Source organism: Patiria miniata, unplaced genomic scaffold, assembly GCF_015706575.1.
Source record: "Patiria miniata isolate m_02_andy unplaced genomic scaffold, ASM1570657v1 HiC_scaffold_4, whole genome shotgun sequence".
In the NCBI taxonomy this organism is placed as follows: domain Eukaryota; kingdom Metazoa; phylum Echinodermata; class Asteroidea; order Valvatida; family Asterinidae; genus Patiria; species Patiria miniata.
The window spans coordinates 3,501,364-3,641,210 of record NW_024037071.1 but is presented as its reverse complement, the minus strand read 5'-3'; the positions used below and the strand labels follow the sequence as shown (position 1 = coordinate 3,641,210).

Below are 139,847 nucleotides of genomic sequence, written 5' to 3'. Positions count from 1 at the left end.
TAAACAAAAAATGGAGGCATTTAAGGCTTGTACAGAACTGAAGGAGCTTCTTATTTTCAGAGATAATATGAGTATAATTTATAGATGATAAAAATTGAGTATTTCAGTACTGATTCAGCCTCCAAAATGTTAGTTTCAAGACGAATTGGAAGCATGCTGACATGTATTTTGTGAGATTAGATACGAGTGTATATGATAGACAAGGAGCCATTTCGTCTGGAACATGCCGTGTTTTGTTTCTGAAACAAATTCTCACGAAATTTTGCAAATAATTTTGGTTTTCAACAATTTCTCCCTAAATAAAAGACATCCTGATAATATCCTGTTATCCAAACCCTTAAAATGTGGTAAGTAAACAATATCAAAACCTAAATATTACGTTTAAACGAGATAGTAAGTCGTTTTAACAAGATACTAAGCTTTTCTAGGTTGTTGTTGTTGTTTTTTGGGTTTTTTTGGTTGGCAGCAATACGCTTCCGTAGTATGACACGCAATTTGCTGACTGAAACCGCTCATTGAACGATACGGAATTAACATATCGATTATACATTTAGGGATATTTGCTTTAACAAAAGATATCATTATACATATTCATTAAGCCCTGAACACACGCATGCGTAGTGTCCAAGTTTGCCGATGCATGCTGGATAGTTAACCCAAACCGTGTTGGCTGTGACATGTTCAAGTTTTTAAACTACCGAACAGGCGAGCTTACCGGTACATGTATACATTTTTCGTATGATTCTGCAACCAGTCGGTAAGTACACATTTAACTTAATGTAAGAAAAATCTAATGGATCGAGCCAGTATTGTTTACGTTTTATTTTGTTTATATTCCTTTAACATGTATTTTATGGAGTGTCATTTTACTGAGAAGAAACTATAGAATTGTCGTCAATTGCTGTCATAATTTGAGCTGGTGCTCTTGCTTATTATTACCCCCCCCCCCCCGATCGAATCCAGCAACGCACTCAAAAAGGCTAGAGGGACAGCGTCTGACGGCAAATGTTTTTTCAATATTGGTTACGGAATTTTCTTTGGAGGCTAGCCCACAGCTGCCCCCTCCTAACGAGAGACGACCAGGCATAATTTTGGGAGAATGGAAACATTGTTAGCTCATTGGTTACTATGCAAAAAAAATGTATTGGTGTAAAAGCCCTCTCCTCCCCAACTCCGAACCTTTTTTTTAATTTCAAATTTAAGATCGATGCCACATCAGCTGCCGACAGCTAGCAATCTAGACGTACATACAAGGCATGAATTTAAATATTCAGTCATTTTAACATGCTTGGAAATTGTATTTGAGCACGATTTAAATGGACAACTGACAAGTAGATTGAAGAAGGTGGAGGATGTTGCGATCAGCCCTGTCGAATGCATCACTATGACAGGCGCCACCGGAACCATTACCCCTATCCCACTACCTGTACTATGCCAGGAAAAAAAAACCTACAAGATTAATAACTATAGACCTTTATCATACTGCCACCATTTCAGTCATGTTCCCTGTATCCAGTAACAGTACTGAATGATAATGTTTAGTTGTGCGAAAAGGAAGCAGCCTATTTGTCCTTCCAGCCTCGCTTTAGTTGCGTTGACTTGAATGGGAAAAATATAAGATGGCCGCAACATGATAATGGTATGTATGATGGGATGGGATGCAACCATGCGCCTATAAACGGGGATTGGTTGCGGTACTCCCTGTACATAGCGTTTCAATTTGAATCAGTCAGCCGATCCAGGAAGTGGTTGAGTTAAAAGTCTGCGCTAGTTAGTAGAAGGTCATGATTCTGAGTAATAACCGAAAAATCGAAAGTTTTGTGAATTTTTGTTTTTGTTTCGCTCACATTCTAATACGTTGGTTGTAAACAGCGAAATAAGACCGGAAAGGGCAAAACAAAATAGATCGAATGTACTAAGGCCAAAAAAAAAGTCTCCGGTTTCTGGTATGCGCGCGCGTCGCCGTAGCCATGCGCGTCGGCAAAATGGAAAAGTTGTTTTTTTTTCAATGAAAGATGATGTCTCAAAACCGCCAAACTCAATGGTTTGACTTGAATCCTGCTGCTGCACAATTTTAACGTGTTTTAGATGTGGTTATGATCGAGAATAAGCTTTATGTGGCCTCTCTGGACTCCCATATGTTTGTACTAAGTTTAGTCGGGCACCATTTGCAGTCATCAGCCGACATTTAAAGCAAAAAAACAGGTAAAAAAAAAAAAAGCCGCGTCGCCGCACCACTTTTTGGGCAAGCTCCATACCAGAAACCGGAGACTTTTTTTTGGCCTAAGCAACCACAAGTGAAAGTGTGCTTTGTTATGTTGCCTGCTGTACAAATCATCTATTATGCCCTAAACTTAGATTTTGTGCTTGTAAGGAAAACATCTGTGTATACTTCCTGTGTGTGTTTAGAAAGCCTAATAGAAATGCAAACCCGCAAAAAAGGAAAAGAAATACAAAAAAAACACCCTCGTAAACAGAGGCTTTTCTGTAAAATATGCGGCACCCCCCCCCCCCCGGTATCAGCAGCTCCAAAACTATGGAACAAAATACCCGCTCGTATTTAACATACACAAAATAATACACCTATTGACATTTTTTAATGGAAATTATTTAAATAGAAATTCGGTAAGAGTGTTCTACCCTTCGCTTTGGGGAACTTATACATGAGCTGAAACTTCACCTGCATGTTGAGTACTGACATATCCACTAAGTATTTACAGTCTGCAAAGAAATTGTTATTCTCCCGAAACAAGGTGAACATTCGTCCTCAATAAGTGAGACAGGAAACTTATATCGTGTTTTAAATCTCGACTTATGGAGGTTCGGAAGTGGACAGCTGCTTTACTGCTAACAGAATAGCAGAAAAGCAAATTGAACGTTTTTTTTTTCAATGCATTGTTCTACTTTTCTGCTTTTCTGCTATCAGAAAAGCAAGCTTTACCTTTTGCCCTTCGCTGGCGGTTAAAATATCCCCGGTGTTTACGCTCGAGAAATCGGGACTGACAGAGAAAATGTTCCAGTAATTTTCAAAGTTGTGCCTTGAATCTAACATTAAAATTACAAGCGGCCAATGACCAAAAAACACGTTTTGGAAGCACGGATATTTTCTACATCACGCCGGCGACACCTGCATGTGGCGTTTGTTTGCTTAGTACAATAACTATTCAAACTGTTCGCTTATATTCAACTTTTTTTCAATTCCTTTTTCATCGGTTTCTATCGTATAATTGAAATAACGCAACCAACCGACACAAACCCAGCGAGGTTCTTTGCCTATACCAACCAGCGTCGTAGCCATCGTTCTCACAATATTTAATAGGGGTGAACTTTCAGGCGCTTTTTTTTGCAATGGAATGTTGGCTTTTTCTACTTTAAAAAATATGGGCATACTCCAATTCCATTGTTGAACCGTAATCACGTGACCTGTTTCATCCAATTCGAAAGTTCCGATTCTGATTGCGTGCCAGACCGAAATCAAATGAACAATTGTCGATAGATGATACTGATGGATTACAGTAAAGTTCATAGTGGTTGCTCTTTGGAAATTTGGGTCAAATATGGATTGACACATTTCTGTCCAATCAGATCGCTTGTAACAAAAGCTGACCACCATTCCGATAGTGATGGTGTTTATAGGGAAACAAGAGTACGGTGATTGGCGATGAAGTCTATTTTCTGAAGTTTTGGACTTTTCAGCACACTGGCGACAAAGATCGTTGTAATCGGGTGTTTTTTCCCTTCTCTGTTGTCTCTCATGCACCTGTCGAACACGAGGCTTGAAATGTCAAGGCCGGGTGATTGATTACCGTGTTCATTTTTGTGTGTGAAGTGCAAGGTAGACGTTGCCTTGGGCAACATTTTTAATTCCTAGACACAAAAGCGCCTTAGCGCTGAACAAAATAGTTCAGCGCCCCATCACACTTCGTTTGTAACAAAGACAACACACAAACTTCTAGTTCATCTTCTTCCTTCCTTTCTTCACGTCTTTCCGTCTTTCTTTCTTTTTACCGGACAAGTATTATATTACACCATGGGGATTACATTTATGGACACCATGGAAACACCATGGGGATTCTATGGACACCGTGGGAACACTATGGGGCCGGGGATGTTCAATATGAACACCATGGGAACACCTTAGGCATTTTATGGACACCATGAAGACACCATGGGGATTTAAAAGACAGCCTTTGAACACCAATTGTTAAGGGGCTATTCTGGACACCATGGGAACACGATGATAGTTTCGTTTTAATAGTATACAAATATTGAATGCTTCGAGTGGTGTAGTAAAACTAGCCTCCCGAGGTGATCCATGGACATTCTATTTTCCCGAGGCGAAGCCGAGGGAAAATAGAATGGTCCATGGATCACCGAGGGAGGCTAGTTTTACTTCACCACGAGATAAAGCATTCAATATTTGTTTTATAACACTTCACCCACAGATTCTGCTTGATTTTAATATTTTGAGTTATCTAAATCTGAACACAGTTGAAATAAACTTCAATTTCAATACAAAATTGGTGGGAAATGTATTTCTCTCTTCCAAACTACCCCTTCACGAAATGTTTGAACCCAAGTCTGCGGCGCGCTCTCTTTGGAACAATACGCGCAACGCGCAACGCGCACACCAGCATCCATTTGCACACAAATACTGCGCCGTGGAAATAGTACTTTGGTTGCTAATGGTATAGTACTTTGGTTGCTTACGGGTATAGTACTTTTGGCCGTGCACAGAAAGATAGCAAAATTAGAAAGTAACATGTGACTCGCTCTCGGCCAATCAAGACACAGAATCTGTGGGTGAGGTGTTATAAAAAAAACTATTCATGTTTTACCCTCTGCAAGTTTTTCCTCATAAAAACTCAGTAGACCGATAAATCCTTGCCTATATCCCCAAACTTGCCATCTACCGATCATAAACATAAAGATGCATTTGGTCTTTTAGTCTTTTTTTATACAACACCTGAATAAATCCCCGTCATCTGATTGGTGGATCGTTGATCACACGTCATTGAATTATTCGTACCAATGCACGGCGCGCGCGTGGCGCGCAGCGCACAGTGCAATGGAAGTACTATTGCACTGTGATTAGAAGTACCATTGCACTGTCACTGCACATGTTGCCGAAGGTGGCGCTGTGGTGTTTAAATTGGCAATAAAAGTTCTGGACATATTGAACTGTTTAAGTTCTAAACTTATGGAAAAGTTTTAAATTGAGATAAATTGAATATGATAGTTCTCAACCTGTTGAACAGTTTGCATAAATTAAATATGATAACTCTGATCTTGTCAAACTTGTAAACAATTTTTAACTTGAATAAATTGGCTATTAAAAGTCAACCAATCAGATGACGAGGATTTATTCAGGTGTTATATAAAACAAATAATGAATGTTTCACGTTCGTGCAATAGAAAGAATAATTTCATTCGGTGACAGATGAAATGTTCCATTCCACTCGGCTTCGCCTCGTGGAATGGAACATTTCCTCTGTCACCTATGAAATTATTCTTACCATTGCACTCACAAACATTCATTATTTGTATAATACTTGCCATTCCCTGTAACAAACAAATAACACTGCAAATATATCGAGAGCCACATCGTTTGGTGAGTTAGAACTATGTGAATATTTTTATGAACAGAAATTCATCCGTTTCCAGTGGAACCAATTTTGTTTTAACTTAAACCAAAATAACATCCTTTCGGGTTTTATAAGTTTCAGTATACCACCAGTATATATCATCACAGTGCATCCAGAATCCAACATTTTCCGGGGCCTTAAAGCGGGCCCCTGGCCCTGTGGCCCCACGTCGTAAGGGTTCGGAAAATAAAACAAAACATACACGACGGAATTTACTAAATGTAAGAAAGCAGCACAAAAGTTTGTTCCAGCGGCAGTGATGGGACATATTTGTAAGGGTTACCACTAGGTTTTTTACATACATTGTAGTTAACAAATGGCTCTGACTTCTGCTCTCCCATATTCATGCTCGTTGGTACCATGCAGGTTTACTGCTGTGTCTAGCCGTGTGCAAGTCTACCTGTGATCCATCATGAAGCTCCTCGTAGCCGCCATCCTTCTGACCTCTATCGGTAAATGTCTTGTTATTTCAGTATGTATATTCTTAAAGCACAATTGCGTGCATGGACCCTAGTATAAAGTTGACACTAATTTGCAGGCACTAAAATGGAAAATCTAACTCAAAGTTTCGACAAACTTACGCCAGCCTAGGAATGAATGCTAGAAACTGGTTAAAGAAATACTCGTTACAACTTGGACGTGCACTCTTTACAAGAAGTCAGCTTATATATAAAAAAAAGTCGGCAATCCAGATATGACATTTGGGGTTAGCTGAGTGCAAGGAATAACCAGACAAGCTCACGCAATCAGCGTGAGTTTTGTATAACGACTGCAAATCCAACAAGGTTTTAAGAATTAGCAGTTTCATGTTTCATTAAAATAGCAATCAGTGTCTCGACTATTATTGTTGAAATTGTGTATGTTATACTGGTCGATAAAACACGTACACAAAGTGGGACTCAAATGACCGAACCACATCATGAATCAAGTCATTTCGTTTTTCATGTGACGGGAATTCTTCGGTTTGTTTTGGACCACAGCTGGTATCGTAGGTCTACAGTGTTACTCCTACACCTGTGCCACAGGGACTGGTTCTCCTTTTCTTGACGACAAAGGCTGCAGTGATCCGTTCAACGCGTCAGATCCTCGCGTTCGGAACTTCACCTGCGGAACTGATACGGATTATTCTTGCTTTGTGAGTGTAGCTCTTAAAGTTGATAGTAGCTCAAACCAATCAATATTGTAAGGCAGGTTGATGTCAATGATGTGTCCTTGGTTTTCTTCGAAAACCTTGAAAGACGAGGATATCTAGTTAAAATCCCTCCCATCATAATAAAATATTGGTTTTAATTTTTGCCCTTCGACCGACGAAATGTTTTATAAACATTGTCTACCCTCAGTGTCGCCCCAGGGCTTGCGAGACAAAACTCTCGGTTAAAGGGTCGGTTCATACTTCAGTGAAATGCGAAATTCGCCGGAGTTAAGCCATTTCATATACTCGGTGCGAAAGCGAACGCAAATTTGTCACAATTTGCGCCGTGACATCACAAATTCGCAATCGCGTTCGCTTTCGCGCCAAAAATGAACCAGCCCGGGACTCGAACCCACAACCACTTGCTTAAGCCTACTAGTGAAGGCTCTCCCCAATGGACCACCAAACTTACTGGGGCCGGCTCCGGTGGCGTACCTATATTTGGGCGGGGGCGCACAATTGCCCCCCAAAAAAGCAAAACAAAAACAACCCGGTGGCCTCAAAGTGACGTCACTCACGACTTCTATCGTGTTGAACAAATTGAGCTGTTCACCGTACTCGCACGTTGACTACATCGGCACAACGTACTTGTGTTGTGGTAGTGTTATAATGGAAAATATTGGCTTGACAAAAATATTCCTGCTTTATACAGAAATCTTTGACAACCCTTGGTGATCTGAATGTGGTGGGAAGGGGTTGTTTCCCGACTGACTACTGTTTCGAGATAGATGGTTGCGCCACCGGCATCATTGGCCGGGGGTCTAGTACAAACTGCTGCTGCACTGGGGACCTGTGTAACGGTGGACCTATAACACCTGTTAAAGCTCCTACAGCTCCACCGTGCAACGGAGCTGGATCAGTGACCGTCAACATCATCACTACCGTTGCCATTATCTTCATGGCAATGCAGTTTTCACTGTAAATATTTATTCCCGCATGATATCGTGCTGGCCACTGACCAATAATTGACCGGACTGGTTGACAATGAATGCGCCTGTACAGTGAAGCAATTATCCGCCACATTTGTTTCCCAAAGGTTTCTTTGCTACGGAGCCCCTAAAGGGACATTCAATGTTTTGTTTTATTTCGCGAGCGCGAAACAATTATTTCGTGCGCACGATATATATCGTGCGCACGAAATTATTATCTCGTGAATGTGCGCACGAAATGATTCACGAGATATCTCGTGCGCAGGAGATAAAAAAAAATATATTTATTGAAAGTCCCTTTATGGGCTCCGTATTGTGCTGTGGGTTTTAAAAAAATTGTTTATTATTCCTTATTTTGTTTAATGCCTTTTTGTTTTTATTGTTTATGTTGTATTGTTTATTTAGGCCTATTTGTAATCTTTTTTTCAGGTAGCGTCTTCCATCAAGAGCACGTGTTTTTGAAGGTGGGGTGGGGTGGGGGGGGATTCACGGTGTTGGCGGAAAAAGGCCAATCTGCGTACAGCCAAGTCCAGTCCAATAAGTATAGTGTTCATATTATGCAGACGTTGTGATGATTATTTATGTCTTGAGGCGTATGGTGAGACTACAGAGGGCGCCCTTTCAGTGGCTCACTCCTCTCAGGATGCACCACTGTATTAAAATTCCCATAGACACCGGTGCTAAATGTCTATACTTCAAAATTCTTTTAAAATTACTCACAACTCTCACAGGTATTTAAGCTGCACAGAAAAATGATGATCAATATGTCATCTTTCATTTTTTTTTCATTATCTGGTGGGTTGACCATTGATTTTTCGAGAAGTCCTCACCCAAAGAAGACGAACCGTATTTTCCCCAAAGCGGACAAGTAACCATCGTGAAAAACGATCCCTCCATCCACAACATGGCAAAATAGCGACACCTTCGAGCCCATGTGTCAAATATGCTCAGAATTGGAAGCTCCAAGTCCGGGCAAGAGGATCACTTCAATTCCCCAATTTTATAGCTCTCAGATTGAACTCTCTAATGTAGAATACTTTGAGGGTATAACTTTTATTCATGAGCTCGGCGGGTGGGTTTAGGACTATTTACCGGTGTGCCCCCCTCATCCAAGGGAACTAACTTAATTGGATCAGAGCCGCCTATTTTTCTCGTTTCATCATACGTTTGATATCCTTAAAGAGTCAAACACGCTATTGGTATATTTCGGTATTCCAAATGCTCAAGTACACGTCAAGATTTGGTCTTAATTAATAAGTCAAATTAGGATTTGACCTAGTTTGACCAGAATGTTTTTGTGTAGGCAAAAGCACAGTAGTTTACATTTGTACACAAGTCCATATCGAAATAGAAACATGCTGTTTCTGCAATTTACAGCGTTAAGGCCTACATGCAACAAAATAATTACATGTAAATGTTGTTCGCACGCGGGTGAAAGTTAACAAAATTTCAGTGTACTTGCATTGGAACAAGAAATTGTCTTCATTTCCATAACTCCACGATGATTAGGCCTACGCACGCGTGTGGCGAACTTTTCTTCCATCATAACTGTCATATTGTGGCATGCGCAGTTGGAATACCAACATGGCTTTAATTCAGTTTCATAGTTAGTTAAGCAAGCAGTTTTGATAACGATAAAACAGACTGCGAAATCATACTCAGAAATGGCGCTTTTTGAGTTAATGTTTGTAACATGACCTGTTAGTTCATTGAGTCAAGACTGAGGTTTATACTATGAAGTCTTGAAAATAGCGTATATAAATAGTATGATAGTTTATTCAGTCAAGACTGAGGTATTTACTATGACGTCTTGGAAATAGCGTATAGAAATGATATGATAGTTAAGTTCTTCATATTTATATATTTACAGCAACCATACAACATCTGAGAGCTTTCATAAGTTCTCTGAAAACAGTCGATAACTCTGGATTAAAATAGAACGAAAACCTGAGTGATGATAGATAAACTTATAGAAAGATGAAAAGAAAATACCATAAGGAGCAGATAAAGAAAAGACCACTACACGGAGCACTTTGTCATGTTCAACATTATCTAAAATAATTATTGGTTGAAAATAAAATGAGAGAAAAATGTAAAATCTGATGGTGGCTGCAGGCCTAAATTATGTGTGTACACGGACAGGGTTTCTTAGGGGTAGAAAACACAATAGAAACTGAGCAGATTGAACGTTCCCGAACACAACAATGCCACTCTAGTACCCACCAAAAAGTGGACGGTTCCAAGTGACTCCGCCTCCGTCGTTACGTCATCACAGCTTATGCCCGATTGATGCATTCCCATCCATTAATCCGAACACGTAACACCTAACCAGACCCGACGCTCGGGGACTAAATTACGCTCTACCAAAAGCCACGACGTCTGCGGAGTTGAAGCAAAACGTAACTTGTTTCAATTGACCATTTAAAATTTAAGTTTTAATGTAATTATTTTGATAATGAATGTAACAAAACGGGATGGGGGGATAGCCACACCTGGCGTTTGTACAGAAGCTAACAGATACAAATACGGATAAAGAAACAAAGTATAAACGTTACAATCCGAGGAATACTGATGCTCATAATATTGATTTTAATTTTTACCACCAAGTGTAATGTGTAGTCACAGTATATTTTGTGTGTGATGTCATTGTAGGGAGAAACCTCAATGTTACACATCTATTTGCTCCAACTTGTAACAGACTTCAGAACATTTTGTTGTACATTTTCTTTTTGTTGGTGATTCGTTGTTGTGCCAGTTAATGAGCAAACTTTTCTCAAATGTTTTCAATGAACAAATTGTTGGGTTCACAATTTGAACACCATAAATTGAACAGTATCTTCCTGAAATGACATCACAGCGACAGCGCCCTCAGTTGTCTGGATAAGCATGGAAAATATTTAAAGTTTAAAGCCGGGCTCTTTTCAATAAAATTAAGCAAACGGGAAGAACAAATAGTTTTCTTACATTTAAGAGGAGTAGAAAGTTGCACCTTATGGACCCTTTAAAGTCGCCCTCGGATTTTGTGGAAGTGTGCTTGTAGCGTTGTGAGGAAAACCAAAGTCGGTATGTTGACTGCAGGCAAAAAGTAAAACATCCGTGTGCACTTCTCCTATTAGGCTTTAAAATTTTTTTTTTTTATTAAAGTTGAGGATGTGGCATCCTGAGGAATCAGTTTTCAAATTTGAATTGATAATAATTTTAGCATGAGATAAGCAATGAGTATATTCCTTTCTCAAACAAACGTTTCACAAAAATCGGCTTAGGGTAAAAATAAGTTCCAAGGCTGGAATAACGAATCTCATCTATTTGCCTCGCAAATGACTAATAACTCCCTGGTTGTTAACGGTCATTGTATCCACTGTCATACACCTGTATTGACGGTCACGTAAAGAAACTGGAAAGTTGACTAAAATCTCGGTCACTATCACGGGACTGAATGCTTTAGTTTGTTTGATTAGTGCACTAATCAAAGTTCAAAGTTCAATCTTCTTGACTGTCGACCTCCTATGACCACAATGCAAGCTTCTTAACTTTCGACCACTAACACTGTGGTCAAAGGAGGTCGAAAGTCAAGAAGATTGAACTTTTAGGGGTTCGGGCAACTAGGTCACTGATTAGCATCAAACGCCAAGTCTTAAATGTAACTCGTGGTTCCGTTTGCCTTTTGGTTGTTGCCCGATAAGGCATTGAAATTGACCCTTTTCTATTCTTGTTTATACCGATATTGGACCATGCCCTGGCCATTCAATAATAATAAAAAAAAGAAACCCAGGTTAATAATTACCCAATTTGGATAATATAATTTGTAAAATTCCACATAGTGAACCCGCGATGACGTCATATAGAATCGTATAAATTCTAGGCATAAGGACGTTAAAAGAAAGTACCCTGCATTGTTGCACGTAGTGCAGTTTGGGAGTCGTCAGAGCAAACGGTTCTTTATATGGACTGATCACCACGATTTATAAGGTTGGGTTCACAATTTGAGCACCCTAAACACAATTTGAGCACCCTAAAATGAACAGTATATTCCTGAAATGACATCACAGCGACAGCGCCCTCAGTTTTCTGGATAAGCATGGAAGATATTTAGAGTTTAAAGCCGTGCTCTTTTCATTAAAGTTAAGCAAACGGGAAGAACAAATAGTTTTCTTACATTTAAGAGGAGTAGAAAGTTGTACCTTATGGACCCTTTAAAGTCGCCCTCGGATTTTGTGAAGTGTGCTTGTAGCGTGGTGAGGAAAACCAAAGTCGGTATGTTGACTGCAGGCAAAAAGTAAAACATCCGTGTGCACTTCTCCTATTAGGCTTTTTTATTTTTTTATATTTTTATTAAAGTTGAAGATGTGGCATCCTGAGGAATCAATTTTCAAATTTGAATTGATAATAATTTTAGCATGAGATAAGCAATGAGTATGTTCCTTTCTCAAACAAACGTTTCACAAAAATCGGCTTAGGGTACAAATAAGTTCCAAGGCTAGAATAACGAATCTCATCTATTTGCCTCGCAAATGACTAATAACTCCCTGGTTGTTAACGGTCATTGTATCCACTGTCATACACCTGTATTGACGGTCACGTAAAGAAACTGGAAAGTTGACTAAAATCTCGGTCACTATCACGGGACTGAATGCTTTAGTTTGTTTGATTAGTGCACTAATCAAAGTTCAAAGTTCAATCTTCTTAACTTTCGACCACTAACATTGTAGTCATAGGAGGTGGAAAGTCAAGAAGATTGAACTTTTAGGGGTACGGGCAACTAGGTCACTGATTAGCATCAAACGCCAAGTCTTAAAAGTAACTCGTGGTTCCGTTTTCCTTTTGGTTGTTGCCCGGTAAGGCATTGAAGTTGAACCTTTTATATTCTTGTTTATACCGATATTGGACCATGCCCTGGCCATTCAATAATTAAAAAAAAGAAACACAGGTTAATAATCACCCAATTTGGATAATATAATTTGTAAAATTCCACATAGTGAACTTGCGATGACGTCATATAGAATCGTATAAATTCTAGGCATAAGGACGTTAAAAGAAAGTACCCTGCATTGTTGCACGTAGTGCAGTTTGGGAGTCGTCAGAGCAAACGGTTCTTTATACGGACTGATCGCCACGATTTATAAGGTAGGTACCTGATAGTCACCTGTAACGCAAGAATGAGACTATAATGCTAGCAAATTGGAATAATTAATTCAGTAGCTTTAAGGATGACTCCAATTATCATTTGTTTTCATTCATAATTTTGGTGACTTTTATTCTGTCTTCGCTTGCCTTCCATCAACCGTATCACTGCTCCCATTTGGGGCATTTTACTTTATGGGCGTTGAGGCAGCTTGTGCAATGTTCAATGTCTCAAAACGACAAGATCCTATTAGTTACATTTCAAATTTACCGAGCCTAATAACCAGCGGCGTAGCCAAGGGGTGGAGGGAGGGGGGGGGGGGCGTAGGGCTCCATAAAAAAAAATCGTCGACCCCGGTCGCCCCCGGTCACCCACCCCAATGGAAATAATTATGTTGGTCCTTTAACCCTAAAGGAGCATGGTTATTTTGACCATGTCACATCCGGGGGCACCCTCCCTCAGATCTCGGCGATTGAGTGACGAAAATTTATGAAACTTGGCGCATTAACATAACAACTTATGGACATCCCTCCCCCCTCTGGATCCGCGCCTGTTTTCGTCAAATGCTGGTAAGTAGGCCTAACACCATCATATAGTATTTAGTATTAGCACTATAGCAGCTGATGCGCCACTTGTCTTGTCCGTATACCTGTACGCAAAATTGTACTGCAAATATGCTAATGTTTTAGTAAAAGTGCATTATAATTTTACAAAACTTTTAGAACTGTACAATGGTGTTAATGGCCTATTTACCACCAATTGACGAAAAGGGTAAGCCCACGATGCGATACAGCTAACCGCCGTATGTACTTGTACTGTGTGGGCGTGTACATGTGCCTATGTTGAAAGGTAGAAAGGTACGCCGTAGGTCATGTACATTGTACTTTGCTACAGAGAAAACATCTCAACGGAAAGTTGAACCATTAAGTACATGTATACGTTTGCAAAATTGAAGTACGACGCTTGAAAAGTTGAACCACGACGTTTGGAAGTTGAAGTACGACGTGTGCCTGTCCGTTTTAGAACACCACACTTTGGTCACGCATTGTTCGCCCTTAAAAAGTTCGCTCAAGGGCTCGCCATACAATTGTAATGGGTGTGGGGGGAAAAGGGTAGCCAGCTTTTTTCCCCGGTCTCCTGGCCGCCACAAAATCAAAAATTCAAGAGAAGGCATTAACGTTCAAGTGTTTATAGTGTCCATGGTTAACCACCGGGGTTTTACATACATGTAATTAACAAATGTCTCTGACAACTGCTCTCCCGCATGGCCGCATTCATGCTCGTTGGTACTATGCAGGTTTACTGCTGTGTCTAGCCGTGTGTAAGTCTACCTGTGATCCACCATGAAGCTTCTCACAGCCGCCATCTTTCTGACCTCCATCGGTAAATGTCTAATTCATTTCAATTTGTATATTCTTAAAGCACAAGGACGTTCATGGACCCTTAGTTTAAAGTTGATACTAATTTGCAGGCACTACAGAAAATGTAACTCAAAGTTTGGACACAGTCAAATGACGCCAGCCTAAGAAAGAACGCTAGAAACTGGTTTATAATACCCGCAACAACTGGACGTGCACTCTTCAAAAAACCAGACATGACATTTGGGGTTAGCTGAGTGCAAGTAATAACCAGAAGACAATCAACGTGTTTTTTTGTAGAACGACTGCAATTCAAAATGACCATATCACGAATCAAGCCATTTCGTTTTCAAAATGTGACGGGAATTCTTCGGTTTGTTTTGGACCACAGCTGGTATCGTGAGTATCAAGTGTTACACCTGTAACTCAGGGACTAGTGCCCCCGATGAAACCAATGCCTGCCGCGATCCGTTGGACGCGACAGATCCTGACGTTCGGGAGACTGACTGCGGAGCTGATGCGGATTTTTCTTGCATTGTGAGTGTAGCTCTTAATGTTGGAAGTAACTCAAACCAATCAATATTGCAGTGCAGGTCGATGCGTCCTCGGTTTACTTCGAATACCTTGAAAGACGACGATATCTAGTTAAAATCCCTCCTATCATAATGAAATGTTGGTTTTGGTTTTTGCCCTTCGACCGACGAATGTTTTATAAACATTGTAAACTCTCACTAATGTCCGAAGGCTTGCGAGACAAAAAATTCCCGCTAAGGCCAAAAAGTCTCCGGTTTCTGGTATGCGCGCGCAAAATGAAAGTTTTTTTTCAATGAAAGATGATGTCTCAAAACCGCCAAAGGGGTAAGCTCCATACCAGAAACCGGAGACTTTTTTTGGCTTAAAGGCCGGTTTTTCGGTTAATACTTCATGCAAATGCCAAATTCACCGGAGTTAAGCCATTATATGCGACCCTTGGTTTTATTCGAGTCAGTTATAAATGGAAAGGGGACTTGGCTTCTCAGTTCTGTGGTGATTTATTCTCACTGAAAGATGGAAATACAGGAAAGGGTAACTCGATTAGACAAGGTGTTCCCTCGGCTCCGGTTAATTGGAATGACGCTAACACGGGCTGCGCCCCGTATTCCGAATCTCTATTGTGGTAACGGCCAAAGTGATTGGTCAATGAAAATGAATATTCCAGAAGTTGGTTTGAATAAGAAATAAAGTTTTGCAAGGTGAATCTAAAAAGAATACTTTTTACGCCTATGACATAATATATTCGGAGCGAAAGCAATGCAAATTTGTCACAATTTGCGCCGTGACATCACAAATTCGCAATCGCGTTTGCTTTCGCACCGAGAACGAACCAGCCGCGAGACTCGAACCCACAACCGCTTTAAGTGAAGGCTCTCACCACTCCACCAACGAACTTGCTGGGGCCGGCTTTCGCTCATACCCCCCGCCCTGCAAACAGGACGCTGGGATACTCTGATAAATCCACGCTCTGATTGGTTGGATTTTGCGTGACCAGTGACCTGCGCGTCATCAAGGTCATGACTCTGCAAGGTTTGAAACGGCCATTAAGACTGATTCATTACTCTTTTATTCCAGTTTAGAGATGTTTTTTTCTCGTTGAAAAGCGTAATAATGTAGGAAATTCTGTAAAACCTATATGTGTTGTAAATTTACAATTCCCGTCACTAATTTACTCAGGCTCCGATTTTGAATCACGATTAAAATTTTGTCCACATGGTCCGCAATGAAACAGAAATCACATCCGGTATGGAATGTGCGCATTTCTATAGGAAGTTTTCGGATAGCATTTGCGCACATTGTGTAACTGCGGTCTTGAACAGCTGCAGCCAGATGCTTTATACATAGGTCATAGGCCACTTCCTTCACAAGATTCTGTGAAGCTCATCAGAGTATCCCAGCGTCCTGTTTGCAGGGCGGGGGGGGGGGGGGGGGGTACGAGCGAAGTGCCGGCTGCTGTGGCGTAACTGTTGGGGGCGCACCACAGGGAAGAACAATTGCCCAAAACGACCCGGCGACCTCAAAGTGACGTCACGATTTCTATCGTGTTGAACAAATTGAGATGTTCACCGTACTCGCACGTTGACTACATCGGCACAACGTACTTGTGTTGTGGTAGTGTTATAATGGAAAATATTGGGCTTGACAAAACATTTACTGCTGTTACTTCATACAGAACCTGTGGCAAGTCATTGGTGAGTCGGATGTGGTTACAAGGAGTTGTTCCCGGACTGACCATTGTTTCAAGATAGGTGGTTGCGTCGCCGGCACTATTGGCCGGATGTCTGTTACAGCCTGCTGCTGCACTGGGGACCTGTGCAACGATGGACCTATAGCAGCTCCTACAACTCCTATACCTAGTACACCTCCTATACCTACAGCTCCACCGTGCAACGGAGCTGGGTCGGTGACCGTCAACATCATCACTACCGTTGCCATTATCTTCATGGCAATGCTGTTTACACTGTAAACTATATTATCCCCGCATGTACCGTTGAACTCAATATTGACCGGACTTGTTGACAATACGACTGTTCCGTGAAATAATTATCCGCCATATTTGTTACCCCATAAAAATGGGGTTTCTTTCCAATGTGGCCTGCTGCTACGGAACCCCTAAAGTGACATTCAATATTTCGTTATATCTCGTGCGCACAAAATAAGTATTTCGCGCGCACGAGATATATCTCGTGCGCACGAAATAAGCTCGTGATGTGCGCACCGATAAGTCATTAGATATTTCGTGCGCACGAAATGAAAATGTTATTGAAAGGACCTTCATGGGCTCCGTATTATACTGCGGGATTACAATTTTGTAATTTCTATAATTTTTAATTTGAAATGTTTTATTTTAATTCTTAATTTTTAATTGTGTATTTTCCCGTGAGCGTCTTCCATCGAGTCTTCCATGTTTCCGCGATGATTACGAACAAAGCTGTGGCGAACTGTTTTCCATCACGACTGCCATATTTTGATATGCGCATGCGCAGTGGGAATACCAACATGGCTTTAATTCAGTTTCATAGTTAATTAAGCACGTAGTTTTGATAAAGATAAAAACAGACTGCGAAATCATATTCAGAAATGGCGTTTTTTTGGGTTAATGTTTGTAACATGACCTGTTAGTTCATTGAGTCAAGACTGAGATTTATACTATGAAGTCTTAGAAATAGCGTATATAAATAGTATGATAGTTCTTGAGTCAAGACTGAGCCTGAGGTTTATACAATGTACTAAGAAGTCTTGGAAATAGCGTATGTAAATGATCTGATAGTTTATTCAGTCAAGACTGAGGTATTTACTATGACGTCTTGGAAATAGCGTATAGAAATGATATGATAGTTAAGTTCTTAGTATTTAAATATTTACAGCAACAATACAACATCTGAGAGCTTTCATAAGTTCTCTAAAAACAGTCGATAACTCTGGATTAAAATAGAACGAAAACCTGAGTGATGATAAACTTATAAAAAGATGAAAAGAAAATACCATAAGGAGCAGATAAAGAAAAGACCACTACACGGAGCACTTTGTCATGTTCAACATTATCTAAAATAATTATTGGTTGAAAATAAAATGATAGAAAAATGTAAAAATCTGATAGTGGCTGCAGGCCTAAATTATGTGTGTACACGGACAGGGTTTCTTAGGGGTAGAAAACACAATAGAAACTGAGCAGATTGAACGTTCCCGAACACAACAACGCCACTCTAGTACCCACCAAAAAGTGGACGGTTCCAAGTGACTCCGCCTCCGTCGTTACGTCATCAAAGCTTATGCCCGATTGATGCATTCCCATCCATTAATCCGAACACGTAACACCTAACCAGACCCGACGCTCGGGGACTAAATTACCCCCTACCAAAAGCAATGACGTCTGCGGAGTTGAAGCAAAACGCAACTTGTTTCAATTGACCAGTTAAAATCTAACTATTAATGTAATTATTTTGATAATGAATCTAACAAAACGGTATGGGGGGATAGCCACACCTGGCGTTTGTACAGAAGCTAACAGATGCAGATACGGATAAAGAAACAAAGTATAAACGTTACAATCCGAGGAATACTGATGCTCATAATATTGATTTCATTTTTTACCACCAAGTGTAATCTGTATTCACAGTATATTTTGTGTGTGATGTCATTGTAGGGAGAAACCTCAATGTTACACAGCTATTTGCACCAAAAGTGTAACAGACTTCAGAACATTTTGTTGTACATTTTCTTTTCGTTGGTGATTCGTTGTTGTGCCCAGGCGCGGTTCTACGGGGAAGGGGGGGGGGCTGTAGCCCCCCAAAATTTTGTCTAGCCCCCCAAAATCAATTCCGTAAAAAAAAGATTGCATTAGCAAAAAGAAGGATTGTGATGTACATGCAAACGGTCTCCCCCTAAAGAAGAAATAGCCGTGACAAGGGTGCATTAGTTAATTAATATAGTGTGAATGAATTTAGGATTTTATTGGCGCTCCCCATTGAATTTTCGGAGGCCTAAGTGTCTGGAAAAAATAACCGGTCTACATTTCGGCACGCCTCCCTGAAAAATTCTGGATCAACCGTGCTAGCCCCCCCCCCCCAAAAAAAAATATTGGTTCTAGAACCGCGCCTGGTTGTGCCAGTTAATGAGCAAACTTTTCTCAAATGTTTTCGATGAACAAATTGTTGGGTTCACAATTTGAACACCATAAGTTGAACAGTATCTTCCTGAAATGACATCACAGCGACAGCGCCCTCAGTTGTCTGGATAAGCATGGAAAATATTTAAAGTTTAAAGCCGTGCTCTTTTCAATAAAATTAAGCAAACGGGAAGAACAAATAGTTTTCTTACATTTAAGAGGAGTAGAAAGTTGCACCTTATGGCCCCTTTAAAGTCGCCCTCGGATTTTGTGGAAGTGTGCTTGTAGCGTTGTGAGGAAAACCAAAGTCGGTATGTTGACTGCAGGCAAAAAGTAAAACATCCGTGTGCACTTCTCCTATTAGGCTTTTTTTTTTATATATTTTTTTATTTGTATTAAAGTTGAGGATGTGGCATCCTGAGGAATCAATTTTCAAATTTGAATTGATAATAATTTTAGCATGAGATAAGCAATGAGTATATTCCTTTCTCAAACAAACGTTTCACAAAAATCGGCTTAGGGTACAAATAAGTTCCAAGGCTAGAATAACGAATCTCATCTATTTGCCTCGCAAATGACGCAACAATGACTAATAACTCCCTGGTTGTTAACGGTCATCGTATCCACTGTCATACACCTGTATTGACGGTCACGTAAAGAAACTGGAAAGTTGACTAAAATCTCGGTCACTATCACGGGACTGAAGGCTTTAGTTTGTTTGATTAGTGCACTAATCAAAGTTCAAAGATCAATCTTCTTGACTTTCGACCTCCTATGACCACAATGCAAGCTTGCATTGTGGTCATAGGAGGTCGAAAGTCAAGAAGATTGAACTTTTAGGGGTTCGGGCAACTAGGTCACTGATTAGCATCAAACGCCAAGTCTTAAAAGTAACTCATGGTTCCGTGTTTCTTTTGGTTGTTGCCCGGTAAGGCATTGAAATTGACCCTTTTCTATTCTTGTTTATACCGATATTGGACCATGCCCTGGCCATTCAATAATAAAAAAAGAAACACAGGTTGATAATTACCCAAGTTGGATAATATAATTTGTAGAATTCCACATAGTGAACCCGCGATGACGTCATATAGAATCGTATAAATTCTAGGCATAAGGACGTTAAAAGAACGTACCCTGCATTGTTGCACGTAGTACAGTTTGGGAGTCGTCAGAGCAAACGGTTCTTTATACGGACTGATCACCACGATTTATAAGGTTGGGTTCACAATTTGAGCACCCTAAACACAATTTGAGCACCCTAAAATGAACAGTATCTTCCTGAAATGACATCACAGCGACAGCGCCCTCAGTTTTCTGGATAAGCATGGAAGATATTTAGAGTTTAAAGCCGTGCTCTTTTCATTAAAGTTAAGCAAACGGGAAGAACAAATAGTTTTCTTACATTTAAGAGGAGTAGAAAGTTGTACCTTATGGACCCTTTAAAGTCGCCCTCGGATTTTGTGGAAGTGTGCTTGTAGCGTGGTGAGGAAAACCAAAGTCGGTATGTTGACTGCAGGCAAAAAGTAAAACATCCGTGTGCACTTCTCCTATTAGGCTTTTTTAATTTTTTATATTTTTATTAAAGTTGAAAATGTGGCATCCTGAGGAATCAATTTTCAAATTTGAATTGATAATAATTTTAGCATGAGATAAGCAATGAGTATGTTCCTTTCTCAAACAAACGTTTCACAAAAATCGGCTTAGGGTACAAATAAGTTCCAAGGCTGGAATAACGAATCTCATCTATTTGCCTCGCAAATGACGCAACAATGACTAATAACTCCCTGGTTGTTAACGGTCATCGTATCCACTGTCATACACCTGTATTGACGGTCACGTAAAGAAACTGGAAAGTTGACTAAAATCTCGGTCACTATCACGGGACTGAATGCTTTAGTTTGTTTGATGAGTGCACTAATCAAAGTTCAAAGTTCAATCTTCTTAACTTTCGACCACTAACATTGTGGTCAAAGGAGGTCGAAAGTCAAGAAGATTGAACTTTTAGGGGTACGGGCAACTAGGTCACTGATTAGCATCAAACGCCAAGTCTTAAAAGTAACTCGTGGTTCCGTTTGCCTTTTGGTTGTTGCCCTGTAAGGCATTGAAGTTGACCCTTTTCTATTCTTGTTTATACCGATATTGGACCATGCCCTGGCCATTCAATAAAAAAAGAAAAGAAACACAGGTTAATAATCACCCAATTTTGATAATATAATTTGTAAAATTCCACATAGTGAACTCGCGATGACGTCATATAGAATCGTATAAATTCTAGGCATAAGGACGTTAAAAGAAAGTACCCTGCATTGTTGCACGTAGTGCAGTTTGGGAGTCGTCAGAGCAAACGGTTCTTTATACGGACTGATCGCCACGATTTATAAGGTAGGTACCTGATAGTCACCTGTAACGCAAGAATGAGACTATAATGCTAGCAAATTGGAATAATTAATTCAGTAGCATTAAGGATGACTCCAATTATCATTTTTTCCATAATTTTGGTGACTTTTATTCTGTCTTCGCTTGCCTTCCATCAACCGTATCACTGCTCCCATTTGGGGCATTTTACTGTATGGGCTTTGAGGCAGCTTGTGCAATGTTCAATGTCTCAAAACGACAAGATCCTATTAGTTACATTTCAAATTTACCGAGCCTAATAACCAGCGGCGTAGCCAAGGGGCGGAGGGAGGGAGGGGGGGGGGGGGGCGTAGGGCTCCATAAAAAAATCGTCGCCCCCGGTCACCCCCGGTCACCAACCCCAATGGAAATAATTATGTTGGTCCTTTAACCCTAAAGGAGCATGGTTATTTTGACCATGTCACATCCGGGGCACCCTCCTCAGATCTCAGCCATTGAGTGGCGAACATTTATGAAACTTGGTGCATTAACATAACAACTTATGGACATCCCTCCCCTCTCTGGATCCGCGCCTGTTTTCGTCAAATGCTGGTAAGCAGGCCTAGCACCATCATATAGTATTTAGTATTAGCACTATAGCAGCTGATGCGCCACTTGTCTTGTCCGTATACCTGTACGCAAAATTGTACTGCAAATATGATAATGTTTTCGTAAAAGTGCATTATAATTTTACAAAACTTTTAGAACTGTACAATGGTGTTAATGGCCTATTTACCACCAATTGACGAAAAGGGTAAGCCCACGATGCGATACAGCTAACCGCCGTATGTACTTGTACTGTGTGGGCGTGTACATGTGCCTATGTTGAAAGGTAGAAAGGTACGCCGTAGGTCATGTACATTGTACTTTGCTACAGAGAAAACATCTCAACGGAAAGTTGAACCACAAAGTACATGTATACGTTTGCAAAATTGAAGTACGACGCTTGAAAAGTTGAACCACGACGTTTGGAAGTTGAAGTACGACGTTTGCATGTCCGTTTTAGAACACCACACTTTGGTCACGCATTGTTCTCCCTTAGAAAGTTCTCTCAAGGGCTCGCCATACAATTGTAATGGGTGGGGGGGGGGTAGCCATCTTTTTTTGCCCGGTCTCCTGGCCGCCTCAAAATCAAAAATTCAAGAGAGGGCATTAACTTACAAGTGCTTATAGTGTCCATGGTTAACCACCGGGGTTTTTACATACATGTAATTAACAAAATGTCTCTGACAACTGCTCTCCTATATTCATGCTCGTTGATACTATGCAGGTTTACTGCTGTGTCTAGCCGTGTGCAAGTCTACCTGTGATCCACCATGAAGCTTCTCACAGCCGCCATCTTTCTGACCTCCATCGGTAAATGTCTTATTCATTTCAATTTGTATATTCTTAAAGCACAAGGAAGTTCATGGACCCTTAGTTTAAAGTTGATACTAATTTGCAGGCACTACAGAAAATGTAACTCAAAGTATGGACACAGTAAAATGAAGCCAGCCTAAGAAAGAACGCTAGAAACTGGTTTAAAATACCCGCAACAACTGGACATGCACTCTTAAAAAAAAAAACAGACATGACATTTGGGGTTAGCTGAGTGCAAGTAATAACCAGACAAACTAAATGTAATCGGAAGCTAACACAATGATCAGTGTTTTTTTTTTAATAGAACGACTGCAATTCCACCAAGGTCTCGTGAACTAGAAAAATTACGGAAGCCTGTTAGGGCCAGGTACCTCTTTCTCTTTCACATCGGTGGGTTTCTCTTTCGCGTTGGTGCATTTTTCTTTCATGGTACATGTATCTTGCCTCTATTTTCAGAACGTGTGTCTTTCTCTCTTTCTAGGGGGCAAGTCCATTTTTCACAGGGGTGTACTTCTCTCTATAAGTGTGATTAAGTGGCGGCCGCGACTGATAATCACACTCAGGGAGACACCCCTGTGAAAAATGGACTTGCCCCCTAGAAAGAGAGACACACACGTTCTGAAAGAGAGGCTATAGCTACCGTGAATGAGAGAGACACACGCTATGAAAGCGAGGCCAGCTACCATGAAAGATAAACGCACTACCGCGAAAGAGAAATGCACCGCTGGGAAAGAGAAAGAGGTACCTGGCCCTAACGGGCTTCCGTAAAAAAATAGCAATCAGTGTTTCGACTATTATTGTTGAAATGGTTCCGTTACACTGGTCGATAACACGCACACACTCGTATACAGTCCTGTCCACGCAAATCGTGCCCATCGTGGACGTCCTATTGTTCCTCTTTTGCTTGTACTCAAAAAAAAATTTCAGAAAAACTCCATATGTTTTTTATGCACGATCTCAATCGTGGAAATATGCTGGGAATCGAGGACGATATTGTTATCTTTTGTTCTCCGGTATTTTTCGTCCACGATTTGAATGGTTGCCTGAGCGCGCCCATGCAGCCTTACCTTACATACCTACTGTATATTCGTGTAGTTAAAGAAAATCCGGAGAAAAAAAAGCCTCATTTTAATACTCCCACTGTGATCACTCTTTCAACTCTAATGCTAAATTCCTCTAAAACTGTTTTCCAGAGAGGGGAACTTAGTGTGAACGTGTGCAAGTCCACAAAACGTTCACGCTTCCTGCATCTTGCGGACCTCTTAAAAAAATTGTTCACATGTCCACAAAGAGTTTGTAAGGTTAGAGCTTGCGGGGTTTTCGAAGTGGGCCTCAAAATTACCACATCACGAATCAAGCCATTTCGTTTTCAAAATGTGACGGGAATTCTTCGGTTTGTTTTGGACCACAGCTGGTATCGTGGGTATCAAGTGTTACAACTGTCACTCAGGGAATGGTGCCCCCGGTGAAACCAATGCCTGCCACGATCCGTTCAACGCGACAGGTCCTAACGTTGAGGAGACTGACTGCGGAGCTGATGCGGGTTTTTCTTGCACTGTGAGTGTAGCTCTTAAAGTTGGAAGTAACTCAAACCAATCAATATTGCAGTGCAGGTCGATGTGTCCTTGGTTTACTTCGAATACCTTGAAAGACGACGATATCTAGTTAAAATCCCTCCTATCATAATAAAATGTTGGTTTTGGTTTTTGCCATTCAACCGACGAAGTGTTTTATAAACATTTTAAACTCTCACTAATGTCCGAAGGCTTGCGAGACAAAAAATTCCAGCTATTAAGGCCAAAAAAAAAAAGTCTCCGGTTTTTGGTATGCGCGCGCAAAATGAAGAAGTTTTTTTTTTTCAATGAAAGATGATGTCTCAAAACCGCCAAAGGGGTAAGCTCCATACCAGAAACCGGAGACTTTTTTGGCTTAAAGGCCGGTTATTCGGTTAATACTTCATGCAAATGCCAAATTCACCGGAGTTAAGCCATTATGTGACCCTTGGTTTTATTCGAGTCAGTTATAAATGGAAAGAGGACTCGGCTTCTCAGTTCTGTGGTGATTTATTCTCACTGAAAGATGGAAATACGGGAAAGGGTAACTCGATTAGACAAGGTGTTCCCTCGGCTCCGGTTAATTGGAATGACGCTAACACGGGCTGCGCCCCGTATTCCGAATCTCTATTGTGGTAACGGCCAAAGTGATTGGTTAATGAAAATGAATATTCAAGAATTTGGTTTGAATAAGAAATAAAGCTTTGCAAGGTGAATCTAAAAAGAATTCTTTTTACGCCTGTGACATAATATATTCGGACTGAAAGCGAACGCAACTTTGTCACAATTTGCGCCGTAACATCACAAATTCGCAATCGCGTTTGCTTTCGCGCCGAGAACGAACCAGCCGCGAGACTCGAACCCACAATCGCTTTAAGTGAAGGCTCACCACTCGACCAACGAACTTGCTGGGGCCGGCTTTTGCTCATACCCCCTGCCCTGCAAACAGGACGCTGGGATACTCTGATAAATTCACGCTCTGATTGGTTGGATTTTGTGTGACCAGTGACCTACGCGTCATCAAGGTCATGACTCTGCAAGGTTTGAAACGGCCATTAAGACTGATTCATTACTCTTTTATTCCAGTTTAGAGATGGGTTTTTTTCTCGTTGAAAAGCGTAATAATGTAGGAAATTCTGTAAAACCTATCTGTGTTGTAAATTTACAATTCCCGTAACTTGCTCAGGCTCCGATTTTGAATCACGAACAGTCGGATTGCATTCTGCGATGCCGTTAAAATTTTGTCCACATGGTCCGCAATGAAACAGAAATCACATCCGGTATGGAATGTGCGCATTTCTATAGGAAGTTTTCGGATAGCATTTGCGCACATTGTGTAACTGCGGTCTTGAACAGCTGCAGCCAGATGCTTTATACATAGGTCATAGGCCACTTCCTTCACAAGATTCTGTGAAGCTCATCAGAGTATCCCAGCGTCCTGTTTGCAGGGCGGGGGGGGGGGGGGGGTACGAGCGAAGTGCCGGCTGCTGTGGCGTAACTGTTGGGGGCGCACCAAGGGGGAGAACCACAGACATATAAACGCATAGAACGCCAGTCGTGCGCGTAAAACCGTGATTTGAAAAAAAGAATGGGCAAAACGCTTGTTGACAGCGCGCGTATCCGCTTTACGCGCGTTCAATGCAAATACGCGCTTAGTACAGTGCATACATTTACATACAGGACGTAAATTTTTGAGCTTAAAAAGGGCTGTTTCACTCACAATCTGGGTGAAAAAGTTGTGCAGGTTATTCTGTTTTAATCTACCTCAATCATGCTAAGTACACAAGGGATTTTTTTTTACAATCGAAAAATAACTTCATAGAATTTTTTGATGGAATAGTTTGGGTGTGTGTAAAATCCCTATACCGAGAGGTGAATGGACCGATCCACTTAGCCCCGCCCACTCATCATCTAGGCGCTTGCGTCAAGTTGATCTGACATCGCGCACTCTGTAAGTGTTCTCCACTGTTCTCTGTCTGGGCAAATTAACACGTGCTCCTTTGCAATGCAACGCTGCATTTTCCTGCCGCGCGCATCATACGCGCGTGCACGCATGTCGGACTTCTGTACTGTGCAAGCACATCGGACACAACCTCGTCCCCAGTGCTTACATTATTTCCAACCGCGTTTCCAATAGTAAACCCTGGATAGGAAACTTTCTTCCTGTATCCTGATTGGATACCGCAATTGGCTAGTAATGGATTTTTATCGTGTACTTGGTGCTATATATTCACAACGTGCAGTACGTGTTTTCGCGATCATTCGTCCACGCCTTCTCGAAAATACTAATTTCCTTTCCAATTTGCTCATGTTAATATGAAATATGATACTGCATGTTGTCTCGATAAGATCGTAACAGTTTGATTTCAAAAATCGTGTTTTCGTAACTCACGCCGTGCTCGCGCTGCTACGAATTGACTCTGTTTTTACCCCAAACACCGCATACAAAAACAAACGCTAATGTGTAACGCATATCCAGGCACCAGACTGTTCCTCATTTGCATACGTGTGCAAAAATCTTGCACATGCAAATGATCCAATACCAGGGTGAGAGAGCAGGTAGTGGTGGGCGCGTACTGCTCGACACCCTGGGGACGAGGTTGCATCGGACATAAATCACAGCCGTGATAATGGAAAATATTGGGCTTGACAAAACATTACTGCTGTTACTTCATACAGAGCATGTTGCAAGTCATTGGTGAGTCGGATGCGGTTACAATGAGGAGTTGTTCCCAGACTGACCATTGTTTCAAGATAGGTGGTTGCGTCGCCGGCACTATTGGCCGGATGTCTATTACAGCCTGCTGCTGCAGTGGGAACCTGTGCAACGATGGACCTGTAGCAGCTCCTACAACTCCTATACCTAATACAACTCCTATACCTAATACACCTCCTATACCTAATACACCTCCTATAGCTACAGCTCCACCGTGCACGTGCAACGGAGCTGGGTCGGTGACCGTCAACATCATCACTACCGTTGCCATTATCTTCATGGCAATGCTGTTTACACTGTAAACTATATTATCCCCGCATGTACCGTTGAACTCAATATTGACCGGACTTGTTGACAATACGACTGTTCCGTGAAATAATTATCCGCCATATTTGTTACCCCATAAAAATGGGGTTTCTTTCCAATTTGGCCTGCTGCTACGGAACCCCTAAAGTGACATTCAATATTTCGTTATATCTCGTGCGCACAAAATAAGTATTTCGCGCGCACGAGATATATCTCGTGCGCACGAAATAAGCTCGTGATGTGCGCACCGATAAGTCATTAGATGTTTCGTGCGCACGAAATGAAAATGTTGTTGAAAGGACCTTTATGGGCTCCGTATTATACTGCGGGATTACAATTTTGTAATTTCTATAATTTTTAATTTGAAATGTTTTATTTTAATTCTTAATTTTTAATTGTGTATTTTTCTGTGAGCGTCTTCCATCGAGTCTTCCATGTTTCCGCGATGATTACGAACAAAGCTGTGGCGAACTGTTTTCCATCACGACTGCCATATTTTGTTATGCGCATGCGCAGTGGGAATACCAACATGGCTTTAATTCAGTTTCATAGTTAATTAAGCACGTAGTTTTGATAAAGATAAAAACAGACTGCGAAATCATATTCAGAAATGGCGTTTTTTTGGGTTAATGTTTGTAACATGACCTGTTAGTTCATTGAGTCAAGACTGAGGTCTATACTATGAAGTCTTGGAAATAGCGTATATAAATAGTATGATAGTTCTTGAGTCAAGACTGAGCCTGAGGTTTATACAATGTACTAAGAAGTCTTGGAAATAGCGTATATAAATGATCTGATAGTTTATTCAGTCAAGACTGAGGTATTTACTATGACGTCTTGGAAATAGCGTATAGAAATGATATGATAGTTAAGTTCTTCATATTTATATATTTACAGCAACAATACAACATCTGAGAGCTTTCATAAGTTCTCTGAAAACAGTCGATAACTCTGGATTACAATAGAACGAAAACCTGAGTGATGATAGATAAACTTATAGAAAGATGAAAAGAAAATACCATAAGGAGCAGATAAAGAAAAGACCACTACACGGAGCACTTTGTCATGTTCAACATTATCTAAAATAATTATTGGTTGAAAATAAAATGAGAGAAAAATGTAAAATCTGATGGTGGCTGCAGGCCTAAATTATGTGTGTTCACGGACATGGTTTCTTAGGGGTAGAAAACACAATAGAACAATGTATCCCATAAGGAAGTCTTTAGAAAAATACCTTCCCAATACAGGAAACGCTATGGAGTTTTCAATCTAACTATAATTCCGGGAATCTGTGTGTGTGTGTGTGTGTGTGGGGGGGGGGGGGGGGGGGGTCTAAAAGCTCTACTCCGTCTCAGAATTGGCTTCAGGATACTCTTTAACCCCAACTGCAAGATCATCCAGTCCAGACAACATTCACGGATGTATATATACGGTTGTCGCCAGTTTTGTTCCGTGACCACACGATCCCATAATGTTTATTTATAATTTATATTGGAGGTCACATTCACAAAATGGACCATGACGCAGTCCGATCAGTACATACTAAAGTTAGAGGACCAACGCTTTATAAACTTAGCATTATGCCTTAAATCGGATTGCAAGGTTAGCGTTGAAGCATTTCGAGGACTGATGATCCACAAAACACCCTGCTACCGCGAACATATCCGAGTGCCAACCAAAGGATTCCTGCCCGTTTTGGTCAGTCACGTGGTATTTGGCGCCTACCTAATTTGAAATTATCAGAATGGTCAGCCATGCAAACTGCAGATTAGAAGTTGTGCCATGTTACTGGCCGTTACATATGTTATAGCCTTTACAGGACATCGCCGTAGAGGGCGCCCTAGACATTAAATAACCGATCATCGGGGAATCAATTTGAATGTAACTACGGAAACGTATAGGACCATTCGAGTTACTGCGTTACTGAGATAAAATATCTTGGAAACATAAAGTTCCATCATAAAATATCTTTACAACTCGGAATGCAGCCCATCATGAAACTCGCTGAATTCCATGAAAGCCTCATCGGATCATGGAAACGTGGATATGCTATCACGAATAAGTAGAATTCCGTGATATGCTATCGTGGAAACGCAGAATACTGTGATAGCCTATCACAAAAACGTGGAATACCGCGATAGGGTATCTCAGCAACCTGGAATTCCGTGATGTTTTATCGTGGCAAAGCGAAATGCCATGATATCGTTAGCCTATCACATAATTCCACGTTTCCACGAGTAGCTCATCACGGAATTACATGTTTCCACTATTCAGTGCCATTGAATACATTTTGGTTGTTGGGATGTTCGAAAAATTATGGAGGTTCAAAAGTGGACATCTGTTTTTCTGCTAACAGGATAGCAGAAAAGCAGATTGAACGTGTTGTTGAAATGCATTTTTCTACTTTTCTGCTTTCTGCTATCAGAAAGCAGATCGAAAGTTTTGTCACGGTGGTTCAAAAGTGGCCATCTGCTTTTCTGCTACAGAAACTGAGCAGATTGAACGTTCCCGAACACAACAATGCCACTCTAGTACCCACCAAAAAGTGGACGGTTCCAAGTGACTCCGCCTCCGTCGTTACGTCATCACAGCTTATGCCCGATTGATGCATTCCATCCATTAATCCGAACACGTAACACATAACCAGACCCGACGCTCGGGGACTAAATTACGCTCTACCAAAAGCAACGACGTCTGCGGAGTTGAAGCAAAACGCAACTTGTTTCAATTGACCAGTTAAAATTTAACTTTTAATGTAATTATTTTGATAATGAATGTAACAAAACGGTATGGGGGGATAGCCACACCTGGCGTTTGTACAGAAGCTAACAGATGCAGATACGGATAAAGAAACGAAGTATAAACGTTAAAATCCGTGGAATACTGATGCTCATAATATTGATTTTAATTTTTCCAACCAAGTGTAATGTGTATTCACAGTATATTTTGTGTGTGATGTCATTGTAGGGAGAAACCTCAATGTTACACATCTATTTGCACCAAAAGTGTAACAGACTTTAGAACATTTTGTTGTACATTTTCTTTTCGTTGGTGATTCGTTGTTGTGCCAGTTAATGAGCAAACTTTTCTCAAATGTGTTCAACGAACAAATTGTTGGGTTCACAATTTGAGCACCATAAATTGAACAGTATCTTCCTGAAATGACATCACAGCGACAGCGCCCTCAGTTGTCTGGATAAGCATGGAAAATATTTAAAGTTGAAAGCCGTGCTCTTTTCAATAAAATTAAGCAAACGGGAAGAACAAATAGTTTTCTTACATTTAAGAGGAGTAGAAAGTTGTACCTTATGGACCCTTTAAAGTCGCCCTCGGATTTTGTGGAAGTGTGCTTGTAGCGTTGTGAGGAAAACCAAAGTCGGTATGTTGACTGCAGGCAAAAAGTAAAACATCCGTGTGCACTTCTCCTATTAGGCTTTTTTTATATATTTTTTTATTTGTATTAAAGTTGAAGATGTGGCATCCTGAGGAATCAATTTTCAAATTTGAATTGATAATAATTTTAGCATGAGATAAGCAATGAGTATATTCCTTTCTCAAACAAACGTTTCACAAAAATCGGCTTAGGGTACAAATAAGTTCCAAGGCTAGAGTAACGAATCTCATCTATTTGCCTCGCAAATGACTAATAACTCCCTGGTTGTTAACGGTCATCGTATCCACTGTCATACACCTGTATTGACGGTCACGTAAAGAAACTGGAAAGTTGACTAAAATCTCGGCCACTATCACGGGACTGAATGCTTTAGTTTGTTTGATTAGTGCACTAATCAAAGTTCAAAGTTCAATCTTCTTGACTTTCGACCTCCTATGACCACAATGCAAGCTTGCATTGTGGTCATAGGAGGTCGAAAGTCAAGAAGATTGAACTTTTAGGGGTTCGGGCAACTAGGTCACTGATTAGCATCAAACGCCAAGTCTTAAAAGTAACTCATGGTTCCGTTTTTCTTTTGGTTGTTGCCCGGTAAGGCATTGAAGTTGACCCTTTTCTATTCTTGTTTATACCGATATTGGACCATGCCCTGGCCATTCAATAATAAAAAAAAAAAGAAACACAGGTTGATAATAACCCAATTTTGATAATATAATTTGTAAAATTCCACATAGTGAACCCGCGATGACGTCGTATAGAATCGTATAAATTCTAGGCATAAGGACGTCAAAAGAAAGTACCCTGCATTGTTGCACGTAGTGCAGTTTGGGAGTCGTCAGAGCAAACGGTTCTTTATACGGACTGATCACCACGATTTATAAGGTTGGGTTCACAATTTGAGCACCCTAAACACAATTTGAGCACCCTAAAATGAACAGTATATTCCTGAAATGACATCACAGCGACAGCGCCCTCAGTTTTCTGGATAAGCATGGAAGATATTTAGAGTTTAAAGCCGTGCTCTTTTCATTAAAGTTAAGCAAACGGGAAGAACAAATAGTTTTCTTATATTTAAGAGGAGTAGAAAGTTGTACCTTATGGACCCTTTAAAGTCGCCCTCGGATTTTGTGAAGTGTGCTTGTAGCGTGGTGAGGAAAACCAAAGTCGGTATGTTGACTGCAGGCAAAAAGTAAAACATCCGTGTGCACTTCTCCTATTAGGCTTTTTTAAAAAAAATTATTTTTATTAAAGTTGAAGATGTGGCATCCTGAGGAATCAATTTTCAAATTTGAATTGATAATAATTTTAGCATGAGATAAGCAATGAGTATGTTCCTTTCTCAAACAAACGTTTCACAAAAATCGGCTTAGGGTACAAATAAGTTCCAAGGCTAGAATAACGAATCTCATCTAGTTGCCTCGCAAATGACTAATAACTCCCTGGTTGTTAACGGTCATCGTATCCACTGTCATACACCTGTATTGACGGTCACGTAAAGAAACTGGAAAGTTGACTAAAATCTCGGTCACTATCACGGGACTGAATGCTTTAGTTTGTTTGATTAGTGCACTAATCAAAGTTCAAAGTTCAATCTTCTTAATTTTCGTCCACTAACATTGTAGTCATAGGAGGTGGAAAGTCAAGAAGATTGAACTTTTAGGGGTACGGGCAACTAGGTCACTGATTAGCATCAAACGCCAAGTCTTAAAAGTAACTCGTGGTTCCGTTTTCCTTTTGGTTGTTGCCCGGTAAGGCATTGAAGTTGAACCTTTTTTATTCTTGTTTATACCGATATTGGACCATGCCTTGGCCATTCAATAATTAAAAAAAAGAAACACAGGTTAATAATCACCCAATTTGGATACTATAATTTGTAAAATTCCACATAGTGAACTTGCGATGACGTCATATAGAATCGTATAAATTCTAGGCATAAGGACGTTAAAAGAAAGTACCCTGCATTGTTGCACGTAGTGCAGTTTGGGAGTCGTCAGAGCAAACGGTTCTTTATACGGACTGATCACCACGATTTATAAGGTAGGTACCTGATAGTCACTTTTAACGCAAGAATGAGACTATAATGCTAGCAAATTGGAATAATTAATTCAGTAGCTTTAAGGATGACTCCAATTATCATTTTTTTTCATTCATAATTTTGGTGACTTTTATTCTGTCTTCGCTTGCCTTCCATCAACCGTATCACTGCTCCCATTTGGGGCATTTTACTTTATGGGCGTTGAGGCAGCTTGTGCAATGTTCAATGTCTCAAAACGACAAGATCCTATTAGTTACATTTCAAATTTACCGAGCCTAATAACCAGCGGCGTAGCCAAGGGGTGGAGGGAGGGGGGGGGGGGGGGGGGGGGGGGGGCCGTAGGGCTCCATAAAAAAAAATCGTCGACCCCGGTCGCCCCCGGTCACCCACCCCAATGGAAATAATTATGTTGGTCCTTTAACCCTAAAGGAGCATGGTTATTTGACCATGTCACATCCGGGGGCACCCTCCCTCAGATCTCGGCCAATGAGTGACGAAAATTTATGAAACTTGGCGCATTAACATAACAACTTATGGACATCCCTCCCCCCTCTGGATCTGCGCCTGTTTTCGTCAAATGCTGGTAAGTAGGCCTAACACCATCATATAGTATTTAGTATTAGCACTATAGCAGCTGATGCGCCACTTGTCTTGTCCGTATACCTGTACGCAAAATTGTACTGCAAATATGCTAATGTTTTAGTAAAAGTGCATTATAATTTTACAAAACTTTTAGAACTGTACAATGGTGTTAATGGCCTATTTACCACCAATTGACGAAAAGGGTAAGCCCACGATGCGATACAGCTAACCGCCGTATGTACTTGTACTGTGTGGGCGTGTACATGTGCCTATGTTGAAAGGTAGAAAGGTACGCCGTAGGTCATGTACATTGTACTTTGCTACAGAGAAAACATCTCAACGGAAAGTTGAACCACAAAGTACATGTATACGTTTGCAAAATTGAAGTACGACGCTTGAAAAGTTGAATCACGACGTTTGGAAGTTGAAGTACGACGTTTGCATGTCCGTTTTAGAACACCACACTTTGGTCACGCATTGTTCTCCCTTAGAAAGTTCTCTCAAGGGCTCGCCATACAATTGTAATGGGTGGGGGGGGGGGGTAGCCATCTTTTTTTGCCCGGTCTCCTGGCCGCCTCAAAATCAAAAATTCAAGAGAGGGCATTAACTTACAAGTGCTTATAGTGTCCATGGTTAACCACCGGGGTTTTTACATACATGTAATTAACAAAATGTCTCTGACAACTGCTCTCCTATATTCATGCTCGTTGATACTATGCAGGTTTACTGCTGTGCCTAGCCGTGTGCAAGTCTACCTGTGATCCACCATGAAGCTTCTCACAGCCGCCATCTTTCTGACCTCCATCGGTAAATGTCTTATTCATTTCAATTTGTATATTCTATAAGCACAAGGAAGTTCATGGACCCTTAGTTTAAAGTTGATACTAATTTGCAGGCACTACAGAAAATGTAACTCAAAGCATGGACACAGTAAAATGAAGCCAGCCTAAGAAAGAACGCTAGAAACTGGTTTAAAATACCCGCAACAACTGGACATGCACTCTTCAAAAAAACAGACATGACATTTGGGGTTAGCTGAGTGCAAGTAATAACCAGACAAACTAAATGTAATCGGAAGCTAACACAATGATCAGTGGTTTGTTTTTTTTGGTCTTCTTTTGCTTTTCAATAAAGCAAACGGGAAGAACAAATAGTTTTCTTACATTTTGTGAAGTGTGCTTGTAACGTGGGTGAGGGAAACCAAAGTCGGTATGTGGACTGCAGGCAAAAAGTAAAACATCCGTGTGCGCTTCTCCTATTAGGCTTTTTTTTAATTTTTTTAAATTAAAGTTGAGGATGTGGCATCCTGAGGAATCAATTTTCAAATTTGAATTGATAATAATTTTAGCATGAGATAAGCAATGAGTATATTCCTTTCTCAAAACAAACGTTTCACAAAAATCGGCTTAGGGTACAAATAAGTTCCAAGGCTGGAATAACGAATCTCATCTATTTGCCTCGCAAATGACTAATAACTCCCTGGTTGTTAACGGTCATTGTATCCACTGTCATACACCTGTATTGACGGGAAACTGGAAAGTTGACTAAAATCTCGGTCACTATCACGGGACTGAATAGCTTTAGTTTGTTTGATGAGTGCACTAATCAAAGTTCAAAGTTCAATCTTCTTGACTTTCGACCTCTATCATTGTAGTCATAGGAGGTCGAAAGTCAAGAAGATTGAACTTTTAGGGGTACGGGCAACTAGGTCACTGATTAGCATCAAACGTCAAGTCTTAAAAGTAACTCGTGGTTCCGTTTTCCTTTTGGTTGTTGCCCGGTAAGGCATTGAAGTTGAACCTTTTCTATTCTTGTTTATACCGATATTGGACCATGCCCTGGCCATTCAATAATTAAAAAAAGAAACACAGGTTAATAATCACCCAATTTGGATACTATAATTTGTAAAATTCCACATAGTGAACTTGCGATGACGTCATATAGAATCGTATAAATTCTAGGCATAAGGACGTTAAAAGAAAGTACCCTGCATTGTTGCACGTAGTGCAGTTTGGGAGTCGTCAGAGCAAACGGTTCTTTATACGGACTGATCGCCACGATTTATAAGGTAGGTACCTGATAGTCACCTTTAACGCAAGAATGAGACTATAATGCTAGCAAATTGGAATAATTAATTCAGTAGCATTAAGGATGACTCCAATTATCATTTTTTCCATAATTTTGGTGACTTTTATTCTGTCTTCGCTTGCCTTCCATCAACCGTATCACTGCTCCCATTTGGGGCATTTTACTGTATGGGCTTTGAGGCAGCTTGTGCAATGTTCAATGTCTCAAAACGACAAGATCCTATTAGTTACATTTCAAAATTACCGAGCCTAATAACCAGCGGCGTAGCCAAGGGGTGGAGGGAGGGGGGGGGGGACGTAGGGCTCCATAAAAAAAAATCGTCGACCCGGTCACCCACCCCAATGGAAATAATTATGTTGGTCCTTTAACCCTAAAGGAGCATGGTTATTTTGACCATGTCACATCCGGGGCACCCTCCTCAGATCTCGACCATTGAGTGGCGAACATTTATGAAACTTGGTGCATTAACATAACAACTTATGGACATCCCTCCCCCTCTGGATCCGCGCCTGTTTTCGTCAAATGCTGGTAAGCAGGCCTAGCACCATCATATAGTATTTAGTATTAGCACTATAGCAGCCGATGCGCCACTTGTCTTGTCCGTATACCTGTACGCAAAATTGTACTGCAAATATGATAATGTTTTCGTAAAAGTGCATTATAATTTTACAAAACTTTTAGAACTGTACTATGGTGTTAATGGCCTATTTACTACCAATTGACGTATTTACTTGTACTGTGTGGGCGTGTACATGTGCCTATGTTGAAAGGTAGAAAGGTACGCCGTAGGTCATGTACATTGTACTTTGCTACAGAGAAAACACGACGTTTGGAAGTTGAAGTACGACGTTTGCATGTCCGTTTTAGAACACCACACTTTGGTCACGCATTGTTCTCCCTTAGAAAGTTCTCTCAAGGGCTCGCCATACAATTGTAATGGGGGGGGGGGGGGTAGCCATCTTTTTTTGCCCGGTCTCCTGGCCGCCTCAAAATCAAAAATTCAAGAGAGGGCATTAACTTACAAGTGCTTATAGTGTCCATGGTTAACCACCGGGGTTTTTACATACATGTAATTAACAAAATGTCTCTGACAACTGCTCTCCTATATTCATGCTCGTTGATACTATGCAGGTTTACTGCTGTGTCTAGCCGTGTGCAAGTCTACCTGTGATCCACCATGAAGCTTCTCACAGCCGCCATCTTTCTGACCTCCATCGGTAAATGTCTTATTCATTTCAATTTGTATATTCTATAAGCACAAGGAAGTTCATGGACCCTTAGTTTAAAGTTGATACTAATTTGCAGGCACTTCAGAAAATGTAACTCAAAGTATGGACACAGTAAAATGAAGCCAGCCTAAGAAAGAACGCTAGAAACTGGTTTAAAATACCCGCAACAACTGGACATGCACTCTTCAAAAAACCAGACATGACATTTGGGGTTAGCTGAGTGCAAGTAATAACCAGACAATCTAAACGTAATCGGAAGCTAACACAATGATCAGTGGTTTTTTTTTTAATAGAACGACTGCAATTCCAGCAAGGTCTCGTGAACTAGAAAAATTATGGAAGCCTGTTAAGGCCAGGTACCTCTTTCTCTTTCACATCGGTGGGTTTCTCTTTCGCGTTGGTGCGTTTTCTTTCATGGTCCATGTATCTTGCCTCTTTTTTCAGAACGTGTGTCTCTCTCTCTCTTTCTAGGGGGCAAGTTCATTTTTCACAGGGGTGTACTTCTCTCTATAAGTGTGATTAAGTGGCGGCCGCGACTGATAATCACACTCAGGGAGACACCACTGTGAAAAATGGACTTGCCCCCTAGAAAGAGAGACACACACGCACACACTCGTATACAGTCCTGTCCACGCAAATCGTGCCCATCGAGGACGTCCTATTGTTCCTCTTTTGCTTGTACTCAAAAAAAAATTTCAGAAAAAAATCCATATGTTTTGTATGCACGATCTCAATCGTGGAAATATGCTGGGAATCGAGGACGATATTGTTATCTGTTGTTCTCCGGTATTTTTCGTCCACGATTTGAGTGGTTGCCTGAGCGCGCCCATGCAGCCTTACCTTACGTACCTACTGTTTATTCGTGTAGTTAAAGAAAATCCAGAGAAAAAAAGCCTCATTTTACTCCCACTGTGATCACTCTTTCAACTCTAATGCTAAATTCCTCTCAAACTGTTTTCCAAAGAGGGGAACCTAGCGTGAACGTGTGCAAGTCCACAAAACGTTCACGCTTCTTGCATCTTGCGGACCTCTTTTATTCACAGGTCCACAAAGAGTATGTAAGGTTAGAGCTTGCGGGATTTTCGAAGTGGGGCTCAAAATGACCACATCACGAATCAAGCCATTTCGTTTTCAAAATGTGACGGGAATTCTTCGGTTTGTTTTGGACCACAGCTGGTAGCGTGGGTATCAAGTGTTACACCTGTCACGCAGGGAATGGTGCCCCCGGTGAAACCAATGCCTGCCGCGATCCGTTCAACGCGACAGATCCTGGCGTTGGGGAGATTGACTGCGGAGCTGATGCGGATTTTTCTTGCTTTGTGAGTGTAGCTCTTAAAGTTGGAAGTAACTCAAACCAATCAATATTGCAGTGCAGGTCAATGTGTCCTTGGTTTACTTCGAATACCTTGAAAGACGACGATATCTAGTTAAAATCCCTCGTATCATAATAAAATGTTGGTTTTGGTTGTTGCCCTTCGACCGACGAAGTGTTTTATAAACATTGTAAACTCTCACTAATGTCCGAAGGCTTGCGAGACAAAAAAATTCCAGCTAAGGCCAAAAAAAAAAGTCTCCGGTTTCTGGTATGCGCGCGCAAAATAAAAAAGTTTTTTTCCTCTTACCCCCCCCCCCCCGCCCTGCAAACAGGACGCTGTGATACTCTGATAAATCCACGCTTTGATTGGTTGGATTTTGCGTGACCAGTGACCTGCGCGTCATCAAGGTCATAACTCTGCAAGGTTTGAAACGGCCATTAAGACTGATTCATTACTCTTTTATTCCAGTTTAGAGATTTTTTCTCGTTGAAAAGCGTAATAATGTAGGAAATGTGTTGTAAATTTACAATTCCCGTCATTTGCTCAGGCTCCGATTTTGAATCACGAACGGTCGGATTGCATTCTGCGATGCCGCCAAAATTTTGTCCACATGGTCCGCAATGAAACAGAATTCATAAATACCTCAGACAGTTTAGCTATTCCTATAGACCGCTTGCAGATGCGTTCGATAATCGACGCGCGAAGGCGCGCGACGCCATGTTGTGGGACAAGCGTATATCTATCCATGCACATTTTGTCCCACAACATGGCGTCGCACACCTTCGCGCGTCAATTATCGATCGCGTCTGCAAGCGGTCTATTGGTCGAGAGCCCGTCACGTGGCCGGTCTTAAACGGATGATAAAGACATGGCTAGCTGGGGTGCGTTTTGGCGGTCATAACCAAGAATTGGTTCGGTGATTTCTTGTCGGTGAATTTCTTCGGCAATTTTAATTTGGTTAGAATTATGCGTGATCATGTAGTACTCCAATCCCCAAAACAATTAACCAAAGAGAAACCACCGAACCAATTCTTGGTTATGACCGCCAAAACGCACCCCAGGTCTTGAACACTTTTCCAGTGTCACAATAAAATGTGGACTCCTAAAAATCCAGTGCCTCTTACCGTTTCATTGGTTGAACGTTCACAATCCTCACGTAGGCATGCGCAACACTACCAGTGAGTCAGAAATTTACAGTTCAAAATTCAAAACGCAACGCCCCAGGTTCGTTCTGCGCGACATCGCGCAGAACATGCCACGCGCGCGTCAATCGCCATAAAAGGGTTGTTTACATCTTACTCGCCAGCTGAACACTCCATTATTTTGCCAGAGGGATGTTTCAAAAAGAATGAAGTGAACTTGTTGAACAAAATTGGGATTTTTGAACGAATTATTTGATATTTTTTAACCGAAAAGGTATTTATGAATGGGAATAATTATGTGCTCGGTCGGTATTTATCACTCTGTTTAAGACCACTTAGAGTCTGGGTGCTGATAATTACCCTCGCCTCCGGCTCGGGTAATTATCAGCACCCAGACTCTAAGCGGTCTTAAACAGAGTGATAAAAACCTCTCGAGCACACATTTATTCCCTTAATCACATCCGGTATGGAATGTGCGCATTTCTATAGGAAGTTTTCGGATAGCGTAAGGAACGCGCACGCGCCCATGGAGTCGAGGCTGCTTTGCCCATAGTTTGGATTTTAGTCGGGCGCCGCGAAATCACGGAATGCGCGTGTAGTTTCGAATATGACTTGGCGGTCTATGTGTTTATATGTCTGTTGGGAGAACAATTGCCCCAAACGACCCGTTGACCTCAAAGTGACGTCACGATTTCTATCGTGTTGAACAAATTGAGATGTTCACCGTACTCGCACGTTGACTACATCGGCACAACGTACTTGTGTTGTGGTAGTGTTAGAATGGAAAATATTGGGCTTGACAAAACATTACTGCTGCTACTTTTTACAGAACCTGTGGCAAGTCATTGGTGAGTCGGATACGATTACAAGGAGTTGTTCCCGGACAGAATTTTGTTTCAAGATAGGTGGTTGCGTCGCCGGCACTGTTGGCCGGGCGTCTATTACAACCTGCTGCTGCACTGGGGACCTGTGCAACGATGGACCTATAGCAGCTCCTACAACTCCTATACCTAATACACCTCCTATACCAACAGCTCCACCGTGCAACGGAGCTGGGTCGGTGACCGTCAACATCATCACTACCGTTGCCATTATCTTCATGGTAATGCTGTTTACACTGTAAACTCTATTATCCCCGCATGTACCGTTGAACTCAATATTGACCGGACTGGTTGATAATACGACTGTTCCGTGAAGCAATTATCTGCCATATTTGTTACCCCCGATAAAAATGGGGTTTCTTTCCAATTTGGCCTGCTGCTACGGAACCCCTAAAGTGACATTCAATATTTCGTTATATCTCGTGCGCATGAAATAAGCTCGTGATGTGCGCACTGATAAGTCACGAGATATTTCGTGCGCACGAAATGAAAATGTTATTGAAAGGACCTTTATGGGCTTCGTATTATACTGTGGGATTACAATTTTGTAATTTCTATAATTTTTAATTTGAAATGTTTTATTTTTATTCTTAATTTTTTTAATTGTGTATTTTTCCGTGAGCGTCTTCCATGAAGTCTTCCATGTTTCCACGATGATTACGAACAAAGCTGTGGCGAACTGTTTTCCATCACGACTGTCATATTTTGATATGCACATGCGCAGTGGGAATACCAACATGGCTTTAATTCAGTTTCATAGTTAAGCACGTAGTTTTGATAAAGATAAAAACAGACTGCGAAATCATATTCAGAAATGGCGTTTTTTTGGGTTAATGTTTGTAACATGACCTGTTAGTTCATTGAGTCAAGACTGAGGTCTATACTATGAAGTCTTGGAAATAGCGTATATAAATAGTATGATAGTTCTTGAGTCAAGACTGAGCCTGAGGTTTATACAATGTACTAAGAAGTCTGGGAAATAGCGTATATAAATGATCTGATAGTTTATTCAGTCAAGACTGAGGTATTTACTATGACGTCTTGGAAATAGCGTATATAAATGATCTGATAGTTAAGTTCTTAATATTTATATATTTACAGCAACAATACAACATCTGAGAGCTTTCATAAGTTCTCTGAAAACAGTCGATAACTCTGGATTAAAATAGAACGAAAACCCGAGTGATGATAAACTTGTAGAAAGATGAAAAGAAAATACCATAAGGAGCAGATAAAGAAAAGACCACTACACGGAGCACTTTGTCATGTTCAACATTATCTAAAATAATTATTGGTTGAAAATAAAATGAGAGAAAAATGTAAAAATCTGATGGTGGCTGCAGGCCTAAATTATGTGTGTACACTGACATGGTTTCTTAGGGGTAGAAACACAATAGATCAATATATCCCATACGGGAAGTCTTTAGAAATATACCTTCCCCATACAGGAAACGCTATGGAGTTTTCAATCTAACTGTAACCCCGGGAATCTGTGAGCTTGTCTTACATACGCAGTGTGGACTTCCGAACAAAAGACGTCCACTTAATGTAGGTAGCAGCGACAAAGTGTGGACTTGCCCACGTCCACACAGTGTTTCCCCATTTCTGGAAAACAGGTTTAGAGGCATTTTTGGGTTAGGTTTATCTGTAGCAGAATGAAGAGAAACACTAAAGGGAATCATTGAAAAAAAATTGGGTTGTAAGAGTTTTCACAGTTTGAGAAAAATGAGTTTTTCCACTGGTGTTCCTTAACTACACGAAAAGAAAGGATAGTCCACACTAGGTATGTGAAACAAGTCTGGGTGTGTGTGTGTGGGGGGGGGGGGGGGGGTCTAAAAGCTCTTCTCCGTCTCAGAATTGGCTTCAGGATACTCTTTAACCCCAACTGCAAGATCATCCAGTCCAGACAACATTCACGGATGTATATATACGGTTGTCGCCAGTCTTGTTCCGTGACCACACGATCCCATAATGTGTATTTATAATTTATATTGGAGGTCACATTCACAAAATGGAACATGACGCAGTCCGATCAGTACATACTAAAGTTAGAGGACCAACGCTTTATAAACTGAGCATTATGCCTTAAATCGGATTGCAAGGTTAGCGTTGAAGAATTTCGAGGACTGATGATCCACAAAACACCCTGCTACCGCGAACATATCCGAGTGCCAACAAAAGGATCCCTGCCCGTTTTGGTCAGTCACGTGGTATTTGGCGCCTACCTAATTTGAAATTATCAGAATGGTCAGCCATGCAAACTGCAGATTAGAAGTTGTGCCATGTTACTGGCCGTTACATATGTTATAGCCTTTATAGGACATCGCCGTAGAGGGCGCCCTAGACATTAAATAACCGATCATCGGGGAATCAAGTTGAATGTAACTACGGAAACGTATAGGACCATTCGAGTTACTGCGTTACTGAGATAAAATATCTTGGAAACATAGAGTTCCATCATAAAATATCTTTACAGCTCGAAATGCAGCGATAGCCCATCATGAAAATGCTGAATACCATGAAAGCCTCATCGGATCATGGAAACGTGGAAAACGTAGGTTATCGTGGAAACGTGGCATTCCGTGATGTGCTATCACGAATAAGTGGAATTCCGTGATATGCTATCGTGGAAACGCAGAATACTGTGATAGCCTATCACGAAAATGTGGAATACCGCGATAGGGTATCTCAGCAACCTGGAAATCCGTGATGTTTTATCGTGGCAAAGCGAAATGCCATGATATCGTTAGCCTATCAAAAAAATTCCACGTTTCCACGATAGCTCATCACGGAATTACATGCTTTTACGATAACCTATCATCGAATTCAATGTTTCTGTGATAGGCTATAACGATATTCCGCGTTTCCGTGATAAGCTATCACAATATTCCACTTTTCCACGATAGTCTTTCAGGGAATTCCATGTTTCCAAGATATTTTATCTCATAACGCAGTAACGCGGATGGTCATATACGCTTCCGTTTGTAACAGACCACGATATGCTTTAAGCGGCGCAGCCTTAATTCAAGGCGGACGTTTTAAATGTATTCGTAGTAGGTATAGGCAACATGCACACATTCATTAGCTCTACTAAGTCCATCAATGGGCCTTATTAACGAGTTGGCCATTTTGTCGAGTTCCCCGAATGTATTTCATTAATTGTTAATTGTTGAATGGGATGGCGCCAGACTATTTATGCAGGCACAATGCAGCCTTATTTTACTGCCATTTTTGGTTATCTAGCTTTAAACATTAGTGAACGTTTAATTACAAATTTGAAATTATTCATTGAAGCAGACTGGAATTAATTAGTAATTAACTTGCTTTCATTTCTCTACACAAGTTCCAAAAATGAAGATTTTACCTCACTCTCAATCCAATATGGCCGACTCGTGAATAAGACCCATAGAGGGCGATATGTCGACCGAACTTTGCTGTATTCAAGGATACGCCTTATCCTAATCGCTTTCACATTATTTTTTACATGAAGGATATGTTCACAAACATGTCTCATGCATGTTAAATTTTTTATTTGATATTCAGTTGTATTATAGGTCAAAATGCAGAAGAATTTTGGCGAACTGGCGACATTTTCGCTCTGGAAATGGAGCCCTCACTTTACAACTTAAACAAAAATTAACCAGCCCCGACTCCGCTTTTAAAAACTTTTTGTAAAGACGAAAATAATTTTAAGCCAATAAAAAAAAGACATACATTGTATTAGAAGTCACAGAAGTCACTCGTTGCCAGGGCCCAGGTAGAATGGTACACGCTTGCTTTGCACGACTGGCTTGTATTGGATGATTATGTCTGGCCTTGCATTTGTAGTGCCAGTCAGTTGTTATCGATATTGGAATCTACAGTCGTGCCTGACTATTTACTGTCAAACATAGGAGTACTCAATGCTGATAAATAAAGCTATGACCGGAATTATCAGCAGTTTACAATCGCCTTTTCCTCTTGTGTTGTGAGTTTATGAGATGAACGTGTACGGTCAAAGGTGTTTGCGTGTCTCGACTGGTTATTATTGACACAAAGGCTCCCTTGTTAGAAATTATGTATTTCTCCAAGATGCACATATTGTCCATTTCGACTTGGCTTCGCACACTTCATGGAGAGAACTTCATGGGGAATGAGTGTTAACGAGACCATTCGCTTTATATTCGGAACAATAGAGCAAAGGGTTTAATAGGAAATTTGAATCATGCTATATAGTATAGCAATATGAAAATGAAGTGGATTTGAAAATAAAATATTCACCCTAAGAACGAACATTATATTCTTTTTATCCATCCTACAAATTGGACTTCACACAAATTGATGTTGTATAGTGTAATGACTACATTACCAATATCACTCTGTTTGCCCTGCCGTGGCACAACAAACACAGTCAAAAGTAAAAACATTAAAACTCCAAGGAATACCGTTGCTCATATATAATATTGTTTGGATTTTTTACCCACAAAATGTATTGAAGCCCTGTATTATGTTCATTTTTCTTCAGACGACCATTTTTATCAAAGGGACCATTTTTAATCGAACATCAGTGCTTAAAGAACAGAAGCAAAATCCCTTAGGAAATCATAAAAATGACAATCGGTACTCCAATATGACCGGTGGCAGAACATTTTAATCCAACTAACCATTTTGGGAGGACATTATTTTCAGCCATGAATGGACGTAATGTGGCTCAAAGTCAGGCTTAAAGTCGCCCTCAGCTTCACGTTGTTAATGTGTGCTGGTAACGTGTGCGAGGAAAACCAAAGTGAACTGCAGTCACTTGAAAAGTAAAACATTGGTTTTGCACTTCAGTTAAATAGGATTTGTAAAATAATACAAGTATGAAAGTTGATATAACTCATAATAACTGTACCATATAGGGTGTGACATCCTGAGGAATCAATTTTCCAATTGAATTAATAAGCTTTTGAACATAAGATAAACGATGAGTCTCCCTTTGTTAAACAAACGTTTCACAAAAATCGGCGTGCGGTAAATATAATGAGTTTCAAAGCTACTATTCGTCTCGTCTATTTGCCACGCAAATGACGCAACAGTTGGTAACATGCCTGCCTTTAACTTGCCTTCCCTATTTTTTCACAAAGTCAAATAACTTCATGGTTCATACGTCTGAATTGACGGGACACTAAAGTGAAACCGAATGGACAATTGTGACATGATAAGTCAATGTCACGGGACTGAAAATTTAGTGTTGTTTGGTTTGCTAACTTTGTTGGCATATCGATCAAAGAAGGGCACAGCCGAGAAGATTGTGCTATTATGTACAGAGTCAGCACAAAATGCACTTAACTAGTTCCGTTTGCCTCTTGCTTGCTTGCTTTATACAAAGGACATTGAAGTTGACCTTTTTGAATTGGTTGTTCATATAGATATTTGAGCACCTGCATGACCATAAAATAATAAATAAAAAACCCACCAAAGTTAATAATTAGCCCTTTGTTTGATATGACGTCATAAACAGAATCGTATACATTTTAGCAATAAGGGCGTTGCAGTTGGGAATGCATATTCTTGCATGTCGTGCTGTTTGGGAGTAGCCACAGGAAACGAATTCGTTGTACCGACTGGTCGCCACAACTGAAAAGGTAGGTGCCTGATGGTCACTTTTAACGCAAGAATGAGACTAATGCTAGCAAATTGGGACAATAAATTCAGTATTTTTAAGGGTGACACCTATTATCATCCCCCCACCGTAATTATTTGTGACTTGTATTCGGTTTGCTGGCCTTCCAAGATCAACCGTAACCGATCCATTTTGGGGCATTTTACTATAATGGGCGTTGAGGCAGCTTGTGCAATGTTCAATGTCTCAAAACGACCAGATCCTATAAGTTGAATTTCAAATTTACCGAGCCTAATGACCAGCGGCGTATAGCCAGTAAAAAAAAACACCCGTCGCCCCCAGTCGCCCACCACCACTGGAAATTTGTTAGTCCTATAAGTGACCTTGGTTAACGGGTTTAACAGAAATTGGGCGCATGACCGCCACATCCAGCCCACAACTTGCCCCATTGGTGAGAACCCTGGCTACGCCGCTGCTCATGACTGATTGAGAGAGATATCACAGGCCGGAAACAACTCGCCCGAGCAGTTTCACATCGCCCGCGCTCGCGCGCTCGCACGCACGCAAGCAGCATCATCATCAAGCAAATCCTCCTTTAGAAGCTCCATGATTTTTTTTAAAACGAATTCCATATCAAACGTATGCAAGAAGCCATGTTTATTTTCATTTCACTGGAAGTATTATCTTTTGCGTATTTGCGGTAGAAGCTCCCTTTCTGATGTATTGTTAGTAAGCCTACCGTACCCCGGACGGACCCCCTTGTATTTATAAAAGTGTCAAATTATATCTGGTTTTTACTATACAGGGTTCATTGCCGTACGTGTGACAACAGTAAAGCTACAATTACACCATGAAGCTGTTACAGATCGCTCTTATGTGTGGCTTGATTGGTATGCTTTAAGCTTCTGCTCCTTTTTTCGTTTTGAAACCGAAAAGGGCAAATTAAAACAATCAAACTGACCTAGTCCTGACCCTTTTGATATTTTTCTGTCAAGTAAACTAAACAATCAAACTGACTTGGTCCTGACCCTTTTGATATTTTTTGATAAGTAAACTTATTATGGGTCATGTCTTTGAGATAAGAGTACTGTACCATGGCCATTTCAGGGGGTACTGACAGACATCGATGCAGGATTTGGCTTGGGGGGGGGGTCACAATTTTTGTTTCGAATTTTTTTAGAAGTTTAATTTTTTTCAAAAGAATTCCAAAACTGTTGGCCGCAGAACTTTATTTTTGGAAGGGGGGAGGGGAGGACGGACTATTTTGACATTGGTGGCGTCATTTACACCCCTATTATGCTCGAAAATCATCACGGTCACATCACGGGAGTAAAAACAAACAAATTGACAACCTCTGGGGGAAGCTCAAGCCCCCGAAAAAATTGACCTCGCACTTCCGAACTCGGTGCAGGCTACTCGTACAAAGATGAACATTTATTAAATTATTTTGTGGCGGTCATTTGGTAAAAACTTAAACTTAAATGGGAGACTAAAATGTCTTTTGTGAAATACAATTTTTGTTTAATAAACTTGAAGAACTTGTACTCATTTACAAACAAATCTAAAATAACCGTTGATAAGAACTGTATTCGAGCAAGCCCGACTAAATCTAGAATCCATCGGATGTAGTTAGGTAAATCTTCGCGTCGTTATCATGTTCGTGCTTACGCAAGTACGTGACGTGAAAACAAATGTGATCGAACAAGTAGACCTAGATACGAAAATGCCGGATGTGAAAGGTTGTAAGTAAAATTCATTTTTACCCATCTCCAACTGATTTCATGTTCTTCTTGTGGATTGCCACGATAACATTCCAACATGAATGTTTCTCGGGGGGTGATAACGGTTAGAAATCATTCCGTCACAAATTACAGCAAGAGAAAGGGAAATCAATGTCCATGAGGGTCACGGAGGGGTCCGCCAGCTCAAAGACAAAATGGCGTACTTTCAGGCTCTGTAACCTTGGAATCCTGTCTGTTTGTATTCCCAAAATGGCGCCGTTTTGGCACAGAAAGATGGTTATTTCTTTAGACACGGTCATTGCTTATACAACATAAATGATTCGTCTTGAAATGCCATGGGCTTGAGTCTATAAAACACTTATGTTATAGTTTTTCTGCATTTTTTGTTATGCAGGAGGTATCGTAGGCCTCCAATGTTTCTTCTGTACTGACGGATTAGGTGACACTTCCGTTGCCTGTCGGGATCCGTTCAATACATCCACCACTGATCCCACCGTTATAAGACAGCTTTGCGGAGTTGGAGCTTACTCTTGTAGTGTAAGTTTTCAAATACTATATTTCAGTAGCGTGTCTAGGTTTGGGGTGGGTTGGGTGGATGGAACATTGGTCTAACAGGGTTAAACTTCTGAGGGGGCACCTGGGGTGCATGCATTTTAACGGGGGGTGGTTGTGCACTGAAGGCATATTTCAACAGTGCAGTGTATACTTGTTCAATTCTAATGTTAACTTCGAGATTTTAAGAGGGTGGGGGTACCCGTGGGGCACGAACATCCGCTGGCTGCGAAGAGTCACTATCTCAAGAGATATAACATGTTAGTCGTGTTGGGCGAGATACCAATTGAAATAACTGTTATTGTTTGTGGCCCTTGTGGGCTTCCGTACGTGTGAAATAGTGAGCCATACCTGTCTGCTTGTTTGTTTTAAGTTTGTTTTGTTTATTTGGTTTTTCTTTTGCTATAGAAATCATACTTGAGTTCAGCTGATATGAGTTTCACGGTGAGAGGTTGTGTCGACAGTTCCCTTTGCCCGGCCACGGATGGGTGCACCTCGTCTGAATATCAAGGCAACGCTGCCACTGGCTGCTGCTGCACTACGGATTTCTGCAACGGAGCTGGGTCGATGTCGATGAATCTCCTCACCACTGCGGCTGTAGGCCTGGCTGCCTTATTCGCTCTGTACTAGTGAGTGAATCCACCACGAAGGATTTGTGGGGGGGCATCCCATTTAGAATTTGGCTTCCGTAGTCTGTAAAATATTGCTTTGATATTACTTTTGTTGCACAAGCAATCTTCATCTGGGCCTAGAAAAGCGCTGTTTTTCCCCTCAAAATGATTGAGCTTGAGTTTCAGTGTTTTAGAATGGAGCAGTACGGTATTCCCAGTGCAGAAAGAATTAAGAACTAAGATCCGTTAAATCATTTGAATGATAGGCTTTTTAGCCTGTTAGATTTTTAAAAATCCATAAGTTGCATTAGATTTTTTACAAATCCATAAGTTGCATATAGGCCTAGTTATGAAAATGTACTACGTGATTAGTGTACATGGGAGGTATGTAATGGCAAGTAGACCTACTCAAATCGGGCGATTTGAGTATGCCTAGGCCTAACGTACACTTTTAATTAGGCCGAACTTCCACTCCACAATTTATAGTCTCACGGGCATCACCGGAACACTTTGTGGGGTATCACCGCAATATTAGAGAGCCACACTCACGGACAGTAACGTGGCCAGAAAAAAAATCGTTTCAGGTCTGAAATTCTCTGAATAGCATCCGACACCCGACCGGAGGCGCTGTTCAAAGTAATATGGACTGTATAGGGCCTAAATGATCTGACAGTAGGTGGCGCTGTTCGTGGCTAGCGCCTCGATCGCATGCCCTGTCCAGCAGGTATTTTTTTTCGTTGAGTCGCCACCCTATCGTGTGGGGAGCAAGCGAGTGGCTTTCTGCTGAGAGTTTCAGTGGCGTAGCAAGGTCATTGAAAAGGGCACTTGCACATCCGTGCTGAAATGTACCCGGAACGGCCAATGGCACAAAAAGGCACGACTTCTTTTTAAAAGGGCACTTGTTCAGAAAAAAAGGGCACTTGTTAACAAAAAAGTGCACTCTTTAAAAAAAATGGGGGGGGGGGGAAGCGCTGGTGAAAAAAAGAGCATTTGAATGGAAAAGGGCAGTCTTTACAAAATATTGGGGGGTCCCCCTGGCTACGCCTGTGAGTTGACGACGGGTTTACAAAGATGGCGGCATCCGCGCATTGCATTGGTATGAAATCTAATCACCAGTCCGGGCCTTTCCTCCGGCGACGCCCGTGATCACTTTTTTTCTAAATTTATGCCATTCACAATGCATCAATGACAAGCAGTACTATTAGAATTTTACACTAGTGCAGTCTATTATAATAATCTTACAGGTAAATATTCTTCTTCTTATGATCAATAAACTGCTTTCGAATAGATTCATTTACTCTGACTTGTACAAGCTATGGGGTCACCTCAACTCTTGTTTAAAGGCCTATAGGATCATTTGCGTTTATCCCAAAGTAACTATCGAATCATTATCAAAATTGTACTTGGATTAAAGATCATGTACTGGTACTAAACGCCCAGTGAAATCATTCTGTCTGGCTTGCTGTCATTCAGAGGGAAATCAATTTAGAAATGAGCGTGATTTCCATCAATCAGTCATTTGACTGATTTTTGGAAATAAAGAGTGTTTTAGACGGAATCGTGTTTCGTGATCGGCTTGCGCATTTAATGTTTTCTTGAAAGGTGTGCTATCCACAAAAAAACTAACAGGTTAGATTTTGAACATTTTTCAGTTTGGAGTGGTGTTATTATTGGAAACGAACAAAATGCACGAAAAGCAAATGATCCTATATGCCTTTAAAGCCTTTCAGATTATTCAGCCACGTTATTCTTCTTCGGATATTACTGCATTCCATTACAGTTACTCTTAATACTCAGACTTTACCATTAATTATTAATTTAGTTTTAAGTAAATCGCAAAGGCAATTAATAAGTCAGGACTGAGACAAATACTATGACGTCTTGAAAGCATATAACTTTGGCATTTAAAAACAGGTCTGAAATTCTTGTTGTGATGATTGAAAAATGTGGTAATGGTCAAAATTGTAAGAGACAATTAACACGAAAAGTTGATCATAAAATGCAAACGGTGGCCTTAATATCATGAGTAATTTCAGAAGGAAAGACAAGAAGCAGGCGTAAAGAGCGCGTAACACAGGTTTTAATCGCAACCGTAATTTCAGGTCGACTAATCCACAAAATAAAATAGTTTTGGGTTCCATTGCCTTAGCACTGCACTCCCGCATTAAAAAAAAAGCATGTTGTACCAGTTAATACTCCATATAAACTTCAAGAGTGCAATGACTAACACATGCTTACTAGTGGACGGATATCCATTTTGTTCATAATTGTTTGTTACAGAGAATAAGATGAGGTTACACATGAATAAATGATGACCAAAAATATGCCAGAGTTTGTGATTTTTGACTGATTCCCGAAGCGTTCTCTTGTTATGTAAACCATTAAGATGTGGACGAGAGAGTGGGAAGTGGCGGAGAGGGGGAGTCCTATACGTGGACAGCAGCGGGGGGGGGGGGGGGGGGGGGGGGGAGGGGGAGGGGGGAGATGCCTCGCCTGTCGCCCTGTGCCCGCGAGTGCCCGCCACGCAAATACGTTCCAGCCGCACTTTCCACTGCGCATGTGCGACTCCTAGGGATAGGTCATGAGGGCTGCCGATTTTACACCGATGATGCGACTCAAAATATATTTTAGTATTTTATAGTTTATAGACCACTACATTTGGGAGCCGTTGTTATTGTATCACTGCTTCTTCAACCTCTGTCTATTTGTCGAAGAAATGTTTAAACATATTTTCTGAGAACGCAGAACAGTGATTTCATGAAAGAACCGTCTTGTCCCACGTGTCGTTTATTTACATTTAGGACCATTTTGTTTTCGACAAAAAAACCCACAATAATTGCAGAGGTTGCCCTGCCAGTCATACTTGTGCATAACGGTCGAGAGGATTATCAAGTATTCAGATTTGTCATAAAATTTGCTAGATGTTAAGGAAAAAAGGCACTTGCTAACAAAAGAAGGGCACTCTTTACAAATATTGGGGAGTAAGCGCTGGTGAAAAAAGGGATTTGACTGGAAAAGGGCAGTCTTTACAAAATATTGGGGGGGGGGGGGGTAAGGTCAGCTTAGGTTATTAGCACAATGAGCACCAACCCCAAAATCTCATGCTGACGGTTGGCCTGGGTCTAGTTGATTTGCACAAATAGGGTTGTATGAGTTCGCTGTTCGCGCTGTATGTTTGCACTGCTAACGCCAGCGAGTCCGATCCGGCGGCGAGAATTAATATTAGCCGCCAGGTGCCGTGCGAACGGCTAATAACGAACGCCTTGATCATGGCTATATTCCAGCATGACGCACTAACACTTTATCACTTAAGAATGTCACTATAATTATACAGTTTATGTTAATGCATAATACCTGCTATTGGTACCTTTGCGAGACATTTTGTCATTATTATACCTTATGGAGATACTGGACATTAGGGAGACATTTTAATGTCTCCCTTATGAGCTCCTAAATTAGAGGCAAAGTTTTATCGTCGAAAATAGGCGGCTAGATCGATTGCTCGTGGTCCAAAACTTGAATAGGCCCTATACTGAAATTCGTGGGGTACGATAAGGTAAAATTGGGGTTAGGTGACATTTAAAGATGGAAACAATTTATGCACAAGTCTATGCGAACGACCAGTTTCCCATACTTATCAAACGTATAGCAATTGATGACTCATCGCAATATTATAATTTTTTGAATTCCACATAGCAAACCCGCATCAAAGTCACACCCTGTCCCAGAATCATATAGGCCTAACTAGGCATCAGGACGTATAGGCTATAGCCACTGCTGCATGCATGTTCACGTAGTGCTGTTTGGGAGTCGCCATCGAAAACGGTTCTGAACACCGACTGATAGCCACGATTTTATAAGGTAGGTACCACATGGTTACCTCCACTGCAAGAATGAGACTAATGCTTGCAAACTGGAAATAATGAATATAGTAATTTTAAGGGTGACCTTGATTATCATTTGGTTTTCTTCGTAACTATTTGTGACTTGTATTCGATCTTCGCTTGCCCTCTACGATCAACCGTATTACCGCTCCAATTTGGGGCATTTTACCATGAGCGTTGACAGCTCCTTCAATGTCATAGGTCTATGTCTCGATAGATCATGAGAATACTGTAACATAATAAGTGTGTGACGGTCTGAAAGACATGTACATTCTCAAAACGACAAGATCCTCAAGCTGACTTTTAAGTTTACCGAGCCTCATGACCGCGATAGAGCGATATCACAGGCCAGAAACATGCCATATGAGAAGTTTCACATCGCCCGCGCACGCAAGCAGCATCGTCGTGCGGCACTCCCCCATTAAACCCCATGATGTTTCGTCGCAAAAATAGAAAATCGATTACGCTGAATGTCACAATTCCATACCAAGCTCATGCATTCAAAGATGTGCAAAAATCAATGTTTCTTTTTACTTCAATATATTATCTTTTGCGTATTTGTGGTTGAAGGTCCCTTTCTGATGTATTGTTGGTATTGTAGCATTTTTCGCCGGGAATTTTTGTGGTACGATCAAAAATAATAATATTAATTTACGGTTCTACAGTTTGCTTCAACTCGACACCATTAAATGTGAAATTATTGATAAAATCGTAATATCTCTAAGTAATAATTAAGATGACAATGATGAATGATTAAACTATTGAATAGGCCTAATCAAACCACAATGAACTATGTTGTTTAAGTGTACGTTGTACAAATATTGTCTTTTTCTGAGAGGGGAAAACAACTTGTTTTTCAATCTCGAAGAGCAACTCTCTGATGAATAATCCCTGCTAATGAAATATGATACAAACCAAAATGATCGGCATCTTTCTTTATATACACCGAAGCTAATGTAATACATCTGATAATAATCAAGCCACAATCAATTATGTGAGACAGGGTGTATAAAAAAAAAAGGAAACCCAGATGTTAAAATAAATTATTACAAATCTAATATTTTTTTTCAAATAAGGTTAAGATCATGTGAAGCATCTATGTGTCCTCCTTCCAATGACACACTGACTGTGTGTCTGTGGCCACGGATGACTGAGCATTCGTTGTTAGCCCGTCAAGGGTCAAAACCTGCACTGTGCCAAGTTTATGCGAAAGGGTTTTATTCTGGGCATGTGGAGCGATATCCTTTCCTTTAACACAATTCATTCAATTATTATTACACAGTGATTTGACCGTGTATATTGTTGATGTTAACACCTCATGGCCCAAATGCATGCATTCAACGTGGCCACCACCTCTTTTCACACAAAGCTCTGCACGAAGTCTAGTCCATTTCAACCTTTGCATAAAAAACCAGCCAGCAATCTCAGCCAGGTAAAACTTGGCGCGGTACAGGTTTTTTACCCTTGACAAAATAACAACGAATACTCACTCATCAGTGGCCACAGACACACAATTAAGTTATCATTGGAAAGAGGAAACATTGGCAATTCACAGCCATGACCTTTAATTTATTTTAAAATATTTATTAGATTTTTTTTATAATTTACATTTATATCTGGGTTTTCCTGTTTCTGGGTTTACCCCGTATAGGTCTATAGCTATACACAACATGTCCTATTTTGAGGATCATTTTTGTAGCAGTTCATTTTATTTTAGATGCCCCACCCCCAAAATCAAGTTATTCGTAACTTCATTGCGAAATTGATACCTGTTGATCTCTTTAATGTTCATGTATAGGAAGAGCAAATTAACGATTGGATCGCTAGCCGCCCCCTTCCCGATGACATTGTTTATGACAATATTATTCTCTAAATCTAAACTATCGTTTACGGTACATTGCTTGAACGGTTCATGACATGAAGTTTTCTTAGAAGCATATTTTGAGCAAGTTCCTACTCCATTTAAATGTAAACATACTATTTGACATTCCCTTTATTGAAAAGCGCACTTCTTTCAAATTTGTCCATGCTTTTCCAGACAACTGAGGGCGCTGTTGCAGTGGTGTCATTTTCAGAAAGACACTGTTCACTGGAAACATTTGTGACAAAAGTTTGCTCACGGGCTTATTGCCATGTACTGACACAACAAGGAATCACCAAAGACGAAAGACATGTGCAACAGCAAAATAGCCAACTTTCTGGCAACTTTGGGTGCCGAAGTAGCTGTAACATGGAGGTTTCTGCCTGAAATGAAATCAGATTTTTGCTCCCGAATATGGAAAGTGGCATAAGCATAAAAACTAAAAAGGCCCAAAATACCCTTGAAAATGGCAAAGCGAAAATTGAAAATAAGGTTAAATGGCACAATAAGGTGCATATTACTTTGCATGTGACCTTTAAGGACTTATATAGTGTCTAAACATTTTGTTTATGAAAGATAGCTGAAAAGAGTGTCTTAATGACTTGACTCTAATCGAAGTGTATGAAATTATTCTTGTTACCACCCAGGATTCATTGCCGTGTGATAACTACTTAGCTACATTTACACCATGAAGCTGTTACAGGTTGCTTTGATGTGTGGCTTGATTGGTAAGCTGACAGTTTCTGTTCCACCAGCTTTTATTTAAAAGCAAGAGGCAAATTAAGAAATGCTGAACAAACCACCTAAACCAAACCCTTTATACTCATTAATTTACAAACTAGAAGCACATCCCCTCCAAATTCGTACAAATCCAAACCCCCAAACCCCCACCCACCCACATTTCCTTTGAGAAAACATGATCGTATAGTGTAACCAACAATAACTATTCCTCGCTGATGTAAGCAAGGAATGCTCAATTTATTTTCGTACTTAAAATTGATTATGATAATGCGGAGATTAATATTGGCTATCAGGTCCTCATGTTTCATTCCCTTAAAATAATCCCACAAAATTGGCAGAAAGGGGCAAGTTCCCCCCTCCCCCGCTGGAAGCTCACCGGTTCTTCTCCCAAACGAAAAACCAACAGACCTACATATTGGACTCATTTACGCGTCTCGGAAAAAAAATATTACGTCCCGTTTTAGGTCAGACATTTAACAATTGACTACTGCAATGTGAGATATGACGTTTTGAACGCCCGAGGGGTGCATAGCACCCGAGGCAAAGCTATGCGTCCCGAGGGTGTTCAAAACGTCATATCCCACATCACAGCAGTCAACAATTGTTTTGTTATGCCTCTGTCTTGGATTCTTTGGCCTTTGAATAACACGAAAACAAACAGCAGTAAACACAACAATCATGGCAATCGAACGTCAACTCACATGCATGTTGCGTACCGTGCTCGAAACAGCTGGTCGTCTGCTAGTTCGCTGCTCCCACTCGTGTGTGAAAACATGGTGAAATTAGCGTGGGTACCAACGATACAAGCATCACACCGTACTACGTACCGTACGTACAAACTCACGGCACACTCACTGTGGGATATTACGTACGTGATATCCCACAGGAAGAGTGTGTCATGACTTTTTATAAACTTAACACGTGATCGTTCTAGACCAATGAAAATACAGTATTCAAGACAGAAGAATAATAATTGAATTTCTCGTTTTTATGTCTCTTGTTTTTTTGTTGTACAGGCGGTATCTTGGGGCTCGAATGTTGGAATTGTCTTAACGCAGCAGGCCTAGGTTCTGCTGCTTGCCACGATCCGTTCAACACATCTACCACTGATCCTGCGATCACAAAAACGACATGCACCACTGGATATGATACCTGTGCTGTGAGTAATTCTCATAAATAATTAACTTATTCAACACCTATTTTCGACGCATGTTTAATGACCAATATTTTAATACCATTAAATTAATTTATTGAAAAAAAATACTCAACAAGTAGGTGAAAATTGTTAATGTTGTCAAAAGTGGACACGCAATGTAGTGTACGGAACAGCCGCTCGCAAGCAAGCATTTATGATATTCTCGCAGATTCGGCGAGTATGTAAATTGACCTCCAGATTCTGACCATTCAGCGGGCGCCTTCTATCGGGTCGTCGGTAACCCGTTGTATACAACAACATGGCAGTCAATTGACCAATTGAATTTCTACTCGAAATGACGTCACAATTTTTAAATTGGCTGACGCTTAGGGTCGCATAACATTTGCATGCTCGGATATATCAGACGTTCGTACGTATAGTGTGGCTCTAGCACATGTGAACGCCTGATACCCAGACTAGGGCAATGTTCGTTTCACATCAAAGTGTTATAGGATTTTGGTGAACCACATTAAATGGTGAATATAGCCAGCTCGTGTGGGTTTTTTTTTCGAGCTGTAAGTTGTGTACAAAGCCGAGAACATGTTCAGGTCAGTGATTGGAGTCGAGGTGCACGCATATTGGGGTCGATGATGAAATACCTTTTCCATCTGTTTGTGGAATACCAGATCCTATTGTGCTCGGTAAGACAGTGAACCCTGGACTCGTAGCACACGGCTATAATACCATTGTCATGTTGCGGCCATCTTGATCCCCCCCCCCATTTAAATCAATGTAATCAAAGCGAGGCTGGAAGGACAAATAGTCTGGTTCCTTTTTGTACAACAAATAATCATCATTCAGTATTTTTATTGGATACAGGGGACATGACTGAAATGGTGGGAGCATGATAAAGGCACATTTACATGGAATGTCAACATCACGCGCGGCGCCGTGCGCGGCAGGCAACAAAATCAAGCCAATTAGGCCTACCAAGACTTAAATTTCCAATCTAAGCTGTATACGTATGGCCCTTATTCCTTGCGTCATTTCCATCAGTGGGAGTTGGTTTACTGTTAATAGTAGAATCATTGTTTGTGTGGTCCATACAGAAAATATTCTACGGTTCGGGAAATACCAGAGCTATGCTGAGACAATGCTACCTGGGTGCGGGTTGCCCCTCGCAGAATGGGTGCGCCTCAGGCTCCTACGAAGGCGAAACTGCGACATTCTGCTGCTGCAATGGGAATCTCTGCAACGGAGCTGGGTCGGTGTCGGTGAATCTCCTCACTACTGCGGCTGTATGCCTGGCTGCCTTATTCGCTCTGTACTAGTGAGTGAATCCACCAGGAAGGCCAGTGGTTATTGGGGTACGGTCCCGTTTAGAATTTAGCATCCGTAGCATGCTTTGCTAGTAGGCGTTTGTTGCACACGCATTCTTCATCTAGAAAGCGCTGTTTTTTCTCCTCAAAATTATTGAGCTTGAGTACCCGTGTTAGAATGGAGCATTCTCCGTGCAGAAAGAATTAAGAACTAAAGGTCGGTTAAATCATTTTGCTTCCCCCAAAAAGGTTAGATTTGAAAAATCCATAAGTGGCATACTGAAATGTGCTACGTGATTAGTGTACATGTGAGGTCTGACTGTAGGCCTATGTAATGTCAAGGTGGTCTACAAAGACAAAAAATCGGGCGATTTGAGTAGGCCTAACCAGTACACTTCTGTTCACAAATTTAGCAAAACTTTCCATTTATAGTCTGACGAGCATCACCGAAGCACTATAGTCGGGCTTGCTTGAATACAGTTCTAATCAACGGTCCTTTTATATTTGTTTGTAAATGAGAAATAGTCCTTCAGGTTTATTCAACAACAACAAAAAGCGCGAGTCCCAAAAGACATTTTAGTCTCCGTGTTTAACTTTCAGTTTTGACCCAATGACCGCCACAAAATTATTTCATAAATTTTAGTCTTCTTACGAGTGCTGCGAGTTCCACTAGTCCACATGTATTTTTAGATTTTAGGACGGTCAGGGGTCAATTTTAAGCACGATATTTCTCTTCCACGTCATGCAATGTTTCAGTTTCCATAAATCGACAGGCTAGTAACAATTTTACGAAGGCCTTTTCCGAGAGTGATTTTCTCAAGGAAGCGACGCACCCAAAATATTCGTCCAAACTCCAACTTTTACACGCTAATTTTCATATTCGAGGGTCCGGAAGCGCGCCACCAGGGGTCTATTCTCTGAATAGCATCTGACACCAGGAGGCGTTGTTCAAAGCGATTGGAACTGTAGGGCCTAAACGATCTGACACTAGGTGGCGCTGTTCATAGCTAATGCCCTATCCGGCATGTACTTCTTCTGTTATCCGCCACCCTACCGTGGGTGCAATTCGCAAGCGGGTGGCTTTCTGCTGAGAGTTGACGACGCGTTCACAAAGATGGCGGTATCCGTGAAACGGTCTAAAATCTAGTCACCTGACCCCTCCGGCGATGTTCGTGATCACTTCTTCTTAGTTGAGTCTTAAGTTACGTATTATGCAAGTCACTAGGCCTATGCATCAGTGAGAAGCAATACAATTTGTATTTTACACTAGTGAAGTCTAGTATTATAATATTCTCGTAAGTAAATATTCTTCTTCCTATGATCTAACTGCTTTTGTATAGATTCATTTACTCTGACTTGTACAAGCAATCACATCACCTCTTGTTTAAAGTCCTTTATAGGATCATTCGCGTTCATCCCAATGTAACTATCGAATTATTATCAAACATGTACTTGGATTAAAGATCATGTACTGGTACTAAACGCCCAGTGAAATCATTCCGTCTGGCTTGCTGTCATTTAAAGGAAATCAATTTAGAAGTGAGCGTGATTTCCAACAATCAGTCAATTGACTGATTTTTGGAAATAGTGAGTGCTGTGGACGAAATCACGTTTCGTGATCAAAAGGTTGTACACAGCATTCACTGTTTTTTCGAAAGGTGTACTCTCCACACAAACTAACAGGTTAGGATTTAAGAATTCTTCATTTTGGAGTGGTGTTATGCTTGGAAACAACAAAATGCATGAAAAGCAAATGATCATATGCCTTTAAAGCCTTCCAAATTATTCAGCCAAGTTATTCTGCTTATACTACTGTTTTCCATCGCATTTATTCTTAATACTCAGACTTTACTATTAATGATTAGTTTAGTTTAAAATTCGTAAAAGCAATTTAATGGATCAAGGCTGAGAATCTTAAATCCTATGAAGTCTTGAAGAAATGTATAACCATAAGAAGAGGTCTGAATTCATTGTGTAATCATTGCCAAGTGTTGTAGGACTAATGGTCAAACGTCCTGAGACATTGACACGATTATTTTGATCATGAAACGAAAAGATCGGATGACTATTGAGACTCGTACCAAGATCAATGTACCGAAAGAAGTTGATATTGTTCTTTACCATTAATTTCAGGTGGGGGATACCGGGTTGCGGTTATATTTACTTAATCACAAAATACAGTTTTGGGACACATTTAGAGTGATTTGCATTGTAACAATGCGATTGTATCGAACAATAATTTTAGGTTTTTATTGTCTTTGCTCTTCCGCATATACAAAATTGTTTTAACGGTTAATATTAAACTCGTGTAAACTTCAACATTGACTTACACATTGTGTTACTTTATACACAACCAGTATATTTTTTTTCGCATTTATGTACAGAGAACAATGTTACACATGAATAAATGATGACCGGGGGAAAATATACCAGATTTTGTGATTTTTGAATGATTTCCGAAGTGTTCTTTTGTTATTTTAATCATAATGGAGAGGAGAGTTGGAATTAGCCGAGGGATGCGAATGGTGAGATGTCGTGCATTAAGGATCACTGTAGTGTTATTGCTAAACATCATTTGCATTTATCCCAAAAGTATAGCTACCGAACTATTTTCAAAAAGCTCACTAAGATTAAAGATTGTATACTGCATGTGCATGGTGCTAAACACCCTATGACATTATTCCGTGTGGCTTAATGTAGTAGAAGAAAGCAAGAAATGTAGGTGATTTCCAACGCTCAGATATTTTTGGAATGATTTTTTTTAAGTAAAACGTTATGTAGACGAAATCGTGTTTCGTGATCAAAATACTGTGTATAGGTTTTCCCTGTTTTCTCGACACGTGTAATATCCACTGAGCTGAAACTTCAACAGGTTATGTTTTGAACATTCTTCTTTCGAGTTTAAGTAGTGGGGTTATTGGGAACGAACAAATTGCATAGGTCCTACAGCAAATTTGGATCCTAAATATGCCTTCAAGTTTTTTTTTTTTTTACATTCTTTGTCTAACGGCGGCTTGAAATATTAAATACTGGCTTATTATAATAGCAATTGTGGATAAGCCTAATTCGGAAGTCTTACGTAGAAACTGCCTTTTCACATTTTTATAATTTTTACATGAAGATAAAGAGGTTCAAACGCTTCGGAGCAGGATTTCAAAGGCGTGGAGTTTTTTCAGAAAAAATTAAAAAGCTTAATTGTATCTGATACAAGAATACGCTCCCATGAAATGTTTACGTCTGGGTGTATTTACGTTTAGCATGTTTACTTCGTGTTTATGAAACATCTATGCATCGTGACCCCGTGCTCGGGTCAACTGGAAACACTATAGTGTATTCTATCAGACAACTCGTCGTGTTTAACTTGAATCAAACAGGAACACATCATAATACATGTAGTGGCAATACCCGAGATGTATATACGGGGTTGGGTAGCCTAGGGCATTGTCGGGGTAAACTAACGGTGATATTTGTCTTTACACAGCGTGTTTACGTGTTTACACTTGGCGGGCAGACGGGCATATGATACGGGGGGTAAGTCGATGGTGGTCCGTGGTCCGGTACACACCGGGCTAATGTTTACGGCAAACTACTCGGGTTTGTAGCCCCGACAATCAAAGAAACTTTGGCTTGGCCTCGGCGGTTGTGTTTCAGAAACAATATCTGTGGCAATTCCACTCCCGACAAAAGCGGATTGAAACTTGAACTTCAACTTGACTTGGTGGTACCATACACGGTTGTATTCCGGTCAAGTCTGACATTGAAACCGTTTTATGTTGCTTGTGAAAAATTGCAAACATAGAACAAAGTATCGCCTCTTCAGGGGCGGATTTAGCTTTCATGAAACGGGGGGGGGGGGGGGCAAACGTTTTGATACGAAGGGGTGGTTGAGTAAAGGCGTGCCGGGGAGGGCGGTGGAGGGGCGTGACAATTTTGAAATCTACGATGCCTTCTGCATTCTAAGGCAATTTGAAAATAAATTTACGAACTTTAGCATTCTATTCATTATTTGTGGCCCTATTTTACAACTTAGTATCTTAAAATAGTCAGCGGATGAAGGGGGGGGGGGGCTGCAACCCCCGTTATTACTTTTTGGTTTCAATTTGTCCAACCCAATAAGTGGCTCTTTGTAGAGCACAATAGCTCCGGTCGTACAAAAGTTATCGGGCCCTTTTCTAAATTTGGTACTACCAATTAACGCAGATTTCCGCCTCTCTGGCTAGCAACAAAAGGTACTATCCGTAACAGTTTTCTGTCGCACTTTCATGATATTTTATATGATTTTTGCGCTGATTATTGAGAGCGATTATTGTCATTAGCTTGACAACTGTACCGTGTGCTAATTACCCAGTTAAAGGGAATGTACAACATTTGTTTTTGCTGCAATTTTCAGAAATAAATGGATTTGGAGGATTGGTATGTTATAGAAAATATTGTTAGACTGACTTAATTCACGTTTTGGGCTTGTAGATGCTGGAAAAACTAAGAAAACCCATCATATGCTTGTAGTCTGGTTCCCTGACCCCACTTAAGATGAAACGGAGCAATTAATACACTTTGGGGAATATTGTAAGGTCAGAGAATAAGTTTAGCAGGCTTGTACCCCTTCACAGGTGTGTAATCAATTGCAAAGAAAAGTCAATATAACTAAGTGTGAAAAAATAGGAACAGTTTTTGAAAAAAAGCCAGTTTTCTCCAACGCTAGTCGGCCGACTAGCGTTGGAAAAATACAGTTTTTCTTGAAAATGTCAGCACACCAGGAGCCACGATTTTAAAGGATGCTTTAGACTATCATTCCCTAACAATTCAGTAAGGTATTACGTGATAATTTGATCATTTCGTTCTTTGATGTTTGCAAATGTTGTATCTTCACTTTAATGATTAAGATCACGAAAACATGGCTCAAGGTTGGGGAAGTTTCCCCCTTGATGATCGACTCCCCTCTCGCTTCAAGCCCGGCAACAAACGCTATCTCGGGCCTGATTTTGTAATCTCAATTTGCCAAGCCTCCTATTTCGAACTGCCGTTGTTTACCAAACTCATCTCGCTATCTGCCAAATGAAGCATAAACTGACAACAGATTCCTCCATGCGCTTCATCGCAAGATCGAGTGGGTTAATATGGGTCCAATTCCATACACGTTTCACAGATGGTACACAAAGTACAAGTTCATTGTATAACGCTTGGATCGTCCTTCTTTTTACAAATTCTAGTGCCTCAACCATGGAACCCTCTAGGTTATGAGAGCAAATGATTGGGCTCGGCATGGCAATTCTGGGCCTATATGGCTGCATACCATATGTAAATCCCCATAGACACCAAGGATAAATATGCCCCCCCCCCCTCCTTTCAAAACATAGTATCACAAACTCCAAGATGTTAAAGACGTACATCAAACGAAAGTGTGATTATTTACCCTTTCTCACTTTCTGTTCATTTTTTTGCGGGGTTTACCGATGCGGTTGATTTTTTCCTCCAAGGAAGGCCACCCTCAAAAAACAGTCCTAAAGTTCATCGCCATTTTGAAAATGATCAATCCATCTATTGCAAAATAGAGAGACTTTCCGGTCAAATTTCATCCAAATTTTCCCTGTAAATTAAAGCTTTATAGTCCGGACTATATCTTGGACCCTTAATGTTTATACGTCTGCAACCATATTTTTACTGATGACCACTCGTCTGATATCATCAGACATTTTATGATGCGGCACTGCTGATGATACGACCATCAGACTAATCGTGTTTGACAAACATCAAGGTTTGATTATAACCGTACACCAAACAGCACCCTGTGTAATTAACAACCTCAACCATGTTATAGGTACAGCAATGCAGTAAGGTTGTTTTGGTCAACTATATCAAGTTTCCCGGTAGCTCTATGGTTTCTGCCATGCACACGGGGATCGCGTAATTCAGACGGGTCGAGACGCCAGAAAGGCCCGACCATGGCAACTAATCCCGGGGTGTGCCAGCTCAGATCATGGAGAAATAATTCTCATGCTCAGATATTCCCCTCATTTTTAAAAAAAAATTTGGGGGGGGGTTAGATCTACCACGGTGGTATAGCGGGGGCAGCTTGCACAGTTTCAATTTAAAGATTATATTTGCAACAGCTGTAGTCAAATTTGATTGAAAAAAATAATTGCAAAATTTGACTCACAGATGGGTCAAAAATCAGTTAAAATGGCTTATTATTCCGAAATTTGTCATTTTGTTAGCTTAACAAAAGTTATGAACTCTCCAATGAGACATTGAACGAAAATAATGGTGCACGCTTATTTATGGGTGTTTTTCAATTCATCCTTTCGTTTAGGTATACATTATTGTGCATACAATTTGAACGTTGTGATGACGTCATCAATTATTAAATTACAAGCGAGTTTAGTTTAAAAAAACTGACCGATTTGTTTCAACGACAACTCATACGAAATGAAGAATCATGTTCACACTTGTGCTCTCTAAATTGTGAAGAGAGTGAAAATTCACTCCATTCGAGTGAAGATTCACTCCCATCACAGTCGGAAACTAGGGACTAGACGTTTTAGAGTGAAATTTCTTCAATCGTAAAGATCGAGGTTTCACTCGAGCTTCGACTGAAGTGGTTCATGTCAATCGAAAATGAGAGTGATTTTCACTCTAAAACGTCTAGTCCCTAATTTCACTCTTTGGAATTTAGAGAGTGATCTGAGAAAAAAATGCCTTGATGAACATTTTTGGTTATGTCGCTTGAAGTATACTCCCTGAGTTAACGGAAAGTGAGTTAAAATTAGGTGAGTTCAAAATACCTAATTCCAACGCTAATTTGAATTTTCTTTTGATAAGGCCAAAAAAAAAAATAGTTCTGCTTCCGATTACATGGCATTCGGAAATAGGGTAGGTAGGTAGGTAATTTTTTTTTTGCCAATTTTTTTTTGTGCACGATCATATTGAGGCGTCTGCGTGTAGTCAAGGGTAAAAGGTATAAAGTGATGGTTTTGGGTGTTTTTTTTCTCATTTTTCCAATAAAACAAATTAGGGTAGGGGCTGTCAGAATAGGGTAGGTAGGGAAACCGAAGCAGAACTATTTTTTTGGGCCTAACTTAGCGTAAGTTAGCGCGGACCAATTAATATTCTTTCGCTCAATGTCCCATTGGAGAGTTTATGACTTTAAAATCAATTCAATAATACCCGTGAGAGATAAGCCTACAACTATTTTGACTGATTTTTCACCACCATCTGCGCGTAGTCAACCAACTGAAGTCCATCAGAGACCGCGCCAGTGGGGCGGTATTGGTGTGCAGGCATATAGGGTGCAGGTTCCACTGAGACGCGACGAGTCTGTCTCGTGGAACAAACCGGGGTGTAGCCTCCATGAACTATGAAAATATACAAGTTGTAATGGGGTGAAACTCTACCCCAGTCGCCAGTCAAACTGACTGACGGGTCCTTTATAAGGGATTATTATATACGGCTGCGAAAAACAAGAAAAAAGGAACGAGAACGCGTAAGCAGTTTTGTTTTATAGTTAAAAGGCTTTAATAGAGAGCTTACTTTTTAAAAGACATTTAAAATTGTATTACTCGAGATGAGGGGAAAACCTGATAAGCAACCAAAATACGAGAACTTAAATTGAGAAACTCCCCCCCCCCCCAAGAAAAAGTGGTTAATTTAATTTCGGAGCCGAAGCACCCGTGGTCTCCTTTGTGGGAGGAATTTAAAATATATATAGTTGTTTTTTTAGAGCCTCAGACTTTGAATCTGATCTAAAATTCATTAATCGAAGTGCATTTGTGAAATATAAAAGTTTTAAGACGGAAAATGAATCATGTTATGAGTTCATAAAAAGGCCTTAGTGATTTCTTGATATTTAAACACTAAATTTGTATTTAAGGTTCTACTGTGAGCAAGAAACTGCAAATACAATTTGTTTCTCTTCAATTCGTCGTTTTTAGTGTCTGTCAGTAGATACAATGAAACTTTAACGTTGAAATGACCTTGTAATCACCTTATAAAGCATACAAAAAAAGGGCGACAGAGATTTTATAAATACATGTACTTTATTTTAATGATACCGCATAGCTTATATCTTTTGTATTGTAAATATACAAAACAAGTCTGAGTATAAACACAAAGAGACCAGATAGTTAGATATTCCATTTATTTACAATATCGATAACGTGGGACAAGTATTCCGCAATCTGAAGTCATTAACGTTTATCGAGACAATGTTGTGTCTAGCAACAGAACTATTATCACAATACACACGCCATTTGGATGTTTGCCGATACCAATGTCCCATGAGAGGCTACGCACACCGAAGGAGGAATGCAGACGCGCAATGACGTAGAAAGTAATCGGACAGATGTGATTGGTCAGTGAAGTGCGTGCGGGATAACTTCGGCAGAGAACTGGTCTGTGATTGGCTGGTCGGCTACCTGCAGCGTGAGTGCCCGCGTGGATGCTGCAGTGTATCGGGTTTAATTAAAATAGCGAACACCTGAAGCAATTTTAAGCAAAACTCGGTTAGGTACTTGAAATATCTACCGACTTTGCAATAAATGCATTGAAGTTGAGAACCTCCTGTATTAACTTCTTGTTATGACGGAAGTGCAGAGGGAATTATAGTCATAATGCACCCTGCATTTCACAGTATGTACCCCTCTGTCGGTATGCAGCAACAAGCCATGGCTACGGGCTACCTCACGGGGTCTGCATTTGATTACAACACTTATCCCCGTCGTCAACCCGTGTGGCTCGGGGGTACGTCCGCCGCCTTCACGGCCAACCCGCCGGCGTACAGTCTGGGCTCGCCGCGGCCTGCTGCGCCGTCCCCGTACATGACACCACCAGCGTGCGGTGCTAGTTACCACCAGCTCCCCACGTCGCCTCATCACGGCCCGTCAGTCGGCGCGGCGCATCAGTACTACCCATCGCCGGGGTTCCCCTCCACGGACTTCGGCTGGTTATCCCTGTCCACGCAGCACGAGCTCTACCAGATGGTCAGACCGCCATATTCCTACTCGGCACTCATCGCCATGTCCATCCAGTCCGCCTCTGAACGGAAGATCACCCTCAGCGGCATCTACAAATACGTGGCCGAGAACTTCCCCTTCTACAAGAAGTCCAAGGCCGGCTGGCAGAACTCGATTCGTCACAACTTGTCGCTCAACGATTGCTTCCTGAAGGTGACCCGGGCAGACAACGATCCTGGCAAGGGGCACTACTGGACCCTTGATCCCAACTGCGAGAAGATGTTCGACAACGGCAACTTTCGCAGGAAGCGAAAACGCCGAGAAAACAACAGTAAGGCCGACAGTCAGGAACTTCACAAGAACTCCAAATTGTCCACACTCGCTGACGATGCTCTGATGACCGGTTCCGCCGGTTTGACGAAGCTGTCTGCCTCCTCGCCTGCCGCTACTCCTCCGGGGTATCCCTTCCCGAACCCGCTGGGACATGGTGAGATCGCTGACCCACTACCGGACCACAAGCCGTGTCTCTACCAGTCCGCGAAGAGCGATAACCTCCTGGCGTCTTTTGCGGCATTCGCCAACAAACAGTTTGCCGAGTTCGAGCAGCAGGCAGGAGACGGCAGCAAGGCGGGGACCGAGACGCTTGTGACGACGGCAGCGGGCCGGGATCGGTTTAAGCCGGCCTGCGATAGGGCCGTCCCGTCCGGTGACTCCACCGGCGGGTCGGGACAAGGGAACGGCGCACAAGGTGCTTCACGTTATGGGTTCAGTGTCCGAAGCCTGCTTGCATACCCGCACCACAACATGGCAGACTGAGGAAGGATTAACAAACTGCAAGCTCCGGAGGAATGTACATTTTTAAACAGTTACTTTGAACATTTTCTAATATTATGTTCTGGGTTGTACGAAAGTACGAAACCTAGGGAAGATTGATTTCTTCAACAGTTAACTTTTGCCGAATGAAAAAAACTCATCCCGGCCGGGCATTTTACTTCATCTTACTCGGTTGTGATTCCGATGACGTCACTCGAAAGAAAACGTTTCAAAGCTTAAAGGTAGATAGAATCATTTGCATTCTGTGCATTTTTTGTTCGTTTGATTCCGATAACGTCACTCGAAAAATCGAAAGTTTCAAAGTTAAAACAGGTACATCTTTTTTGTGCACTGTTTTTTCGTTTGAAGCAACAAAATTGGTAAATCGTTTGTAGGGTGCATAACAATTAACCTGTTTTAAAAAAAAAATGTCCGCGGAAGATACTATATATTTTTAATAAAAATTGCTACAACAACTCGGGGCTTAAATGCTTACTAGCAATGAAATTTGTCATATTTGTTCAATTTCCATGTCTTGTATCACGCCCTTTGGAGTCAGCGGGATATTTAAGTAGGCCGAACAAGCACGTTGCTGCACGTAAGGATATTTCCAACACATGTACTAGAAATAAAGTATCATTCATTGGGTTCGGCGGAAACCTGGACGTCTAAAGTTTGCTGCCTGTTCACATCCGATAACTTAATATTGGTGGTATACCTGTAAATAAATGCATTGCAAAATGTCCACCTATGAAATTATGAAGATTTTTTACGTTTGTCTGTCATTTGTCTGAATTAAATGCTGGCATTGAGCCATGGCGTCTTCGCCGTACTACTTTTCTTTTCCAATAAATGCACAAGTTAAATGAAGGTATAGGTGGGGGCCGGCTGACGTCATCATCCGATGAAAACATCTACATGTATTCATTTGCCCACCAGTTTTCATCGGTTGCTATGTGTTACCATTCAGCACTCCAGACTCAAGAACCATTGAGTTTCAAGAACATAAGTCTGGGAGCTATTAAAAGCCAATGTACAAAATTCCCGGATGTCCGCGCCAACCTCTATTTACGTTTCTTTAGATTTGTGATACATTTCTGTATAATAATCTACTTAGAACTGAAAATACACGAATCGTACGGGGTTTACCGACACCCCCACCAAAACAACCTGTTAAAACGTCCACTTTTAGGTGCATTGTAATGGACTAAAACGGACTTGGATATTTAGTCATGCTAGGCTAAATATAATATTCATGGTTTCATTTTGGAAATTGAATAACTACCGTTTTTTGTGGGGGTTTTAGTGCTACTTTTGGAAGTTTTAAACACTCTGAAAATAATTACGTTTGGATTGGTTTTTAGCTGCGGGATAGAAGCTCAATTTATCATCATGTCTCTCCGTTAGTTAGTCAGTAACAAACGTTGACATTGTCTGTTGCTTCATATTTTGACTAATTTCAACCAAACTTTGTCAAAGTATCACATGGTACAATCCAGTGTTGTAGTCGAGTACTTTTCCACGAGTACGAGTACGAGTACTTTTCGATGAGTTCGAGTACGAGTACTTTTCGACGAGTACTACAACACTGGCAAAATCACGTGACTCGTGCATGAAAACGCACTCGTTGGTCCACAGCTTCCGAGATCCGATTGAGCTGGGTTTTTTTGTGGTAAAAACGATATACCTGATTTATTTTCGGGCTACAGATAATTCGAAATTTACTTGTAATTTATAAGTATTACAAATGCAATTGTTAAAAATGTAAGTGGATTTTTGTTTGATGTCTTATGTAAAAAAAAGAATAACTTTTTGTGTTGCTATAAAAATAGCAATTTACAAATGTACACACAGACTGTTTTTCAGGGCGACATTCGAAAACAGTACACGGAGAACACTTATTCCACTATTTGTCAAAACTTCAAAGCAGCAACAAGACACTGGAAAGGATTCCGAATCCAAGTTTTGTTTAATCCAATGCAAGGCTATACAGGGTAATAGTTTATTAAAGTGTTTTTAAAACTGGTAATAAAACTTACATTTCGAAATTATTATTTTTGTCTGTCCTTGTTAGCTCTCGTTGTGCTAAAGCATTTGGTTGTGCATCTACTACAGTGCAGAGATGCACTTTTGTTTCAAAGGCATTTAAGGATCATTTGCAAAAAGTCAAAAATGAAACTGCCAAAATATCATAGTACTTGGCTGGATGTATGTGATGGGATCAAACATCGTGTGAAATCGTTGTGCCTAGTATGCTCTCAGTTTAAAAAAAAACAGGAATAAATCATCCTTTCCCTCGATGGTTATGACCCAACCATTGCGTTGTCAATAGAAACCTGTGCTCTGCGTTGGGACAAATGAAGATGCATTTTCGCACTTTTCTGAAAAAGTTCAATATCCACTGAGCAGAGACTTCCACAGTTCATGGTTTTAAACATCCTTTGGATTGTGAGTGGTGTTTTATTGGAAACAAACAAAATGCATGAACAGCAACTAATCCTACATGCCATCAATACATCTTAAACCCCCCAAAAACTCCTCATATGTACATGTACATGTAGTTAATTGGGTAAAACGACACAGTATTATTAAGTACATAATCTTCATCTACATTACACCTGCAAGCAATGCAAATACTACAAACATGTACATGTATTTGGATGTTGTAACATCATCGCTAGGCCTGTACAGTAATGTTTATTAAATGTATGGTCCATGCCGGCTGTGCACTTTTAACTAATAAAAAAATGGATTAAAAAAAATCTTCCCATTTTGTTTTCTCTGTGAGTCAGGTTACAGGTTCATCACCCATTAAAAAAACAACCTTGTCTTATTTAGCTTAAATTAAGCATTTATTAAGCATGAGCAATACATCAATCTTTTCTACTTTGACTACACGAGCAATTATTACATAATTCAGAATTAGTTGATGCTTAATATCTCTCCATAAAAAGACTTATTTTGCAATGACATGAATTGGCTTTCAGGTACACTTCTACAGTAATCCATACAACAGTAGGCCATTTCTTCAGCTAGTGTACTTCATCAAGTACTTTCGTCGGTGTTGATGGGAGCGAGCACGTTTCTAGTCCGCCCAAAACCAGCTCTGAAAGATTGAAAGGGAAATAAATTGGTCACTCTTACATGGGATTAATCTAAAGGGGGAATTTAGTTCAGCCTAGTTAGTTGCATACCAGTATTCACAAGAGGACCAAACTAAATATGATACAGATTACGTAACATTGGGCTGGTAAACTTTTCACATTGTTCACTTCTTGTTTTTATATTTAATTATGAATGTTTGTTTACAATTGTGACATTCATATTCCTTTGTGTGCTTTAAATTTCCCGATAAACTGTGCTGACTCTGACGTTTCTCCTGGGTACTTCTTACTTATTCAGGATATTGAGTCTTAAGTATTACAACATGAACATCACCGAGACAATGTGATAAGACAGTAACTGACCTGGTCTTCTCGGTCTCCGACTCGCTGTCACTCAGGAGGGCTGCCATCTTGACCTTTGCACGCTTGCCTGACCGCTTGGGTCGGCGAGGTTGTACAACGGGACTCTCAAACACACTATTCTCGGTGTCACTGTCCCAAAAAAAAAAAACGAAAGAGAAAAAAAAGTGATTCAGGCAATCAAATGAGAAATAAACATGGGACACCACATGGCAGTTTTCTAAATGGGGATAAGATGGGGGAAGGGTGTGAGGGGTGGGGTGGGGGAGGGAGGGTGGGTGGGTGGGGGGTAAGGGAGGGCCTATGCCCAATTTACTCATGAGTAGGGAGAAGCAAGTTTGTCTTGTCTAGCATTGAAGACACTATCTCCAGTGCTACTCAGACCGCAGATCTTGAGTTTGAGGCCCCAGGCCACGGTGTATCACTTTAAAAAACACATTTCAACAAATGAGAACCTTGGGAAACATTCTGACACAATGAATATCAAACATTGTGGAATTGAACCACAGACATTTTTTTTTGTGCTGGCTATCTGCCTGTTCAACTCACTCTTCCTGTGTGACGGCAGGTGGTTTTCTGCGTGACCTCTGACCTCGGCCTCCTGTTCTTGGTGGCTGTGCTGCTTCTACGTAAGACACAATCAGACAAGGGATTATTTTTTTAAAGGTTTGAAGACAATTTTTCAGATTAATATCAGGCAAAAGATTACTTATGTACTATTCCAGGAGAACATACAAATGTTTTTGTTTTACATACAAAAGTTTACACAAATTATATGTTCCAACTTCCAACTCACATGTATACATATTAATAATTCCAACTACAAATTCACAAACTTGAAGGCTTATCACAACATCTCAACTCGGAGAAAACCTTGAAATATTTGAAGCTCCATTTAAATGTTGAAGCTGGGGTGCTGTGGTCCAATGGTTACGGTGTTCGACTCGTGTGCCTTGGTACATGGGTTTGAATCCTGACGAGGAACATGGGTGCTTGTGCTCTTGAGCAAGGCACTTAACCATTATTGCTTCGTCCTTCGGATGGGACGAAAAGCCGTAGGTCCTGTGTGTTATGTAATGCACGTTAAAGAACCCAGTAACACTTGTCGCTAAGAGATGGGGTTTGCCCCGGTGTTTCTGGCAGTGGCTGCAATATGCGCCGCAGCACCTTGTAAACCCTTATAAAGGTGCTACATAATGGGTCTCATATATCTCATAAACTTCATTTACCTGTCTTTAAAATAGACATAATTACCAGCGCCTTGAGTACCTAATTGTTGGTAGATACATGCGCTATATAAGACTCCGGTATTATTATTATTCTTAAGCTTTACTTGACAATATTCATACACAGTGTAAGTTGAAGTATATCACACAAGATGTAAACCTCAAGTTTTTCTTAATTTACAGTCAAACATTGGTATCCTCTTTACCGTCATCAACCTCATCATTGATTCAGGGTGAGGACAGTTGGTGAACCGTTGATGGGAGGAACTCGATTTACGACGGGGGATGGCAAAGAATAATTATGTACTATTCCAGGAGAACATACCACGTTTCTTTTTAAATACGAAAGTTTGTAAAAAAGTACGTTCACACTCACAAGTATTCATATCATTAATGATTCCAACTACAAATTCACAAACTTTAAAAGGCTTATCACAACATCTCAACTCGGAGAAAACCTTGAAATATTTGAGGCTCCAGTAAACGTATAGTCCCTAAGCTGTACTCGACAATATTTACACACTGGGCAAGATGATTTATATCAAACAAGATGTCAACCTTAAGATTTTTTAAATTGATAGTCACACAGTGGCATTTAGTTTACCTTCATCAGCTCCGTCACCGACGGTACGATTCACGGTAAGGACAGTTGGTGAACCATTGATGGGAGGAACTCGATCTACGACGGGGGACGTTACATCTTGACCCTGCTGATCAAGAGTCTGCAAAGGTTAAAACATTTAAAATTATACTTATTAAAACAACTTTTTTGTTCTGATCAAGTGAATTGCAACAGCAGACAAAACCTGCCCAAACCAAAAATTTCAAAAATAAACGTAAAACAAAAATCAAACATTGGCGGTAGATTTTATTGCTAGTCAATTTTTATTTCAGTTAAAAGTCAAAAGTGGATGGCAACCTTTTAAGTCCTTTTTGACTGAAACTAGAAAAAAACACACAAAAAGACAAACAAACCCACACTTTCTTTGGTTTGACTCCAGTTTTGACCTCCATTGCGATGTTTATACATGGAACAGGTGTTTGTTGTTGGATGGAGAAGGTAGGGTTGGGGGAGGGGGGTGGGGGGGGGGGTTTCAGGCAATGGCCAGCAAATTTATAACCAGCAGGGAAACATTGCTAATATTACAGTAACTCCCCCCCCAATTACTGTGCTTTGCTTCATACCTTGTTAACATTCGCTTCCTCGGTAGTTTGAGTCTCTGTCCCCTCCTCAGCGCCTGATGCCTGACCCATCTCTCCATTGTCCCCTGACGCCTGACCCATCTCTCCATTGTCCCCTGACACCTGACCCATCTCTCGATTGTCCCCTGATGCCTGACCCATCTCTCGATTGTCCCCTTCATGTGACTGGGGCTCAGTGGCATCATTGTCCAGCTTGGCGGAGCATTCCTGGAGGTTCTGACGGAACTTCTCCAGATACTTCTTGGCCATCTTCTCCTCGGCTTTCTAGGTTGGGCGACACAACAAACGGCGACGACAATTTATAATTTCATAGAGCAACCACCAAACAGAAGTAGGAATGAATGCACTCAACTTTCCATAGACTTTGTACACAACCAAAGAAGTGGCGTCTGGATACTACGTTCTTTCCCAGATGTCAATATTTGGATTTGTTATCAAATATTTTTTTGTTGTAAAGGGGATATCAATCTAAAGATCGATCATGATACGTCTAACTAGCCTTCTCTTTATTTTGAGTGACTTTCGCCCTGTACTTTGAGGGTCCGAGATGAACATCTTCGCACACGCTTTCTGTTGTTAAAAGAGTGTATTACTTAAAAATGTTTAAATTGAAGGTAGCATTGAAGCTAAGAGAGGACACAGTTTTGCTTATCATTCATGTCGGTGGAACAGAAATAAACAAGGATTTTCGTTCCTCCAATCGAGGAAACTTGTGTCTGCAGTGTCTTGAACCCTTAGGTTTTTTTCCTGCTACACAGATAAATAGGATGGCGTGATCAATAGCATCATAGTCTTGATCCAAATCTGGATTTGAATTTTGTTCCATTGTGTAACCGGTCATTGATAAAAAAGAACCAGCACATATGACAGGTATATTCAGAATTTTTTGGGTCTGCTGCTGCTAAAGTCCACAAGACTAGATTTGATTCATCTTGTTGACAGCGCCCTCTACCGGCTTGATCCCAGGGATCTAGACCGACCCCATTAGGAAAACAAAGGCCCCAATCCAGTCCTGCCTCACCTCCACCATTTGCTCGGCCAAGACGCTGAGATCCTTCACGATGTTTGCGTTGGAGGTGGATAGATGCAGCATGTTGAGGACCTTGCACAGCACCCGCACTCCAGGAGCTTCCATGTCGCCCAGGATCTTGTTGCACAGCTTCAGACTCAGGCTGTCATGAACGGAGCTTTCCTACGGGGTTGAAAACATAAAGTACATCATTTACTCACATTTTCTACAACTTTTGATGCAATGCTTCCTCAGGAAGATGTAGATTTTAAAGGACAAGCTAAAACTAAAACATAATTGAGTAAATGGACTTTAAAATTTTGAGTGAACTTTTTTGGAGATACGATGCATTCAAGATTGTTTAGTGGCCAGGGCTTTTTGGAACTTCAAATGTTAAGATGGTTTAACTATAGCAAGCAGTGCTAATTTTCTATTATTCCCCGATATTTATATCTGTTTATTATTGTGTAATGAATACTTTCATTGTAATGCATAGTGAGTCCACTTTAACTAAAACTGAAAATAAACTTTATCTACAACAGGTAAAATAACAAGGAATTGACACAAATTCCACACAGTGTGATCTTATGCCTGGCCCAAACCTAATTTTCCCGTCGCGATTGGTAACATTTTTTATCATGATCAACCGAGAATCAGCCCCAAGATGTACCTGCAGTGCCGTCTCCTGCCTCAGGTTGCGCTGATCCGTCAAGTGAACCAACAACTCTGCCACGTTATTCTCATTCACCTGGGCCAGAGGGGAGGTGGTCGGAGCATTGAACAGCGTGTCCAGGGTCGGCAGGAAGGCCTCCTCCACGCAGTCCTGGTTGGCTCTGGTAAAAGGACAGCGGCCAATATTACAGAGCTGCTTAGCACAAAATTTTGCTTAGCATGCAGAGTCTTCCTTGGCAAAAACAGGATTACCAACCAAATGTCCATGTGATGTTGCTTGTGATTGGTATTCAGCTGTTGTTTGCTTAGCATAAAAATCACATGGAGTTTTGGCTGGTAACCTGCTTTTATCAGGCATGCAACTGGGAATTTAGAAAAAAAAACGAGGAAACTTCAAACCACACAAGACTTTGTACAGTATTTTTCAATTTGTAATGGCATTCATGAGAAGTAAAAAACGAGGAAATCAGCGGATCCAAGGAAAAGTTGCATGCCTATTTTATAAGCCAGACTTTTTTGTGCTATGCAAATTTTTGTGCTTAGCAGCGCCATGAAATTGGCCCCAGATTAAGAGTTAAAATAAACTGCAGTTTCTAAAGGGTTCTGCAAAGCCACAACTAAAGAGACTCCAGAAGACTTTGTATATGGCTTTACAATTTGTAATAGCAGGAATAAGAATATAAAAAAAAGGGGAAAAAAAGAAATTGGGCGATCTGTCTAAAGACAAACTGAAATTCTTCATAATAATGAGAGACCAGTTCATGACAACTCAGTAAAAATCTTCGACATCTCAAAAAATAATGACAATTTTTGTTTTCATGTTTCATGAGTGACATTGAAATATAAAAGATAAGGTCAATAGGGACACAAGCTTAAAATGAAGAAGCAAGCTGTATTTGATTTCAAACTTTAAAGACCTTCAGAGACTTTGAAGGAAGAACAAGTTCACTTTGTGAGTGCATAAACTGTCACATTGAAGATATGGAAAAACAGTGTTGTCGTCTTTGATTATGGACTCTAGTGTAGGACAAAGTTTGATTGAAATCGGTCAACATAGGTAGGCGCAATAGACAATGTCAACGTTTGTTACTTACTAATGGACTAAGAGAGAGACATGATGATTTGTTGAGCTGTTATCCTGCAGCTAAAAAGTGCTTTGAGTTGTATTCGAGTACAAGAACCGAGTATGAGTACTAACAATGTTAGTCTTTTTCCTTTTTCATTGTCGAGGGATCATTTGTGTACAAAGTACCCCATTATTCCTTTGTGGAGAAAAGTTTGGGAAGCCACTGCAATCCCTTACCTGGCAGCAAATGCAAAGACTGGGAAGAAGGTCCCCAGGCAGTGTCTAAGATGAAGGTCTTCCTCCGTCGTCGGGTTGTACCACAGCAGCAGGAGACGAGACAAGAGCTTGGGGCTCGTCACGCGGCCAGAGAGGAGCAACTTAGCCATCCCCTCGGCAACAACGGTACGCACGTCAACACTCTACGTGATGAAGCAAATGATTTACGATGAGACTTAAATAGGACTAGAACCCTGGACCTCTAGACAACTGCTCCAGTGTTCTACCCAACTTTAATGGGATGTTTGATTGAATTATGAGTCCAAGGGTGTTAATCAGATTAAAATTAGAAGTGAGATCTGTCAGCTGACCTAGGCAAGCTCTGTAGTTCAGACGAGTGTTTAAGACAAATGCACTGATGCACCAAATGAAGGTAATGGGTTCGAGTCCTACCTGAGTAAGCCTGTGAATTTTTTCTCACAAGCTCTCAGACAGTACTGAGCATGTGTATGGACAAAATCTAATACTGGAATAAGTTTAAACTATCTTTGCTTTATTGGGTACTAGACAATACAGCTCACTCAAGTCATGTGAACATACCCTAAACACCCCTGTACCCGCTCCTCCCCCTTATCGCCCCCTTGGTCTGAACACCCACCTCGCTGTCCAGTAACCCAGTCGAGATGGCCAGCACGCTGCTAGCAGCACTCTCGTCCTGCTGCACCCCTGTGGTACTCCCATCTACCCCCTGTGGTACCCCATCTACCCCCTGCTTTGCCCCCTCATCACCCCCTTAGCCCGAACACCCACCTCGCTGTCCAGTAACTAAGTCAAGATGGCCAGCATGCTGCTAGCGGCTCTCTTGTCCTGCTGCACCCCCGCGGTACCCCCACCTACCCCCTGTGGTACCCCACCTACCCCCTGCTCCTCCCTCTATTCACCCCCTTGGTCCGAACACCCACCTCGCTGTCCAGTAACCCAGTCAAGATGGCCAGCACGCTGCTAGCGGCACTCTTGTCCTGCTGCAACCCTGCGGTACCCCCATCTACCCCCTGCTCCTCCACCTCATCATCCCCTTGGTCTTCGGCAGAGGCCCGAGAGTCACCGTCGCCAACTGAGGGGGCGCTAGTGGCAATCTTGAAAGCATCCAGACCGAAGGTGTGGAGGAGATCAAAGATGGACTGCAGAGCGGTCACCTGGATTGTTTCCTGGTCGACTTGGGAGATCTGCGAAGAAAATGACATGTTTTTGTTGTAGAGCATTATACTTTACAAGAGCATGAAAGTTCTGAAAACACAACAAGTATTTCACATTGAACACATCCAATTTGCCGGACATCAGTGGCACAGTTTTCACCTCTTCGAAGTGTAATTTCACAGGAAGAATTGCTCCCTGTTACAAAAGTGTTGGCCATGGCAACCACATTCAACACTGTACCGGAATTTTTAAGTAGACAAACTGCAATTCTGAATTTGAGGAAATGGTATCAATAAGTCATTATAAGCAGACAGTGCAATTCATGTTCAGGATTAATGTCTGCAACAAGCCAAAATTATAAACTTATGGAATATCAGAGATAAAGAGATGAACCGTTTGGCTTAAATACCAGTATTGCTCAGGATGATTTGGACTATATTATCATGATATCCACTGCACCATATATTCAATCGTAAGAATTCCAACTTACTTGCATGAGAAGCAGCAAGTGGCGGTGGGCAAAGTCACGGCTGAGCTGGGAGGCTAACCCGACGCATTTGACAGCCATGTTGCGCACGGACGGATCGGTGTTCTGGATCCCGGGCAACACCTGAAGTTTTCAAACAACATCAACAACGTGTTACACAAAATACACATGACACAAAATCCAACTGCTTGCTTTGTTTGATTCCGTTGGAGTGAGGACTGCACTAGTAAACTGATTGTGCTTTACATGGGGTCAGGCACACCACTGTAATCAGAGCCCAACAGTTTGGGTGTTGAGTTTACCGTATGGTGTTGGATTTTGCAGAGTGAGGAAGGATCCTAGTAAATCACTCATTTGGGAGTTAGGGTTAATCTAAGTAATCCTTTTGATAATAATTCCCTCGGCTGCATGCGAGATAAATGCAAATAATATTATATGACTGTCAACTTTAAAACTGAAGTGGAAGACGGTAACTTTATCGAGACTAACCAGAGTGTCGATCAGAGTCTGCAGCGTGGGACTGAGTCCCTTGGACGTCAGACGTTGGAGTATCTCGCTGGCGATGGTCAGACATTTCACCAAAGTTCCTGGATCACTCTGCAGGTTCAAACAAAGAGATGTTCATGTTTTTTTCAAATATGCCACTACTGGCCTTTTGCAGGCTGCGATCGTGATAAATTACATAATGCCGAATAAACAAAACATGTGATCTTGCCATAGTTTTGAAGTATCACAAAATACAAACAGAAAAACAGGGATGGCTTAACAAAAAAATAGTATCTCAGTAAAAAATGTTGATATAGGCACGGGCGGGCTGATGTCATCTGATGAAAACATCTATTCATTTGCAAACCAGTGCTATTCAACACACCAGACTCAAGAAGCATTGATGTTCAAGAACATAAGTCTGGGAGCTAGATGAAAAATTCCCGGATGTCCACGCCCACCTACACAGCTTTTGAACGGGAATTAAATTTTGCACTAAAACACTGTAAAGTTGACTGTTGCAAGTCTACCTTTTCCAAGCGGACCTCCCTGATACTGATGCTGGATTCCTCCAGCAGAGAGTGCTTGCTTGCCTCCAATTCAGTCACTAAATTCTTCAGCTCGGCAGCACGGCTGAAGTCTTCCATATTGACGCAGTCTTCCAGCGCATCACGAGCCTGGTTCAGCTCCACGCGCACGCTGGCCAACTGGTGATACAAAATTAAAATTGTCAGACATACATTTGGACAATTCAACAGTGTACATAATTATAGTAATAAACATACAGTGGATTTTAATTCTGATAAAACGTATCAGTTAGTTCAATTATTTAAAGAAGAAATTATTCCTTCAACTTCAATAAAAAAAAAAGGCTCAAAACACCATGGTGTCAGATGTACTAAAAACTAAGTGATTTTTTGTTTCTGTACCCATTTAATTATTTATTCGGTTGCAAGTAACAGCTGGTTTAAGTGTTAAACAATTAGATATAAGGGCTATGCATCGGAACCGGGTACCCGAGTACCCGACCGTTGATGTCAGAAACCGGTTCCAGATTATAGAATTGAGTACCTGTAAGTAACTTCACACATTACTTGGTAACTTCTCAGAAAATGAAAAAGAAAGGTTTTGAATGTCATTGGGGGAATTTGCAAAATGAAAACCAGGCTACATGAAAAAACAAAACAGATTCATGTTCATGACACGTGCGAAAATACAATTTACTCCGTAAAGCTAAAGAGTTTACTGTACACACTTGTATTTTGCTGTATTGATGCACCGATATGGTAGTATATTATTGTGGCAACCTTTATGAACAATGTACAAAACACAAGAATTCACAACTGGTTTGGAGGGAGTCTGTATCCGAGTTTGAAAGTCGTTATCTAACCTTGAGCTCTTTCTTGCGTTTCTCGCCCTCGGTAAGACTGGTCTCCAGAACGGAGATGGGTTCCCGGACGTCCGCGATAATCTCCGCCGTCAGGTTGACTTGTTCCTCGTCCCCTGGGTGCAGCGTGGTGAAGTGGGTTACCAGGCGGGGGACCAGGGAAGAAGGAATGTGGGGGGCAATCAGCATGTCCCGAATCATCACATCAAGGTGCTTTCTGTTTTATACAAACAAATGATGTTGTCAACCAAAGTTTTTGACCCAGAGATTTTCAAATACTAGAAGACCATTGCGAAGGGAGTCTTAAACTTCAAATGGCACCAAACGCTCATGCAAATATGCTACAGATCTGTGTATACAATCGGATTGAAATAGCCGTGCGTTTTTGCGCCAATGGTGCTCTCAAACGTGGTGACAAAGTAGCAATCCACTGTTCATACACGAAGTCCGCAATCTAAAGGATTCAACGAACCTGCCAACTTCATCAGAGAGGTCCAGGATCCCGCACAGCTGCAGCAGCTGCTGAGCCACAAACTCCTGCTTGAGTGTTTCTTCAACTTCCGTCTCGTTCAGAGCGGTGGGCTTCAGCTTCTCTAAGAAACTGCAAAAGAAATTTTTTCAAAATAAAAAAATGTTCAGAGTTTTCTAAAACAATGGTTTGGATGGAGAGAGGTACGAGTGTTTGCGAGTGCACTTTTGAAAATTGAGAAAATATAAAGGGTTAATTTTTTTTTCAAGTCTTGCCTTCTGATGTAGTTGGAGAATATCGTCACGTTGGGCAGCATTCTATCCAGCAGCATCTCTCCGTCTGCACCTTGAGCCTTCAAGAAGCTACACAGACACTGCCAATAGAGGGCGCTCTCACAAGTCAGCTTGTCTGCTGGGATGACATACCTGTTGGCATGGAAAAGGAAAAAAAACCGAAAACTTTATCTACATGTGGTTAAGGATGTTTACACACCTGAAAATGTAAAACGTGGCAAATATTGAGCCCTTAAAACTCATTTTGTGAGATACGGTGAAAATTGAAAGCTGAAGGGGATGACAATTATCGGCACTCGAAAACCAAAAAGTCAAAACTTTGTGGAAAGATGAGCAAGATTATTTACGTTTCATCCAGTAGGTCAAAGTTGTCCACCAGTTCCTGGGACTGGGCTTTGCGCAGCACGACGTCGAGGGCCAGCTCGGCCGTCTTGCAGGAGTTCTCCACATCCAGGCAGGCCAGAAGATCCAAGACGTTGCCGTCAAAGATGCGCAGCCAGGCCTGCAAGAGCTTGCCCGAGCAGGCATCCTTCACCGTGTCTGCAGCAGACAAGACATTGAACGACAGAATGACTTTAAATGCATAAATTATAGGATCATTTGCTTTTCATGCATTTTGTTATGTCCAATAGTAAATACCACTCAAAATCCAAAGAAGAACATTCAAAACCTAACCTGACGAAGTTTCAGCTCAGTGGATATTACACTTTTTCGAGAAAACAGTGACAACCATGCAAACCCCTTTGGTCACAAAACACAATTTCAGAGACAACACTGTTTCTTTAAAAAAATCAGTCAATTGACTATCAGTACAAATCACCTACATGTCTAGATTTGCGATACTATAAAGCGTAAAGGGTATTTATAAGCTCATGAGTTGTTAACGAGTCAAGTTCCCCACAAAGTGAGTGATTCCCTCGAGAAGTGGGCGACAGGCAACGAAGCCGCTTTTCCTACGTCACGACGAGGTGAAGCCTCATTACAATTAATGCTGACGGTCAGAGTTTCAAATTCTGTCTCTGACTTAAAATGCAGTTAGCGTGCCAAATTTAAGTGAGGAAAGCCATTTTTTGATATATTCAAACACATGTACACTGGTTCAAAAAATATCAGAATGAATCTGACTGGTTGAATTTTAGAATACTCTAATTGCAGAAGCCGACAGGCAATGAGCCATGTACCACCAAACTGAATAGAGTGAAATTGCAGGCATTCCTTTTCGTGTTCCTGACACTAACACGGAACAAAAAGAGGTTTAACAAACCTGAGCGATCAGTGAGTCCATCCTGCAGTAACTGGACACGCTGGGCAATGGTCAAGGCCTTAATGTGCACCTTCTCTGCTAGAACCTGTGTGGAGAATAAGCAAAGTTTGACTATGTTTACGCTAACTCCTCCAACATCTTCCACAATCTAGCGGGTTTTGGAGAATATATTGCATGATTTAGGATTAAACGCCTGTCCTCTATTCTTAAACATGGGTCTTGAGCCCTTTGGAAGATGGAGTACAAAGACGGTGCCAATATTTTTCCATGCATTGATTGACTTTTGACGATTAAGGAAAAATCCTAGTCAATAGTGCCTTCAGGGAAGTTCAGGGTCATTGAACAAACCAGAAAATAAATGCCGTTCCCTATCGCGTCTTGTGGTTTGTAGCACCCAGGAATCCTTTACCTTGGAAAATCAAAGTGACTTCTTATGCCGAGGAAAAAAGAAAGATTGTGTTTAGGGTAACGCCCTTAATACATATATTCTTACTATGTGTACTTTAAGATACCTTTAATGGTTGAATTGACCTGTTTAATCGTTTAAAGGGAATATACATCATTTGCTTTTGCTGTAATTTTCCGAAATGGATGGAATTGGGGGGTTGGAAATATATAGCAAATATAGTTACACTGACTTTTTGAGGTTTTTGGTTCGAAAATGCTATAAAAACCAAGAAAAACAATCATTTTCCTGTAGTCTGGTTCCCTGACTCCATATAAGAAGAAACAGAGCAGTTTACATACATTGGGGAATTGTAAGGTCAGGGAACCAGTCTAGCTGGCTTGTACCCATTCATAGGTGTGTAATCGATTGCAAACAAGTGCGATGGTCAATTGGGGACAGTATTTGACAAAAAGCCAGTTTTTTCCAACGCTGATCGGCCGATCAGCGTTGGAAATTGATACAAAAATAGCACTTTTCTTGAAAATGACAGTATAACAGTCCAGCAAGGTATTTCAAAATGATTTGGTAGTTTTATTTTTTGATGTTTGCAAATGTTGTATTTTCCCTTTAATTAACTGATAACCAGGACAAACAAAAATCTTGCTTGAGAATATCCTGTATTTTCAACATATACAGTATTTAAAGTTTTGGCCAAATGTGGCAATCGAAATTTGGAGGTCGGATATTTGGCCTAAAAAAATTCCAGGAAGGTCGGATTACCATAAACACACATTTTTGTTAAAGGCTTTACCAGGAAGGCTGTCTTCCTGACTGAGTCTTTGACATCGCGTGTGCGGTCCAGGATTTTGGGAAGTGTTCTGGTCGACATGGACAGGTTGGACAGCACAGCACGGCGGACTTCATAGTTGACGTCATGCTCAATCAGATGCAGATAGGCTGTTTGGCAAAGCACAAATAAACAAGAGAAATGAAGATCAAAAGTCACAGCTCTGAATAAGATGCTATAAACTGGGCTATAAATCAAGAGCTACAATGGTAAGAAAATCGAGGCCAAGTACATGGAGCTGCGAAGCACCGAAAATATTTGTATCGTTTCGGTTTGCGGTAACACCATGTGGTAATAACGACTGTCGCTCAGTAGACATTTGCTAACCATAAACGGGTCACCAGCCAAAGCGTCATGCGATGTACATTGCGAGTGACTGGTACCCAGCCCATTTTTTTGCTTGAACACATAGATTTGCTGGCAATATTTTCTTCATAGCCACAAAAGTTGGGCACTTCAACGTACCGGCTATAACTGGGCAGTCGGCGTCAGTTGGGTCCTGCAGCCGCGCCACGGCCGTCACGGCCTGGGTGCGGACAGCCGGGAACTTGTCGTGCAAGCGAATCAGCATGCAGTCGTAGATCTGCTCGAACAGGTCTTCGTCGATCTGCGCCTCATCGCCCAGGTTGACCAGCAGCTTATTGATCATTTGGCAGACACGGAAACGCACGGCACGGTCCCGGGCATTGTGATGCTACCAATAAGAATAAACATGGTGTATATTTAGTACTCTTATAAAATGACTCAAACCTCTTTAAAGTCGTAAGATCATGCTCAAAGGTACGGTTTTACTTTGGGCACGTGTGGTCTAGCGGTGGAGCACAGGATTCATGATCGTGAGGTTGTGGGTTCGAGCCCCGCCGTGACCATGCGTGTTGTGCCCTTGAGTAAGGCGCTTTACCTCAATTACTCCTCTCAACCCAGGTGTTAAATGGGTACCGGCATTATTCAATGCTGGGAAGGTAACAGACTCGCTGTGGAGGAGGTTTGGCGATCCCCCCACAGCAGCATGTGAGTCTGGCCCAATCGCTAATGAAAGAGAGATGGGCACTCCTTTCCTGTTAACACAGGTTCGTCCCCTTTACCTTTACCTTTTTTTAAACTAAATGTTCACAAAATTAAAGCAGAGTCACATCCTTAGTTATCAATTGATAGTCTTGCGAGTAGTACACACCTGAAACAGAAACGAAAACAGAAAGACCATGAAGTTGTCTGCCGGTGACTCGGCTGGTTCTTCCTCTGCTTCGTCCGCTGACTTTTCTACTATGGCAAACGACGCAGCAAACTTGGCCACAAAGTCCAGGGTGCGCTCGACAGCTGGCTCCCGCTTGAAGATGATCAGCGCATGCTTGAAGAAGCCCAGAAACTCTTGGTGAAATGCCGTCTTGTCATCAAGCTGTTTGGTGAAAAAGATGACTATCTTGTATGACTCATGAAAACAGGTATTTGAAAGTATGCAAACTTAACGATACTTTATAATAAAATAAAGTCACACAAGACCTTTTTACACAGCATTTTGCAAATAAAGAAAACATTTAAGAACAAAGTCAAATTTATACTCAATATACTTCAATGATTAAAGCCTTTTTTGAGAGACCTTGGGTTGTGAGTTCAGTACCTCATCATACGTAGTTCTGAGAGCAGTTGTTAGCTTGGCGTGGTTGTGGATTCCTTTCTGGCAATCCTCAAACACCTCCGACAGTGTCTTCCCTTTTTTGCTGGGCATGGCTGTAACACAAAAGAAATATTAAGGCTGTTTCTTAGCTCCGCACCGACTTACTGAACTATTTTCAGTTAAAAAAAAAAAAATCAACAGACAATGTGTTTGGTGCTGTATGTACTATTGGATCTGTCTTGTCTGTTCAAACGTTAGGCCTATTTGCTGTGCTAAACAACATGAACATAGTCCGAGTTTCAGACACTTATCTGTGCAGAGCCACTTCCGCGATTGTGTACAAAGTCTATGGAGAGTCAAGAAATTTTTTAAAGTATTTCTAGTATTATTTTATAACAAAATTGAAAATGTTTCTCAGTCCCAGATTCATGTCTTATCATCATTTTTGCAATGAAGAAAAAAGTGGCGTCAGGTTGTAACATTTCTCAACATGACAATTGAGGAAAGATTCTCATATCTGGCCATCACTTATTTTTCCCTTCAGTGACCTATCACTATCACTTTATCAGGTTCAGCCATCAGAAAGTGATAATTAAAATGTCCTTAAGTCAAATTTAGCAGGTGAAATATTGAAGTATTTACTGTCAGTGTCATGACTGACAAAACTTTCAGACCAGTCTCATAGGGTTTGTGCACAGGGTGACAAGTGATGGCCAGATACGGGAATCTTTCCAACATTGACATGAACAGCAGCCAACAACTGACTCCTGCTGACACAAACAGTGACCATGCAGTGTTGTATAATTTAATTATGATCCCGCAAATCCCAGTTTAGTCTGAGCATCACCCATTATCCACACAGCAAAACTCCTGTACTAAGGCTGTAGGCCCTATAACGTCTGATAATATACGTCTAGACATGCGTGCCAGCCAATCGAAGTCGACTTGAGTTGACCATGGAGCTATAAACACAATCGTGACTAAATCGTTCTCTGTATTTTTATCTGTGATTCTGTATATCTATTCTTGTAGGTAATATGTTTTTATTAGGCAGTGTATATTTTGCCGGAAACGGCAAACCTTTAGTAAACGTTAGTTTGCCGGATATGCACTGAACATGCACAGTTACTGTTTTTTTGTACTTAAACATTTTCCGGTGAAAAGTTTTAGTCTGGCTCCATGCCAAAATTATCGTTGTTACCTCGTATTCACAAGATGGGATTCAGACATTTTTATAATTTCGGACTTTATTTCCCTTTTAAAAAAAAAAAAAAAAAAAAAATCCTCCAGAGCCACAAATCTGAAAAGGAAAATGTAATACTCTGCAAAAAATGTTTGAGGCATGTTAAAATAATAAAAGAAGAATATTCTTATTTATTTGGGGATGAGAAAAAAAACCTTAAACATGTGGTGCGGTCGGAATCGAACGCGAGTCATCCCGTTTACTAGAGCCTTTGCTTAACCATGTTAACCACTACACCAAACGTGCTACACAACTTTTGGTGGGAATTTAATACATCTTATAATTCAGCCCTATTTTAAAGAGTACAGCGCCCTCTGTTGATATGGATTGCCGCCGGCAAACCTTTAGTAATCGTTAGTTTGCCGTCATTACCTCCGGCAAAATATCCACTATCTTTTTATTATTAACCAGTGGCGAAGTGTAACAAAATAAAATAAAAAGTTCTGTGCTGCGCGATAGGAAGATTGCGCAAATCCTGCCCCGCGCGATCAATCAATGTTTGCGCGGAAGGGGCGCATGATGCATGAAGACGGTAGGCCGCCGCCGCGCGCGTCCGGCCCCCCGTGACTTTGCGCGATCCACAAACTACATGTACAAAGCTAGTCCGAGTAACTTGTAACTTGTCCGAGTAAGTTCTAGGGAATCTAGGCCTAGTTTACTTCTGAATAACGTCCCTCGATACGGTTGAAGGTGGGCATTCAAAATGGCCGCGCAATGTGTACTGAAAAGAAATAGGCCTCTCAAATCTTAATAAGGGGAGGTACATTAATCCATAGTGGTGTTCGTTGTACAAAACAATCATTTATGAACATGGACAATCTGTAAAAATATTTTTCATTGAAATTGATCGGAAAAAATACTAATACGAAGTTTTTTCTTGGCATAAAACAGGTAAACGATTTATCAATCGGTGCTATGAAATGTTTCTATCTCTAAAATTGGAATAGTCCATATCAGCAGGAGTAGTCTGGTTCCACGGAATTGACACTTCACTTTTTTTTTATTACGGGTCCAGGTATCCGCCTCTCGCGAAGCAATGTAATGTGCGTGCAAACCGTATGTGTGCGCGGGCCGCGCCTAGCCTGCGGGCGGGCCAGCTGCACTGTACTTTTGCAATCGCCGGCCGGCTAGCTGTGGAGAGCGGATCACTTGCCGACATTTAATTTTTTTTGTGCTGAAGAAAATCATGGCAGATGCGGCAAATGATGAAAAAAGACCCAGGCTGGGTGGTTCTAGGTTTGTTGTGGTTTCGCAGGCTGCGCCTGTCCCGGTATTTGCATTGAGAGTAGCTTTCAAGGAAGATAAAAACGCTACAAAGTATAACGTGGGACCTGGAGGTAAGGTAGTCCGAGTAACTTGGACCCAACTTATCGCCTTTTTAAACATTTGGACATGGTCTGGCGATAGTGGGGTCCAAGCTAATACCGCGACCTGGACAACATCATCCTGTCACTGTCCCAAAAACCAACATTTTCCAACAAAAAACATCAGATTTCACCTTCAAAACGGCCTCCAAATTACTAGATATGCCACCTGAGGTACAAGTAGACATCGATAATTAAGATGGTTGTACATGTACTGAAGTTTACTTACGATCCGGGAAAAAGGTGAAATTTTTCGTCCATTTCGGAGAGCTCCCCTCGCGATCTTGAACACAATAAATTTCCGATCGTGTTTAATGTTTGAATGACACGATTTCTTCTACATGCCCAGCGTTGATTCAATGGTCCCCGTATCCTGAGTGCGATTCCGTTACCGAGCGCGCGCGATGCATCGATTATGATAATGAGTCACGTTTGTAAACACATACATGTGCATTTCGAACTGTAAAAGAGAATCGTTTGAAATGCACATGTGTTTACAAACGTGATCCAGTCTACTCATTATCATAATCGATCGTAAGTAAACTTCAGTACAACTATCTTAATTATCGATGTCTACTTGTACCTCAGGTGGCATATCTAGTAATTTGGAGGCCGTTTTGAAGGTGAAATCTGATGTTTTTTGTTGGAAAATGTTGGTTTTTGGGACAGTGACAGGATGATGTTGTCCAGGTCGCAGTATTAGCTTGGACCCCACTATCGCCAGACCATGTCCAAATGTCAAAAAAGACGATAAGTTGGGTCCAAGTTACTCGGACTAGAGGTAAGGCATAAAATTAAGGTAGTGGATATTTTGCCGGAGGTAATGACGGCAAACTAACGATTACTAAAGGTTTGCCGGCGGCAATCCATATCAACAGAGGGCGCTGTACTCTTTAAAATAGGGATGAATTATAAGATGTATTAAATTCCCACCAAAAGTTGTGTAGCACGTTTGGTGTAGTGGTTAACATGGTTAAGCAAAGGCTCTAGTAAACGGGATGACTCGCGTTCGATTCCGACCGCACCACATTTTTAAGGTTTTTTTCTCATCCCCAAATAAATAAGAATATTCTTCTTTTATTATTTTAACATGTCTCAAACATTTTTGCAGAGTATTAGGCCTACATTTTCTTTTTCAGATTTGTGGCTCTGGAGGATTTTTTTTAAAAGGGAAAAAAAGTCCGAAATTATAAAATGGTCTGAAACCCATCCTGTGAATACGAGGTAACAACGATAATTTTGGCATGGAGCCAGACTAAAACTTGTCACCGAAAAATGTTTAAGTACAAAAAAACAGTAACTGCACATGTTCAGTGCATATCCGGCAAACTAACGTTTACTAAAGGTTTGCCGTCTCCGGCAAAATATACACTGCCTAAAATTAAAATGTAGTACGTGGGCCTAGCTTGAAATTGCCAGCTTTTCTACCGCTCACTAGGCCCTACATGACTTGGCGTTTGTGTAGTTGCGGACCCCGTTCCTATAACTTAAATCATAGAGCAAGGAACAGAACAGGGAATGAAAATCCACTTGTAAACTTTGGGACTCACCTAAGTAGATGACACCATATGGTGTATATATCTGCAGGATTAATTTTGTGGAAAGAGGGCAGGGTTTTGATTTTTGATGAAAATTATGGGGTAAAACTAAAAGTAAAACAGTGACGGCGACAATTACAAAACCCAAGAAAAATGGCAACTAATTTTAAAAGTGCGTCCTCATGTGTTTAACACCGTACATTATTCCTAGTCCAAGTAACTTGGACCCAACTATCATTCCAAACCAGCTGGTTTGGAAGAACGTCACTGATTCGTTGATGAACAATTCCATTCATAAGCCAACATTTGGACTCCATTAAGCAGAGGACAAAAACACCATTTTGAATAACGGCAGGATTAAAATTGTGGAGAGAGGGCAGGGGTTTGATATTTGAGGGAAATAATGGGGTAAAAGTGAAGTTGATAAAAATGAAAATGCTGAAAACAAACTTGGCAATAGTGTCCAAGCAGGTTTGGTTGACCGTCACTGATTGGTTGGTGTACCAGTGCAGCTTGCTTTCCTTCTAGTACTGTTTGGTTCCACATTACAAATAAATTACCGTTCAGAATCTTTTGGTATCCGATCCAGACTAGCTCATCCGCGTAGTAAGTGTGTTGATTCGCATGCGAAGTTTCATGTCAGAAAGCCGATATTTCTTTGAATGAACAGTTCAAAACTAAAAAAATTAAATAAAAAATAGGGTCAGTATAATTAAGAGAACATTTCCTGAGGCTGCAGAGTTTGGGGAGCAATACAATTTCTTTAAAAGTACCAAAAAAACGGAGGTGTCCTCAACTACACAAACCCTACAGATTCAACAGGAAAGCTGGAAATACCATTAAACCATACTTGAGTTAGAATGCAGATGTCACCATGGTCAGGTGATGGTCACCGACAAAAAAAATGCGACCATCACCTGACCATGGTGACATCCGCGTTCTAAGTATGGTTAGTATTTCAACATAGGAAAGTACATTGAAACTAGAAGCGACTGAATTGACTGAACATGTGGTTTTCCCATTTGTTATAGTACGATCCAGGTAAAGCCAAAAAAAATAGTTCTGCTTCCGATTACATGGCATTTGAAAATAGGGTAGGTAGGTAGGAAATTTTTTTTTTTTGGCCAATTTTGTGTGTGTACGTTTTGTGATCATATGTAGGCGCCTACAGGTAGTCAAGGGTAAAAGGTAGAAATTGATGGTTTTGGGTGTTTTTTTCTCATTTTTCCAATAAAAAAAATTAGGGTAGGGGCTGTCAGAATAGGGTAGGTAGGGAAACCGGAAGTAGAACTGTTATTGTTTTTGGCCTAATTGTACTTCCAAACCGGACAGGAGAGTCTGTATTTCTTTTTTCAATCAGTGGACAATGGTGGAGCAGAGGACACAGAATCAGTCTGTTTATCTGTGCCCCATATACATGGCATAGGTCTAAATTGGAACAGGCGTTATGTGTGTTTCTAAGCTAGATAGGCCTATAAAGTGGTTTTGTATGCTATCGTACGGTACCACATGTATATGTATATATTGTCAATTCAGCCGTTCACGCAAGTTGAAATTGATTAATCCAGCTATTTTGGGACTGAGCCCCCATATATAATCATGAGAAACTGAGTGATGGTATGAGGGTACCAGTAAAAAAAAGTTGATTTAATGAGGATGTGAAAAGTAGTTACATGTACAAAGTAAGCTTGGTGTGTAAGTGCGGATGGGCTTTAGCATTCAGCGGTGCAACTATGCGGTGGTTGCTACATGTACATGTACATAGACATCATGGCTGTATATTATGTGGGCCTGAAAATTGTGCCATCAGTGTGCATTATGACTCAACATTTTATATTAAGTTTGCTTTGAATGCACAATTGCACGGTACAAGTATGCACACAAAAATGTCAGTTTGGCAACGAAAGAATACACAGTTTTTGAAACGCACCACTCAATTTCAATGTGTGTGAATGAACCTGGGTCGACCAGTGTTGGACGCTTCAGTAACTAAGAAAAAAAAGTACACTCTGCTTCAACAGATGGGGGAAAAGCTTTAGATGTGAAGTGAAAGATTTTGAGCTATTGTAAGAACACACCATATCACAATATCACTGTGGGCAGGCCTTTGTTCCTCTGTGATCAGGTCTGTTGCCAGCCCTGAGCATTAGGAGGGGCCATATAGTACAGGCAATATAAGGTTTGACCTCAAACAAATCGCAACAGAATTTTTTTCACCACAGTGGGATGTCATATTGCAGATAGTATATATATATTACATCATAATAAATGAATATAAATCATCTACAGATCTTTTCTGAAGTCAATGGGCATCTCAATAATAAAACAAGATCAACTCTCTGTGTTTAGTATTAAATATATTGTTGCAGCATCACTAAATAGTCCATTATAAAGTAGCAAAAAAGTGGTACTGGGTGTGGTTAAGAAACACATTAAAAAACTTCTTTCCACCACTCGGATTTCTTAAGACTTTTAATTTGTTATAGAGGAGATTTTTCTGAGTAATAACCTTTTTAAATGGTTTCTGTTACAATTTGTTTGAGGTTACCCCTTAATTTTTCACATAATGCCTGTACTAATAGTACCAACGAGGGGGGCCCACTACCATTAAAATAAAAAATAATACATATACATGTCTTTTGCCAATGGGGGTGCCAATTGCTCGCCAAGGGGGACCCAGCCCCACCAGGCTGCTGGGCGAACCCCCCCCCCCCCCTTGGCGACGGGCCTGTCTGTGATACACATGAGTTATCACTTTGCACTATAGCCCTAACCACCCTAAACTCCAACTCCAAGGCCATAGAGCTATATTAAATTACTAGAGCGCTAACTTTTCATTCTTGCCTGTGGAGACGCTTTGAAGGCACTCTGGGCACAGACATTTTGAATTTATGTGCATGTTTGTAGAACACAGTCAAAAAAGATGGATTGAATTTTAAAAGTGTACTCTAAATGCAACGCGAAAGTACATTTACGCAAACAACTTAAGCGCGTCATGACGGTTCAAAAAATGTCACGGTGAAAAGCATCTGCAGCGGAGGGACGCGCACACGTTGCGCTGTTTGTGTAGAGAAAAATGAAATGCTCATTTGCTGATCGTGCGTTTCGGTTTGGGCGTATCGGCTTCAATGACGCACATGTTTAGTTAATTTAAAATTCGTAAAAGCAATTTAATGGATCAAGGCTGAGAATCTTAAATCCTATGAAGTCTTGAAGAAATGTATAACCATAAGAAGAGGTTTGAATTCATTGTGTAATCATTGCCAACTGTTGTAGGACTAATGGTCAAACGTCCTGAGACATTGACACGATTATTTTGATCATGAAACGAAAAGATCGGATGACTATTGAGACTCGTACCAAGATCAATGTACCGAAAGAAGTTGATATTGTTCTTTACCATTAATTTCAGGTGGGGGATACCGGGTTGCGGTTATATTTACTTAATCACAAAATACAGTTTTGGAATACATTTAGAGTGATAAGGCCGTTTATTAGCTCCGCACCGACTAACTGACCTATTTTCGGTTAAAAAAACTCAACAGACAATGTGTTTGATGCTACAAAATGTATACTATTGGATCTGTCATGTCTGTTCAAACGTTAGGCCTATTTGCTGTGCTAAACAACATGAACATGTCCGAGTTTCAGACACTTATCTGTGCAGAGCCACTTCCGCGATTGTGTACAAAGTCTATGGAGAGTCAAGCAAATTTTCTAAGTATTTCTAGTAACATTTATAACAAAATTGGAACTGTTTCTCAGTCCCAGATTCATGTCTTATCATTATTTTTGCAATGAAGAAAAATGTGGCGTCAGGTTGTAACATTTTTCAACATGACATTGAGGAAAGATTCTCATATCTGGCCATCACTTATTTTTCCCTTCAGTGACCTATCATCAGGCGCAGCAATCAGAAAGTGATAATTAAAATGTCCGTAAGTCAAATTTAGCAGATATTGAAGTATTTACTGTCATGACTGACAAAACACTTAGAAATTTTCAGACCAGTCTCATAGGGTTTGTGCACAGGGTGACAAGTGATGGGCAGATACGGGAATCTTTCCAACATTGACATGAACAGCAGCCAACAACTGACTCCTGCTGACACAAACAGTGACCATGCAGTGTTGTATAATTTAATTATGATCCCGCAAATCCCAGTTTAGTCTGAGCATCACCCATTATCCACACAGCAAAACTCCTGTACTAAGGCTGTAGGCTATAACGTCTGATAATATACGTCTAGACATGCGTGCCAGCCAATCGAAGTCGACTTGACTAAATCGTGACTAAATCGTTCTCTGTCAAGTGTCATGTCTGTATTTTTATCTGTGAAGTGTGATTCTGTATTCTTGTAAGTTGTCAATGTAGGCCTATGTAATAATTTTTTATTATTAACCAGTGGAGAAGTGTAACAAAATAAAAATACAAAATAAAATAAAAAGTTCTGTGCTGCGCGATAGGAGGATTGCGCAAATCCTGCCCCGCGCGATCAACCAATGTTTGCGCGGAAGGGGCGCATGATGCATGAAGACGGTATGCCGCCGCCGCGCGCGTCCGGCCCCATCCGATCTGTCACTGTCTCCCAATTTAGGATTGCTTCCTTTTTTATAAAACAAAAAATAAAACAATACATGTACTCTATGATTATGACTAATAATTTTCAATAACTAATAAAATGATTACCGTAAGTTCTAGGGAATCTAGGCGGGCCTAGTTTACTTCTGAATAACGTCCCTCGATACGGTTGAAGGTGGGCATTCAAAATGGCCGCGCAATATGTATATATATATGTACGTACTATGAAAAGAAATAGGCCTCTCAAATCTTAACAAGGGGAGGTACATTAATTCATAGTGGTGTTCGTTGTACAAAACAATCATTTATGAACATGGGCAATCTGTAAAAATATTTCTCATTGAAATTGATCGGAAAACATACTAATACTTTTTTTTTTCTTGTCATAAAACAGGTAAACGGTTTATCAATCGGTGCTATGAAATGTTATTTCTACCTCTAAAATTGGAATAGTCCATATCAGCAGGAGTAGTCTGGTTCCACGGAATTGACATTTTTTTTTATTACGGGTCCAGGTATCCGCCTCTCGCTAAGCAATCTAATGTGCGCGTGCAACCTTAACCGCCTGCGCGGGCGGTGGCGCTGCGCTGTACTTATTTTGCAATCGCCGGCCGGCTAGCTGTGGAGGAATTCGCTGTGGAGAGCGGATCATTTGCTGACATTTAATTTTTTGGTGCCGAAGAAAATCATGGCAGATGCGGCAAATGGTGAAAAAAGACCCAGGCTGGGTGGTTCCAGGTTTGCTGTGGTTTCGCAGGCTGCGCCTATCCCAGTTTTTGCATTGACAGCAGCTTTCAAGGAAGATAAAAACGCTACAAAGTATAACTTGGGAGTTGGAGGTAAGGCATAACATTAAAGATAGTGGATATTTTGCCGGAGGTAATGACGGCAAACTAACGTTTACTAAAGGTTTGCCGGCGGCAATCCATATCAACAGAGGGCGCTGTACTCTTTAAGATAGGGCTGATTATAAGAAAAGTTGTGTAGCACGTTTGGTGTAGTGGTTAAGCAAAGGCTCTAGAAAGCGGGATGCCGTGGGTTTGATTCCGACCGCAGCACATTTTTAAGTTTTTTTTTTTTCTCATCCCCAAATAAATAAGAATATTCTTCTTTTATTATTTTAACATGTCTCAAACATTTTTTTGCAGAGTATTACATTTTCTTTTTCAGATTTTGGCTCTGGAGGATTTTTTTTAAAAGGGAAATAAAGTCCGAAATTATAAAATGGTCTGAATCCCATCTTGTGAATACGAGGTTACAACGATAATTTTGGCATGGAGCCCTACTAAAATTTGTCACCGGAAAATGTTTAAGTACAAAAAAACAGTAACTGCGCATGTTCAGTGCATATCCGGCAAACTAACGTTTACTAAAGGTTTGCCGTCTCCGGCAAAATATACACTGCCAACATTAAAATGTAGGCCTATAAATAAATTGCCAGCTTTCTACCGCTATTCCTCCATGCTAGGCCCTACATGACTGGCAGACTGGGGGTTTGTGGAGTTGCAGACCCCGTCGCCCGTTCCTATAACTTAAATCATAGAGCAAGGAACAGAACAGGGAATGAAAATCCACTTGTAAACTTGGGGACTCACCTAAGTAGATGACAATGACACCATCATGACCATGGTGTATATCTGCAGGATCAATTTTGTGGAAAGAGGGAAAATTATGGGGTAAAACTAAGTAAAACAATGACGGCACAAAACCCAAGAAAAATGGCAACTAATTTTAAAAGTGCATCCTCATGTGTTTAACACCGTACATTATTCCTTGTTGAGTAACTTGGACCCAACTATCATTCCATAAAAAAATACCAGCTGGTTTGGAAGAACGTCACTGATTCGTTGATGAAAAATTCCATTCGTAAGCCAACATTTGGACTCCATTAAGCAGAGGACTAAAACACCGGAAAAATTCTGCCAACCGGACACCACTTACCTGCCGCCAAACATCCAAATTTTCACGTTACCTTGTGATTTCAACCAAGAGGAATCCAGGAAAGAGTGGACATGCGAAAAAAAAATTGGTAAAAATGTGTTTTTGGAGCACATTGTGCATGCACATGTAGTGCAGATCTGAGTTGAAGCAGCCGGTCAAAACTGATTGAAGTGTCTGGAATAGCGGTACATTATACGCATGACATCGATAACCATGACGTTGCATGAGACGTCGCATGAGCCGGCCAATGATAGTGCAATACGTCATTATGGTTGAATATTTAGTTTATTTCAATGGATACTTCAAATTCGTCCAAAGATTGATCATTGCAACAGCGATCGTGCGCGGCCTAGCGGTTAAGAGACTCGTGTATCAAGCAAGCGTCCGAGGTTCGAATCTCGATGAAGTGAGCGACTGATTGATAAATAGAAATTAAGGAAAGGAGGGGGTGAGAGTAAAAAGTGGTTTTTGTTATGCTATCGTACGGTACCACATTGCCAATTCAGCCTTTCACGCAAGTTGAAATTGATTAATCCAGCTATTTTTCATTCAATGGGACTGAGCCCCCATATATAATCATGAGAAACTGAGTGATGGTATGAGGGTACCAGTAAAAAAAAAGTTGATGTGAAAAGTAATTACATGTAGTAAGCTTGGTGTGTAAGTGCGGATGTGCTTCAGCATTCAGCGGTGCAACTATGCGGTGGTTGCTACATGTACACATACATCATATGTATATTATGTGGGCCTGAAAATTGCGCCATCAGTGTGCATTATGACTCAACATTTGATATTAAGTTTGCTTTGAATGCGCAATTGCACGGTACAAGTATGCACACAAAACTGTCAGTTTGGCAACGAAAGAATACACAGTTTTTGAAACGCACCACTCAATTTCAATGTGTCTGAAAGAACCTTGGTCGACCAGTGTTGGACGCTTCAGTAACTAAGAAAAAAAAAGTACACTCTGCTTCAACTGATGGGGGAAAAAGCTTTAGATGTGAAGTGAAAGATTTTGGGCTATTGTAAGAACACACCATATCACAATATCACTGTGGGCAGGCCTTTGTTCCTCTGTGATCAGGTCTGTCGCCACCCCTGAACATCAGGAAGGGCCATAGTACCAACGAGGGGGGCCCACTACCATTAAAATAAAAAATAATACATATGTATGTCTTTTGCCATTGGGGGTGCCAATTGCTCGCCAAGGGGGACCCGGCCCCACCAGGCCGCTGGGAGAAAAAAAACCCTTGGCGACGGGCCTGTCTGTGATGCACAGGACTCAGGAGTTATCACTTTGCACTATAGCCCTAACCACCCCAACCCCCTAAACTCCAACTGCATGGTTTGTTGGAATCTGTTGGAGTGAGTGCTGCACTAGTAAACTGACTATGCTTTACATGGGGTCAGGCCATAGAGCTATATTAAATTACTAGAGCGCTAACTTTTCATTCTTGCATGTGGAGACGCTTTGAAGGCGCTCTGGGCACAGACATTTTGAATTTATGTGCATGTTTGTAGAACACAGTCAAAATAGATGGATTGAATTTTAAAAGTGTACTCTAAATGCAACGCGAAAGTACAATTACGCAATTAACTTAAGCGCGTCATGACGGTTCAAAAAAATGTCACGGTGAAAAGCATCTGCAGCGGAGGGACGCGCACACGTTGCGCTGTTTGCGTAGAGCAAAATGAAATTCTCATTTGCTGATCGTGCATTTCGGTTTTGGGTGTATCGGCTTCAGTGACGCACTGGTATGGAATACAAATGCAGATATACAAATAGCCGTACAAAAGCCGTACAAATTTCTAGTTCTCCATAGGTTTGTGCACAAACATGGATGCGCCCATCAGGCATTTCTTTGTACATCGAGTTAGCGCTCTAGTAATTTAATATAGCTCTATGGGTCAGGCATACCACCATTTATAATCACAGTCCAGCAGTTCCGGTGTTGGGTTTACCATATACATGTATGGTGTTAGATTTTGCAAGAGTGAGGAAGGTTCCTAGTAAATCACTCAAGGGGGTTAGAATGGTAGGAAAATAAATGTCAAACCTTCCCTAGGTGAGGGTACACAAGGGGTTCCAGCCAGCAAATAAACTGGCTACTTTAAGGCGTGCACTGTCTTCTTATATTCCAGTCCCAGAGAGAATGCAGTTTTTAGCTCTGGGGCAGTGACGGAATGGACGGTTTTGAGAGGGCCCACAGAGTTAGGATTAATTTTGTTTCCAAGATAATACATGTAACCCCCTCCACCTTTCCACCTTGCACCCTGCAGCCTACCGGACTGACGATGGTGTACCCTGGGTCTTGCCCGTGGTCAAGGACATTGAGAAGCAGATGGCCGCAGACGAGAGTTTGAACCACGAGTACCTGCCGGTCCTAGGCATACCGGAGTTCACCAGCGCGGCCACCAAGATGCTGCTGGGAGAAAACAGTCCTGCTATCCTGGAGAATCGGGTGAGTCCCCTCATGAAACATAACACATGTGAATAACTTGTCGGTTGTGCCAAGTAGTGGTGTTTGGAGCATAGTTGACGCGCCACAAACTGACATCATGAATACAAAGTATCATGATACGTGGCGCATAGAAAAATATCCTAACCATTGCTTTGTGGTACAACTGAATACGTTGTACTTTGGGCCAAGCATTGGTTCAATCATAAGCTAATCTCCTCTGTGCCAAGGCACATCCACAATTTCAGTTACTCTCAAATCCCACAGTCAGCACAATTTAATCAAACTGCTCATTGTCGTTCACATTTTCTGTTGGTTGCATATCGCACTTGCCTGTTGTTTAACATTTTGCTTGTTTAATTTTTATGCTAATGGCTGCCTCCCTACTTGATTAAAAAACATCTATTGAGAACGAGCAATGCAACTTTGCTCCCTAATGTGGTTCCAAAGAGTCGACCAGAGTTGCGCAACCATCGTTTTAGTTTGGTTAATCGATCTTTGACCAATGTACAGCTTCAGACTTTGGCTTTGCGGCAGTCTCTTTTTAAGACAGAGATTCAGATATTGATGGAAATCACATGCAGTAACACTTGTCGTGGATACATATAATGCACATTAGGTAAAGAGAAGATGCTGCATACAACACTGTAGCTGTTCAATGCCTTGAACATGGTCTCAGTGACATGGATCCTTTGTTGAAAATTGGCAATGGTTATACTCGGCATAATTTTACCAACATTGTTGTAAGAAAAGTCCTTGGAACAGTTTTTCATAAGTGCTTCCTCATACTACTTATACCAACTGAAAAATGGCACCTCAGTCAACCTATTCAAGCTACCAAACTAGTGTACATTGCTCTAACTATTTTTTTTTTTCCCGGCAGGCTTTTGGCATTCAGTCTCTGAGTGGTACCGGTGCCGTCCGACTAGGATGCCAGTTTCTGATAGAGCAGCTGAAAATCAACGTGGCGTATGTCTCGGACCCCACATGGAGTGAGTATAATCAGTCCGGACCGACGATTGATATAATCCTGTGGTCTGGTATCCGGGACGGGTTATAGTCATGCTGATTGGTCGGGAGGGATTCGAAGATCAAATTCAGCTTTAAACCATGTAGATTTTGTTTGCTGTTCCAAGAGAGCCAGCCTAGTTTCCTCTGATTGTAGCTCACTGACTCATTGACTGATTGTCTTGAGTCTTGTGATGGAGACTGGTCTGAAACAAGCCCTTGCTAGGCTCGCCAAGTCTTGTTTATCTGACTAGTTCCTATTCAATTGTAAAAGAAAAAAAAAAGGAGTATGCGAGTTGTATTCGCATCGTGTTGGAAATCAAAGTGCCTCAGCATGTGTTTTCCTTGTATGGTCTTGGGGCAATTTCAGCATTATGAAAGGAAATGTAATTTCCGTGACGGAGCCAATTATAAACCATGATACCTTATTAACGATTCAGAGAAATGATCCAAAACTCCTAGTCTGTAATCTGCTTGGCCGTTACTTGATGTATAAGATTTGAAAAACACAGATTCAGGTTTATTCACTGAGCTCTTAAAAACCTCTGTCACAGACATTGCATAACACTGGAATTGCCCAAAAGTCAAAAGTTGTTCCGTCTTGAAAAAACCCTAAATATCACTCCCCAAAGTGACATGAAACAAAAATGGGCATTCCCCCCTTGCTTCATTTGAAGTCAGGAATCCCTATAACCTACATCGCATCCATTCATCATTCTTTCTCCCCCACAGCCAACCACATTAACATCTTCAACAAGCTCAAGTTCTCGAGCATTCACAAGTATCGCTATTGGAATGCCCAGACCCGATCCTTGGACATAGACGGGATGCTGGAGGACCTTGAGGTAAGTGGGCTCAACTTTTTTGTCTTCTCTTTTCTGATCCTTTCTAGTGGTAGAATCTCAATCCGATTATTTTTTAATTTGGTTTAAATTCTACTATTCGGTTTTGACTTTGTAGCCGTATATTGGGAACCAACCTTAAAACAAAATTAAGCCTCCCCTTTTTGTGACACAGGTTAAAACCCTAACCCTGCTGAATCCAACAGGATCCAACTATATCATATACCCAATGGAGCCTGTTGGATTGAGCAGTAAAGCCCTTGTGTACATTCCTGATGCAAAATGTTGGATTCAGCAGGCAGCTGAACCGCATTATAACGCCATGTTGGACTCCGTTGGATTCAGCCGACAACTGAAAATAAGGCACAGTGGATTGAGCAGGAAACTCCGGTTGAACTCTGTTGGAGTTTATCAGGATAGTCCTGAGGAAGTACTAGGGGGTTAGGGTATAAAAACAACTGGAACATCCCCCAATTTTCTCCCTGGTCTCCAATTGTAACTGCATTCACTTGCTAGTGGTCTTCTTGGTATATGAACAGCGTGTTCATTCAACTTCAGAGAGTTCTCATCCATTTTTTTTAACATTACATCTCTGGAGTGCTTTTTGTAAAAGGCCCAGTGGTCATTGAATCCTGCAAACTATCCCCAGTCATTGGGAGGGCATTGCATGTGGCATCTCACTCGTCACTTTTTGTTGGCATGACTGTGAGCTTAATGGGAACTTCCAGTGAAATCAGATAAACTTTTATTCGGTTTGAGAAAAAAAATAGGATAACCGGTTTTTGAAATCTCCAATTTTTTTCCGCCACTAATCCTTTCTGTAATCCAAAATTTTGAATCAAATTCAATGTGAACATTTATGGAGAAATGGAAAGTCAGCTTCTTTTTCTGTTTTATTTTATTCCTGAAGAATGCTCCGGCGGATTCCCTGATTATGCTGCACGCTTGCGCCCACAACCCAACTGGAGTCGACCCTACCCAAGAACAGTGGAAGAAGATTGCTGAAGTGGTCAAGGTACGCTCCAGAGTTGTGTGACTTGCGTCCAGGAGTCGAACCGAAGTTTGACTCAAGTCTGTCTCAAGACACAATCTCAGTGACTCCGACATGACTCAAGTCAAGCTGAAGGGGTTATTAAACCCAGTGATTTGATCTGTTGGTAAACAAAGGATGCAAATGCAGGGCTCTCCCCATATTTCTTATGTGCAAATTTATGTGAAAGCGTTAACCCTGAATCCTTCAAAATTCTCTTTGCCAAGGGCAAGGGATTTGGAGGATTGAGGCTACTTGGCAAAAGTGCATTACTGATTTTGTAGGATGCACTTTGTCAAGGTCTTGGGCCGGACCTTGTGTTGTTTTTGCTCTGCCATGCATAAATATAGGCTTGGATTATACTTGAATTCCTCTGTACTGCTCCAGGCCAAGCCTCAACTTATTGACAGTCACTGCCACAGGATTTTGCAGGATTCAGGCAGTGGTCACCCTTCCGCGGACCACATTCAAGAAATAACGGAGGAATTTACAGGATTGAGGCTATATGCTATTTTTCCGTGAGGCCAATTGGAGGATTTTGCAGGATTGAGGCTACATCCTAGCAAATAGGCCTAGGGAGTTAGGGTTAAGCTTATGCAAGTCAGACAACCAGTTTTCAATTGAAGGGGAATTTACACAGTCAAATTTCAAATGCACACTAAAACCCTGCCACGACCGATATTCCAGTTCTGCCTGTTTCTGGCAATTATGGTCATTGAATGATTAGTAAGTGTTACCTTTATAAGTCCGTGTGCATGAAAAGCTAATGCCTAAATTGTCTTGAGGGGGTTAGAAATAGGCCTTTCTTCAAATACCCACAACAAAATTGACGTGTTTCATTTTTATGTACACTTTCCATTAAGAGGATAGAAGCATATAGAGAGTTTCAAATCTATAATTAAATATATTGGATACACTGTTTTGCAGATATAAACATTTGTCACATATGCAGTTACCTGTGTACCCCCCCCCCCTTCCCCTCTTCCATGCCAGTTGGGCCAGATTTTCTCAAGACGTTTTCTTTATTTCTTTTCATCAGAGGAAGAACTTGTTTCCCTTCTTTGACTGTGCCTACATCGGCTTCGCCACCGGAGACATCGAGCGGGATAGCTGGGCAGTCAATTACTTCGTTAGTCAGGGCATGGAGCTGATGGCTGCCATGTCATTTGCCAAGAACTTTGGTCTTTACAGTAAGTATCCCATAGGGTCTTCTTTTTTTTCTAAATAAACCAGTTCAGTATTCCAACTGCTGATGTGCACATCAAAATTTGACAATTTTCCTTTCGGGATAGGCACTCTGCCACATGCTTGCAAAATCATTGCAGGTACCAGCAAAAGTAAAGAAATTGTATTGTTCTGACCTAATCCCAAAATTTCAAAGAGTTTGGACAGTGAAGTGTGTGTAGGTGATTTTTATGCCCCGACTTTTGGGCGAACAAAAGGTTGCATCGTCTTTTTGATTGCATGAAAAATTGCTGAATGCAGATTCTGTGAACAGGTCCTCCATTGACTTGTGTACATGTATCTGCCCGCATTTATCCTGAAGTTTGAATACCGATTTGGCTTATTAGCATGAAAGTGCATAATACTACCTTACCAAAACATGGCCTGAAAGCTCTATTCTGTATTTGGAACATGCACCTATAACCCATTTGGATATATTAATGTTTGGAAATCATCCTGACACAGTAACCAACTGTCATCACTGTAACATGTCATGCTTAAGGACACAAGCATTGTGATCACTGGGTTTTACAACCATACTAAGGTGTTCTTAGTGTCACTCTCATTAAGCATTAGAATTACAAAAGTATCTCATAAACTGCAAGTGTTAATTTTTATCCTTGAAAAATGAATGGCCTGCTCATTGATTTTGACTTTTTTTCCTAATTTTACGTTCTACATCAAGATGAGCGAGTCGGCAATCTCGTTTGCGTCGTGAACAACACCGACACCAAAGTGCCGATGAATTCGCAGCTGACCAGAATGATAAGGACGATGTATTCCAGTCCACCCAGTCATGGTGCACGGATCGTCAGCACGGCCCTCAACAATCCAGCCCTCTTTGCACAGTGGTGAGCTTGGGTACCAGATCACTGTACACTGATAGAGCCCCCCAGTAATGGTGGACACTTGGTGTCACTGTAGTACACAACAACTGGTCCATGATGGTTATTCTGAACAATAGCTGGCACAGTGCTTTTGGCATTATTGGGGGCCTCCCTGGCTGTGCAGTGACTGTTTCCTAAATTGGTGTCAATCCGTTTCCTCTTTTGGCCAAGCTCCAGAATTTGTTTTTCAAATGGCAAAAAAAAAAGAAGGTTTTAAACGTACTTGTTGAATATCAGCCAAGTACATATTTATTCCCATTCATAGATACCTTTGAGTCAAAAAGTCAAAACAAGTAAAAAAAAAAATTATTTTCAAAGATTGTGTTCAACAATTGTACTCTCTAACTATGTTACGGTATGTTCCTCTTGCAAGCAGTCGTAAACATCTCCTTATTTGGAGATTGACGTGCGTGTGGTGCATACTGCACGATGTGGTGCATACTGCACGATGTGGCGCAGAACGCAGCAGTGTCATTGAAGTGTGAACTTGGGAATCTCGAAATACGGACTCATTGGGTAAACTTTCCCAGGTATTTGCGAAGGTAGTTTTATGGTTGAATTGCACCAATAGTCCAAAGCACTAGTAACACTTGAAAACAAGACAATCTTTCTTGCACTCATTTTGAACTGAGGTGTTTGTTCATTCGACGGGGTGTATTCGAAAGGTTACAATCCAAAACTAAATGAGTAGTAAGCATATCAAAATGATGTCATCTGAAAGGATGGTTTACCAGCCTTCCATTGATAGTTTACTTGCACCCCTGCAATCTTAGATACCTTTGCATTGTTAATTTGAAAACAAGGCATCCAATCCAGATTTGTCATTGTCTATCTTTTTGTGTTTTTACATGGAATTTGTTTTCTCTTCAATAGGAAAGATCACATCAAGACAATGAGTGGACGCATCTTTGAGATGAGACAGATGCTGTACCAGCGTCTTCAGGCACTGGGCACACCCGGAAAATGGAACCACGTCATCGACCAGATTGGCATGTTCAGTTACACGGGCCTCGGACGTAAGTTGGGGTTGTTTGTTTTTAACGGACTCTCTGCAGGAATTATAGACCTCTCGGGGCCCGTGATCGCTGTACACCCACGAGGCCCCCTTCAATGGAGAAACCATTGTGCATGCCATTGTACAAAGCAACTGCCCCGTGATGGATTATCTGAGCAATAGCTAGCACAATGCTTTCGCCATCGAAGGGGGCCTAGAAGTGACGGCATGCCCGGGGCGTTTTCGAATCCCTGTTCTTGACAACACGCGTGTAACACGAGAACGCGTTCTCGAGCTGGTCGTTACGAACGCGCGATCGTCTGAATTTGTACTTAGGCCTATTCCAAATGAACGAGGACGACTGTTGCAAAACCGGACATGCGGGGATGAAATTGCAGACCTGCACTATAATGGTATTCTTATTCCAATCATTAGGGTATTAGCCAAAAAAAACCCACAAAACAAATTACGAATCTGCACAGTCCGCCATTTTGTTCAAGCTGCACCTTGCCGAACCCTCCATCAACCGGGGAGTGAAAAAATCGATCCGCGAACGCCCTCTCGGGTCTGTTCGTCACGTTCGAGACCGCTGTTCTCGTGTCGGGTTAACCCGAGTGTTGTCAAGAACAGGGATTCGAAAACGCCCTCGGATTGGTGTGTAGAGGGTGCTGTTATGCTTCCCCCTGCAAGCCAGTAAAGCTGGCCTCAGGTCGACCCGCGATTTGCTCGCGCCACGAAGGAACCATCGGCATCATGCAGAAATTCATGCTCAGGTCACAAAACTTAGATTCTCTTGGAACAAGTGGCATCCTGACACAGAATAATTGCAACCATGCTTATGTCACCCACGACACGACGGCGATTCCCACAGCATAAACAGTCATGTGACTTCTTTAACAATAGCGAAAGCGTGTTGATTACAATCAAACGACATTGCACGGCCACACCAGCTGTTTGTTCAGCCATTTTCGCCGCATGCTGATTGGCTACACGACTGCAATTGATTCCCGCCTGTCGGGAAAACCTCACAGAAGTTGAAATTGTTCTACCTTTGCGACTGTTGATTTTTTTTTTAGCACCAACTGATGCCAATCGTCTTAATATCGTCAGAGTTACGCTCAGGTCACAAAAAATCGGTGACCGAGTTGTTCCCGACGGTCGTAGCTCAGGTGCAGCTTGACACTGAAAAGTCAGTCGCCGACTGTTCTGTGTCATCGCAAGTTCGACCTGAGGGCGCCTTAAGGATGCTTTGCACTGTGGACACTGGTTCGCATGCAGGTGTGGTGCAGACTGAATATGACAAATGTTGCATCTTGAAATTGACAAAATAGGGAACCACCAGTATAGAGCTAGATAGCTCAGTTGGTAGAGTATCGGAACGGCAATCCGGAGGTCGCAGGTTCAAACCCAACTGAAGTCAACTTGTTTTTCAACTTTGCCCCCCCCCCCTAAAAAAACAACCTGACTTGATGTCTTTTGTTCCCCCGTGTAGCCAACCAGGTGGATTTCCTGCTCAAGAAGTACCACATCTACGCCATGAAATCAGGCCGCATCAACATGTGCGCCATCACCACCAAGAACGTGGACTACATTGCCAAGGCCATCCATGAAGCAGTCACCACCGTGGTGGAAGACCCCAAGCTGTAAAACAAACAAGTCTTGGGCCGCGTCCCGATCTCTCATTGTCATGGTCCTTGCTCGTCACAACTGCATGGAAACAAGCGGGCAAAAGATGTAGCCGTAAGCCCGTTTTGGGGACACGGCCTTACAAGGCTGTATGAGCAGAAATTGTAATTCATTCAGCTCAGGTGTAGAGAATACTGTCCATGATTGTAGTCAGTACATTTATCAAATTTGGTGCTGTGTCCCCTTGATTTTTTCCTGTTTCAATTTGCATGGTTTTCTAGTCTCTGATTTGTAATAAGTGCCAGCTTTCTTTTGTGGGTGATTCAAAATGGCTTAACAGAAACAGTCACATGGGCACGGCTGCAGTTGGCACAAAATAAAAAATGCTTTAATTATCTATAAAACACAGCTTGATTTTAAAAAGTTTGAATACAAATTTACAGAAACCACAATAAACTACAAATTTACAGAAACTATGACTACTTTAAATTTACAGAAACTACGATAAGTGATTGACAACATGCTTGCGAAATTGGTGAAATTGGTGGTGGTGAGGGAAAATCTAAGAAGGGTAATGTTGTAACTGATGTAGTTTGCCAAAGTTCAGTTCTGTGAGTAAATTGGTGGAGGTTTATTGCTAGTCTAGATGTTACTTTGCAGCTGTGATAAGAGAATTTTGTTGCCACAACTGAAGTACGTAAACGCTTGATTTGGTTTGATGCACAGACAATGCAGTAAAATCAACTGATTGGGCATTTCACATGAAAGATGATATGCCATTGCCTCTGAATCAAGTCTAACAGTGGACAGTTGGAAGGGGGTTCTGTAATGGGAGCCTTTTGAGACGGTGGTGGCAGCAAACATACTGTCCTTTTCAATTGTTTACGTCGTGTTAAAGCTAAAGCACACATGCTCAATATGACGCAAACAATGGAAAAAGGACCGGTGTGTCTGCTGCCACCAACGTCTGAAAAGTCTCCAATTTGCATGTAATTGTGCCAGAACTTGGAAATGTGCTGTGTCGAAATACGTGAGTCCACCAAATTTGTGCAGTGAATTGCCAAGAGCTGATTTAAGACGTCCGATATATTCATATTTTATCTTGATTTGAGTATAATATTAACTTGATTTTATCATCCCTCGCTATGACAAAAAAATACGGCAAGTCTTGTTAAGCGGGTCTCAGATGAGCGCACAAGAATCTGTTCACTCAATTCAGAATAGCTATTCACTGGATGCATGTGGCCTACTAAATGGGCCAAATTTTGCCCATTGGAGTAATCCTATTTTTTGGGCCAAGGTAAGACTTAAGCACGTCTAATTCACAAGTGACTGTCAGTCAGTCAGGCAGGTACAAAGAGGACTATAGGCCGGCCTTCTGGGACCAGCACAAACTTGTTAACAAGACCTTGAAGAATTATTATGAATTTTCTTATAACAGGCTTTTGTTTATCATGCCAATTTAACTAGGAATTGTGTGTAGGATTCTGTGTCGGATATGACAGCAACACCAGAAAGTAATGCACAATGTATTGGAAATTTTAGCAAAGACAATTTCACTAGTGAAAATCAACTTCAGTGTTATTAAACGTGTGAGTACCAATTACTAAGTGTATTGCTGCCCAACATGTATTTCTATTACGTTTTAAAGTATTTTTATCCAATAAGCAATAATGTGATAAGTACGTTTTAGTACATTTTAATACAAAGGTGAAAAAAACTTTAAATGGGTGGGACTCGAACCCGCGACCTCTTGCTTACCAGTGCAGATATAACAAACGCACTTACCAGAAGCAGTTGGCTTATTGGAGGGACCACAATCGACGACATTCTATTTACAGGTTTTTGACAAATATTCCTTTACATGCTTTCAAAAACAAAAATTGATCAGTACACACATACACTTTTACCATAACTATCTAGGCAGGTTTAGCCAGAAACTCTCTTGGATCCTCGTAGATCATTCATCTCCACTGTGCAGACCATAGTGGCAAGGGCCACCAAATTCCACCTTTTCTCAAAACTTCAGAAACTATCAAATTAACCGGTGCGTTATGAGCATGGTCTTGGAGGGGGTAGGGTTAAAGTCGGTGAAGGGCTGAAGCACTCCAATCCTATCAAAATGCAGTAGTTATCAAGTGTGCCAAAGAGAACGTGTTTTACATGTAACGTATTAACTTGTTAATAGTTTTTACTTGCAGCTTTGGCTTCATTTCCATAGATTTCTGCATTATGTTGCCCAATAGGCTGTGCTACGTCTGGCCAAAGTTCTTCTATGGTAGTTTAGCTACCCCCAGTCTTTCACCCAAACTCCGCCCCTTATTACTGGAATTACATACATGTACTTGAGATGCAATGATTAATTGCTGTGGAATGTTGTGGAATATTAATATAGAGATGTGATAATATGAATATGCCGAATAAAGTATGCGAATATAACGAATGTTTGCATTGTAAAAGGTTAGATGTAAAAACGCCCATTGTTTCATTTCTCTGTGGATTTGAACCGTACGTCCTTCGTCAAACTGTCTTAAAAGTTGGGGAGAACTTGGTGCCTCTGTTAATGTGTCCCCTCATCATCATCACTGCATCCAGGAATGTCTGTTAAGAGTTGCCTTTCTAGCGACACCGGTCGAATTCCCACTTCGTTTGGAGGAAAACTCATTTTCTCTCTCTCTACCATCTATTTTAAGATCATATTATAAAGTCGCTTGATCAGTGCTGTCACTCCATACACACTGGCTCGAGGCCGCAACTAGGAGTGATTTTTCTTCCCTGACAGTCACAATCGGCGATCATTATTTCTGTGAGTCTCAGCGGGTCGCTAACATTTTCCAGGGAAACCTGGCCAGGTTTCTAGTGAGGGCAGCCGGCGGGAGGGCACGGTGGAGTCCTTGGCGAAGCCACCGCCTGCCGTGCGGCTAGCTGTGTCCAAATTGCCACCCGAAGGCTCCTGATACTTTGAAGTTAAATGAAAGCAAACGGTCAGTAATTAAACTTAAAAGTGATGGACAGAACCCGCAAAAGTGATTTTGAATAGTGTTCCAAATCGCGGATAAGTCGGGTAGGGTAAAGCTGTTGGGTAAAGCCCAACATTAATATGAACTAGTGTTGATTAAATCGAGTACTAAATTTACCAAAACGTATGGGAGGAATTTGCCTATTAGGTTTACCAACTTTTGGCAAAGTACCAACCCAACTTGCGGAAATTCTGGAGAGTGGTGCAGATTTGTCTTCATTTTGTTCCGTACTGATAGCGCAAAATCGTAATGAGTTTTTTTTTAACTTATAAGTCAAACAATGGACTATTGTCTTCATCTGTTTGTGTTATCTGGTCATCTTTTCTTAACACTGAATGTGGGCGTGGTGATTGGAAAACGAGGGCGCCACACCCACCTCCTCGGACTATGATCAATTAATGTTATTTATTAACGTAACTTGGAAAATGATTAACTGTTTATAAGGCCTTTTGACTTCATGCGTTGAATGGAACGCCTCGTCCACCTACTTCCCCCCTCGGCCATGTACTTCAGTCGAAATCCTGGATCCACTACTAAAACTTTACAAAAAATCATGCTGATTGGTGTTGGCAGAAACGTTCAAGCTTTTTAATTGAGCATATACTTTTTTCAGAGTCATTCAAAAACTTGTATAATTCCCTGCTTCCTTTTCTCCCGCCTTCCACAATCATCAATATGGCTTTTAAATTATTTTCGACTGAAACGATTCTTAGGAATTTGTAAACATGACTAGTGCTTCAGATCGAATAATGTATCCAACCGATTTCTTCTGGTGCAGCGGTGTTAAAAAAAAAATTGGCCGTACAACTAAGGACACCAAAAACCTCCCTCGCGTAGCGCGGACTATGGGCGGTACTACTCGATGGCCCTCCACCGTACCGGCAAGGCTTATGACGTCGCCTTCCTTGCGTGCGAGCGTCCAATTTCTCTCGTGTTTATCTTTGATTAATATTGAAATCGGGCAGAAAGAGAGTGAATGGAACAATGTGTAAACAGGTCATTTCAACTAATAGTCCGTCAATGGGGGTAAGTAAAGTGCTTGAATGCCGGGGCCCGGGCCAGCCGTACACGGCCGTGATTCTCCGCAAGCTATTCATATTCAAATACGCTCATTGGTTCGCGGGTTGGACTTTCAATACTTGTAGTCGCGTCGGCGAAATCTTTTGAAAGGCGCCAACAATTGTGTATGTTACAATTCAGGGCTATACCTGCTTTTGGGGTCTCGCAAAGCGGCCGGTTTCCCTTCTCAATCGCGGCTCTGTTGTTGCTCATGTTTGGGAGAATTATTAGCCATTATTGTAGCGGATACTGTTGACGATTTGGGCGCCGTCATGTGGAAAGAAATAGTGAATTGATAGCGGACGTGTGCTCGTGTAGGGATTCTGAACTGAATGGCTGTGCTTGTACACATGCTTTCATGCGGGGAACTGGACTAGTCAGTTGACTTAATTTTGTAGCAAGTCTTCGGGTAGTGCTGTGCTGTAACGGAGTCAACTTTAAGTGGTGGTTTACTTACGTAATCTGTGTTTTCTTTGCTTTCGGTTGGGCAATCAACATAAGGCCAGCCCATCATACTGATCGGAGAAGTCACCGCTACCACCATTATCAACATCATCATCATCATCTCCTCTAGTGGTCTGTTGATTGTGCTCGTGTTTTTTTTTCTTCTCCGCGGAGGCTGTTGCGTAATGGGTACACAACACCTGCCGAGCCGAAGTTTGTTTTTCCCGATTTAGTCACGGAAGGCGTTTAGTCGCAAAGCAAGGCACCAGCACGCACCATGTACCACTCGCACTTCCTTGGTATGGACCGAAGTCAAGTCAATAACGCGAATCATGCCGCGTAGAATGTAAAGATACTGCCACTCGTCAATGCAGTCACATTGAACCATGAGGTTGCACCGTACATCAAATCACCTGGAGAGCATCGCAGCTATAGGGATGGAAGCAAGAATGCATCATTATTGTGAAGCATTTTGATGTTGAGCGACCAACGTTTGTCGTGCAGACTTCTTGCCGGCCTGCACGTATAAGGTAAGAACGGCAATAGCTTGAATTTTGTTAAAGTGTCAGTTTCGTTTTCCCGACTTATTTTGGTATATTACCATGGAACATCGCTCCGTGGCGTAATCATAAACTTGTGACACGTCTTGCACTCATGTTCACGTGCTTTTTGTTGTGTTTATGCCATAATCAGAATCAAGGCACCGAGAAATTCTTTCTTCATGTACTTATTCCTCCATGATTTAGGTAATCAAAGTGTATATACGGTTTCTGACTCCTGTTCGATGATACATGGGTATACAGGGGAGTCAGGTTGGCGTAGCGGTACTTTCCTCGCCTTCCACCGCTAGTGACCCGGGTTCGAATCCCAGCTGGATCAATGGATTGGATTTTCTGTCCCTGCCTGATTCCGTGGGTTTTCCCCAGAATATCTTCTGGGTTTTTCCTCCCACCTCTAAATCTGTAATTTCTTCTCATTGTCTTCCTTCTAAGTTGGTGTGATGTTTCCCCTGGGATACTTTACCGACTATAATATACAGATACAGGCCTGGGGAATATGATGTTTGTGTTCTTGGGCAAGATACTTTACTGCAATTGCCTTTCTCCACCCAGGAGTATAAATGGGTACCTGTGAACTGGGTATAGACATCAAATTGCGCTGATCTCGAGCTGCTGCAAAAAGTTGGTCTCTTTGCCTGATGAATAGGGGTGTTAATTTTCGGTTGTAATAATATGGCATTCAGGCCTTGTGCAAGGCCAATCTGCAATTTGTAGACCTATTCTGTCCACTCCATTGTGTAATAATCACATCAATGAGATCAACATTATATTTAAAAGAATAAATATAATCTGCACATAAGTTGTTTAAAAACTCTGCTTAATTGCCCACTTCAGCCTGATTTAACCCAAAGAAAGGGTATTGAGAACTCCAGATGACCGAGATGCCCCGCGAGGCTTGAACCGATCAATGCGCCCATTCTGCCCGCATCCCCATGCGGCGGCAGGCCCGCTAGCTACGGCTACCTGCTCCGGCATCTATTTTGATCTCGGTGCCTCATCAGCAAATGTGAAGTTTTTGCCGGAAGAAAGAGCGAGAGGGTAAAGACCCACACGTAAGGCTTCACATCCGCAGTCCTCTGAGGGTAACCGGTAGGGCCTTTGACGAGTACATGATTGGTGGTCCGTGCGTGCATGGTTCAGCATATAGTAACAGCGAAGTGGTACCGCTACAGTTGCGTAACTAAAAGGGGCCTGGGGCACGCCTCCCACATCCCCCGTACCATGTACCACCACCCTTCTGAAAATTTGGAGAAGCCAAAAATGAACTTTTTTGGTGTTAAAAACGAATTGAGTGTGACCCCCCCCCCCCTCCAGAAAATAAGGCCCCCAAACTTGTAATTCATCCCAGTTTAATAGATCAACTGGCCCGCCGTCAGTTTTAGGTACATTAATCCATGCACAAGATTATAAATGCCACCCTCCATTTAAAAAGAAAAGTCCCTGACTTTCTCTGTGTTTATAGCAGTTTAGAGAGCCTTGTGTGAATCCATTGCACATCACATACTAATAATTATGCTAAAACCTGCAGGAGCACTTTCGTTTCGAGAACGCTATTTTAGGCTTTGAAACGTTCTCCCTATACGAATTTATAATACATGTAGTTCGAAAGATCATTTAAAACTAGCATTTAAAGTGCCAACAACAACAGGTTGAATTTTTCTTTTGTAAATATCACTCGAAGAAATAATAATCATCAGTAATGTATAAACTTTATCCCGACCAGAGCTAGTATAGGCCTCCATTGTATAGCAAATATTTAAAAGTTGTCGTTTCATACTCATTTAAGCTTGTCAGAAATGTGCCTCATTGTAGCAACACAAAAGACTCATGTACTTGTTTCCCTTCAAGTTTCCGTTAAAAATAGTTTGCTCTATTGTGGAGCATGAAAAATGTGACTTTTGCAGCGGTATCCTTTCACCTGAGCGGCCCAGACGCGAAGCTTGCGTGCGAACGATGCATTGAAATATGCAGACTGCTCGGGGCTGTTTGGCTTATAACGTCCAGCCGTACTATAGAAGCCAGTCAAGGGTTTATGATAATGAGGAGATGCTTTGCACAGAAAATATGTACATAATGTAGTGACTTATTTTCAGCAAGACAAACCGACCTACAGTGAAGCGTGATCGCGGTCCTTTTTATTCACGAAGTGGCCATTTTTATGTCTTGTGCCCCGAATCCAATTTTTCGATTAATTATTTAGTATAAGGGCGGCTTAATTGGTGCGCATGCGCGAAGTTACCAGACTATTATAGTTTGCAATGTTACCTCGCTTTCAGAAAATAAAAATTGCATTTTGGGTAAAAGAAAAAAATGAAACGAAATTTCATCCATTTTTTTTACAATTATTAATGTAAAGTCTACAAATACAATTTGCGTGTTGTATCATCCATTCCCGGACAACTTACGCTCGACGCCATGGGTACGAGGTTGATCGAGCTGGTTCATGATAACAAAATGCATGAGTTCTTAGTACAATACAAAAGTAACAGTCACCGCCACGACACACAACCTTGCACGGCGTTCTCAATTGGTTGAAAGTCTGTCCGAAATTTGATTAAATTGTTGAGTGTAAACGTTGTGCCTTAAGTATGCAATAATTCGTATAAACAAAGGGTTGGCTTTGGTGCATCATGTTATATTTTTGAATGTGACTGCTGCCTGGCCTAAGGTTTGTCAAATTTATCAGAATCTTTGGCCTGGCAACTAGACTTGGTTACTGTTATACTAACCCAAACCAAACGGATGGATGAAATAGCAGGCCGCTTTTTTTTTTTTTTTTTTGATTATAATATTTCAGGTCAATCCAGTCAGTGAGCAGTTTGCAGCAGTTTCATTCATTTCCCAGTTTATTTGAATTGATTAATACTCAGTTTTGAAGTGCAATTAAAGTTCAATACAGATATGTCCAGAATTCCTTCAGTTTTCCCCCTTACTCAGCCTATTTGCAAATGCGTACTATTGGTTGCCATAAAATGCTAAGCAGTCACTCCAATTCTTTTCTGTAAGGTAATTGAAATTGTGCATGGAATTTCACAACGGCGTGTCATGAATTCATAACCAACTATTGCGGTGTCACCTTTGATTTGGTATACACCTCTACAAAGGCCGATTATACATAATCCGCATGCACGTGCACAACAAGGGTGCACACCAGTAAACAGGCCACATATCCGTCCGCCGAGCTCATGAATAAAAGTTATACTCTCAAACTGTTCCACATTAGATAGTTCTGAGAGCCATGGAATTGGGGAATTGAAGAGATATTGAAATGAACCTCTGGTCCGGACTTGGGGCTTCCAATACTGAGCATTTTGGATGCAATTGGGCCCGAAAGTGGCGCTATTTAGCCATGTTGTGGAGGGATCGTTTTTAAAGATGGCTTCTTTTCCGCTTTGGGGAAAATAGGGGCCGTCTTCTTACGGTGAGATTTTCTGGAAAAGTCAATGGTCAACCGTCCAAAAATTGAAAAGAAATTGAAAGATGACATGTTGATCATCAATTTTCTGTGCAGCCTAAAAGCCTTCAGCCCATTGCCATCCGATAAATTGATATGAATAGTAGGAACTTTTATCAAGTCTGCTCATTTTCTCTGCCGTTTATTGAGCGAGATTTCTTTTCAACTGACACCAGAATATGTGTAGACATTCGAAGAAAAAACATATGCATATTCAAATTGCGACATGCCTCTTTCGATTTGCACGAGCTTATACTTTTGGCATCCATAGACTTGTTTAGTTGAAAGCAGATTTTGATTGAAAGTTGAAGTATATTGAATATAGCCTAAATACATCTGAGTCACTCCTATGTCATTTGTTACTATGTCGCTTCCAAAAGATCATTTGATTTTCGCTTGCCATCATGCGATTACGAGCTGAAACAAAGATGATCGTTCAGTATACAGTGCAGTCAAACTTTGCAGTTTCACAAACTTTATTTTGTCACAAGAGGGCGCTGTGTTGAGAAAACCTTGCCTCGTGCCAATGCAGATCCGGCGATTATTTTAAGCAACACATTCGCATCTTGACCTTCATAACCTTTGACCAATCAGTGGACTTATACTGTTGATGACTTTAGTAGCTGACAGCCAGCAACCAATCAACAGCCTTAAGTCATGTTTCACGAACGGCTCCTCAGCATTGGAGGCTTGCGCATGAAATTGCATGCGCACATATCACATGGGCTCAGCAAACGGATGCTGCTTGTCATGTGATAAAACATTAGTTCCAAAGTTTTTTCCATTTTCCAGGAGTCGATCCTTTCTTCATACATATTATACTTTGTGGGTTTGGGGCCAGTGTTTGCCTTTTCCTACCGAAGTCATTGTGTTTGTTATAGACAATTGGGGCGATTGTGGAGAGGCACAGCAATTCCCCCACCCCTCCCCCAATCGCAGGTGTGTTTACCCTGTTTCTCAGCAAATACCCTGATTCATGCTTCCTGTCAAAATATTTACAGAAACGATCAGGCCGGACACAAGAGACGGGTTTCTACTGCAAGCGGAAGGGAACCAGCCTGACAATAGAGCACATTGTTTTCTCTGACTTTTTGTACGTGTTTAACTTGAAGAAAAAAAGAAAGAAGAAAACACACCAATAGATTAATACTTCACATAAACATTGACACACCAGATAGTTGGTTCTTATATTGATACGGGAACTCTCAATGCTTAAAAAAAAATCAGTGTGTTTCATCAAACATAAATGTTGCTCTCCCCGTACGTGCTCTTGAACGAATTTGATTTTTTTTTCCTTACGAAAAACTACGCTTTGTTTTGGGGGCATCTACAATTACCCTCTGAAAGTGAAAATTCCTTTTTGGGGGGTTGCGTACAAAAATATGCCTGATTAATTTCCCAGCCGTAGATAACTTAATATACATACTGGAGATGTGCTCACAACATTGTCACGTGATATGCCTTGATTTTTCACGTGATAAACAGTTTTTTCCGGGCCGCGTAACTACCTCGATCCCATTCGTACCGTATCACAATGGCCCCTGTAATAAAATGGCCGTCGAGCGAATTAAACACCTGGTTTAGAATTCCAACATTCCTGGCGATATTGTCTTGAACATTTTCGGACTTTTTTTATGGGGGGATCTGAGGGGCGCCTGGGGCGAAATCTTTGCGCTGAAGAAACTGCAATGCAGTGCGTGCGTATTTTCTGCACCAAACAAACCGGTCGGTTGATGAGTGGTGTTGACCTTAACACGAGCAGGTCTGTTGTTTTGACGCTGCAAACACGGTGCATATTCAACCCGTACTTCGCCCTGGTGCATTCCTTAGATTGTAGGGTCAAACAGTCAACTCTCTGTGAACTTAGTGTCTTGTCTGTGACGCGCAGCTGCCGAGATAAAGTGGTAGTGAGATACCAAGCTGAATTTGCAGAATCTATGATGCGCAGTGTAGTTCACACTGTTTTGGAAGAAGATCCATCTTTGAGAGACGGTAAGCAATGCTTGTACAAGTATTTCCACAATATGAATCGATGTCAAACCCTCGCATTTGTCCCGCCGTCTGCACGTTCTGTACTGTCTTTGGCGAGCATGGTTGCCAGGGTTATCATTATTGTCTAGGTACGATACAAACTTGTACTTGAACTTGTAAGAAGATCTCGCTAGGTGCGTACATGTATATCAAGAAATGTTGAGCTTTGGATTTGAAAGCTTGCATTCATGAACCCATGCATCTACATGTACGGTCCGGGTATGCGTTTCACGTTATACCTGTACTTGTGTAAGATTTGGTACTTTATTCGCGCAAAAAGTAAGCCTACAGTACAATAATTATGAAAGTCGGAACATTTTGTGACACAATAAGCTTGATACGTATACACGACCCTTCAAATCTACGTGTTTCTTCTTTTACTTGAAAATCACATGACCTGACCCTTGCATGCAAAGTAAACTAAAAGGGCGTATTTTGAGCAACGCGAGGAGCTTCATGTGATTTTCGTAGTTGTGCTCGATCCTAGTCAAGACACAGTGTTTATAGCGTCTTGTTTATGTTCCGCATTGCCATGGGGTCTCAGTCAGCAGCCTGTAAGTGCGTGCCGCGTTATACCATTATACGACCAAGTTCAATCTGAACGTCAAGTTGAAAGGTCAGGCACAGTTTAAGGGATCAACCTGTCGGGTTATCGCGCATACTTGCGATGGCTCGGGAAAGAAAGGAAAGATTACGGGCCATGGGATTGTGGTTTGTGATACCGTATACATGTAATGTGCTGGCGCAGAGTGCTGCTTGTTTTTCCTTCCTGCCACTGTTGTGGGATGTCCGACGTAGCTAGCTGTGTGGTATGGGCATCCGTTCTTCCTTCGTGGTGCATCCAATTTCAACTCATGGTTTCTAAACTCAAAAGTGTGAGTTTGAGTACGGTTTGTGTGTTCTGTGGCTAGACGTACTATTCTCCAGAGTTACTTCTCTCCACCACTCAGCATGCTCAGGTGTACTTACACCAGAGATGTTGGAATTCGCCTTTTTGTGGGAGTTTGAAGCAGTGAGTTGAAGTAGCCGAAATGAATACCTTTAATATTGGGTTTGACAAGCAAGAGTGATTATAACTTTGCATTTGTGCTGATCTTCTTTGCCCCTATCTCACTGATTGGCTCACTGACTGTAACCGGGCAGTGCTATCGTATAGGGTTTCCCCGTAACGCCGATGAATTGGCTAAATCCGGCCCGTTGTGTATAGACCGGCGCATGAAAAGACTTCCAGTGAATAGCCACTCTAAATCAATTGACAGAATTGAATTGTGTGCCCTCTGGTTTGTAGTCAGTGGACAGAACGGTGTGTGCCCTATTGAAAACTCCGAGTGCACTCGACGATCAGAAGAGCGCGCGTATATTTTAAACACGTGCATCTGTCAAAATAAAAGGATTGAGCCCAGTAAAAAAGTTACTGAAAACTGTATGAGCTTTTTAAGCAAAGGACGAATTTAATATGAACAACCAAACCTTGGCTATCAGTGCTAAGGGCATTTTATGGTATCGGGTACATGTTTTTGTAATCCTCAGTTCCTCACAACTGAAAGAAAGCACACAGGCCCTCGGTTTTAATTCTGATTTCAGATTCGTCTGTTAGTTACCTCCAGTGCCCTTGGTTAGGTGGGTTGGTACCAGACAACGCTGAACACCCTTGTGCATGAAACCTGAGGGCGCCATGAAAATGTCAAATAGAATATGCAACAATCTGTTCTCTGAGGCAAACAAAACTTATCTCTTCATTGGCACCGTCAGGTACGCCCTTCAAATGGGCTTTATTATATTACCGAGAATAGTCTCCGGTGTCACCTGGAAATCAAGTCAGTGATATCGGCACGAAACGTAACAGCAGACGAACGAAAATAAACTTTAACCCCAAAAGACTACCTACAGACGTCACGTGTTATGCTCGTGTTATGCTTCTGTCGCTATCAAAGAAAACTATCACGTATGCCACAGGATACGCCAATCGAAGTTTTACATTCTTCACCGACTGTTAACGGTCGCACGAGACTGTTTTGAGCTTCGTGTCTAATTCTTGCGTTTTTCTCCCGTTTTACCTGGCGTTATTGATAGCCACGTATTGGGCATTCGCGAATTCATTTTACTTAGTTAATGGCGACACAGACAGTGTGGTTCTTTGTAAATCCCCTCATGCGTCATGGAGCCCATTGGTGTTATAATGGGTGTGAAAACAGGATTATCCGGGTTATTTTGGATACCCATCCAAACACCGAGCGTGAGATATTAGGCCACCAGTCCCCATGAAGAAAGTCAGACTAATCGAACGGTAGTCTGTTGATCTTCCTCGTGCTTGAGTAAATCGTTGGCTTTTATTCCTGCCAAACCACTGCGTGTTGTTGACACAATTTACTTCTTCTTCATTTTTTACGGTTCCGTGTCTTTTCTTTCATCCCAACTCACAGACCCCCAGCGAAAGGAAATTGAGGTCGACAAGGTGTGAGCTGGAGCATGAGCCCGGTCCAAGTGGGCGAGAATACGGCATTGTTTCCGCCTCAGCAGGCTAGACTGAGATTGCCCCGGGTGCCCGGCACGGGACCGTCATTCCCCGTCATGGCTTGCCGGGAGAAGCAGCTTATGAACGGCATCCTGTCAGCGACCAGCTCGCCCGCTGCCGGCTCCGGGCTCAAGAGCAGCCAGACGGCGTGGTACAAACGACTGCCCGGTCGCAGTAAACACCACCGGTTAGGACCCCTCCGCGAAGAAAACAATACTGTGCCGATAAATGAGCGGGCAGCCCCCGGGCCCAGCGGAAGCTGTAAGCCGACCTCGTCATCAGGTACACAATCCCTGATGACCAAATGTACCTCCAGTGCCAAAACACGGTCAAAGGGCTCCCCGAGATACAAGACTGAAGACCGGGTCAGTTCGAAGAAAGAGAACGGCGAGACTACACGTCGCAGACCGCAAGACTCTCGGCCAAGCTTTGACAAACTCTCCAGTAAACAACGCATGAGTTACCCTCCTTGCACGGGGCCAAGTCACTCAAATGGCCTGTCCGATCTCTCGGCAGTCAAACAAGTGCACTCGTGTCCGGTATTATGCGATCTAGAAAATGTAACCATCACACCAAAGAAAACAGCATCACCAAGCAGCAGTGCTCACAAATGTGCACATTCCTCTGACAAGGCAATGACTGGAAGACTAGGGGCCAACAACCATCACAAAACCAAGCCGGACGTTACGAAACGTCACGGGGAGCACGACCGTCTTAAAGTCCCGGACGCAAACACAAGCGGACGACACAAACATGGTCACAGGAGACCGAAGAACAGCCGAGAAGAGGCGAGGAATCACCGGCCGAAGCCGCCATCTTGGCAAGATCTGCCACCGGAGCAGAGTGATAGTGGTGCAAACGCACCGGACGCGATCCTGACGCACACGTACGCCGTACCGGAATCCACACACAGCATTCCCGCAGTAGCGGGGTACCGCTGTGATAGCGCCACCACTCGGTCGACAGTGGAATCGGAACGGCGAGCCGTGCGCGCCAACATCAGACGGACGCGAAGCCGCGTCATCGACAGCAGAGAGATTCCCAAACACGAGGCCGTGCTGCCGCTGTCGCAGACCAAACCCAGCGAGTTTCACCTCCGTAAGACTTACCACGACGACACCGTGTACCTGCTGGAGAACGCGCAGAGGTGTCGCAAATGGCTGGCGGCCCTGGAAGAGTCTGACGTCACGCCGCTCGTGGGCGAATCAGAGAACAGTCACGGATTGGAGGACGAAACGGTTACGTGTGCTGTGGAAATCTCCAACGAGAAATGGAGCTTCTTAGGCTCGCCCTACCCATCTTCGAGCGAATGCAGTTCTGATGATTAGTAACTAGGACATGCACGCTTCTAAAGACTCAACGTCATCCAGTGATTTAACTCCAAACTTTCGGTTCACGTGCGAAAGTAAGCCTACATGTTGAACATGACCTTATCGGAAAACATACCTCACGAAGTACTCGCCACGGATCAGGTGTTGCCCTGACTTCCAATTGGCTAACTATTTTAAAACAACATTGAAGCGTTTACAAAAATAGAAGCTTTCCGCGTTTACTAGGGCCCAGTATACCATGCTATTAGCTTCTAAAAGTCCAGGGTGAAAGCACTACATTTCGGACCCCTCGTTTTCAAACAAATCCTGGATCTGCCCCTGATATGGTTAATAGTAATGAGTTCTGGTGGTCTGTATAATTTTGCGTCAAACCTCTTCAAGAACGAGAAAACGCGTGACCGCGCAAGAAATCATTTCAACGAAACAGCTTACAAAATGGCGTCTGCCGGGAGTGTTATTTTTGTTAGAACCATCGCATTTTTAAAGGCATATATAGGAATATTCGCGTCTATGCCAAAAGTACAGGCTTCAAACAGATTTCTATCAAAAATCTTACTTGGATTAAATATCGTTCTGGTACTTAACAGTTAACACCCCGTGAAATTATTCTGTCTGGTTTGCTGTCATTAAGACAAAATCAAGATATGAAGGTGATTTCCAACGATCAGTTAATCTTTTAAAGACTGATCTTTGGAGAGAAAAAAAGAGTGCTAAGTTGAATTGACGAAATCGTGTTTCATGATCAAAAGGTTTTTTTGCACACTGTTTTCTCGATACGTGATATCCCCTGAGATGAAGCCTTTAACAGGTTAGGTTTTGAACATTCTTTTTTGGATTTTGAGTGGTGTTATTATTGGAAACAACAAAATGCATCAAAATCAAAATGATCGCAATTTGTCTTTAGTGACCAAATCAGGTGGCGAGACTCAATTGAGATCACTTAATTGTTTGTATTTTCCTTGAAAAGGTATCATTTGACGAGAGGACGACAGTGCCATCTTTTCCCCATGCATGTTATAATGTTTTTTAAAATGGTTGCATTATATCGTAGGCCTACATGTACACGTACTTGTATTCTGTTAATTAGTTTAAACGCATACAGTACAATCTGCTTGCAAAATGAGAGACAATGAACATTAGAATTTATACAAATTCTATTTTTTTAAAGGACAACTCTTTTTATAACTTTAAACCTAAATATGTTATTACCTGTACAACAAGAGTAGATCGTTGTACGTGTACTCTAATGTGAAAACGATGTTATGTTTTTGTTTGTTTCGAAAACAGACTTATTTTTCTTTTCATCGCATGAATATAGTTAAATGAACAATTATCTGTGCCAAGTTATAGTCTTTGTCTTTTCTTGGGAGTATTGTGCTTCAGTAGTGCAAGAAGTTTGACTTGCTATTACTTCCACAATGAATAACATAAACAACCGAACATTAATTATCAGGAAAAGCACTTGCCGATTTCAATAAAGTAATCTTTTGTCAAAGTGTTGAAGGAGTCCAAAACAGAAACAAATGATTTTTGTTAGAATAAAGCATATAAGTTATAAGTACATGTACATGTAGAAGAAAAATCGAATTTGTTTGAGAGCACGAAGAAGACAACTTTCAAGAACGTTCAATTATTGTGGAGCCGGAGACGAAGCCAAAGCCAAAACGAATCCTATGTTTAAAAACACTCATGGACTCGCTTCGTCAAGAGAGGTCGTCCTGACATCTCTACGGTCTTTGTGCTCAGCCCATAGCCAGCCTAAGGTTGCAAACCTGTAAATAAACTGCCATTGACACCAGTGATAAACACGCCCACTTCCGAAATGAAGGAGAAATGCATGTACTCACAACTCTCCAAGGCGTTTGAGACAAACATCAAAATAATGAAAGCTAATTTCATCGTATTTCATTTTTTTTCTTCATTTTTTGGGGGTTATGCAATGGTTTGTTTTGTTGAGAAAATTCCATCCAATATAATCACCCCTTAAAGTAGTGACCTGTAGCCTTTTCTTACTTCGCAAAATGACTGCGCTCCACTGCAAAATAGAGCAATCGAGGGCCTAATTTCATCCGAATTTCACAGAAATACGAGCTCCCAGTCCTTTGCACGGCTTCCAGCCTTTTTTTTGGGGGGGGGGGGCGCTATTTACTGGCCTGCGCCCCTAATAAGTGCGGTATGCCTACATGTACCAGCACAAAACTCAAAACCAGAGTAAATTTGTGAGATATTTATTAATTGAGACATCATCAGAAATAGTATGACCGTTTTATGTAATAGCGTAGTTACGGTTTACATACCACTCAATCAACTCAATTTTAAGGTGCACATAAAACAATGACGTAAGGAATGAGCCAATCCAATCAACAGGTTTAACAGCCTTTAGGATAAATGTGATTTTATACATGTCATATTTAGCTTCCATCGGAATTTGCAATAACTGTACATGCATTCAAAATGAGGGCGCACTTTCATGATAATTGTGAAGTGGAGGTTTATTCTCACAGATTGTTTCAGTCGACTTATCTTATCTATAATGTTTTCCTGCTGCTGTCTGTTTAATAAAAGTGACCCAACATTTTGTCGTTGACCAGAAAATTGTCGCATAGTTTGTACCGTGAAGTTTTACAGTCAGTCACGTTTCTGCTTCCTCCTCTTCGATACTCGGTACGCTGAATTCGATACGTCGTTTCGTGGAATCCGTCTCTAATCGAGTCCCAACCACCGGACAGTCCCCCAGCCACTGATCCACCAATGTCTTGACTGGGCGCTCCTCCGCAGTGGGTGTATTCGAAGGCACAGTCGGACGTTCCGGTTCAAGAATCGAAGCGTCGGTATCGATTCTGCTCTCGCCTGGACTGCTGTTTCTCCGAGACGCATTCTGCCGAGAAAGCTGATGCAAACCGAGTAACATGTTTCGTTCTCTGTGAGTGCTCTCGGAGGTGGACGACCCTGTTGATTCGCTCTCGGCGGTGGAGTCACTGCTCGGTTTCGACTTGGGACTCTTGGAATTGGTCTTCGGAATCTGCGTCAGGATGAGGAGCTTCTTGAAGGACTGAATGTTGCCCTTCTCTAGTTCAATAGTCTGGGTGGTGACGGAGTCCGAAGGATGACCGTTGTCTCTGAGTAGGGAGCGCATGTGGAGGAGCTTGGAGTGGTAGGTGCTGGGTGGAGGTACCCGCCGTGGTGTACTGCGAGGTACCGGCGTGGGCTCCTCAATCGCTCCGGTGAACGGAGAGGGTGGGGGTGAGACATACTCCCCAAGGATCTCGGATAAGAACTCACTGTCACCGTCTCTGATGCTGCTCCCGAACTCCGAGTTTGGAGTCTTCCGTGAAGACGGGGTCCGCGAGGATAAGCTGACCGTAGTAACGCTCAGGTCTCCCAGGGAGGCAACGCTGTTGGAGGCCGGCGACCGAGTCCGCAGTGCGTGCTGCGGGTAGCTCAGGTGAACGGCAGGCTGGGACGATTTGGACTCGGCTCTCTCGGAGATGAGGCTGTTTTGTTTCGTCCTGTAAGACGGTCCATCGCAGGACAAAATCGGTGTACCTACATCTCGTGGACTGGTGATACTGGGGTGGATAACCTTGGCCTTTCCCTGCACGCCCATGTCGTAGTCGACCGGCCGGTGAGCATCTTGGCTGATATCGGGCAGTGCGCCCCCAACGGCCGGTGACTTCCGTTTCGGTGCAGGACTGACAAAGAGTCGTTGGGAGTTCTGCAGGGTGGTGAGGCGACCAGACGCCCTCGACGTCGAGGCGCTCCGTGCTGGATAGCTGGGTTGCACTCCCCCTCGCAGACCAACGATGCATAAACCTGTAAAATTGCAGAAAAGGCGTCTAAATTCAGCAACTTTTCAGTTAACCATGATCAGATTCAGATAGGGTAGTATTAAAAGAAAAGACAGGGTACCGAGCTGATTCCAAGTGTGATCAAATACATTTCTTGTTATCATTACATAACCTTTTTGCAGTGACAATTGTTTAGATAAATCCTACTTCAAGATTAGTCTATGAAATTGCACGGCAAGCGTCTATGATATCCGAGCATATCATGCAAAACAACACTGCGTCTTGACGTCCCGTTTCTGACCATTCTGCGAGCGCCTTCTGTCGTGTCTTCGGTAACCCGATGTTGTATGACAAAAATGGCAGCTATTGATTACCCAATCAACAGCTTTGGCCGACTTTCTGCTCTAAATGTCGTCACAACTCTTAAAAGTAGTTTGTATGCGGGGTCGCATACAATTTACATGCACGAATATATCAGGCGTTCGTAGTGTAACATTTTGTGGTCGTTGTAGTGTTATATGTTTTCCCAGTCACTTTAACACTTGTATCTTTCAACTTCCATAGAAAAAAAGATACTTTAATTTCGTTCAGAATGTCGTTGGGCTCCATTGTTAATTCGATTTCTTATTTGCACCAATAGATTTCATATTTTGTCCAGTTTAATTCCAAAGTTCCAAAGTTTGGGAAATTCATTTGATATTGATTGACGTTGGACTGAAAAAGCTAATCCGGTTTGTTTTTATCATTGACAAGTTTTATAAGCGGAGATCGACAACGCGATATCTCTTCTCCACTGAATGATTTTTTTTGTAAAGATTGCACTGGAATTTTCATGCAATTCGTTATGAAAAAAAACCTAGTGTGCGGTAAAAAAAAAATTGAATTCGGTTATTGTTGTGGAAGCGGTCATTGAGATACTAACAATGCCGAAGTGAAACGATCCGGGAGGCAGTACCAGTTCAAGCTGAAGTGAATTCCATGAAGCATAAAAGAGGGGGGAAACCCTGGGGGAAAGTCAATTGTACGGAAACAAAAGACTACTATCAACTCGGTTCCGCCACAATGACATGGTATTGAGAAAAACACATGCTGCTGTCTCTGAGCGAGTGGATATGGGTTTAATAAAATTGTAAGCAAACTTGTTGATATTGAAAATAGGTACTCAAATTTGTGCCTATAATTTCTGCTGGCCGACATGCAGTCAAGCGGTAGATTGAAATAGTGTTTACCGAAGCAAACTTACAACAATCTATAATCCAAGGGCGGATCCAGAACACATTTTTCTTTGGGGGGGGGAATTTTGGTCCACAAAAAAATTGGTCAAAAATGACAGCGTGAGGTTCAAAATTGTTGGATTCTAGATGCTCTGTGTTGCGATCTGAGGCACTTTCTGACCACTTTAACCAATCCTTTTTGAGGAAAAGATGGTGGTGTACCAGTGACTGCCTCTACTGCGACAACACTTAAAAAATAAAATTGTGTTCGATGTTTTTCTTTGGCGGGGGATGGCCCCATTGCCCCCCTCGATCCATCCTTGCTATATAATCAAAACATGACCCATCTTTTTCCTTTCACACTAGGCTCTTGTCAAACATATTCTATCTTTGTCAAACAAGATTTTTAAAAAACCCGAATGCTCTAGAACTCACCATCAGAGTGTTGCTTCCAGTGCATGATGAAACCTTTTTTTTGTACGCAAAGAACTTTGTCACAGCTTCTCGGTGGTCAACTTGCCGAGAACGAACACCCCGGCCATGTTCCTTCCTCCTTGGAGACGAACTGAATCGTCCCCGTGTATGCGCCTCAGCACACGGCCCAAGAATGACGCCGTACCTGCTACCAAGGAGTTATCGATCACTAAAATTCGATAGTTTTGTTCTTTCGTGTTTCAATAAAAGGCACTTTCAATCGGATTATGGACCAGACAGTAGGCTAACAACCGGACGACAATGCTTACAAAGCCTCTTGTTTTGGTACACCGCGGAGAAGTCTTGAAAGGTTATTTCCTTTGGCTTTAAGACGCGAATCGCTCTATTATCCCTTCAGAGGAGGAACCACAGGAGCTCCTTCTTTTTGATACGGTGGCGGCACCTAGAATGTCTTCGTACTTGATTAGGCAAGCAGAAACTGGTACACAATATCTTCATGTGAATTACACACCCATAAAGTTTTGTGGTCAACCTAACTACAACTTATCTAACTAAACGAATTGTGTGGTTCACATTGCGAGCAACGTAAATTAATACAAATGTTTTAACTTTTTTTAGGTGCTCGCGAAACCTCGTCTCCAGTTTCGCTTAAGAAAAGGGTCATATTATATACCAAGACACTTGAGTTTGGCCCGAAGGATTTGTGTTCCACTTAAGGCCTATCTCATCCTTTTATAGGAGGCCAAGTTCTTAGAGTATTCAGTCATTTGCTTTAATTTCATAAAAGACTTACAAATTGTCATGAAGGCTAGGGCAAAGCCAAAGCGGAACATGAGTCGGGGTTTCGAAAATGCCCTTTATTGAAAAGAGGTTGGACAATACCGCTAATAAGCTTGGCCGTGTAAATTGCGAAAATTGCAATGTCGCGATCTTTCGTGAGATTTTAACCGACGAACCGACTAAATGCAGAGTTCTTTCAGAAGATTCGTCGGGGCAGAAACTTCAGTGTATTTTCTAAGTTTAATTATATGATTCAGCATAATTCCCTCGCGAAACCAATTGGCAAGATCCACAGCATTAAAGAATATCGAAAAACAATTCGAGAGTTGTATCAGTAACACCCCTAACACCCCCTTAAAAATCATATCACATTATGCTACGAATTCAAACATATGATTTCTGATAAATTGCTTTGAAGCAATGTTTGCTAACATGTCAACATTGCCTTCCCTGATCATCCCCTGATCACGGATCCGGGACATGATTCAGTCGTCCTTAATCCTGCTCCATAACCTCCGGATTCAAGACGAATACAATGCGACCGATCGATCATCCTTCGGATTAAGACATCGGATCAATAGCCCTCCCTCGTAGCTACAACACGTCGTGTGGTGGCGCTATACTGTCTTGTACAACTCACAATGACTCCTTGAATTGTTTATTGTCGCCGCAGGTTCAACCTTGTAATAATCTTTCTAATTTTACACTGATTTGTGAGTTTATTTATTTTAGCTTATGTTTTACTGTTTAACTAGTGACTCTGCTTCAGTATGCACACTTCAAGAGATACAAGTGCATACGCCTGCATCCTGCGGCATTCTTGTAATTTATAGAGGTGCCGTCGTCGGAAAACCGTAACGGGGAAGTTTTCTATTGTTGGTAACATTTGGACCGGTTGTGGAAAAACGTGACATTTTTCATCCTTACAAACCACACAGAATGGTCTGCTATCACTACAGCTACGGAAAAGTATCATGTGACCTCTCCCATGGTACCCAGCGATTCTTGAATGTAAACGATGGACTGTGGATGTACAGAGTACCAGCGATTGGTTAAACCCTAACATTAAAGTGTTTTTTTTGGGGGGGGGAGGGGTACAAACAACCCATAATGACTGATTGCTTTAAAATCTAGTATACAAGTAGAGACATTCATGTTTACTACATATGCAAAGTTTAGCTTAATCGGACGAAGCCTTTTGGAACTACGATCAGACAGATTCCACGCATCCGTCCGGACTGAGGGCGATTTAATTGACTCCCGTTGAGCGGATGTACATGTGTTGAGAGTATATCTTTGCACATTACTGTCCGCCGTTACATGCAAATGAAGCCGGGTGATTATCGTTGCTAATTCCACTGACCGCAGTATTGATACTTGATCGATATCTGTTCCCATCCAGCATTGTGAGAAGCTTGAGGTTCATTTACCTTGCTACGGCTCCAATCAGACGTATGATTAGTTCGATTTCCCCCCATATTCCTGCCTCCCCCTCCCAACTGCACAGGGCCCGCCCCCGCTATTCAATTTCTGTTGGAGAGCACACGTGTACGAAATTACACGTGTATTTGAAAAAGCAGAATCACTTCTCGCAAAATAATGACCCTGTTGTAATACATATTACTTTTTAATCGTCTTGTCTTGAAACTCCTCCTGGCCATTCTCGCTGTATACACTCGCACTGCTTGGTTTTTGCTGGATCAAAGGGCCTGCAGACTATTGCTCTTTGCATGGACTGACTTAGCGACTGATTTCCTGACTATGGAGTCAGCGAGTATGATGTCCTTTACTCTGAGGTTCGGGTCCAGCTCGACTAAGCAAGCATTATAGTGGAACTTACACTCCACAATTAACTTGCTATTTTCCAACTTGAGACAACACTTGGAAAAATTAGAAGACCTTGTAATAAGTGTTAACAATTTTAAGGTATCGAAGGAGAAAACAGAATGTACAATGTTTCGGTATTGTTTCAGCAGGGGGAAACCCCTAAAATGCCGTCCAATGTTCAAGGCTAATAAAATTACTCAAATCCTTCCACTTGTTCAAACACAAAGTGTAAATTATGTAAGACACTTCAGCTTAATAATGTGTGTTCTTGTTTGGTCGACCCATATCAGGCCAACATTTCTTCTTCTTTTTATATGTACCGCTTTACTACTACAGGATCGTGTTTGGACAGTTGGGTGCCGATATGGTAGGGGAGGTCCCTAAAATTCCTCCCCGATAAGTTAGATATCAAAAGTGTATGTCTATCGCTATAAAACGTACCCCACTGCGCGCTCCTCGCTAAATTGATCCCTGTAAAAGTTTGAAAACACTCCAAGTTTATGTGCTGGTGTAAATGTGGACTGCTTGACACGGGGTGCCAAAGAGCAAACAGGTTCCATGGAGATCGACGAGATAATCACCTTGTAATTGTAGCACATTAACGCTCGAGGGGGTTGCTCTATGAACGCATAAATCATTTTCTAGCTTGATTTCGATCATATCGTATCTTTTTGTTTGGTTCGTTTCAGGTTCGGTTACACATTAACCAAACGTGCCCATAGAACTATTGTGCTTGCATCACTGTCAAAGAATGTCACATATTCCAATTTTTCATCAAAACAATTGGTTCAAATCTTTACGTATCCCATTGTTATGATTTTATTAGTAATCGATCATCAGCATAAAATATATCTGACATAATATATTTACAAAATAGAATAGGGCCTAAGTACAACAGTTGTTGAGTCTGCAATTAATTTTAGCGGAAAATTCTTCTGACCGATGTTTTTTTTCGACCTAATGTGTTGAATTTGTTAAAGTGTCGTACAGTAAGCATGCAGTACATCACATATCAGTCAAAGCACACAATAATGAAGAATCGCACAAGAAGGCCAACTGTGGGTATAGAGTTTTCATAAGGGCAAACTTAAAGGCTTGATCTTGGCATCTTTTCAGATCTTATTACTCGATTATTTCAAAACTGTCCTGTAAGTTAACCTCCCTCAACCATTTGACGACTTGGTTAGTCTTCCTAGAGCTGCAGTAATTCAGGTGCTTGATGACAAATTCCTCTTGTTTCCTTGTGTTCGTCTTCCTCTCTTCCTTACTTTCCGTCTTGGTAGTGTCCATTGATGGAGTCGCAGCTTCTACCTTGCTGGACGTTTCACTAGCTCGTCTCAAACTTCGCGTCTTCTCCTTCCAGATGCAGAACGACCCGTCCTCAATCTCCTTCGCCGAGTCTCTCAACTCAGCTTCTTTGTGGGAACGTCCACCTTTCGAGATTGCCCTCTGACCCTTAGTTCTGTTGGGAAGCTTCGTGGAGGATTCGTACCGTCCCACCGGGGTTCCTTTCCCCGTCTCTTGCTGTCGAGTCCTTGGTGAATCTGTGGAGCTGAAGTACCTCTGTCTCCTAGCTCTGATGGCAGTTTTTGTGGCGCTTTCTACTATCGGTGTTGAGGGACGCCTGTGATCCTGGGACGTCGGTACCAGACCCCTAAAGGGTCTGGATGGCGTGTTCAGGCTGTCATCTAGCGGCTCCACTCTCGTATGAAGGAAGCTATCCGAGAAGCAACTCCTAATGATGCCGTGGCTCCTCTTGGCACCGGTCCTTGGAGTAGGCACCATGGCGATGTACGGTTGCCTTTGGCGGTTGTCTCCGGCCCGGATGGGCCCTCGTTGGCCCTCGATGACCGGTAACGCCGTGTCCTTCTGCCTGGGGTCCTGATTTGACGGCAGCCAGACGCTGCTCATCGCTTCCAGAGCGACTGGGAGGTTGGTCTTAGGCGTCATGAGGTCCTGTGGGGCTGGAGTGAGTTGGTAGATGGCGGTGCGTTGGATGGGCGGGGAGGATGGCGAGGGTGGGTGGGGCGTTAGCACCGCCTGGCGCTGGCTGGTCTCCGGTTGCTGGGTGTGTTTCATGGGGTCAGTGGTGGGTCCATACCATACCTCACGACAGCAGGCATCATTGTCGGTTATCTACGAGAAAATAAGAAGCATTCGAAGAAAATGAAGATCTATATTTAAACATCTGAAAGTATTCAGTCTCTGAAAATAAGAGAACATTTGACTGTAGTGAATTACAGACTGAATGCGAAAACCAAGGAGCTTTTGACTCACTTATTGATATTTAGATAACTGAACTGTCTTAACATGTGGTGTACTCCTTTACGTATTTAATTGAAATGTATCTTTCCAAAACGTCCCTTAATTAAAAAAAAAATGACGAGTGAACTCATCTGTGACTCACTCATAAACCTCACACCAGCACATTATGTGTAAACAGCGGTGTTAAATCAAAATATTTCCCCCAATAATCTGTGATCAAACAAAACAACGTCTATGGAGTTTGTTGTCGAAATTCAATTCTGCAACACTATGCTTCAACTTAAACTACGCTCCTTAAACTTTTCCCCACAGATTATTTGATGATCAACAATCATCATGTTGATATCCAGTACTTCGAATAATGTTCAGTTTATGTTGACAAGGTATCAAGCAAGACGTTCATTTTTATATTAGTAGAACTGCATACGCAGATTGCTAACGTGAACAAACACGCCTAACGAAACAGTTAGGCCTACACTACAATAATGCTGTCTTACCTCGGTTGCTGCAAATACCATGTCCAAAGAAACGCAATTGTTTCACACAAACACGCCACCGCCAATTTGCATGGTGACACGAGGATCAAGACTTAGAATATGTGCTAGTTTCCTCGCTGTATTTTTGTTCTTTTCAAAATCCTATTAGGGAGGAATCAACCGTATTTCTGAAATTGTGCGTGAGACATTACAAGGACTAGCGACCGGCCGAGTACAAGGAACACCCCGGGTGGGGAGACAATGGGGCCCGGTGAGGTACCACAGAAATCGAACTCTGCTCGGCTTCTCTCAATTTTTATTTCGTTCCTCTTTTTGACAGAGAGAGGCTCATCGATCGTACCCTAGCGACGGCCCGATTTGATCAATAGCTGTAACCCTCAGCTTATCTTATTGACTTACATATCGTGCCGGCCGTGCGTCGCGTCAAGGCATGTGTCGCGTGAAAATATAACGGTGCAATCATTATTCATGCAGGCCCCGATGACAGCTATAGTGTGCACTTTGATGGGTCGACGAGATTTGGAGAGAGTCAAGTTTGTGTACACGGTCTTTTTGGGAAGAGAGGGGGCATGCTATTTCGCAAACCCCGTGGTGCATGAATTTTTTGAAGATGAAGAAAAAATGTGACATAAGGCCAAAAAAAAAAAAAAAAAATCGGTCTCTGGTCAGACCAAAGTTCCGGAATTGACGCGGCGACGCGGCTTTTTTTTTTTTTGCTTTTTTTTCTTTTTTCTTCAAGCTTGGATTGTACAGACAAGGTGGGGTACTATTTTGCTTTTTTGGTGTCCTCATGTACATTGGTGTCCTTCATAATTTGCTTTGGTGCTCTCGATCATTTGCCGTGGTGCAATTTCCCATTCCTTGGTGCTCTTTGGTAAAAAAAATTGAGGAGGTGCGGCAATATAGGGCGCTGTTGGAGCTACCGCGGAACATTTTGGAAAAAAAAAGATTGACGCGCATGATTAAAATCGACGCGCGCGCTGACCAGAGACCGACCTATTTTTTTTTTGGCCTAATCACTCCTTTGTTATAGTTTACAACTTGTTACTTCTGACTGGACTTGCGATATTTTTGTTGACGTGTGGTCTGGCTTCAAAATCGACTACAACGCTGCAAAAGTTTCGGACCCCTTTCAAAACAGCTTCATCACATGAAAGGCCTACTCGGTTTGTGTGCTTTCCTGCAGGCTACATACGGGGTCCTCAAAAGAAAAAAAGAACTGGAACGGGTCGCCAAGTCTTTAAAGATGGTCCTACTGGCTAGTACTTGCTTTTTGGCTGCCTGTTGTTAATCCAAACCGCGTTCAAGGCACACAAACATGCAACCCCCTCCCCAACCCCTTCAGCCGCTGACTAAATGTTATGATACTATAGTAAAACGGGGCCCAAAAAAATGAATAAATTGAATGCTAAAGTTCGTACATTTATTTTCAAATTTAAAAAAATGTCCAGGGGGAATGCCCCAGACCCCCAAGCAGAAGGGCATGCCAGGTCACTCAATTAACAACCCCCACCCCCTTTATCTGAAAGCTAGATCCGCCCCTACCATGGATTACTCTTCTATGCAGACAGAGGAAGCTGTGTAAACAGTGTATCATTTTGGAACGCGTTGGTCTTTGTGAGACTCAGCACTACGAAACTCACAGAATTTGCCAAGCACATACAAATATTGGCTTAGTAGCAAAAATAGGTAAACCAGCTAAAATGCCACGTGGTGTAGTTTGCTTGTCACTGGCTCCCAGTTGATTTTTGCTTAGCACGCAAATGTCCCAAGCCATATCTTCTGCCAAGCATATGCTCGATCCGTGATGAATTAGGGCCCATGAGGTTCCAAGGAAAGTCCGGCGCGAGTTAACTACACTCTTGACTCTCATTATCAACCGGCGGGTCAGATATGTGGAGAATAATGAATGAATGAATGAATATCGTCGTCCGTGAACGTCTGAGCGTGACCGTCTATACGTCTGACCGAATGCAAATAAATTCCTGCAAACAAGCATGACCGCATGGCTGGAGTTGATTATCCATCAACTACAGATATCCAGGGATGATGACAATAGCTGTGGGAAAACTTGCTTAATGGCTGACCCTGAAATAATGACCTACCATTGAACAGAACGAAAATGATGAATTGCTTTCCTTATCCTTTGCAACTATTTTGCCCTGGACACTACGGATATAATAGCCAACCTGCGCATGCATTCTGTATTGCCAAAGTGTCGGTGATTACAAAAATGTGTTTACTTCCATATTTTGTTCACCAAAGCGCTTCATTAACTTCGTTTTCACAATTCTGTCACAAGAGGTAGGGCGAGGGGAAATAAGTCCCTTAAACCCTGACCTGGTTCAGGTGTGCTACGAGGGGCATTCTTTGGGCAAAGCTTTCAGTTGTTCAATCCTGGTTGCTTACCGGTGCTGTTAACGATGTAATGTCCGTGCTGTTAAACAAATTCGGTTGGTTGGTTGGTTGGTTGGTTGGTTGATTGGTTGGTTGGTTGATTGGTTGGTTGGTTGGTTGGTTGGTTGGTTGGTTGGTTGGTTGGTTGGTTGGTTGGTTGGTTGGTTGGTAACAAACGTCAGAAAATGCCATTTATGGCAATCAATCACCTTGTCCCTTAGGCCCTCGCAACAACACGTGCTTCAGGTTCATGGCTCTGAAGGGTCACAGGTCTCCCCTGACCAGGTAACAATTTATTGCAGTCGTGGAAAATTGTCAAAAGTCATCATGGGGTCACTAGGGTTGAAAACCTGCTTGTTGTACTCCAACCACTACTCCTTCCTATACATGGCACAACACGTCACTCTGTTATGCATGAACACGAAAGTCGTTGGCCCGCAGCTTCCGAGATCATTTCGAGCTTGTTTCTTTATTTTCTTGTAACGTCTGCAACCCTTGTAGGGCTTGTATAATGTTGGCTGGCTTTGTGAACAGGGGAGTCAGGTTGGCGTAGCGGTACTTTCCTCGACTTCCACCGCTGTGACCCGGGCTCGAATCCCGCCTGGGCCAATATGTCGATTGGGTTTTCAGTCCCTACCTGATTCCGTGGGTTTTCCTCAGAATATTCCTCTGGTATGAAGCCTAAGAAGGGACAGGGTGGAATTTTTTGGGGGGAATTTCCTAATTCGTTCGCACGAATTCCTAATTCGTTCGCACGAATTCCTCGTTTGTTCGCACGAATTCTAATTCGTTCGCACGAATTGCTATTTCGTTCGCACGAATTGCTATTTCGTTCGCACGAATTCCCAATTCGTTCGCATGAATTACTAGTTCGTAGGAACGAATTAGTAATTCGTGGGAACGAATTAGTAATTCGTTCGCACGAATTACTAATTCGTGCGAGCGAATTACTAACTCCAAACAAAATGTCCACCCTTTCCCTTCCCGGGCTTCATACTCTGGGCTTTTCCTCCTACCTCTAAAACTGTTATTTCTTTGCAAAAGGAGATTATTGATTGTTAATCACTTTATTCAGAATGTAACGACCAATAATAAGTGTATTACGGTGTTGTCAGGTTTTTAAAGAACATACATAATGGAGGGTTTACACAATGTATTTTGTTTGCAGAATGGTTAATAGTTTCTCGCCCAGAAGTCTTTTCACAAACTTGGCGTTGGCTTGCGACTTAGAGCTTATAGGCTTTTTATTCTTGTGTGGGGTTGTTGACTCCATCAGTAGGCACCCCCACGTGTATGCTACATTAATCATCAAAGGCATTAGTCAGGCTTTCTGAGTTCTAAGATCGGTTTTGTTATTCTTCCCAGACTGGTTATCCTGAATTTGCGTGGTGTCCCATGCATTGTCCCTACATAATTGGTTAAAGAGAAACTCTTGATGGTCTACAGAACCTTCTCAAACCGACCAAACACTTGGGGACAGAATGTTCCAAACCTTTGGTCGGAAAAGAAAGAACTTTTGAACCCAAGGCCCCAACAGGGAAAGTAGGACGCGCGTATCGGCACGTCCGCCATGTTCGCAGTTGATTGTCCCCGGTCGTGCCCGTCAGTTGAACCCGCAACTTCGAAGCTTCACGCTGTACCAGCTCGCTAAACAAAACAAGAGAACAAAACTCTCACTGATAATGTTCTCAATTTGCAGCCGAACATGCGATTGAAATGAATTGTGAGAGGGGAAACACCAACAAAAGAATGAAAGAGGTATCAATCTCTGTTAGCACAAAAGCCGGGAAAGCAAACAAGTTGTTTTTCTGAAAACTTTCCGTCAGCCACATCCTTGAACGAGATGGCCTCTACCTCCCGGGGATATAGTCTCGCACGCCAGCGGCGTTCAAGCTTTGTTAACAACCCGTCCCATGGTAATTCCTCTTGTTAAATTCACCGGACCAGAAGAAGAGCTTGACGTTTCCCCCCATTGTTGATGTATAATACGACTGTGACCGTAAACTGTGTCGATGTCAAACTAAGTTTACGGCCCCGAATCGGGTGATTTCTATTGGGTTGTTGCCACGGCGCTGGCCAATCAGCTAGGACCGGGTGACCCTGACATTCTGAAAGGGGTAGATTATCCAATCATTTTGGGGGACATTGGAGCATAATAGTGTGCCAGTAGCCGGAGCGTATGATTACTAGCGTGCCGGGGAAAGTTGTGCGAAGTCCTGTTCAGGGAAATTTCTCCTTGGTGATGATTCAACATCAGATTCTTATCGAAGGGAATTTACTCACAAGGATGAAGTAGCAGATGATTCCATTCTGCGAAAAAGAGTATTCAGGGTGAGTATAAAATGCACTTTATCTTTTGTTTTTAGATTTTTATTGGGGGGGGGTGTTTGTTTTAGTTTTAGTACTTCCAACTACAATATTGTCCATACCAGCATTTTTGTCACTCTAAATTGTCAATCTTACGTCACAGCATACAATACAAATTCTGAGTCCTTCCACTAAACGCAACTTCGCAAATAGAAGAAAATCACACAAACATGCATACGGGTCGTGTAGAGGTCATACACGCACAGAACTCATTTGGGGGGGGGGGGTGTCAACGAAATCGTATTAAGTACTCATTACGAAACTTTGCCGTTATAAATGTATAGCTTCTGTAAAAGTACTCGTTGAGTTTTTGCCTGCCACGTTCTTGATCAATCAATAGAGTGCGATTCACGTAACAATTCACCCTCTACAAATGCACCCTCACCAAAATTGAATGGAAATATGGAATTAAACAAATGGTACATGGAATGGAGTGATGAAAGACGTGGATGAAATAAACTCAAAACATCTGTAACATTATGAATAATTTGTTACTCGGCGCGGGGGGTTTAATTTAAGTCTCGTATCTTTCACCAAATCATAATCTTGGACACATGAGCCCACATTTCTGTGGAGTCCTGTCGTCACTCGATATCAAGTATATGACCTAATTCGTCTAGACGACGAACCACCTGTTGAGACATGGGAACAAGTTTGTGTTCAATCGCAATTATCGGGTCAATGTTCTGATTCTGATTCAGCAGTGAATTTTGTCTTTCATTCAACAGTCGTATCGGCCTACATGTCCATGTATTGAAAAGACATCCAACAGTCATTTAGAGAGGAAAAAAGAACCTTTAAACATGGTGCCTGGATAGACGTCAATATTCTGAGAATAAAAACAAAAAGGGAAAAGTATTACTCTCTAAATTCCAAAGAGTGAAAATTCACTCCATTCGAGTGAAGATTCAATCCCACAGTCGGAAACTAGGGACAAGACTTTTATTAGAGTGAAATTCCTACAATCGTACAGATCGAGTTTTCACTCGAGCTTCGTCCGAGGTGGTAATTTTTTCAGACTATTTCAATAAAAAATGCGAGTGATTTTCACCCTAAAACGTCTAGTCCCTAATTTCACTCTTAATTTAGAGAGTAACGGAATTGGAGAAAAAATAGTGAAGACTCTGGTGTTATGGTGCAATTAAGCGATTATCGAGGCTGATATTTTAAATTGGTATGCCAATCTGCTCGCTGAAATTGTAGACCTACGTTTTGTTTGCCTTATTCCTACAAAATGTATGGTTAAAAACATCTTTTCGTAGGTCGTTGCACTACTTCGGGCGAGTTCGGGTCAGGAACCCGAAGAATTGAAAGTGTCAATAAGTACGGGTTGTCATTTTTTTTGGGGGGGGGGTGGATTAAAGCTTAACGCTGGTCCCCATCCGATCATTAATGTATCCTGACTCAGTAGAAATATGGCAATGAAAAACCACCATCTGTCGTCAAACTGACATTGAGGCAATTTCACGCCTTGAAATACGGCCACAGCGGTCCGTTGCCATAGCATCATTTTTGCCCTTTTGACATCATCCATGTCATCGTGCAGTGCTTACCTTTTTGGTCTTTTCAATAATACGATAATTCCTTAAAACGTCTCGCTTTTGCAAAGTCGGGAATTGATTTCCAGCCAAGGAATCTATTAACTTCGTTTGTGATGATTGATTTGGCATTCTTACACGTGCACATTTTGGCAAAATGTGGATTCGTGCATTATGGTGCACAACGAATAACGGATTTAGCTCTGCTGTGTTCATTCCGACACCAATATTGTCAAATCTTCCAGCGCAATTAAAAATGCGCAGTTGCTTTGAATACCGCATTGCGTGTTTTGTAAGAGAAGTTTGAAATCTGCACATGATACTTGGGTGGTCGCATGATAGAGATTCGCGGTCCCGCATTTTGTTGTTAACAAAGCACAAAATAAAGTGAGATCCTGTTTAAGAGTGACAGCATTATTGGTTTTTGGAATCGCCGATAATAAAATGTATAATCAGATGGATTTAGGTTCATTTTATCGCACCATCCGTTTTTATTGTCATATTTTTATAGGCTCCCTCCGAACTCTCAACGACTGCAATCCGGGTCGCCGGCCCGGACTTCGGCTTTGTTTGCCCAATAAAACGGTCTGGTTTAATAATACCGACGGCCGTTTCGTGTAATATTGCTCAAGTTGAACATTACATTTGAACAAAAAATATAATGACATTCAAGGAACAGTCGTTCATGTATAAGAATGAACCAGAATTGGCAGGGCAAAGGTGAAACACAAGTACATGTACAAGTGCGATATGTAGTGTGTAACCTTGTTGTGAGTCATTAAGCAGTAATCAGTGGGGTTGTTAAACCGTTAAGAAGATACCTTGAAAAGGGAACATCCTTGTTACATGTTATAGCTCATAAACTTATTGCGATTATATATCACTTCTTTCTTACCATGGCCAGACATAAACCAAGCGGTCCTCGAAGCAAGATGTGCAAGGAAAGCCACCAACGCTCTATGACTAACTTTCCACCAATCGCCGAGTACAGCCGGCTAACGTCGCCGAAGGTTCAGCGCCGGGGCCTCCATGAGGATAGGACGAGACGCGAGCCTCCTCGGCCTATTGCAGGTGCGCTAGGATCCCGTCCCCGCAGTAACAGCGATCAGTCCCTGGGGGATGTATGGAGCAGCGGCCGGCGGTCTATCTGCAGTAGCAACGGCCGCTCCTCACTGTCAATGTCGTCTGGAGATGCCTCGACCGTCTCCACGGAGAAGCTCTGGCGGAGGAGAAAACTGTCTCCACGGAGGGTCATCAGCAGGCCTGTCACGCCGTTCCCCACGGAGGATATACCAAACACTCCAGCCGCTGAGGCCGACCACGAACCTCGCATCCTCGCCCCGTCCCCACCTCACACCAAGGCAAGCAAACCGCACCAAACTGACCAACCGCGGGGCAGGACTCGCTTCAGCTTGTCGCAGAAACACCAGCCGATAGCTGAGGAACAAAGCACGGGGAAGATCACCTCACTAAATCGGGTGATGAGAAAAACTGACGACTGCTGCCTGGAACGTAAACCCCATCCTCCCGCCCAGAAGCAACTCAAGGAGGCGGAGACGACCAAAGCAAGCGAGCGGAGACGCAGGAAGAGCATGCCTGAGATCTATGGGAAACCCAAGGGCGAGGCACGCAAGGCAGACACGGCCAGCAAGAAGACGGGGGCACGGGGCCTCGGGGAGATTATGGACTGCGTGACGAGAGAAAGGATTGTGAACTGGTTGAGTGAGGTAGCGTACGCCAAGGACGTCACTCAGGAAGCCTCACAGGAGGAACTCAGCTGTATTGATGAAGAGTGACAATCTCCTTGGCAGCTTCTAAATTCGAATTTTATAATTTATTCATCTGTTAAAGTGACTGAGGTTGAACGAGTCAAGAAGGATTATTTATTCAGCCGGCAATCAATGACTGTTAATGATTCTAGTGAAACAGAAAAACGTTTGGAAATGAAACTTTTGGCGAATGCCAGCAAACAATCGGGCTTGCACCCGTATAGATTTTGCAATTTTAAAGCTTCGCGTTTTGCAAAAGACTGCGCCATTTCGTGACAAAATGCACACTATTGCTGGGACATTCCAACACTTTCTCTGATTTTAAACTTGGGAATACATGTGTTTATGATTTGATTGTAGAAAATATATTGTTTTGATTAAGAAATATTTTCCCACCAGTGTTTTGAGTTGAGAATGTTTTTTTGCGAACGAGTATTTGGGTCATTGCTGGTGACAGTGGCTTCTTGCGTGGCTTCTTGCGTAAAGCTAAAGTTGCACATAATACAACCAGCTAACACCCCTGCCTAATATTGACACTAGTTAAGTTTTGTTGAGTTTGGAATTATTTTTGGCTCGCTGTGATGCATGCTAAAGTCATGTGAAATTCTAGTTCAATCTTCACTTCTCAGTGTCGTCATCATGCAGTTACCATGATCACCCTGACATATTTATTCAGTCCCAACTGTAAATATATAATGTGTGAGTATTACGACAACCCAGAGTCTTAAGAAAAACTTGCCGATTTGATTTTGTTTGCTTGCTATCTGTAGTCTTGACCAAGGGCGGATCCAGAACACAATTTTTTGGGGGGGGGGCCAAAAAAAACTGTTGGTCCCCCCAAAAAGTGGGTCAAAAAAATTACGGCGTGGGGTTCGGGGCCCGCTCAAAGGCCCCGAATTTTTTTTTGGATTCTAGATGCTCTGTGGTGCGATCTGAGGCAATTTCTGACCACTTTAACCAATGTTTTTTTGAGGAAAAGATGGTGGTGTACTCATTGCCTGCCTTTATTGCGGTGTCACATAAAAAAAAAATGGTTTCGTTTTTTTTTGGGGGGGGGGGGGCCATGGCCCCCTTTGCCCCCCCCCCCCCCCGGATCCGCCCTTGGTCTTGACTCAAGGCTGTTCATTACTGTATAAATTTAACCTGACGGCTATTGCTGGAGACCTGTCAGTACAATGCTGGGCTGGTGTTTTGTTTGCAAGTGAAGCAAATCTGGCGTAAAACGCCTGGGCTTTAACACGTTCCATTGTGATTTATTTATTGTGTGTGAACATTTTGACAAGTTCATCTCCGATTTTTGCCCTCGCTTGAACTTGCCACAGTGCAAGTCGGTGTCTGATTTGCGTTCATGCCAGTGCAATCAAAAGCTATTATTTTTATGTGAAGTGAGAAAAAAAAAATTATTCGGTTTTGTCATTGGTGACCTTGTCAGAAATCTATCATGTACGGTTGATCTTTCT

General features: G+C 41.7%; 10 protein-coding genes and 1 long non-coding RNA gene across 22 annotated transcripts; 8 read left to right on the top strand and 3 right to left on the bottom strand.

The window, feature by feature from the left end:
- Window positions 1-12,799: 12,799 nt before the first annotated feature.
- On the top strand, window positions 12,800-14,752 carry LOC119739663. The gene is made up of 3 exons (XR_005272610.1): window positions 12,800-12,890; window positions 14,186-14,271; window positions 14,638-14,752. It is a non-coding gene; the product is annotated as an uncharacterized LOC119739663 (long non-coding RNA).
- Window positions 14,753-21,175: 6,423 nt separating this feature from the next.
- On the top strand, window positions 21,176-28,346 carry LOC119739662. Its single transcript, XM_038214676.1, has 4 exons — window positions 21,176-21,270; window positions 22,553-22,638; window positions 24,053-24,198; window positions 26,874-28,346. Exons 2-4 carry the CDS (start codon window positions 22,599-22,601, stop codon window positions 27,210-27,212), a joined length of 525 nt encoding a protein of 174 aa, XP_038070604.1. The 5' UTR covers window positions 21,176-21,270; window positions 22,553-22,598; the 3' UTR covers window positions 27,213-28,346.
- A 17,030-nt stretch (window positions 28,347-45,376) lies between these two features.
- Window positions 45,377-49,257, top strand: LOC119739649. Its single transcript, XM_038214658.1, has 4 exons — window positions 45,377-45,486; window positions 46,270-46,354; window positions 47,601-47,743; window positions 48,167-49,257. Exons 2-4 carry the CDS (start codon window positions 46,315-46,317, stop codon window positions 48,386-48,388), a joined length of 405 nt encoding a protein of 134 aa, XP_038070586.1. The 5' UTR covers window positions 45,377-45,486; window positions 46,270-46,314; the 3' UTR covers window positions 48,389-49,257.
- Window positions 49,258-52,113: 2,856 nt separating this feature from the next.
- LOC119739599 lies at window positions 52,114-58,817 on the top strand. The gene is made up of 4 exons (XM_038214582.1): window positions 52,114-52,230; window positions 54,762-54,842; window positions 55,872-56,014; window positions 57,100-58,817. The coding sequence occupies exons 2-4, from the start codon at window positions 54,803-54,805 to the stop codon at window positions 57,319-57,321; spliced, it is 405 nt and encodes a 134-aa protein (XP_038070510.1). The 5' UTR covers window positions 52,114-52,230; window positions 54,762-54,802; the 3' UTR covers window positions 57,322-58,817.
- A 6,964-nt stretch (window positions 58,818-65,781) lies between these two features.
- Window positions 65,782-67,816, top strand: LOC119739673 (forkhead box protein I1-like). Its single transcript, XM_038214686.1, has one exon. It carries the CDS (start codon window positions 65,916-65,918, stop codon window positions 67,071-67,073), a length of 1,158 nt encoding a protein of 385 aa, XP_038070614.1. The 5' UTR covers window positions 65,782-65,915; the 3' UTR covers window positions 67,074-67,816.
- Window positions 67,817-69,018: 1,202 nt separating this feature from the next.
- On the bottom strand, window positions 69,019-94,809 carry LOC119739769 (condensin complex subunit 3-like). 9 transcript variants are annotated; one of them, XM_038214831.1, is made up of 23 exons: window positions 93,194-93,304; window positions 89,065-89,181; window positions 84,363-84,472; window positions 83,919-84,140; window positions 83,210-83,438; window positions 82,709-82,854; window positions 81,510-81,594; window positions 80,593-80,785; window positions 80,228-80,377; window positions 79,956-80,084; window positions 79,487-79,700; window positions 78,627-78,803; window positions 78,100-78,207; window positions 77,614-77,733; window positions 76,889-77,152; window positions 75,948-76,129; window positions 74,643-74,805; window positions 73,985-74,155; window positions 72,946-73,227; window positions 72,365-72,482; window positions 71,084-71,159; window positions 70,538-70,666; window positions 69,019-70,176 (listed from the first exon to the last, which is right to left on the bottom strand). In XM_038214831.1, the coding sequence occupies exons 3-23, from the start codon at window positions 84,468-84,470 to the stop codon at window positions 70,116-70,118; spliced, it is 3,327 nt and encodes a 1,108-aa protein (XP_038070759.1). In that variant the 5' UTR covers window positions 84,471-84,472; window positions 89,065-89,181; window positions 93,194-93,304; the 3' UTR covers window positions 69,019-70,115. The 9 variants fall into 9 exon arrangements, with proteins under 9 accessions (XP_038070759.1, XP_038070756.1, XP_038070757.1 ...); XM_038214828.1 differs by lacking the exons at window positions 69,019-70,176; window positions 70,538-70,666 and having other exon boundaries at window positions 71,063-71,159; window positions 72,946-73,005; window positions 73,036-73,227; window positions 84,342-84,472; XM_038214829.1 differs by lacking the exons at window positions 69,019-70,176; window positions 70,538-70,666 and having other exon boundaries at window positions 71,063-71,159; window positions 72,946-73,005; window positions 73,066-73,227; window positions 84,342-84,472.
- On the top strand, window positions 86,696-107,557 carry LOC119739772 (aspartate aminotransferase, cytoplasmic-like). 2 transcript variants are annotated; one of them, XM_038214837.1, is made up of 9 exons: window positions 86,696-86,939; window positions 97,307-97,488; window positions 98,369-98,477; window positions 99,226-99,338; window positions 100,246-100,350; window positions 101,405-101,555; window positions 102,275-102,440; window positions 103,350-103,492; window positions 104,963-105,117. In XM_038214837.1, exons 1-9 carry the CDS (start codon window positions 86,789-86,791, stop codon window positions 105,115-105,117), a joined length of 1,275 nt encoding a protein of 424 aa, XP_038070765.1. In that variant the 5' UTR covers window positions 86,696-86,788. The 2 variants fall into 2 exon arrangements, with proteins under 2 accessions (XP_038070765.1, XP_038070764.1); XM_038214836.1 differs by lacking the exon at window positions 86,696-86,939 and adding an exon at window positions 93,774-93,924 and having other exon boundaries at window positions 104,963-107,557.
- Window positions 107,558-109,252: 1,695 nt separating this feature from the next.
- Window positions 109,253-120,853, top strand: LOC119739771. Of its 3 annotated transcripts, none has more exons than XM_038214832.1 (2): window positions 109,253-110,149; window positions 118,088-120,853. In XM_038214832.1, exon 2 carries the CDS (start codon window positions 118,134-118,136, stop codon window positions 119,505-119,507), a length of 1,374 nt encoding a protein of 457 aa, XP_038070760.1. In that variant the 5' UTR covers window positions 109,253-110,149; window positions 118,088-118,133; the 3' UTR covers window positions 119,508-120,853. The 3 variants fall into 3 exon arrangements, with proteins under 3 accessions (XP_038070760.1, XP_038070761.1, XP_038070762.1); XM_038214833.1 differs by lacking the exon at window positions 109,253-110,149 and adding an exon at window positions 115,136-115,625; XM_038214834.1 differs by lacking the exon at window positions 109,253-110,149 and adding an exon at window positions 116,180-116,676.
- An 869-nt stretch (window positions 120,854-121,722) lies between these two features.
- Window positions 121,723-125,146, bottom strand: LOC119739773. Its single transcript, XM_038214838.1, has 2 exons — window positions 124,948-125,146; window positions 121,723-123,323 (listed from the first exon to the last, which is right to left on the bottom strand). The coding sequence occupies exons 1-2, from the start codon at window positions 124,970-124,972 to the stop codon at window positions 122,143-122,145; spliced, it is 1,206 nt and encodes a 401-aa protein (XP_038070766.1). The 5' UTR covers window positions 124,973-125,146; the 3' UTR covers window positions 121,723-122,142.
- A 2,694-nt stretch (window positions 125,147-127,840) lies between these two features.
- Window positions 127,841-130,627, bottom strand: LOC119739608. Its single transcript, XM_038214589.1, has 2 exons — window positions 130,317-130,627; window positions 127,841-129,690 (listed from the first exon to the last, which is right to left on the bottom strand). The coding sequence occupies exons 1-2, from the start codon at window positions 130,335-130,337 to the stop codon at window positions 128,677-128,679; spliced, it is 1,035 nt and encodes a 344-aa protein (XP_038070517.1). The 5' UTR covers window positions 130,338-130,627; the 3' UTR covers window positions 127,841-128,676.
- A 3,848-nt stretch (window positions 130,628-134,475) lies between these two features.
- On the top strand, window positions 134,476-139,193 carry LOC119740030. Its single transcript, XM_038215223.1, has 2 exons — window positions 134,476-135,044; window positions 137,523-139,193. Exons 1-2 carry the CDS (start codon window positions 135,013-135,015, stop codon window positions 138,412-138,414), a joined length of 924 nt encoding a protein of 307 aa, XP_038071151.1. The 5' UTR covers window positions 134,476-135,012; the 3' UTR covers window positions 138,415-139,193.
- Window positions 139,194-139,847: the final 654 nt, after the last annotated feature.

What these genes read in the sequence shown, in the direction of transcription:
- LOC119739662 (XM_038214676.1), top strand. Translation starts at nt 22,599, where the DNA reads ATGAAGCTTCTCACAGCCGCCATCTTTCTGACCTCCATCG. An exon ending in CATCTTTCTGACCTCCATCG is followed by an intron (nt 22,639 to 24,052) that starts GTAAATGTCTTA and finishes TTTGGACCACAG; the next exon opens with CTGGTATCGTGGGTATCAAG. An exon ending in ATGCGGGTTTTTCTTGCACT is followed by an intron (nt 24,199 to 26,873) that starts GTGAGTGTAGCT and finishes TACTTCATACAG; the next exon opens with AGCATGTTGCAAGTCATTGG.
- LOC119739649 (XM_038214658.1), top strand. Translation starts at nt 46,315, where the DNA reads ATGAAGCTGTTACAGATCGCTCTTATGTGTGGCTTGATTG. An exon ending in TCTTATGTGTGGCTTGATTG is followed by an intron (nt 46,355 to 47,600) that starts GTATGCTTTAAG and finishes TTTGTTATGCAG; the next exon opens with GAGGTATCGTAGGCCTCCAA. An exon ending in TTGGAGCTTACTCTTGTAGT is followed by an intron (nt 47,744 to 48,166) that starts GTAAGTTTTCAA and finishes CTTTTGCTATAG; the next exon opens with AAATCATACTTGAGTTCAGC.
- LOC119739599 (XM_038214582.1), top strand. Translation starts at nt 54,803, where the DNA reads ATGAAGCTGTTACAGGTTGCTTTGATGTGTGGCTTGATTG. An exon ending in TTTGATGTGTGGCTTGATTG is followed by an intron (nt 54,843 to 55,871) that starts GTAAGCTGACAG and finishes TTTGTTGTACAG; the next exon opens with GCGGTATCTTGGGGCTCGAA. An exon ending in CTGGATATGATACCTGTGCT is followed by an intron (nt 56,015 to 57,099) that starts GTGAGTAATTCT and finishes TGGTCCATACAG; the next exon opens with AAAATATTCTACGGTTCGGG.
- LOC119739673 (XM_038214686.1), top strand. Translation starts at nt 65,916, where the DNA reads ATGCACCCTGCATTTCACAGTATGTACCCCTCTGTCGGTATGCAGCAA.
- LOC119739769 (XM_038214831.1), bottom strand. Translation starts at nt 84,470, where the DNA reads ATGCCCAGCAAAAAAGGGAAGACACTGTCGGAGGTGTTTGAGGATTGC. An exon ending in CGACTGCCCAGTTATAGCCG is followed by an intron (nt 82,855 to 83,209) that starts GTACGTTGAAGT and finishes TTTGCCAAACAG; the next exon opens with CCTATCTGCATCTGATTGAG. An exon ending in TCGGAGACCGAGAAGACCAG is followed by an intron (nt 70,177 to 70,537) that starts GTCAGTTACTGT and finishes TCAATCTTTCAG; the next exon opens with AGCTGGTTTTGGGCGGACTA.
- LOC119739772 (XM_038214836.1), top strand. Translation starts at nt 93,774, where the DNA reads ATGGCAGATGCGGCAAATGGTGAAAAAAGACCCAGGCTGGGTGGTTCC. An exon ending in GTATAACTTGGGAGTTGGAG is followed by an intron (nt 93,925 to 97,306) that starts GTAAGGCATAAC and finishes TGCACCCTGCAG; the next exon opens with CCTACCGGACTGACGATGGT. An exon ending in CTGCTATCCTGGAGAATCGG is followed by an intron (nt 97,489 to 98,368) that starts GTGAGTCCCCTC and finishes TTTTCCCGGCAG; the next exon opens with GCTTTTGGCATTCAGTCTCT.
- LOC119739771 (XM_038214832.1), top strand. Translation starts at nt 118,134, where the DNA reads ATGAGCCCGGTCCAAGTGGGCGAGAATACGGCATTGTTTCCGCCTCAG.
- LOC119739773 (XM_038214838.1), bottom strand. Translation starts at nt 124,972, where the DNA reads ATGCACTGGAAGCAACACTCTGATG. An exon ending in CTGGAAGCAACACTCTGATG is followed by an intron (nt 123,324 to 124,947) that starts GTGAGTTCTAGA and finishes GCAATTTTACAG; the next exon opens with GTTTATGCATCGTTGGTCTG.
- LOC119739608 (XM_038214589.1), bottom strand. Translation starts at nt 130,337, where the DNA reads ATGGTATTTGCAGCAACCGAG. An exon ending in TGGTATTTGCAGCAACCGAG is followed by an intron (nt 129,691 to 130,316) that starts GTAAGACAGCAT and finishes ATTTTCTCGTAG; the next exon opens with ATAACCGACAATGATGCCTG.
- LOC119740030 (XM_038215223.1), top strand. Translation starts at nt 135,013, where the DNA reads ATGATTCCATTCTGCGAAAAAGAGTATTCAGG. An exon ending in TGCGAAAAAGAGTATTCAGG is followed by an intron (nt 135,045 to 137,522) that starts GTGAGTATAAAA and finishes TACCATGGCCAG; the next exon opens with ACATAAACCAAGCGGTCCTC.